Source organism: Cavia porcellus, unplaced genomic scaffold (genome assembly GCF_034190915.1).
Source record: "Cavia porcellus strain 051 isolate PalLab524CR breed Dunkin Hartley unplaced genomic scaffold, mCavPor4.1 scaffold_9, whole genome shotgun sequence".
In the NCBI taxonomy this organism is placed as follows: domain Eukaryota; kingdom Metazoa; phylum Chordata; class Mammalia; order Rodentia; family Caviidae; genus Cavia; species Cavia porcellus.
Genome location: NW_026947492.1, coordinates 24,158,385 through 24,302,563, shown reverse-complemented (window position 1 = coordinate 24,302,563; position 144,179 = coordinate 24,158,385). Strand labels below are relative to the sequence as shown.

The 144,179-nt window shown below is 41.4% G+C and overlaps 1 protein-coding gene and 1 long non-coding RNA gene across 7 annotated transcripts; one reads left to right on the top strand and one right to left on the bottom strand.

Annotated features, from left to right (window-relative positions):
• Positions 1-62,605: 62,605 nt before the first annotated feature.
• Positions 62,606-82,081, bottom strand: LOC134477652 (uncharacterized). The gene is made up of 5 exons (XR_010049743.1): positions 81,896-82,081; positions 72,628-72,722; positions 69,672-72,018; positions 64,951-65,045; positions 62,606-64,541 (listed from the first exon to the last, which is right to left on the bottom strand). It is a non-coding gene; the product is annotated as an uncharacterized LOC134477652 (long non-coding RNA).
• Positions 81,397-142,495, top strand: Zbtb44 (zinc finger and BTB domain containing 44). 6 transcript variants are annotated; one of them, XM_063256093.1, is made up of 7 exons: positions 81,432-81,619; positions 114,884-115,957; positions 128,543-128,627; positions 131,603-131,766; positions 133,078-133,378; positions 134,892-134,955; positions 135,465-135,652. In XM_063256093.1, exons 2-7 carry the CDS (start codon positions 114,940-114,942, stop codon positions 135,465-135,467), a joined length of 1,635 nt encoding a protein of 544 aa, XP_063112163.1. In that variant the 5' UTR covers positions 81,432-81,619; positions 114,884-114,939; the 3' UTR covers positions 135,468-135,652. The 6 variants fall into 6 exon arrangements, with proteins under 6 accessions (XP_063112161.1, XP_063112162.1, XP_063112163.1 ...); XM_063256094.1 differs by having other exon boundaries at positions 81,445-81,619; positions 133,078-133,161; XM_063256091.1 differs by lacking the exon at positions 134,892-134,955 and having other exon boundaries at positions 81,397-81,619; positions 131,654-131,766; positions 135,465-142,495.
• Positions 142,496-144,179: the final 1,684 nt, after the last annotated feature.

The following is a 144,179-nucleotide window of genomic DNA, read 5'->3' as shown; positions in this document are numbered from 1 at the left end:
AGCCAGCATCCCCACCGCTCCCTGGGGCTCTCTGCCGACACCATCCGTGGCCTTGCGCTCCATCCAGCAGACATTCCTCCACTCGGTGGCCTGAGTTCTGGCCAGGTCTGTACACTGTCTCCCTCTGATTATCCCTCAGCTGTGGAGTCCCTTGGGCTTTTAGTCACTCTTCCTGGCTGATCTCATCTGCTCCCATGGCTTTTGTTCTTTTCACACACTGATCACTCCCAAATTGAAATACTGAGGCTCTGTGTCAGGGCCCTCAGGAACACTCCACTACTGGCCAGGACACCTGGACATTCCCTCGGGCCCCTAGGATCCAGCCCATAATTGTACTCTATGAATGGACTCTGCCAGAAGGATAAGCCTGAGGCATTCATAGGAAAGTGGATGCACCTTCAGACCATGATGTTAAGTGAGATACATCAGACATACACTTAAACAGTACATCTTACATTGGAGAATCCAAAGTGTAAATCAAGAACAAAATAAAAGATACCTAATAGGAAATAGGGAGAGAAACCTTTTGCAAAAAAGAAGAGAAGTCTAGAGAGAGGGAGAAGTGGGGAAGGGGGAGGGTAAAAGGATGAAAAAGGAATTAAGATGCATTATGCGTGCACACCACCTCCCCAGAGGGAAGATCGGGCAGAGTCTGGAGGAACCCATGAGCAGAGCGCGGTCCTGACTCTGCCTCCCACCCGAGAAGGATGTGACAGAGCTCACCACTCCCAGTCGCAAAGACATGGCGACACCTGTGCTGAGCGATGCCCCCACCTGAGGAAGGCCATTGGAGACACGGGGCCACAAAGGTCAGTGCCATCTGCGTGGACTACCTGAAGTGTAGACTCCCAGGGGAAAGCAGGCCGCACAGCTCACACCAACAGTCGGGCCTTATCCAGTAATGACTGCCTGCAGACCCACTGAGACTCAGGCTCCCGGAAGTCAGCCAAGGGCTGCCACTGTGGGCAGGTGACTTAGAGGAGCCCCGAGTCAGGCTTGCTATGTTAACCCCTTCTCGACAGAGTGGACACAGCTCCAGCGTCCCAGCAGAACCGAGGCCCTCAGTCCCGCTCACACCCATGGCCTCTCTGGTTTCCCTCCTTCTAACCAATTCTCTCCACCGCTGGCCAGGACAGCCCTCAGAGGCCAGCGTTTCTCTCTGTGCCACCACTGCCACCTTCTGAAGATCTGAATCGTCTCCCCACGGCATGGCTACACTAGCCCACCTCTGTTTCACTTGACATCCTCGTGCCACCATTCTGATGGTAACCGAAGTGATCTTTAAACATGAAAATGATTCATTTCACTTCCACTTAACCTCTTAATGGCTTCCGGGACACTAACAATAAAATCCAACTTCTTGACGAGACCACTCTCCAGTATGAAACACAGCCTGCTCCCACGCCTGTTCTGTACCATCTTCTCCCTCTGGTGACCTTCTCTCTGGTCACTATCCTGTGCGAAGTCCTTTCTTACCTAAGAGCTTGCTGTGTGCTATCCCAAGGGGGGCTCTTCTGTCTGAAGCTCAGGGCCTGTCTTTCCCGACTTGCTCTTCTGGTCCTGGAGGGCGGTCTCAGGCTCAAGAAGCACTGCCCATTTCACCTGTCCAGAAGAGGCCCCATCGCCCTCTTTCCTAATTAACCACTCTGCATCTCTTGCCTTTACTGTTCATCTAGTGCCTTCCCCTCTGCCCCATTAGACTGCAGGTTCCACAGGGCCAGAACCCTGCGCACTGCTGGACATTTGGAGCCAACCACATGATGGCGCACTATGTCCTGTCAGCTTGAACGGCTGTCCCAAAAAACACCACACAGTGTGTTGCCCAAACAACACATGGTTCTAAAACCATGGTTCTAACCATGGTTCACTCATGGTTCTAAAAGCAGTAAGTCCAAGATCAAGCATAGTCAAGTTCCGGAGGGCTTTTTTCTTGGTCTGCTGCTGGCCACTGTTTTACCATGTACATATGGCCTTTTTTCTTGGACTGCTGCTGGCCACTGTTTTACCATGTACATATGGCCTTCCCTCCATACGTGCATGGGGTAGGGAAGGCAGAGACAGACAGACAGACAGGGAGGGGAGAGAGAGACAGATAGTGAGACAGAGAGAGAAAGACAAGAGAGAGGGGAGAGAAAAGAGACACAGAGACAGAGAGACAGAGAGTTTACTGTGGTGCTTCTTATTGCAAGGGCTCTAATCCTATCATAAGGGCCCTACCATTATGATCACATCCAAACCTAATTACCTCCCAAAGGTCCAGCTCCAAATACAGTCAGCTTTTCATACTGAAGTTCTCACACCCTCAGATTCAACCAACCATGGATCCAACAGAGTTGAAGAAAATTCTAGAATGTTCCAAAGAGCAAAATTTGAATAAGATGTATGCTGAGTACAACATGGAACCATGTAAATGAAATAGGTGTTGTATTAGCTATCATAAGTAATCTAGAAATTATTTAAAGCACATAGAAGGGTATCTTTAGGTTTTATGCAAATGCTATGTCATTTTATGTAAGACACCCCGAGCTTTGGCTATCCTTAGGCATGTGCATGTTCTGGAATCAGTTCCCTCCAGGTACCAAGACAACTGCACCATCTCAATGGGAATCAGGCCTTCAATACACAAACCAGAAGTCAGAGGAGGCACACTTCAGTTCAGAGCATGCACCCTCCATGTGGAAAGAAGAAACGAGTGGATTGCAGATGGAAGATGGGATTGTTTGTTCTGTTTTGGTTTGTGCATTTTGTTTTTGTTTTTGCATGCTGGGTATCCAGAGAGAGCTATTTCTAGCATACAGAACTAATCTTGTCACTTCTTTCCTGGAAGTTCCTCAATAATTCCCACTGCCTATAGAATAAGTCTTAACATCCTCACTCAACATCTGAGCACATGATAATCCAGACCTTGTCTCTCTCCCAGGATCTATCTCAGCAGCATTATCATGTGCGTGTATGTGCATGTGTGCACCTGAGTATATATGTGTGTGCGTGTGTTCATATGTGTGTGTTTGAGCATTACTGGACTACATAACATGTTGGACCTGAAAACAATGGGCTTCCAGCTTCAAATAATCAGGTCCTTCCTCAAGTTGTGACGTCACGTACATGGCGGAGTAAAAGCCAACTAGCAAGATGAAGGATCCAAATAACAGGACAACACTGCCCCTCCAGGGCAAGACAGTGACGGGGCGGGGAGCAGCACTGCCCCTCCACTTCCCACAGTGGGAGGAGAAGAAATGGCGATTTCCCGAGTGGACAGCCTCTCCCTACCACAGTGATGTGAAGAGTGGGACAGCACGCAGTGTCCCAAACAGTGCAAGACAAGTTACTGTCAAATGGAGGAGGAAAGCTGAGCACATCTGTGGAACAGTGAGGCTGCAGACGTGGGTGTCAAGGAGTAGCCAAGAAGGGGCTCACAGAGATGGAGTAAGTGGTGCTAGGCCTCTTAAATCACATGCTTTCACAAGGACCAGAGAAAGAGAGGATGCATCGGGTGAGCTCAGATACATCCACTGGCGAGACCAGAGTGTGAAGGGGAGGTACCCTGTGATCTGGCACAATTAGCAAGGATGCTGACAAGACAGGACGGTGACAAACCTTCCCCGTGCATGATTCAGCCTGGTTCTGGGGAAGCCCCTCCCTTTCCTGATCCCTCACCATGCCCTGCCCCCACATTTAGAAAATTCACTTCATTGGGCTTTCCAGTGTTCTGTTTTACATTTGGCTTTGTTCAGCAGCAGCCTCTGCTTGGCCAGCATCTGCAGAGTGGCCAAAGTGCCAAGAAACTGCACAAGAAGACGAGGCCTGGACAGAATCAGAAAATGCCGAGATTTTGCCACCCCTTGTCCGCCAGCGCTGCCAGGAGAGCTTTGCAAATGGAATCAATCTGAATGTGGCTGATGAGAAACATCTGAATGAAGGAAGCCAGGACAAACAGAAACCGCCTAGTTTCCCACTGCAGCAGGCTGGAGTGGCTTCCCCAGAGTTCCAGCTTTAGTGCACTGGATTTCTTGTCACACAGAAGCCACACGTTCCTTCCTGGAAACCTGTCTAGATTGTGCAGGTAGACCCTGACCTCATGAACCCCAAGTCTCTGGCCTCCCCAGAATTCTTGGCCTCATGGCTCTGCTGGATACATTTTAATTGGAGACAGGCAGGAGGTAGATTTTGGTCCTGGTATAGTGACCCATTTCCCTGGCACTTAAAAAGATCACAGAGCCTCCTGCACTGACCAGCTATGTATGTACTCACTGCCTGGGACCAAGATACCTCCCCAATGTGGCTAAGGAATTTGGGGTGTTCTGATACAGTTTCCTTAGGGAAGCACCCTTAGGGTCCCACAAACTACGACACCATTCCCTGTCTCAGATGATGCCATAATAAAGGAGTGTGATTATCTGCCTCCAGTTGGAAAAGAGATATTAACTTCAGATAGATATCATTTCACCAGCATGCAATTTCCTCTTGCTGGCAGTATTTTCAAAATATTGGCTTCACAGTTTTACTTCAGGGCAGTTGGCCAGCTGCAGTCACCTAAGCAGAGTGGGTATTAGACATGTTGACACAATGCTTTATCAGTCAGGGGTCCCACATTCAGCCAGGATAAACTGGGCAAATGCAAACAAGAGGTCTGTTATCTGCAAAGATCTGGTCCAGACCTCAGGCCAACAGTGATTGATGGTTCTGTGATTTGATAGTTAGAAACTGCCAAGCAACCTGTCCAAGAACCATTAAACCAGTGATCAGGGAGTTACTCTGCTTCTTAGTTTCTTTGAAGGATAACTCAGCTGTGTGTTACTCTTAGCAATAAACAGTGTGCTGACCTTGATCCAGGAATTTAAACAGTGTCACTTAATGTAAACGCTAACAAATACTTTCTTACTGAAGTGGTCTGTTTTCAGGATGGGTTAGGACTTCTTTTCCACCAAAGTACTTTGGTACATTGGACTTTTTAAATTGACAGACCATTGTACATTTTTATGGGGTACAGTGTGATGTTTCAGTGCATTTATACATTGGATAATGAACAATTCAGGATATTTAAATTATCCATCATCTCAACATTTATCATTTCTTTGTGAAGAGAACTTTTACGATGCTCTCTTCTAGCTATTTTTAATTATATGATACAATAATGCTAACTGTGGTCTGTAGAACATCAGAACTTGTTCCTCTTATCCGGCTGTGACTTGTACCCTCTAACCAATCTCTCCAGATTCCTCCACTCTCATTCCTGGCCCTCGATAACACTATTCTGCTCTACACCTCTGTGAACTCAGCTTTTTCAGATCCCACATAGGAATGAAGTCACACAGCATTTGTCTTTCTGTGCCTGGCTTATTTTATTTTATTTATTCTCCAAAATCTAGAACGAAGGATGCCCACTTCTACCATTTCTACTCCACGTGGTACTGGAAATCCTGGTCAGAGCAATTGGGCAAAAGAAAAAAATAAAGAACATCCAGTTTGGTTTGTCTGCTTTTTAGTTCAGACTGGTCTTGAACCTGCCATTGTAGCCCAGGCTGTCCTCAAACTCATGGTGATCTTCCTGCCTCAGCCTCTCAAATGCTGGACTTACAAACATGTACCACCATACCCAACAAGAGCATCCCATTTGGAAAGACAGAAGTCCAATTGTCCCTGCATATGGCATGATCACGTATTGAGAAAATCTTAAAAGCTCCACTGAAAAACTAAGAATTCAGCAAAGTTGCAAGATACAAAATGACCATACAAAAATCAGTAGCATTTCTATAGGCTAATAGCAAACTTCTTAAAATCAAGAAAGCAATAGCATTTATAATAGCTACAAAAAGTAGAAATAAATTTAACCCCAGAAGATGAAAAATCTCTACAAAAGAAACTACAAAATACAGATAAAATAGGGCTGGGGATTTAGCTCAGCGGCATAAGCGCCTGCCTTGCAAGTGCATGGTCACGAGTACAATCCCCAGTATCGATAAATAAATATATAAATACAGATAAAATAAACTGAAAAGGATAAAAACAAATGGAAAGACATTCATGGTCTGTAAGAAATAATATTGTTAAACACCCATACTACCGAAAGCAATCTACACATTTAATGCAATCCCTATCAAACTACCAGCATCATACCTTTCTAAAATAGAAAAACAACCCTACGATTAGTATGAGGCACCAGGTTTTAAATTCAGCCAGACCTGCTGTTTTTCTTCCATTTATATTGGTTGGCCTTCCAAGGCTCCCTACCGGCTTCTAAAGTTGAGGGAGCCCTCTGCTGATGGCTTGGTTGTAACTTTCACAGCACACAGCCAGGAAAACTGAATAAACTCTAAAGAACTTCCAGCTTTCAGAAACGCAATCTACCTGCCTCTAGACCTAGAGAAGACCTTTGCCACAAAAAGCCAGGTTCCGGATAAGAATTCACCTTCCTCAAACTAACTGTGTTACTTCACATTCAATTCATGCAGGCAGTAGAAGAAAAGAGCTCAGGAAGGAGGGTCACGTCTACATGCACAGGCACGCCCGTGTATACACGCATGGCAAATTGCAGTTTCATGACCTGCTGCAGAAGCCTTCGCTCTTATGCACGTGTCCCGAATTAAAGGGTGTATATATAGAACACCGGAACCATGGGACAGGTGGAACACTTGCCCCCGGTGACACGTCCAGATGAAGGACGCTGGTGAAGCCATGACTTGAGAGAGTAGTTGTCTGGGGCGGCCTCGGCCTTGATGCTGGAGGTTAACAGCTTAACACCAGGGCGCAGTGCCTGGTTTTGAACTCTGGGAATTAATGGTGATGAGGATGGGCTGCCTGCCAAAACCTGTGGTGTGAATTCCACCTTCTATTTTCAGATTTCGTAATCCGAAGCCTGCCGCCTGGGCTTTGACCCACGTCCCACCTCTCTGTCTGTCTGTGTGGGGGTTTTTTTTCCCCACTTCTTTAATTTTTACATTTTCTTGGGTTTTCAGTCCATGGAAATGATAACATCTTACTCTCTCTTCACTAAAAAGGGTAGTCATGTGATAATACAAATTAAGTATCTGACCCAAAAGTCAGGAGGAAAAACCAGTGGTACAATACTTCCCTTCCTGTCCCTTGACAACAGTGTCCATGTCCAGAGAAGGGAGGTGGCAGTGTGTCAGAGAGGAAAAAGGAGATAAAAGTGTGGCGGGGTCCTTTTCAGTCCTAAATCTCCCCTGGAAAAGAAAAATAAAAATGCAATCTCATACCATATTATACGGGAATGCAACCAAGTAAAGTAGCTGCATACGTGAAAGGAGTGATTCTTGAAAAAATCAAGAGGCATTTCTCCACTCAGAAGTCTTCACCGACTCCCCGTTACTGATATAAAGCCTGCAGCCTTTACCAGGACAGTCTAATCCCTTCTTCTGTACCAGATGCTGGATACACACCACACCCTCCCTGGCCGCAGACCACTGTCCCTCAATTTCTCTGCCACTCTTCCTGCCTGCTCTGTCGGGAGGGGCTGCCCACCCTTAGCACTGTTTGCTGTCATTTCTTTCTCCAGCTCTCCCAGAGAGAACTGATTCTTCTGGAACCCAAAGGATTACTCCTGCCCTCTCCTACTGCCACCACTGCAACACAAATAGCCTTTGTAATTTGATGCCTTCCAGTTTGTAAATTGCAATCAAGGCCCTGTCTTAGGGCAGAGGTGTATCTTCCCTTGAGTCCCGCCTCTTCCATATCCCTCCACTCTTTACCCCTACCCCCCATTCCTCTTGTGGCCTCTCCCTGATAATAGATTCAATTTTCCCTAAACTAAATGAATACCTGAGGTTAGCAGAAAATGCAGTTTATTCCAAAAACAGAAGAACATCAGCACCATGCTAAAAGGCAGGTGAGACATCATATTCAAGCCTAATTAATATGACGCTCCTGTTCCAGGTTCAACACAACACATCTAGAAGTTTCTCAAGACTTTGAGTCCCTCCAGTTGTGGAGCCCTGCCTTACACAGGGACCTCTATCACTGCAGAGCACAGAGATCAACTTGTAAGCAACCATGAATTAGAACAAGACACCCTACTTGCTCAGGACCCTTGACTGCCTTCTGCTAGACATTCAGCAAAAGACCATCAAACCTGCTACAAGCAGAGGAGTGACGTGTTCAGGGCGGTGCAGTGAGCAGCCCCAAGCAGGCTTATACACGTTACACTGAACACACCTGATCTGCACAACAGTACTCACAGGAGTGTGTAGACTACAAGGTCTGAGAACTCTGAGTTCAAACCCTGGCTAACCTTCAGCTTTCATGCCTCGAAAATGAAGCTCATCAAATGCCTTTACTCAGGACTGCTTTTAGGATTAAGAGAGATTCTGAATACCAAGTACCCATGACGCTCCACAAATACTGAGCAAATGCAAGCTGTTATTACAGAAAAGCTTCTAAGATATGATGCATGGCTGCCAGCTCTCTTTGGGATTAACTTTCAAAGGTCTTTTATGAGCCATATGCAAAAATCATGGGCCTTGTTTGTGTCCTCCAGTCCCTCTCGGATTCTTTGTTTTGTGCTAAAACGAGAATACTTAATTGAGTCTTCACTTACTAATCAGATGTAGTTAAAAATGACATTAAGCCGGAGATTTACCTCAGTGGCATAAGTACCTGTCTAGCAAGTACAAGGTTGTGAGTTCAATCCCTAGCTCCAAAAAAAAAAAAAATGACATTAAAATGTTTACAAAGGTAAATCCATTGCTTAAAGAAAGTTTTCAGCCACTTACTAGGTGATAGACCTATGAGGAATTCCAAAGACATTATTCAAAAACTAAATTTTGAGGTTGAGAGATAACTCAGTGGTAGAACACTTACCTACCACACACAAAGAGCTTGGATTTAAGCTGGGGATTTAGCTCAGTGGTGTAAGCACCTAACTGGCAAGCACAAGGTTATGTATTCCATCCCCAGTCCCTCCCCTGAAAAACAGACCCTGGATTTAATCTCCAGCACCACAAATAAATAATTAACTAATTAATTAAAACTGTGTTTAAAGCATTTTATCTCATAAAAAAGTCTCAGATTTTCTCTACAAAATCTAATAAAAAGCTAGACCATTTTCTATTTATTTTAAATCAAGAGCATATTAATTGTAAAAATAGATCTATGAGCCCATAAAGTAGAATCCCACGATATCTAAAATTTTGGAAGTGATCCAGTCTGGACGCTCAGTTAGGCTGCCCTTCTGAACACCAGGAGATTCCAGCAGAGCAGTGCTCTGTGGGCTCCCTTCTGGGAATAACTTTGACCAGTGCTTCACATTCCAACTTCCCAGCTCTTAGCCAGAGAACACTCTTGAAAGCTCACTCGAGGCATAAATACTGTGAACGCTGCTTTTCTAAGAGTAGAGTTTTCCAAATTTTTTATTAGTCCTCAGTGACTACATTTTCTGCAGAGTTGGTGCTTGTGCATAACATGTCTTAGTTCTGTTTTCACCCCCCTCCTCTCTGTCTCTTGGTTCCTCCCTTTTGCAAAAGACGTATCTCCCTATTTTCTATTGTCTACCTTTTATTGTGCTCTTTTTTATAGCTTTTATATTTCTTATAGAAGAGAAACCACGTATACAAACCATGTCTGACTTACTTCCCTCAGCCTTATGGTTTCAAGGTACGTTCATTTTCCTGCAGATGATTCAGGCTTTCCCTTAAAAGAGATAAATGCCACATTTTCTTTATCCATCCTTGTTGACAGTCAAATAGGCCCTTCCAAGATTTAGCTATTGTGAGTTGTGCTGCTATAAACATGGATATGTTTGTACCACTGCAATATGGCACTTCTAACTCTCTCTGCAAAGTACTTAGAAGGGGGACTGAATGAACTTTCTAGTTTAGTATTTTGAGGTGTCTGCACACCGATTCCCATAGCGGCTGTGCTAGTTTACATTCCCACCAGCAGTTCCCCGCAGCCTCACCAGCATTTGTTATTCTTTATTTTTTATTTGTTTGCTTTTTGGTTTTCGATTTGAGGTTTTGTTTTTGTTTTTGTTTTTTGTTTTGTTTTGTTTTATATTTTGCTTTTTTGAGATGGGGGTCTTGCTATGCAGTTCAAGCTGGACTTGGGCTCACTTTGTAGCCCAGGCTGGTCTCGAACTTGTAACAATCCTCCTGCCTCAGCCTCCCAAGTGCTGGGATTACAGGCATGCACCACCAAGCCTGGCTTCTTCATTTAATTTCTTGATGATATTCAGGTTTTCTGGAACAAGATGGAATTTCAGAAAGTTGTTTTAATTTGCATTCTAATGGCCAGAGATGTCTATTCAGTTGCCCATTTTTTGACTCTTTTATTTGAATGGGGTCTAATTATTTTGAGTTCTCTTTATATTCTTTATACATATATTATAGATTTGTATATTAGTTTTCTGTCTAAAGAACAGCTGGTAAAGAAATTTTTCCCATTCTGTAAGCTGTCTTCTCATTCTGTTGATTGTTTCCTTTAGTGCATGGAAAGGTTTTAATTTGATATAATCACATTTGTTGATTCTTGATGTTATTTTTTGTGAAATTGATATTCTGTTCAGAATTTCCTGGCTTAGACCCATGTCTTCAAGAATTTATCTGTTTTATCTTCTAGCAGATGGTTTCTGTTTTAACATTTAGATCTTTGATACATCTTTATTTTAGTTGTACATGATGAGATACCTGGTTCTAGATTACATTTTCTGCATATGGATAGAAAGTTTTTCCAGCAGCATTTATTAAAGAGGCTACTTTCCTCCAGTGCATGTTTTTTGATTCCTTTGTTGAAGACCAGAGAGCTGGAAAGGCCTGGGGTTGTTTCTGCATCTTGTATTCTGTTCTGGTCATTTATGCGCCTGTTTCTGTGCCAGTATCATGCTGTTTTTATCACTGTAGCTTTGCAATAATTTGAAATCCAGGATTTTGATGTGCTTCTAATTTATCCTTGTTATCCAGGTCTATTTTTACTATTCTGGATCTCTTTTGGTTCCATATGAGTTTTAAGTTTGTGTTCCCTAATTCTGTGAGGAATGCTGTTGGTATTTTGATTGGGATTATGTTAAATCCATATATTAGTTTTGGAAGTATGGCCATTTTGATTATATTGGCTCTATTTATCCAGAAACAAAGGTATCTCTCAATTTTCTGATCTACTCTTTGATCTCATTTTCCAGAGTGGATTTCATTATAGAGGTCTTTCACATCCTTGGATAGGTTAATTCTTAAGTATTTAGTTTTTCTTGATGCTACTGTGAATAGCACTGTTTTTCTCATTCCTTTCCCAGTGAGATAACTATTGGTGTACAGGAATGCTTGATTTCTGTGTGTTAATTCCGTGTCCTACCACATTTCTCATTTCAATGGTAGATTATTATTCATTCAATCATCAAGCACAGTGCCAGTCACTGCAGGAGACACAGAGAAGATGAAACAGATCCCTAACTTCATGCAGTTTGGGGGAGAATCTAGAATTGCAATTTAAAATCTGTCTCCTGGAATTAGTATATAAGAATGAAGAACATACCATCAGTGATACTATTTATCATTGCGAAAACAATAGAAATCAGTATGTGCCATAGACAGAAAGATACCTACAGTTAGCAGTAGCCACAGAAGTCTAAAATTAACCTCACCCTTAGCAGATCAAAAGGCTTTCATTAGGCAGTCAGAAAGGGAGTTAGTCCACTGAAAGAGACCACTAATAACTGCACACAATGGTATAAACAGCCTTGGAAAACAGGACACAGACAACCCACTTACATAGACACTAAAGTAGGTTTCAGCGGTTTGAAAATCAGAAAGGTAATTCGGGACCAGATGATGAAGAACTAAGCGTCAGAAGCAGAATCCAGACCCTGCCTTACACAGACCAGGAAGGAGGCTCTCACATGGCACCCTGTAGGAAGCCAAGCAAGGGTACAGAAATGAGCAATACTCAATGAGCTTTTTTAACATCAGCTCTGTGGGCAAAGGAATTAGGGGAGAGTAGGCATAACCCTGCTGCCCAAGAGAAGGATCGGGAACAATAGGAGACAGCAATTCGGGGATTAGCTGTACATCTTGGTCTTGCCTGCTTGCCCTGGCCTCTTTGATGATGGGTCTTTGGTAATGAGTAGCTGAAGCAGGAAAGGCACAAAAAGCTCAGAGCTGCTGATAGCTGGGAAGATGTTGATCCTGGCAGTGAAACCTGCCCCATTTATGCCCAGGATAAAGGAGTGGGATTAGATGGTTTTCTGGGCCCCATGGCATGGTCCGCAGGGCTGTCAGCAGCCTTTAATCAAAACATGACAGTGTAGCACACAGTGATGCCTGGCTTGTGTTCTGGATACCCAGTGCAGGCTTATGTGTCCCTCTATTTATACACTCACCCAAGCCTGCTGGATGGCTGCCATTCCATTCAAGGGAGGTGAAATAAAACCCTCCTGCGTGGCACGCTGAGACACACGCCACACATTCCTGGAAGCAACAGGCAAGAGAGGGTTTGACCTCCAACCACAGAGAGGAATCCGGCAGGGAAAACCTCACAGTAGCCCGACAGACCGCAAGAAGAAATCCATCTCCCACGTGTGGAGAGCTGGAGCTGGTAAAGCAGTGGCTGGAATTTTGAAGGAGTCCTAGCAGTTTTAAGGAACAGGAAGGCAACAGTAGAGCTCTGCAAACCACCTGCCTGCCTTCGTATCAGCTTCTTTGTCAAGCTTGTCAAAATCCCACTTTGGGAGACCATCTAGCCTATACTAACTGCATTTCCCCATTCATCGGCCACAGCCTCTGTTCACACTGGCTACTGTTCACTTCTGGAATTTTCTCTTTCTGTTTTTCTGACCGTGGTTGACCACAAGTAACTGAGACTACAGAAAGCAAAACTGCAGAAAAGGGGGTTCCACAATATGGTTCGCTGAATCGCTTGCCAAGTCCTCGACAGAAACTTGGGTGTTAAAACCAGTGCCGATCAAAGAAAAAAGCACGATAGCAACCACCATCCTTGAGAAAAAGAGGGAAACATTAGGTGTTTCTCTCCAGTTTCCTTCACTTAATCCTTCCTGTTCAACCGTTCTTCCTGGTCACTTCTCATAGACTCTCCTGGCCCCTCTCTCAAGTTTAGACCTCACTGTCCCTTGAGCTATGATAGTTGTTCCTCTTGCTGAGGGCAAACAGACCCAGAAATAATGAAACCCCCAGGCTCCTCTGGAAAAAGGAGGCATTGAATCCAAAGCACAGAGTCCTAGCTTCCAAGGACAGAATCAACCTGACCTGAACAACTGCCCTGAGCAGCACAGAACTTGCTAATTCGGACCCTGCCCCAGAGCCTGCTTGGGGGGGGGGGGGTTAGGGGGAGACTCACCTCTGGGAAAACTTCTAGCAGTGTGACTGGGAGGACAGCGGTTCTTGATAGAAGCCCAGGAAAAAGATAATCCTTTCTTAATATTTCTCAGGCTGGGTTTTTCTGCTTGTTGGGCATAGAAGACTACAGGCTTGGAAAGGTTAAAAGAGCAGCTTGGACTCGGTAGGTGTTTCTCACCCAGCCTAAATAATTTCATGCTTTGGTCTCCCTAACCATATAATAGGGGTGCCCCAAGGTTAGTTAGGACTGTGGGTGCTTATCTATCTGATGCCAAATCTACAAGAAGATGTGGCCGAAGCCCTAAAGCTAACTCAGTCCCGGGGAGCTTCTGATAGCAGTCAGCAGGCTCGGGCCTCACCAGCAGGAGCTTCCCTCCTGACTAGCCTCCCTGGGCCCCGGACTTCTGGGCAGAATTGATGAGGATGTGCTTTCTCCTGGCTGCACCCCTACCCTGGGCCCCTAAACACATGAGGTGTGCAGCCGGCTGCCCCAAGCCAACACTGTCTTGCTGATACTGCCCCTCTTGGTCTTGGGATCCATGGGGACCTGGCTCCAGGGCCGCCCCCTCAGACATCAAAGTTTCCTGGAGCTCAAGTCTCGTCTAATAATTAACATAGTATTTGTGTGTAACCTACTCACAAGCCTCTACATATTTTAAAACATCTCTGGATGGCTTATAATACCAAAAACAGTGTAGGGGCTACTGTTCAGAGACCAGTAGCAGAACAAAGTCTGTACGTGTTCAGAGATTATATATGTGCGCGCGCGCGCGTGTGTGTGTGTGTGTGTGTGTGTGTGTGTGTGTGTGTGTGTGTATGTGTGTGTATTTTCATGGCCAGGTGTGATAGTGCACACCTGTAATCCCCGCACTCAGGAGGCTTAGTCATAAAGATTGCCACAAGTTCAAGGCCAACCATAATGAGTTCAAAGCCCATCTGAACTGCATAGCAAGACCCTGTATCAAAGCACAAACAAACAAACAAAATCAATCCATTGTTGGTAGAATCTGGAGATATGGGGACCAAGTGTGTTACATCATCTATCCAGGGCGTCAAGCAGGGTCAATTTAGGCCCCTGAGTAAATTATCTGACGGTTTCATCAGAGGTCTCTGAAAAGTGGAGTAAAAGACTATTTCAAAAGGCATTTCCTCACCCTGCACTCTGCCCGCTGTGTCCTTATCTTGGTCATGGAAACATTTTTAAGTACTTATCACTTAACAAAAATAGCGTTAATTCCTTAATGTTCTCTAATGCCAAACCACTTGTCTATTTGCTTGGCTTTTTCTTCAAATATCTTTTTATTATTGATTTGTTTAAACCAGGATTCAACAAGGTCCTCACACTGCATTTGTTTGTGACCTCTTCTCAGCCTATTTTTTCCTATAATAATTGGCCTTTCCTGTTTCTCTATTGTCATTCTGTAGAATGCCCAATACTGTGTCCTTGAAACAAACAAACAAATTGAGATGTGTTACGTATAGGTACCAACTTCCCACAAGGGATGCACGTATTGTGTACTACCCACATGTACCAATTGACTAACAAAGGCTTGAAACAATCAGATGTAATAATTTACTCAAGAAAACATCGTAAGTAATGGCACAGAAAGACAAAGCTAATGTTTTCTCATTACTTGCTCTCCGAATAATCAGTTACTATCCTAGCACCTTCCAGCAGCAGGCCATCCATTGTTCATGGGATTTTGCAGGTGTCACTCCTTCATGTATGACTATTCTTTTGGAGTCACAAATTTCCCCTTGGTGGCCTATGGATGCTCCTGTGGTCCCTGTGTGGCCTTGGCAGGATCCATCAAGTCTTAGAGTTTCCTCTCTTCCTGGTAAAACAAGTTGTCCAAAGCTCAGGGCTGCAGTTTGGGCTGGGGACCTCCCCAAAGTCCACAGGCTCACAGCTTGGTCCTCAGCAGAAGGGGCTACAGGAAGGCACTGTGGCCTTGAGGGCAGGGCTTCCCAGGGGTCAGTTAGGCCATCACAAGGACATCCTGGGCAGACACTGAGACCCTGTGGCTCTTGCTCTGCGTCCCAGCTGCTGTCTGTGAACTGGCCTCACCTATCCTGCCCGCCCGTGCTGATGTGTGTGCTGCCAGCAGCCCAGAGCACGGGGCCAAAAGACCATGAACTAAAACCTTCAAATCCGTGACCCAAAATGAACCTCTCTCCTGTTAAGTTTATTAGCTCAGGTATTTTGTCACAGGGACAGAAAGCTAGTACACTGATCACCTCTGTGAAACCCAGGATAAGCCATTTCATCGAGGAAATGCTTCAGGATTTTTTCTTTAATTAAGCATTGCAAACATAGCTGAGACTTCCTGTGCAGGCATCTCCCCAGCCTCACTCCCTTTCTTGTTTCTGATGGAAGTGAGGTACCATGAACTATTATTTATCATTCTTGTTTAGATTTTATTCTTTTATTACATATTGTGTGTGTATATAAATATATATGTGACTATATAAATATATGTGGAAATATGTTTAGAGAGACAGATATGAGGTAGTGTTATTTCTCCAGTGTTTAAATGTTATGGAAAAATAGTGTACTATATATACCTTATTAGCCACATTCTTCTTGCCATACAATACTATTTTACAGTATTTACAGATGGGTTTTGTTTTGTTTTGTTTTTAGTGCCACATGGCATTCTAGGATATGATGTGATATTAACCTTGATTGTCAACTAGATTGGCTTGAGCAGTGCCCAGTAGCATAGTGAAGCATACTTCTTGTCTGCTTAGGTAGGGCCCGGCTGCATTACCTTGGGAACCTATCTGGACTCTGGTCCCTCTCTGCCTCTGCCTCTGCCCTATCTTTCTCCCAGATGCCACAAGCTGAGCAGCTGCCCTCCACTGGGCACTTTTTTTTCCTTTTGAGACGGGGTCTGCTACGCAGTTCAGGTGGCCTTAAGCTCACTTTGTACCCAAGCTGGTCTCGAACTTGCAATGATCCTCCTGCCTCAGCCTCCTGAGTGCTGGGATTACAGACATATACCACCATGCCTGGCTCACTGTGCCCTTGAAACTGAACTGACACCCCTGAAACCACAAACCAAATAAATTTCCCTTCCTGTTAGTTGCACATAGCAGGTATTTTGTCTTAACGCTAAAAAAGCTAACCAATATACACGGTACAAACATATCACAACTTTTATTTCTTTCATGATGACAGTCCTTAGGTTTCCCAAGTTTGCAGTTACAAACAATTTCGGAATGGATATTCTGAGCATATCTGTTTGTGCTCAACATACGTTTCTCCAAGATATATTTTTATATGTAAAACTCTTGATTCATAAGGTATGAGCATCTTGAATTTACTAGATATTGCTAAACTGCTCTCCAAAATGCTCATCCAAATATATGGTTTTACTGGCAGTATATAAAAGTTCCCATCAACCATATCCTCATTCACGTAGGCTATTATTTGATTTTTTAGCTTTTTGTCCAATGCATGGTTTGTCATAATTCCTCCTTGGTATTTTAATGTGTACTTCCCTGACTTAGTGAAGGTTGAGATTTTTCTATGTGTGTTGGCTACTTGGCTAATTTTTCTGTTGAATTTGAAAGCCAAGTTGGTTTTTAAGACTGTAGAAACTGAAGTTAGACTTCCAAGATCAAACTCAGCTCTATCATTTACTAGCTGGTGACTTTTTAGACAGTTTATCAAATCCTGGCCAACGGTGGTAGTGCATACCTATAACTCCTGCACTCTGGGATTACATTTGTTTATTTATTTATTATATTTATCTGTTGAGACAGGGTCTCACTAGTCTCACTTATGCAGCCTAGGCTGGCCTTGAACTCATAGCAATCCTCCTGCATCAATCTTCCAAGTGCTGGGATTACACATATGCACCACCACTCCTGCCTGGGATGAAGTTTATTATCTCAGGCATTTTGTTACAGTGACAGAAAGGTAACACACTCATCAGGTGTATGAAGCCCAGAATTGGGTGGGAAGTGAAGGACTGAAACCCTAGCACAGCCTGGACAGCTTGGAAACTTATTGAGACCTTATCTGAAAACTTTAAAAAAGGTCTTGCTATGCAGTTCAGGCTGGCCTCGAAGTCACTATTAGCCCGTGCTGGCCGTGATCTCACAGTGATCCTCTTGCCTCTATCCCTGAGTTGGGGATTACAGGTGTGTGCCACTATGCTCAGCTTCTAAATAATTTTTAGGTTTGGGATGCAGTTTATTGCCAAGGTACTAGATTAAATCACCAGTACTAAATATTAATAGTAATGTTATCAAACCCCTTTTCTGCCTACTTCATCTATAAAATAAAGATAATAAATACCTACCTTATAAATATATAGCAAAGATTAAATGAGTTCATATGTATCTCAAGGGCTTAGAACAGTGCCCATAGATCATCTTCATCAATAAGAGTTTTTCTATGTCCTGCATGCTATTTCTTTGAAATATCCTTTCTCAAATGTCTCTAGTTGGTCTTTTTGCTTTAGGATATCTTTTGTTACTGAAGAAAATTGAATGCTAGTGTAATAAAATTTTAACTTTATTTTTCCTTTACAGTTTTAGTTTTTTATATTTTTATATATTATATTATTTCTATTTATATTATATAATCTAAGGAATCCTGTGATATCCCAAAGACATAAATAAATTAGTTACAATATATTTTATTCTAATACTTCAAAGTTTTACTTTTTCATTTACCAGGTCTTTAGTCCACCTGCAATGCAATGTCTTGGTTAGTTTTCTCTCACTGCTGAGACAAAATGCTCAACACTAAAAGTCAAGGAAGGAAAAGTTTATCTGGCTCACAGTTTGTGGAGGTTTCAGTTCATAATCAGCTGCCTCCAAAGTAGGGTAGCATGGGGAGGGGCAACAGTTCAAGGAAGCAGGAGAAAACAAAAGTAACAAGAGAAAAAAGGAGGAAGCAAGTCTCTTTTCCTCCCTTATATTGAAAGCAGGCTATTCTCACTAGGGTGAGTACAGCATTCACACTATTTCCCTGCCCTCCTCTTGTGCAGAATGAGGCTGTTTATAAAGTAAGAACCCTGGGAGTCTGCTGAGTGGCTTAGTCAAACTTCTATGACACAGTGTATCAACAGTTACAGTCCACCCCCTGTCAATTTGGCAACCAGGCACATTTTTTAAAACAGTTTCCAAGCTGGGCATGGTGGCTCATGCCTGTAATCCCAGCACTCGGGAGGCTGAGGCAGGAGGATCATTGCGAGTTTGAGACCAGCCTAGGCTACAAAGTGAGCTCAAGGCCAGCCTGAACTGCACATCAAGACCGTGTCTCAAAAAGACAAAAAAAAAAAAAAAAAGCTTAGTTTCTAAATACAAGATCTGCTTATTCTTATCATTCCATGACTTGAACATTATAACACAGGTTTAACAATTCTTTTTTTTTTTTTCAATTAACTTCTTTTTTTTTTTTTTTAATTTTATTTAAGGAGAAAAGAAAAAAAAAGCAGGGAAAGGGTACAAGTTATACAGATTTACAGAAAAAAAATGAACAGTAGGAAATCACTAGTTAATGGATTACATATTGTCATCTTAGAAATAATTGTTCAAGTCACAAAATTAAAGCTTGTAAAGTGGACATTCCATCAATGATACTGCAAACAGTTCTGTTCATTGATCCAATAAAACTCTGTGATATCATTTTCTATCTTATACACTTAAATATACACGCAGTTATATAGTTTGGAGCACTTTCTTTTCCTCTCTTTTGTACCATGACTATTACACATTTTGGGTTTCATTGCTCCCACGGTTCTTATTACTTTTTTGGAAGAGAGTAAAACCAAATGTGACATAACAGAACAGAATCGGTCAAGTCAAAAGGGTGGACATAATAGATAATGTAAAAACATAATACAAGGTGATCAACAATGGTTACCATAATGCCTCCCGCTATCTCTAATAGAATTGCCTATATCGTTAGTTATAATACAATTGAACAAAACAGTAAAGAATAAAACCAACAAAACCAAAACATTGGAGACATTGTAGGTCTTCAAAAGTAGATAAAAGTCAACAAGAATGGGCGTCATAATGAATCTCATTATCTTCACAGCTGATGCCTAAACTTTCGAACCTGATACTATCCAGCAAAACAGAATAGGGGAACATCAGTTAAAAACCAGATGGTGAGAGTAATACAGGGCTTTAAATCAAGGTAATGAAAAGTCAAAGTGGGTTACTATAATATATCCTGCTATTTTTTTCCTTTAATTAAAAGGATAAAGATAAAAAAGTAAATAATGGAGTGGAGATTGAGATAAAAGAGGGCATAACAACGAAACAGCGCAGATCAAAACATAACCATTTAAGCAGAATAGTGTTTCACCACCAGATAATCCTAACCTAAAAGTAGGTACAATATTGTCTTTCTTTGAAATCCTTGAGTACAACTTCGTATACTGTAGCATTAAGTATATCAAAACAATGTAAAACCATTCAAGAGAATGACAGCATTACAGAGTATTTAGAATCGACTAACAGAAAATGAATAATGGTTTCTGTATAATCTCCTTTTCTTTACAAGGTTTTTGCTTATACTATCGTACATAATAAAATCCAGTAAGATACAACCTATTTAGACTATTGGAGACAGAAGGACAAAAGCTAGATGAGACTTCAAAACAAGATGATACTAAATCAGTATTACCTATTAAGATGTCATTTTCTCCAAAATAGCTGTTCCTATCATCCAATCTTCTCTGCCTCATTTCTATTGAGCTCTTTTTCTGTCAGTAGCTGTCAGTTTGTCTTCTTCATTTTGTTCTCTGCTCCATTCGTTGTGGCCTCTCTGCCATTATTTCTGGATTCTTTGTATTTTTCTTTTTTTAGAATATCCTGCAATACTCTCTGTAGAGTTGAATTGGTGGTTGCAAATTCCCCCAGTTCCTCTTTATCCTGGAAGCACCTTGTTTTTCCATCAATTTCCAGGGACAGTTGTGCAGGATATCTCAATCTTGGCTGGAGATTATTATCTTTCAAAGCTTGAATTATTTCCCCCCACGCTCTTCGTGATTTGATGGTTTGTGCCGAGAAATCTGCTGTAATTCTGATGGGTGTTCCCTTGTAAGTGGTCTGTTTCTTGTCTCTGACAGCTTTTAATATTCTGTTCTTGTATTGAATTTCTGGAATTTTTATTATTATATGCCTGGGTGTTGCTCTGTTTGGGTTGTAGGTAGCTGGGGTCCTGTATGCCTCATACATCTGAGTATCTTTACCTTTTGCTAAATTAGGAAAATTCTCCTGGATTATTTCTGTGAGTAGCTTTTGTAGTTCACTTGTTTGTGTCCCTACTTCTTCTTTTATGTTCTTAATCCTTAAGTTATGGATCCTCTTATCATCTTCTTGTCTTTGTATTATTGCTATTTGTTTCTTTGTTATTTTTAAGAAGTTTTTCATTTCATTCTCCCATATTACAAGTCTGCCCTCCAGTTCAGATAGTCTGTCCTTAGTTTCTTTCAAGCTGTTATGCCAGTCTTCTATAGACTTCTTGGTATCTTGGTAGTCCCTTTGAACCTGCTTCACGTATTCTATGGTTTCTCTGTTTTCTCCATCAAACAATTCTCCCCTTTTTTTCTGTTCTTCCATTCCACCGCCTGTTTTTTCTTGGGTGGTACTTAGCATTTCTCTAACTATTCTGCATACTTCTAGCTTCAGGTCGTTGATAACTTCATTCCTGAATTGGTCTATGAGGCTCTCTATATGGTGCCTTATGTATATTGGTGCGGTGTCTGCTATTGCCTGTTTCTCAGAATTGGGGGCCGAGGAGCCTTTCTTGTTGCTGCCTCTTCCCATGCTGCCTCTTCTTCTCTGTTCCTTATATATGCAAGCTTATATAAGAGGCCCAGCTTCTCTCCCAGTCAGCCACAGCCTGATCGAATTGCGCCAGTTAGGTGTTCCTGCTCACCGCTGCGCACCAGGGAGTTACGGACCAGGCAGCCTAGGCATCTCCCCTCCCGGCCACCGTCAGGCTCTGGGATCTGGGTTGGGACAGCCTACCAGGTCCGCCAGCAGCGTCACGCAGGCCAGGCACTTTTCACCAATCCCGCCTGAGAGGGGGATGTGTGGCTGGAGTCGCCACCGCGCCCTGCTCCCGCAGGACTGCTTGGGCCCAGAAAGTCCTCCGCTGGAGTCAAACTGTGGTAGAGTGTCAGCTTCTCTCACTCACCTCACCACAAGTCAGTGCACGCCTCCCTGCCATTCGCAGATTGCCGTTCTCAGAGCTTCTGCGCGTCTCTCTCCTTGCCGAGCCACTGTAGAGGCAGCCAGCCACCACGCAGCGGGAAACCCAAATCGCGGCTTACAATGGCGCGGGGTCCAGCCTCCACACCGAGGCTTTTCTGTTCCTGTTTTAGCACCAGGAATGCATTCCAAGTTGGTTTCTCTCAGCCCAGTTCGTTCCTGAGTCAGCAGAGCATATCTCCACCTGCTTATGTCTCCTTAGTCCGCACCATTCCTGGCTTCTGAGCCAAGTCTTTCAGAGAGCCTCCGGTAGTTGCTGTTATCTGTCCGCCATGTTCTCCCGGAAGTCCGGTTTAACAATTCTTAAAAACCAGTATTAAATCTATCCATATTATATGACTTTAGAAACAAAGACTCATGTGCATTCCTGTATGAAAAAGGCATTTAGTCCATCACTAAAAGTTGTCAAAGTCCTAACAGTTTCAGCATTCCTGAAAATTCCAAGTCCCAAGTCTCCTCTGAAATGTAAGGCAAACTCTTAGCTGCAAACCCCCCTACAACTGAATGCTTAAACACTTCCAACATTCAATGGCACAAGATAAATACTCTCATTCCAAAAGTCACAAACAGGAGAATACAAAGAATTGGGACCAAAGCAAGTCCAAAATCCAGCAGGGCAAACATTAAGTCCTGTAGTTCCATGTCCAGCATCTGAAGCAATCTGTGGCAAATTGTGAGCTCCAAAGGGCTTGTGAAGTTCTACTCCATGGTACTCTCCCCTAGGCCCATTTTGCTCCTTCCTTGCAGCTTTCCTTAGATGATCCACACTTTTCACTTTTCCAAACTTTTGGAGTATCCACTGTACCTTTGATTTCACATTTACAGCTTCACACACTGCCCTCTCAGGGATACAATGTCTGGCCTCCCAGGCCTTCCCAAATCAGTGAGGAAGCCTTCTTAACCCCATAACTCTTGCATTCCGTGTGTCCCTAAAACCAACACCACAAGGATGATGCCAAAGTCTGCTACCAGGCTTTCCTCTCTCTTGGCTGTAGGGGTCAAAAGCCTGGATTTCTGGACACTGAATCTAATTTTGAGGAGCTAGTTTTTATGCTGCTGTCATTCTGGAATATGGCAAGGTCACTACCATTCTGGAATATGTACTATACATTTTTCTCCTCAGAGTAAGGTCCTTCATTTTTGTAGCTTTGAGTCCACAAGGGGTGGAGACGTTTTGCTTCTTATGATGCCCTCAGGCCATCTTTTATATTTTTCTATTCTTTCTCAGCAATCAAGATCTCCTCAGTTCTATCTTTGTAGTCCACAGCTTTTCTGGAGCTTCCTTTCTGACCAAACTCACTTTTTAAATCATTCTGCTTGGCTCTTTATTCTTGATTTGCAACATAAATCTGGCCAATAGTGATGCCACATTCTCAACACTTAACTGACTTGAAATTCCTTTTACCGGATTGATTAGTCCACTGCCTTTAATCTTAGTCTCAGGTAAAGTTTCTGGACATGAGCAAAATGCAGACAAGTCCCAACACACATCATCTGGAGTCCAGCAGCCAAAGTAGTCCTTCTTCCCAGCAGAAACCTCCCAAGCCTGGTCTTTACTAGCTGGATTTTTATCAGCCTTCTGGTCTTCTGAGCTCTGACAGAACAGTCTAAGGTGTTTCAGCTCTACTCTTTCAGGCAACATCTCTGAACCTTTCCAAACTCTTCCCATAGCCATTCCCAAAGGTTCTTGAACCACATGGTCAGGTATAGACACAGTAACCACCCCACTCCTGGCATGAAATTCTGCCTTATTATTTTTCTCTCATTGCTGAAACACCCAAAATTAAGAAAGAAAAAGTTCTTTTAGCTCACAGTTTGTGAAAGTTTCAGTCTATGCTCAGCTGGCTTCAAGGCAAGGTGGTGTGGCGAAGGCCAACAGCTCCAGGCAGCAAAAGACAGCCAAAGCAACAAGAACAAAAAGGAGAAGCAAGCCGCTTTTTCTCCTTACATCATATGTAGGCTATTTGCTAACGCCATCTGTGCCCTCTTCTTACACAGGATCAGGATGTTTATAAAATGAGAATCCTGGCCTCTGCTGAGTCATTTAGTCAAACTTCTAAGCTTGTCAGCTTGTCACAATGTAGGCCGGGGATTTAGCTCAGTGACCTAAATGCCTGCCTGGCAAGTGTAAGGTCATGAGTTCGATCCCCAGTACAAAAAAAAAAAAAGTTATCACAATGTATCAAGCATTACAAGATTCAATTTTGTGTTTCCACAGGAATAACCAACTTTCCAACTATCCTTCACTGGTCAGTCTGTTAATTTCCAACTGATTTGTAATTCTACACTTATCAATTATTGTGTCTACATATGTAGGAGTGTGTTTCTGGCCTTCCTAGCCTGTTCCACTGATTTTTTTTCCAAACCATGCACCATCTCACTGTATCCTAACTTCTATAGCTTTAACATAAGTCTTAGCATCTCACAGAACATCCACTATCTTCCTTTCAAAAATGAATCTAGTATTCTCGGCCCCTTGTTCTTCCATGGAATCTCTTGGAGTTGAAGGACAGTATACAGTGTCTAACATCTGAGCAACTGAAAGGATGAGAGATTTGTTGGATTCATTCTCAGCACAAAGCAAAGGAGGCATTGGGAAGTTTCTATATATTTAAAATTTGTCTGACCAGAGACAGAGATATTTCTCATAGGCCAATCGATGGCTATGAAAGAATATTTACCATAGTGGAGTTGTCTTAGATCCATCCTAAAGGGCTGGCTTCTAGAAAGACCTAGTTAAGCGGTCAAATACAGAGGTACTGAGAGAAGACTCCAAGTAACTGTGCAGGGAAGATGGATTCTCCTGTGTGAATAAAATGACATGTAAGAAATCCTTAGAAATGGGAGAAGAGTATCCCAGAAAAGCTCATAAAAGGGTTCCCTGCTTAAAAAAAAAAAATCAGCTTTAAAATGTCACCCAGCCCAGGATGGGCTTATACCCATTCATGGTCTTGCTGACCAGTGAGATCTTCCCCATGGTCCACTCTCCCACCTCCTGCTTCAGCTTTCCCTAGAGAAATCAGAGGCCACACAGAGGCGGAGAAAACTCAGGAAAGGAAAGCAGGTGAGACACATACCCTCCCCTCCCCACGTACATTCTCAGACGGGCTCAGGAAAAGCCTTCATTTTGTGATGTTGAAAGTTTTGGCTATTACCTAGAACTAGACACCATCTTCCACAAATTAAGATGTGTTTTTATGGTCAAAGGACTTTTTATTTGGAGAGCCTGAAAATGTCAATAACACCTGTCAGAGATTTCAGTCAGGAGCAAGAAACAACTGACCTTACAATTCATGATTATAGCCCATAAACCTACTTTCTTGAAATACATAGTATGTTTTAATATGGTGCCTGATTGAGGCTTTTTTATTTAAGATATTTTTACATTATATTCTTAAGTCAAATTGATAACTAATTTTCTTTTCTCATTTTGTCCTTGTCAGCTTTTGAGACACAGTTACACTGCTAACTCCATATGAAGCTCTGGATAACCTTTCTCCTTTCCTATTGTCTAAAGTGATTTGTATAATAGAAAGATGAGATGTTTGTAAAATTATCTTTGTAAGGCAGCAGACTGGAAGATATAACTTGTAATTCTTCTTCAGAAAAGATAAGGACTCTATGTCCAGAAGCTGAAAAAGGCAACATCAGGACGCCTCCGGGCGGGGGATCTCTATTCTTCTCTTAGGACACCTCCTATACCATCCACGGCCCTGGGAATGCTAGAGTTGAACTGGATATTAAATTTTAGTAAAGCTGATCCAGGCCTGGTGGTGTACGCCTAAAATCACAGTGTTCAGGAGGCTGAAGCAGGAAGATTGCTGTGAGTTGGAAGCCAACTTGGGCAACATAGTGAGTTCAAGGCCAGCCTGAACAGCAGTGGGACCCTGTCCAAATGAATAAATAAATAAATAAATTTTAGGAAAGCTAAATCTTTCTTTTTTTAAGAAAAACTATTAAATAAGGAAAAACGACATCCAGCTTTTCATGCACCAGTGGAAACTGAGGCACCTGATCTCCAGAGGCTAATTTAGCAAGCAGACTACATAAGATCTGCAGCCAAGGCAGCTTCCTCTGTGGGGAGGGGAACAGGGAAGAAGGGGAGGCAAGGTGTGGGCCACGGACATTCCAGAAGTTTTAACCGGTGGGAGGCAGCGTGAGACTCTAATGCCCCCTTGTCTGATCTGAAGGTTGCTGAGCATACTCATTAACTGAAGAGATTCTCAGACTTCAGCCCAGACTTACTGGATCAAAAATTGCCCAAGAAGAATGCCTGAGAATCTACAAGTTTAAAAAAAAAAAAAAACACCAGCGTCTTGTAACTGGGCGAGTTTGGGACACACATGAAAGGAATAACCACGAGTTTTGCAGCAAAGATTCACTCTCAGTACTTGTGTGGCTTCCAGCACATCACTGAACTTCCCTAGGCCTCCTTCCCTTATTTGGAAAAGGAAGCCAGCCATTCCTTCCTGATAGGGTAATCATAGAGCAGGGTGAAAGGATCCGTGTGAAACCCTCAGCACAAGACTGGCACTCAGTAAATGACCGCCTTTATGATGAAGAGTGCGCTACTAGAAGTCATGACACTTACATTACCAACCCACAAAGACATTCTTTCCGGAACTAGGAGGGAGCTACATACAGAACCTGAGTTTTTCTTGTCAGTTCAGTTCAGCACCTTCTCCCCATTTTCTAATCACAGCACTTGGGTTTTCTTGGAGAAGGATGAGAATGCCCCAGGTCTAGCCAATCAGCGGACTCTACCCTCCCAGGTCCTCATGGTTCGTTCAGAATGAGGACCATGGCCCAGATCGATCCAAAGAGATTCATGCTTAGTATCTGCTAAAGCTGTGATCTGCAAGCTGAGCTGCTGGCTGGCACCAAGTGAGCAAGAAGAAAGACAATGCTCCCAAAAACAAAGGACTGTACAGTCACAAAAGAAAGAAAATTTGAAATACACAGAGCAGAGAACCAAAATCTTTTTTTTTTTTTTTTTTTTTTTTTTTGTCTTTTTCATTTTTCTCGGTACCAGGGATCGAACTCACGACTGCCTGCTTGCAAGGCAGGTGCTTATGCCGCTGAGCTAAATCCCCAGCCCCGAGAACCAAAATCTTAAAATATAATATTTTCAAGTCCTGGAATCTAGACACTCTGAAGCAATTCTATCCCAGGACTTTTCAGTTACATGAGCCAATAAAAATTTTTTCTTTAGACAACTTGTCAAATTTTCTGTTATTCACACTCAAGTAGATCATGACAATAATTTTTACAGCATTTCTCCTGCTTTAGTCTCTAGATTACTGTAAAGTCACTCAAAGCCTTTCTCGTCCAATACATTTCCTAACTTTATTAGGAAGAAGCAATCTCATGGCCGAACATTTGGTTGACGGGTAATGAAAATTGCTAAGGCATTATCACTCTCTGAGGGAAAGAAACTCAAATATTTTCCAGCTAAATCTGTTTCTAAATTCATCTGAACTTTTTCTCTGTGAGTGGGAAGGAACCGAACTTTAGACAGCTCTCTGCTTTTGTTCCCTAAACTCTGAGAAAGGTTTCCACTAAAGAGCAGCACAGCAAGTAGAGGCTTTGGGCATGAATATGACAGACTGGGCTGGTGTGCACCATTACAGGGCCAAGATGATTATTTTCAATTAATGGGCAAGTGTGACACAACCATCTCTTTCAAAGTCAGAGCACTATGTATCACAAGCAGAAGGAATTGTGTGTTGGAGTATGACTCATTAGCCAGGATCAGTTCTTTATCCCCAGAAATAAAATAGTCCATTGACCAATATTTTGAGTCTTTTAAATTTGCAGCTATAGACCAGGTAAGTATTCCAATTTGGGAAGAATTCATATGGAATTGGGAATGGGAATTCCTGTTGGAATTCATTATTAAAGCCAGAGTTCAGAGAATGAGAGGCTGGAGGAAGTAGGGAGGTGGAAATTGATCTCCCATGCCTCCTACTGGAAGTCCAGTTAAGGCCGTTAGGCAAATCTGGCTGAGGCAGCATCTGGTCCTAATGAGGGACATCCCAGAATGGACATGTCCCCGTGTGACTGCCCAGTGAATACCAAATGGATTGGGTCATTTTATTAAAACCTGGAAGACTTGGCTGCCCAAGTACATGCTCTGTGGATGAACTCACTTTTGCTTTAGTGCCGCATAGCTGCAGAAGTCTGAGCAGCTCAGACAGAAGAGGGACAGAGAAGAAGAGAACACGGGGCGGGCGATCAGAGAAACCTAAGGGAGGAGATTAAATTACTATTGGATTGGAAGGTGTGGGAGACTGGGTCAGATCAATGGGAGAGGATAAACGGCTGGCAGGGATCTGGGAACTGTCACCATCCACCATCCTGAGCCAGCTGCCTTGTGTGCGTGCCGAGTGCAGGCTAACAGAAAAGCGGAAACCTTCCAGTTTACCAAAAACACCCGGCAGCCCACCAGCGCACTCAACTAAAAATAAAGTGCTCTTTTGGACTCCAATGCTCCCTTATCAAAGATTTGGTTTCTTATTTCACAGGACATGTTTCTACTGACATCTCCACAACACTTACTAAGAGTCTTTTAATTGTCAGGCAAGGTGCTAGGTGCTGGAGTCAGGGAGGAAATATGCACAATATTTCCCTCTAAGGAGCTCCTAGTAACAGCATCTAGCATAAATGCTCCTAGTAAGAAGCATCTAGTAAACAATTACAAATAATGGAAAAAATGCAGCAGCAACTGGAATAAAGAGAGAACAAGAGTAGAAAAAATAGACCCCAAATCTCCAGTGACTTTACATTCTAGTGATGGTCAGAGAAAAGCTTCATGGAATGATGATATTTGAACACAACCATGAAAGACACAAAGGAGTGAGGTTGGTCTGTATGCAGGATGATACTTGTAGGTTTCCAGCAAACACTGTTTCTGCTGCCCTCAAGAAGAATGAAAGCCTATGCACCCTCACATGCACACCTAAACTGACCACTATGTGTGAGAGAAGCACTCTTGCCAAACTGCCTAGAAGCTGCATCCTGCTGATGTCCTGGCTGGTAACACAGGCTTGTTTGGTTGGAGCAAATCATCCGCAGTCTTTTGCTCAGACCTCCAGGGACCACAGACATAGCAGACATTGGCCATGCCTCTGGTTCAAACAGCTGGGTAAACCCCTAGGCATTTGAGCTTTATTCCTGTTCCAAATGAAGCTGATGGTTCATAAAACTAAAGTCCTGGCCTTTTAACATCACCTTCTACCAACCAGATCAAACACTCAGGGAGGACAGATAAGCTGTGAAAACGTAAGCAGAGCACATGTGCGGAGAAAACAAACACAAAGTTGCCCCTGGACCTGAATGGGCATGGAGGCTGTAGTTACCACCTGAAGTCACGGACAGAAGACTGGGTGAGCAAAACTGCTGCTCTGCGTCATAGAAGATGCGGCACCAGGAAGGCGGTTGATGTGACTGAAGACATAAACTCTGGCTTTCATCATGCATTGCATGACCTGCTGACTACTTTTGGGGCATAGTTCCTAAAACAGTACCTGGCCCGTGGGAGATGCCTAATGGCTAATTATTAAACATCTGGTGGGCTGAAGAGTCAGTGTTCACTAAAGTTTTCTTTTTTCATTTAATTTTATAAGAAGGCAGTATGTTGGCATAGTTGAACATTTTCGTGTAAATGGTGGCACAAAATCTTGGTCTTAGCCTAGTGCCGACCTACCTCATTCCCACAGGCTGCACAGCAACGTCTCCCTAGTCATTTTTTATTAGTTCTTTAACCTCCAAGATATTATTCGTGCAAAAGATAATATACCGCACATCTGAATATGAACATAGCTTCTTTCACTTACTAATGTAACCTGGGGATCCTTCTATATTCAGAAAGTATCTCCATTATCTTGACAATTCCAGTATATTCCAGTCAGTTCCAGTATATAGATGTTCTGTCATTTGTTAAATCAGAAGGATAAATGTTGGTGTTCTTTCTAATTCTTTCTCTTAAAAACAAAAATGACACATACCACATAACAGTATAAATTCTCAGCTAGACGGGGTGATGCCTGTGATCCCAGGACTCAGGAGGCTGAGGTAGAAGGATCACCAGGAGTTCAAGGCACCCAGAAATGCATATCAAGACCCTGGCCCAAAAGGAAAAGGAAAAAAAGTCCCTCAAATGGAATTTCTGTGTCAGAGCCTATGCATTCGTTATATATCTCCAAATTGCCTTCCAACAGGATTCAATAAATCTATATCCTCACCACTAATATAGAGAAATGCTTTTCTCTTGCCAACAGTTTTTAGCAAACTTGTATCTTTGCTAATAATAAATTCTTAAAATCTCAGCGTGGTTTTATTTTGCATTCCTTTCATGCGGTGAAGCATCTTTGTTTCTGCAAATGGACTATTCATACCTTTTTTTGTTTCTGTTGGTATGACAGACTTTTTGATAATTGGTTTATAGGAACGTACTCCATAGAAAGAATTTACGGTCATGGCTGCCCTGACCACAACGTAGTGCTGAGAATTTCTGTCCCAGCTAGACTGCTTACTGAGACTTCTACGGCCTACAGGCCTCATGGAAGGACTCTTACAGACCGGAAAGACACACAGTGATCTTTTAATATATTATGGAGGATGTCAAAGATGTAAGATCTAGCCAATTGCTCAGTACACACAATTAAGTTGCCATTTGACTCTTCCGGGAGAACATGGCGGACAGATAAAAGCAACTACCGGAGGCTCTCTGAAAGACTCGGCTCAGAAGCCAGGAATGGTGCGGACTAAGGAGACATAAGCAGGTGGAGATATGCTCTGCTGACTCAGGAACGAACTGGGCTGAGAGAAGCCAACTTGGAATGCAGTCCTGGTGCTAAAACAGGAACAGAAAAGACTCGGTGTGGAGCTGGACCCCGCGCCATTGTAAGCCGCGATTTGGGTTTCCCGCCGCGCGGCGGCTGGCTGCCTCTACAGCGGCTCGGCAAGGGGAGAGACGTGCAGAAGCTCTGAGAACGGCAATCTGCGAACGGCAGGGAGGTGTGCACTGACGACTTATGGTGAGGTGAGTGAGAGAAACTGACACTCTACCACAGTTTGACTCCAGCAGAGGACTTTCTGGGCCCGAGCAGTCCTGCGGGAGCAGGGTGCGGTGGCGACTCCAGCCACACATCCCCCTCTCGGGCGGGATTGGTGAAAAGTGCCTGGCCTGCGTGACGCTGCCGGCGGACCTGGTAGACTGTCCCAACCCAGATCCCAGAGCCTGACAGTGGCCGGGAGGGGAGACGCGTAGGCTGCCTGGTCCGTAACTCCCTGGTGCGCAGCGGTGAGCAGGAACACCTAACTGGCGCAATTCGATCAGGCTGTGGCTGACTGGGAGAGAAGCTGGGCCTCTTATATAAGCTTGCATATATAAGGAACAGAGAAGAAGAGGCAGCATGGGAAGAGGCAGCAACAAGAAAGTCTCCTCGGCCCCCAATTCTGAGAAACAGGCAATAGCAGACACCGCACCAATACACATAAGGCACCATATAGAGAGCCTCATAGACCAATTCAGGAATGAAGTTATCAACGACCTGAAGCTAGAAGTATGCAGAATAGTTAGAGAAATGCTAAGCACCACCCAAGAAAAAACAGGTGATGGAATGGAAGAACAGAAAAAAAGGGGAGAATTGTTTGATGGAGAAAACAGAGAAAGCATAGAATACGTGAAGCAGGTTCAAAGGGACTACCAAGATACTAAGAAGTCTATCGAAGACTGGCATAACAGCTTGAAAGAAACTAAGGACAGACTATCTGAACTGGAGGGCAGACTTGTAATATGGGAGAATGAAATGAAAAACTTCTTAAAAATAACAAAGAAACAAACAGCAATAATACAAAGACAAGAAGATGATAAGAGGATCCATAACTTAAGGATTAAGAACATAAAAGAAGAAGTAGGGATGCAAACAAGTGAACTACAAAAGCTACTCACAGAAATAATCCAGGAGAATTTTCCTAATTTAGCAAAAGGTAAAGATACTCAGATGTATGAGGCATACAGGACCCCAGCTACCTACAACCCAAACAGAGCAACACCCAGGCATATAATAATAAAAATTCCAGAAATTCAATACAAGAACAGAATATTAAAAGCTGTCAGAGACAAGAAACAGACCACTTACAAGGGAACACCCATCAGAATTACAGCAGATTTCTCTGCACAAACCATCAAATCACGAAGAGCGTGGGGGGAAATAATTCAAGCATTGAAAGATAATAATCTCCAGCCAAGATTGAGATATCCTGCACAACTGTCCCTGGAAATTGATGGAAAAACAAGGTGCTTCCAGGATAAAGAGGAACTGGGGGAATTTGCAACCACCAATTCAACTCTACAGAAAGTATTGCAGGATATTCTAAAAAAAGAAAAATACAAAGAACCCAGAAATAGTGGCGGGGAGGCCACAACAAATGGAGCAGAGAACAAAATGAAGAAGACAAACTGACAGCTACTGACAGAAAAAGAGCTTAACAGAAATGAGGCAGAGAAGATTGGATGATAGGAACAGCTATTTTGGAGAAAATGACATCTTAATAGGTAATACTGATTTAGTATCATCTTGTTTTGAAGTCTCATCTAGCTTTTGTCCTTCTGTCTCCAATGGTCTAAATAGGCTGTATCTTATTGGATTTTATTATGTACGATAGTATAAGCAAAAACCTTTTAAAGACAAGGAGATTATACAGAAACCATTGTTCATTTTCTGTTAGTCGATTCTAAATACTCTGTAATGCTGTCATTCTCTTGAATGGTTTTACATTGTTTTGATATACTTAATGCTACAGTATACGAAGTTGTACTCAAGGATTTCAAAGAAAGAAACAATATGGTAACTACTTTTAGATTAGGATTATCTGGTGGTGAAACACTATTCTGCTTAAATGGTTATGTTTTGATCTGCGCTGTTTCGTTGTTATGCCCTCTTTTATCTCAATCTCCACTCCATTATTTACTTTTTTATCTTTATCCTTTTAATTAAAGGAAAAAAATAGCAGGATATATTATAGTAACCCATTTTGACTTTTCATTACCTTGATTTAAAGCCCTGTATTACTCTCACCATCTGGTTTTTAACTGATGTTCCCCTATTCTGTTTTGCTGGATAGTATCAGGTTCGAAAGTTTAGGCATCAGCTGTGAAGATAATGAGATTCATTATGATGCCCATTCTTGTTGACTTTTAGCTACTTTTGAAGACCTACAATGTCTCCAATGTTTTGGTTTTGTCGGTTTTATTCTTTACTGTTTTGTTCAATTGTATTATAACTAATGATATAGGCAATTCTATTAGAGATAGCGGGAGACATTATGGTAACCATTGTTGATCACCTGTATTATGTTTTTACATTATCTATTATGTCCATCCTTTTGACTTGACCGATTCTGTTCTGTTATGTCACATTTGGTTTTACTCTCTTCCAAAAAAGTAATAAGAACCGTGGGAGCAATGAAACCCAAAATGTGTAATAGTCATGGTACAAAAGAGAGGAAAAGAAAGTACTCTAAACTATATAACTGCATGTATATTTAAGTGTATAAGATAGAAAATGATATCACAGAGTTTTATTGGATCAATGAACAGAACTGTTTGCAGTATCATTGATGGAATGTCCACTTTACAAGCTTTAATTTTGTGACTTGAACAATTATTTCTAAGATGACAATATGTAATCCATTAACTAGTGATTTCCTACTGTTCATTTTTTTTCTGTAAATCTGTATAACTTGTACCCTTTCCCTGCTTTTTTTTTCTTTTCTCCTTAAATAAAATTAAAAAAAAAAAAAAGAAAGAAAGAATTTACCTACTTTTTGCAATGTAAGTACCAAACACTTTTTTCCAGTGCTGTATTAGTAACTGTTTAACAATACTTCTTTGAGGAAAAAAACCAAGCTTTACAGAACTTTCCATGGTGTAAAGAGCCACACCGAAGCTTATTTCAGCCCATTAAAATGACATCACTAAATGCGAAATTGCAAAGAAATGTGCAGTGATACATAATTACATTATATAATACAAATACATATAAATAACCAAGAGCCCCTAGAAGATAGTAAACTAATCAAGAAGTGATGAGTTTGAGTGTTTAGCATGTTTATAAACAATTTATATAATTAAATTCTGAATTTTAATATTTATTAATGACTATTTGACAAACAACTTCCAATGTCCTAGAAATGTAACAATCTGCTCATAGAAACCAATGTAGACCAGCTCCAACACCCACTGCCTTTCTCCCCTAGTTTGTTGTTTGCCTTTTGACGTCTTTCAGATGTTTTCATCATGTAAAAGCTTTGATGTTGATGAGATTGCATTTATCCATCATACTGTTTATGAGCTCAGAGTTTTGAATAACGGTTAGGAAGACCTTCCCCATTTCAAAATTACAAAAGTGCTCTGAGTTTTCTTCTAGTACTTTTATGGCTTGACTTTTACATATAAATCTTTAATGCATGAACAGAACTATTTGCAGTATCATTGTTGGAATGTCCACTTTACAAGCTTTAATTTTGTGACTTGAACAATTATTTCTAAGATGACAATATGTAATCCATTAACTAGTGATTTCCTACTGTTTATTTTTTTCTGTAAATCTGTATAACTTGTACCCTTTCTCTGCTTTTTTTTTTCTCCTTAAATAAAAAAAAAATCTTTAATGCATCTGGATCGTATTCTGGCACATGGTGAGACAGGTGAGGGGTTCTATTATCATTTTTCCCTGGAGGCCCAGCCAGCCAGCCCACCCCAGATGTCCGGTTGATGAGCAGTGGACCTCTTCCCCCTGACTTGTGAAGCTACTACCCATGTCATGCAGCACTCTTTAATGGCCATAGTATTTACCACTATTGGAAGGATAAGTGTAAGTTGTGCTTTTAGTTTATAAACAGATTCCTTGTGCCTAGTCACTTGATTCTTTTTTTGTTTGTTTTGGTACCAGGAATTAAACTCAGGACCTTACACTTGTCAGGCAGGCGCTTGTGCTGCTGAGCTATATCCCTGGCCCTTGGTTCGTTTTTAAAAATTTATCTTATTTTTTTAACTGATACAAACATAGAAAGTTGTGAGCCTGTTGTGGTAGGTTTGACAGGCTGAAAAGCTATACTATTTGAATGTCCTGTACACATTCCCACCCTCCGCCTCTTGAATCCTTTAGAGAACAGTCTTTCCAGGGAGTGTGATCGTACAGAGGAAGTCGATGGGCAGGAGCCCACTGACCACATTGCAGGCCTGCACACAGGACCTACACTGACCAAAGGAAAGCCCCACTGCTCAGTAGTTGGACAGGGACTGAGTCACTGACTTGAGCGAGGAAGTACAATCTTCCCTTGAGATGATGCTGGAATGAGAGAGAAAAGATAATTCCTCTGTGGAGAAATTGTTGGAATCGTTAAACTGGAAGATAAGTTTTTGGACCTTCTTAACTGGCACATAAATTAAAGATGTTTGAGAACAAAACTGAATGCAAGCAAGCAGAAACCAAGAAAGGGAGAGTTTCCTGTAGGTCTCTGAATCCAGCCTTGCCCAAAACTTTCTGTCCCTTGGACAACCAGGAATGAAAGTCCATAAGTTCTGAATGAATTTGTTTGTTTGTTTTTTAACTTGACCTAGTTCAATGTGACTCCTTTGTAGTTTGCAATCAAGAGTTCTGATTCTAAAATCAGACTCACACTTGTAAATACATATTATCTCTTTAGTGTAAATAATAATAATAATAAACTGAAAGAGTAATAAGATCCAAAATGTACAATGGAAATTGTAATAACAGCAAAGAAAATGCTCAAAAAGACAGAAGAATTGGGATAGAGGGAGGGAAAAAAGGAAAATATTATATGTATGTTGACAAACATATAAATTTATGTATGTATATTTATGTTAGATGAATATACTATTAATCTCCCTTAGTTAATCAAAAAGATCAGTTTGTGCTGTCAGTGTTTGATTGATCACTTTTATATCTAGATTTTATAACCTGAACTCATTCTTAGATAACAATATGCAGTATATTAACTAGTATTAATTCTCCACTTTTTTTCTTTTCTTTTTCGAAATTCTGTATGATTTCTATCCTTTTTTGTTGCACTTTTTTTTTTTAAATTAAAATTCTAAAAAAAAGAAAGAGTTCTAATGGATCATACTGTTCCCACATGACAAAGGAAGAAACAGGCTGGGAGAGGTTCGGTCCAGTCCCACTGAGGAGGTACTCGCCAAGCTTAGATCTTATTTCTTGGTACCCATCCTTCTAGTACTGGCTGTTTCCCATTCTGTGTACAGCATCTCAAGAAGGTTCTCTGATTTTATATGACAAAGCCATATAAAAGTGTGACGCCTGCTTAGTTTGTCCTAAAAAGCCCGGATCCTAAGTCAGATCTGGTCTTCTCCTGCTCTTCAGGTTTTCTTTTCCCGCAGTCCAGAGACAACCCCCCAGACCTGACTTCTCACTGTGGTACAGACTGGGGCTTTGTCCTGTGTCTTTGACCGGGAAGGTGTAAAATGTCATCATTCCAAGATGCTACAACTCAATCAGCCCCAGAGCGTGTTCTTATCTGGGAAGAGTTTGCTTCTCTAAAGCCCTTTGCTGCGCTGGAGCTTCCACACACACCTGGAAAACATAAATATTCTGAGTAGGGACCCGGTCGCTTAAAAATTCTCTTCCCTACAGAACAGTTAACAGAGTTTACAATTAGCACTTCCTTTTCTTTTAGCTTGAAATATAACTTCTCCTAAAACACAAATAGCTCCTGGGAAGATTTACACTCCAGTTTTATTGGCCGCGCTCGCCTCAGTGTAAATTTACTTAGCAGATTATTTCCTTGGAGCACAGGTTTCACTGAGGGAACAGCAAAGATGCTAAGCGGAAGATAACTGACAGGGAATCAGGTGATACCACTAATGGGAAGAGTACAGACGTGAGGGGCAGTGACAGTGGAGTGCTTTACCACGCGAGCCACTTCTGAGCTGCAGCTGTGAACTGTGGGCTTGTGTGGGACTTACTGATGCCAAAAAGTGCATTGGGAATAACATGAATGAGACCATTTCTCCGAACCTTAAGGAGGAAGTCACCTCATTTTTTCTGCATATTCTTCTCTGTAGTCGTTTTCTGCATTGCTCAGAACCATTCACAAGCTAGAATTAAATCTGCATCCAACAGTCAGCATTCATAGTTCATAGGTTTTGCCAGCCCCATGAGCAACTTGCTGCCTAGGGAGAAACGCACCTTATAAGCTTATCCATTGTTGGCTGTCATCAATATCCTTGTAGATTCCTCACCTATGAAATTTTAATTTTTCAGCCAAGTTCCCATTCCAACTTGCTTTACAGTGGCTAATGCTGCCTTTGTCCTTTCCATTCATTATCTCACACACTTTTGCTCAAGTTACATGAAAGTCTTCTGGTGTCTTTGACGAAAGTTCAGGCGAAGGCAAACTACGCTGAAGAGGAAGACGCCAGCAAAACGCAGATCAGAAAGCTCCAACTTCTCCTTCCTCTACACAGGGAGGGAAAAGCAGAAAAGGTTTGAATCAACTTTACAAGAGCTCTGGAAAGCAGATGAAGCTTACAGACACCAAGAAAACACCCAAACAGAAAAAAAAAAGCCATTTTGAATACATTTGGAAAGTTTTATAAAAGTATTGCTCACTCTTACCCCACTACTCCCAGGATGACAGTGAGCTTAGTCTTGAAGTGGCAGCAGCCGGTCCACATACCTCCCTCATCCCAGAAAGAACACCGCAGGATTTGTTTACTAACTATCTGGTGGATACCCAAGAACCTACGCAAGGACCTTGTCTGCTTTACCTAATGCAGAATTCAGGCAGGAAAAGTAGCAGGCACTACACTTAAAGCCTGTAAGATCAGAAAAAAAAATCCCATAAAATGGTTCAGATCCACAAACTCCTGGGATGAAAGATTACAGGTGAAGACATAAATCGTATAAGGCCTAGAGGAGAAATTTGGGTGTACCTGGGAAATTAGGACATTCAGAAGTGGCCCCACACATGTGAGGAATGAAGCAGCCATAAGTATGCAAGCAGGTACAGGGAGTTTGCATGCTCAAAAGAGACCTGAAAAAATCTTATTACTTCCACCTCGGGATGACCTTAGGCTCAAAACAACCCCAGATAAGCTGAAGGAATCCTCTAGCATAGAACATCAGAGAAGCTCCTGAACTTTAAGGAAATCTTTGTGAAAACATTAGCTAAGCTTGAGTTGAAGAAACAGAAAATTTAGTGATCAAACACAACAAGGAACAGCCTGTAAAAAAAAATAGTTAAGAATGTTAAAAGAAAATAGTGAAGAAAATCTTCAAAACTACCAGACAGCTATTGCCCTCGACAAACAAAAAATAAATAAATAAACATCAAATCCTGGTGAAGGGAAAGAATGTGATACTCAGAGTTACCATGCCATAGTAACCAATGCCCAATTTTTGACAACATCAACACAACAACAAAAATCACAAGATGTACAAAGGAGAAAGACGTGACCGAGTCAAGGAAGAAAATACATTGACAGAAGCCATCTCTGAGGAAGCTGAGACATCAGACTTACTAGACAAAAACCTAAAGACCATCGAAGAGTTAAAGGAAAACATGGACCAACAAACAAACAAAATAAGAAAGGAATGCAATCACCCTAGTGTGTGTGTCTGTCTGAATTTGTATGTTAAAATCCTAAGCCCCCGGTGATGACCTGAGGAAGTGAGGCCTTTGGGAAGCAATTAGGTCAGGCACAGTCCACCCTCGTGGAACTGCATCCTTAAAAAAGAGGCCCCAGATTTCTCCACCCTTTGCGCCTTGTGCGGACACAGAGAAAAGATGGCTGTCTACCAGGAGACAGGCCCTCGCCAGAACCAAGCCTCATGGTTCCACATCTCTAGGCTGGAAAGTTGAATTTCCAATTTGTGTGTGTGTGTGTTTGTGTGTGTGTGTGTGTGTGTGTGTGTGTGTGTGTGTGGTACCAGGAATCAAACTCACAACCTCGCACTTGCCAGGCAGGTGCTTATGCCACTGAGTTAAATCCCCAGCCTGGATTTCCAATTTTTATGGTACCTTGCTGTAGTAGCCTGAGCAGACTAAAAAAAACGATACACAAGCAAAATTAAGATATCCACAAAGAAATGAAAAATTATGAAATGTCAAACAGAAATTCTGCATCTGGACTGGGAATTTAGCTCAGTGGCCTATGGACCAGGCTGGCAAACCAAGGTCATGGGTTTGATCCCAAGTACCAAAAAAAAAAAGGAAGAAAGAAATTCCGGGGGATGGGGATTTAGCTCAGCGGCATAAGCGCCTGCCTTGCAAGCAGGCAGTCGTGAGTTCAATCCCTGGTACCGATAAAAAGGAAAAAGACAAAAAAAAAAAAAAAAAAAAAAAAGAAAGAAATTCTGCAACTGTAAAGTACAGTCGCTGAAAAGAAAAATTCACCAGAAGATTTCAACAGCATCTTTGGGACAAACCAGAGAATTTGAGAGTGGTCAGTGGAAATGATAGATTCTGAAAAACAGAAAAAGCATGAAGAAAATCACCCAGAGGGCCTCCAGGGAAAGAGCTGTGAGGCAGGGCAAACATGTGTCATAAAAGCCTCAGAGGAACAGAGCACTTGTGTACCCAGCATGTGTGAGGCCCTAGGTTCAACCCCAAACACCACAAAAATACCTTTTTTTTTTTTTGTCTTTTTCCTTTTTATCGGTACCGGGGATCGAACTCACGACTGCCTGCTTGCAAGACAGGCGCTTATGCCGCTGAGCTAAATCCCCAGTCCCACAAAAATACTTTAAACTTTGTTAAAAGAAGAGTGAAGGTGTCAGAAATACTATTTTAAAAATTATGAGCCAAATGTGACGTATTTCATGCAAGACATGTATAAACAATTCCAAAATGAATTCTCAGTGTGATAAACTCAAAAAGAGCCACATCAGGGCACATATAGCCAAGCTAGCAAAAGATAAAGATAACTAATGTCGAAAAGCAGCTGAGAGAAGCAGTTTGACATGCGCGTAAGACAAGTCTTCCATAGGATTGTCATCAAATTTCCCACCAGATATCCTGGCAGCCGGGAAGATATGGGATGACCTTTAAACAATGAAAAATAAAAACTGTCAACCAAGAATTCTATATGTGGCAAAACTTTTGCTCAAAAAAGAGCACAAAACTAGGACATTACCAAATAAACAAAAGCTGCCAGAATTCATTACTATCTACACGTGTCCTACAGGAATTGTTAAAGGAGCCGGATGTGGTGGATGTTTATAATACCAGCACTCAGGAGTTTGAAGCAGACGGATCACCATGAGTTCAAGGCCAGCCTGGGCTCCATAGAAGACTCAAAGCCAGCCTGAGCTGCATAGGGGGACCCTGTCTCAAAAGTAAAGAATTGTTAAAGGCAGTCTTTGGTGTTGAAATTAAAGGATGCTAGACAGAAACTAAAGAATAAAGGTTTCTGGCACAGACTGAGGGTTTAGCTCTACAATACAGCACTTGCCTGGCACCAGGTTCAATCCCAGCACCACAAAAAGCCCTCAAAGGAGTTAAAAGAAAAATCCATTACAAATTAGCATAAAGCTATTTTATTGGATATTGAGGTTGAATTTTGTCCTGTCAAAATTCTTATGTTAAAGCTTGAACCCTGAATACCTAAAAATTTGACCGAATTAGGACTTAAAATCATTGCTGACACAGTTGGTTGAGATGAGCTCAAAATGGAGTAAGGTGGCTCAACTCCAGTATGACCCATGTCCTAAGAAAAAGCCACTTCAGAGACTGCTACACCAAAATAATGCCACACAGAGAGCAGGGGTCAGGGCAAGGCAGGCCTGGTAGCATGGTGATGTTTCTACAAGCCAAGACACGAAGATTGCCAGGAGATCATGGAACAGATTCTCTCACAGCTTTTGAGCGAAGCAGCCCTAACAGCGTGCTGATCTTGAACTTGTAGCTTCCGAACCATGAGACAGTTAAGTTTTTCTTGTTTAAGACACCCAATTTGTGTTATTGGTTACTGAGGCCTTAGCAAACTAATATGGAAACAGAACAAATAAAAATGTCATCTATGACATCAATAAGTGCAGGCGGGGAGAGGACAGAGTTGAACAGCACTTGAGTTTTTGTGTGCAGCAGATGTTAAGTTGGCATCAATTAAAATTAGCTGGTTATAGTTTAGGATGTTAAATTTAATTACTGGCTGGGCATGGTGGTTCATGCCTGTGATCTCAGTACTTGGGAGGCTGAGGCAGGAGGATCATTGCAAGTTTGAGACCAACCTGGGCTACAAAGTGAGCTCAAGGTCAGCCTGAACTGCAAAGTGAGACCCTGTCTCAGAAAGGCAAAAAAAAAAAAAAAAAATAGGGATCCTGGGAAAGGAGCAGAACAGTAAGCAGCAGAGTAAATAGCTCTCTGGGAGAAACAGTCCAGATGCTGGAATATAGCATGGGGGGGGGGGAGACAAGAAGGAAGGAAGTGGGTCTCCTCAACCCAAGAAGAACCTAAAGTGAAAATTGAAGCCCACAGAGAGAAAAAAGAAAAAATTTAAACAGAAGAAGGTGGCAGCTGGCAACACTTTCACCTGGACCTGGAACCGCTGTGCCAGAAGCACTGTTGAAACCTGGAGATGCCCGGTCACAGTGAAGCTGTGGTTGGCAACCCAAAGGCCTCTCCAGGGAGACACAGTGGCACAGGGGAGCAGCAAACCGGAGAACTGCACTGGCTGGTGGTGAGTGTGGGGGCTCAGTCCTCCCGTGGGAGTGGGCGATTGGCCGGGGGCCATTCTGGAGTTGGGCAGGATAATCCCAGAGCCAGAACTGCAGCCGACTTCATTCAGCCACTCCTAGCACAGAGCAGACTAGTGAAAATTTCTTGGACTGAGTTCCGCCCCTGTGTGTGGTCTAACAGCCACCACAGAGGTTTCCCAAAGCTATCCCCAACCAGCTCCGCCCAGAACATACTAATGTGGTGAGGACTCCCCATCCTGCTTGCACTCCACCAGCCACCAGTAGCCCCACACCAGTGCACCCAGTGGTCACCGTCAGATATCCCTAGCCAGCGCGGGCTAGAAAAAGCAAACAGTCTCACTTCAGAGAAATTGTAACCAACACAGGAAGTGCTGGGGACCCCACTACCCACTTGTCCAGAAGAAACCAGGAACACGACAAGAGGAAGAAGCAAAAGGCAGTCTCTGCCTCCAACCCAAGCAGTACTGGTGCAGGAGAGTAAACACAGAAGAGATTGGGAGTTGTACACCCAAAGTTTCTCTGTTCCCTCCTCTCCTTAATGCCCGGTAATCTTTAGTCTTTTGTGTCTATAAATTTGCCTATTTTAAGTAACTCATATAAGTGAAATCATAAATTATTCGTCCTTCTGTGTCTGATTTATTTCACTTAGCTTAATATTTTCATGGTTGATCCAGGTAACAGCATATACAAGCGTTTTGTTCCTTTTTGGGTCTCAATGATGTGTTTGTGTGCAAACAAGCAACAGTAAACACAAATGATATACAAAGGCTATTCACAGAAATAATTAAAGAAAATTTTCCAAGCATAGGAAAAGGAAATGATATTCAGATATATGAGGCACACAGAACTCCAGCCAGCTATAACCAAAATAGATCTACACCCAGACATATAATAATCAAGATTCCAGAAACTGAATACAATAACAGAATATTAAAAGCTGTCAGAGAAAAGAAACAGATCACCTATAAAGGAAAACCCATCAGAATCACAACAGACTTCTCAACACAAACCATCAAATCAAGAAGAGCTTGGAGCGAAGTATTCCAAGCCCTGAAAGAAAATAACTTCCAATCCAGATTGAGGTTCCCTGCAAAACTGTCTCTCAAAATTAATGGAGAAACAAGATGCTACCATGACAAAGAGTTCGTGACCACCAATTCAACCTTACAAAAAATACTGAAGAACATTCTAGAGAGAGAGAAAAATGATCATGGTTTTAGGAACAGTGACAGAGGGGGCTCACTGAATGGGGCAGACAGTGGAATGAAGGAGAAAAGTTGACAACCAATGGCATAAAAATAGCATGGCAGAGATGAGGCAGAGAAGGTTGGCCATAATCACTAACATGGATGGCCTCAATACACTTATAAAAAGAAACATAGGCAGAATGGATCAGGAGATAGGGTCCATCAAGATGCTCTATATAAGAAATATATTTAACCTGAAAGAGGATTTATGGACTAAAAGTCAAAAATGGGAAAATAATGCTCTCTGTGACAGGGATCCAAAAAAAGTGAGGGTACTCACCAATCACTGCAGATTTGTTGGAAAGACATAACACTTTTATGCAATGGAGAACTACTCAGCTATAAGGAAGGAAAACCCTGAGGCTCTTGTAGGTAAATGGATATAACTTGAGATCAAGTTCAGGGATAAAAAGGTTCAGAACCACTTAGGTAAACAGCAGGTTGCCTCCCTAATATAAAAACTAAAGGAGTTAGTGGGATGCAAAATGTACAATGTACCCTGGGAAAGTGAAAGGGAAGGAACTGTCTAAAAAGGGAAGGCAGAGGACATTGTTAATCTGTTATCATGATTTGAAACCCACATTGTTTTCATTGCTGTTTAGTTTGGTTATGTTCTGTTCCAGTTTGTCTACTTGTACTAGATTTGAGGACATAGACAGCTATTCCAAAAATAGTAGGATATACTATGGTAACCATTTTTGATTTTTTATTAACTTAATTTGAAGCCCTGTATTGTTTTCACTGTCTTGTTTTGACTAATTTTATTTGAATCTGTTTTGTTTGATCAATGTCTTGTTTTGACTGATTTTATTCAAACCTGTTATGTTTGATAGTATCAAGTCTGAGAATATAGGCAACTACTCTGAAGGCAATAAAATTCACTATGAAGGGCTGGGGATTTAGCTCAGCGGCAGAAGCGCCTTGCCTTGCAAGTGTGTGGTCATGAGTTCGATCCCCGGTACCGACAAAAAAAAGAAAAAGACAAAAAAAAAATTAAAAAAAAAAAAAAAAGATTCACTATGATACCCATTCTGTTTGGATAGCTGGCAGGAATTTGACTATTACCCTCTTTTGAAGTCCTATAATGTCCCCAATGTTTTTTTTTTATTGATTTTGTTCTGTACTGCTATATTCAGTTTTATTGTGCCTGATATGGGCAATTCTAATGAAGATAATAAGAGACTTCATGGTAACCATTGTAGATCACCTTGTATTATGGTTTTAAATCATGTACTATGTCCATCTTTTTGTTTTGAATGATCCCATTTTGGTTTTTTCTCATTTGGTTTTATTCTCTTCAAAATTAAAAAAAAAGAAATGATGTTGGAAAAACTGGTTATTTAGGTGGAAAAAATGAAATTTGAAGCTTATCTTAAATTTTATGTAAAAATTAACTCAAAAGGAATCAAATGCCTAAAGAGCAGAACTAAAATTACATAACTCTTAGAAGAAAGAAAGGGAAATCTTCATGGCATTCTTCATGGCATTAGACTTGGCAATGATTTTTTGGATGTGACACCAAAGACACAGCCACCACCAGAAAGAAAGAAAAATTAGACTTCATTGAAATTTTAAAATGTTTACATATCAAAAGAAACTATCAAGAGAGTAAAAATGCAACCTATGGAAAGGAAGAAAATGTATGTCAAGCATCTGTCTAATATGAAATTAATATCCAGAGTATGAAAAGAATTCTTATAATTCAGCCAAAAAAAGATTTAAACAAAAAATTTGAATAGATGTTTCTCCAAAGAAAAAACACAATTAGCCAAAAATAAAATGATGTTCAACACCAGTATCTATTAGAGAAAACACACATTAAAACCACAGGCGGTACTATTACATGCCCAAAAGAATAGCATTATAAAAAAAAAAGAAAAAGAAAAGGAGAGAAACATTAAGTATTAGCAAATATGTGGAGAAAATGCAATTCTTGTGCAGTGGCTGAGGGGAACATAAAATGTTAAAACTAGTCTGGATACTAGCCTAGTGGTTCATCAAAAAAGTTAGTATAGAATTATCGCATGATCCAGCAATTCCACTTCTACAGACAAAAAAGAATTGAAATCAGATACTTATACAGCAATGTTTGCAAAAGCATTGTTTCAAAGAGCTGTAAGGTGAGGGGAAAACCAAGCATCCAAAAACAGACGGATAGGTAAACGAACCATAGTATCCACATGCAATGAAACATCATTGAGACCCAAAAAGGAACGAAATGCTTGTATATGCTCTGTTACCTGGATCAACCATGAAAATATTAAGCTAAGTGAAATAAATCAGACACGGAAGGACGAATAATTTATGATTTCACTTATATGAGTTACTTAAAATAGGCAAATTTATAGACACAAAAGACTAAAGATTGCCAGGCATTGAGGAGAGGAAGGAACAGAGAAGTACTGTTTCATGGATACCAAGGTTTTGTTTTGGGTAATGAAAAGGTTCTGGGAAGGATTAGCAGTAGTGCTAGAACAACAATTGAAATGTATTTAGTGCTGTTGCATTGTACATTAGAAAGGATTTAAAAGGTAAATATTATGTTACATACAGTTTACCACAATAAAAAATGATGAAGGTAATTATTAATTGTTAATGGTGCTAAAATGTCTTTTCATAGATGGACACAGGAATGCATGCCTGTTTTCTCAGCGTATGGGAGGCTGAGGCAGGAGGACCATGAGTTTGAGACCAGCCTGGGCTACAAAGCAAGTTCAAGGCCAGCTTGAACCTCATAATGAGACCCTGTCTCAAAAAGACCAAAATAAATAAATAAATAGTGATAGGTGTCAGCCGAAAAGCAGAAGTCAACACAAATGACACTAAGAGATTAGTTACAGAAGTAATAGCAAGGAACTTCCCAAGCATGGGGAAAGGACCTGATATACACATAAGCAGGGCATATGGAACTCCAACTAGCCATAACTAAAATCAATCTACACCCAGATATATAATAATCAAGGTCCCATAAATTCAACACAAGAACAACATTAAAGGCTGTTAGAGAAAAGAAGCAGATCACCTATAAAGAAAAACCAATTAGAATCACAACAGACTTCCGAATCCAAACCATCAGTGCAAGCAGAGATTGGAGTGAAGTATTTCATCTCCTGGAAGAAAACAACTTACAACCCAGATTGATGAGCCCCACAACATTATCTTTTAAAGTTAATGGAGAGACAAGATGCTTCCATGACAAGGAACAACTGAAGGAATCATGACCACCAAGCCAACCCTATGAAGATTACTGAAGAACATTCGAGAAAGAGAGAAAAATGACCACAGTCCCAGGAACAGCAGCAGAGTGGGACCACTGAGAGGGGCAGACAGTTGAATGGAGGGAGAAAGCAGGGAGCCAATAGCAGGAAAACAAGCATGGCAGAGATGAGCGTGTTGGCTGTAACCTTTAATGTAGATGGCCTCAATTCACCACTAAATAGAAACACAAGCAGAGTGAATCAAAAAACAAGATCCATCAATATGTTACAAGAAACACATTAACTCAAAAGAAAATTCACAGAATGAAAATCAAAGAAAACAAAACAATGCTCCATGTGACAGGGAACCAGAAAAAAGCAGGGATAGCTTGCTCATCAACTGCAGAACAGAAGAAAGATACAGCCTTTTTATACAATGGAAAGCTACTCAGCTATATATAAAGAAGGATAATATTAAAGCTCTTATAGATGTAAATGGATGCAACTTGTGATCGTGCTGTTTGGTGAAATGGCTCGGACTCACATAGGTGAGCACCATGTTGTCTCCCTAGTGTAAAAACTGAAGGATTTAGTGGGATCCAAAATGTACAACAGATATTGTGAAAGGGAAAGGGGAGGAAACATCTAAAATAGAAAGGTGTGATGTCCAAGTTCACATCTCATGCTTTACTAATCTGGGAAAAGTGATTACACCTGTAACTTTAATGGATAAATAGACATACATGTTTCATTGTATGTATGGAATTAAATGCTATCTGCGGTTCATGTGATTTATAAGCAAAATTTCACATTTTAGACAAAATATTGAAAACGTATGTGGAGAGAGAAAAATGTTATTTCTTTGCCTATCAAAAAATAAAAAGGAAAGGTGGTAGCCATTGTTAATTGCCTAGTACCTTGTTTTAAAATCCTGTCTTGTTTTCATTGTTTTGTTTTGATTGGTTTTATTCTGTTCTGTTTTGTTTCACTTTATTATGTCTGATGGTATAGGCAGCTATTTTGATGATAATGAGAGGCATTATGGTGGTCATTGTTGATTTCCTATTATCTTGTTTTGATGTCCTGTATCACTTCCACTGTTTTGTTTTGATTGACTTTATTCTGTTTTATTTTGTTTGGCTTTATTCTTTATTTTAAAATTTAATGACAGCAAAAGACAAACTGCCATGAATCCCCTCAAAATCTTCCCTCCCACTTCAAACATTTATCCTGTCATTCTTGTCACTTTCTCTTTTTTTAAATCCATTTTATTCAAAGACAAATAGAAAAAAGAAAAAACTGTAACAATATTTCAAAGCACATCAATCAGAGTTAACAATAGTATACACCTTGTGTATTGTCATCCCCAAATCATTCATCCAGAGCACAAGACATCTGTAATTCAATTATCTGAACAATACTAGCATAAATCTTTCTCCTCAGTGAACTCAGTGGTTTTATTCTCTTAAAAATAAAACAAAGGGGCTGGGGATTTAGCTCAGTGGCATAAGCACCTGCCTTGCAAGCAGGCGGTCATGAGTTCGATTCCCAGTACTGGAAAAAAGAAAAAGAAGAAGAAAACAAAATAAAATGTTTTTTTCATAACCTTCTACAACCACCCATGAGGTGCCATTTAACTTTTTCCCTTAATTCAACCAAAGTTTAGTTCTAAATAACAAAGTTCAGTGCTAAATAACAAAACTTCAGCTCTCTTGTAGGTACTTAACTTTCAAAGACACATAAAGCAGTCCCTGTCATAAAAACTTTAAAATTTTATCAAAAAAACACAGAACTAGAATTAGGAGACAGTACCATGCGAATGGGCTCTGGATTTAGCTCAGTGGTGCAGTGCCTGCCCAGCAAGCACAGGTCCTGAGTTCGATTCCCAGTACCCCCCCAAAAAAATGGGATAAATACCACCATATTGCTCATGGGAGACTTAGGAAGCTTGTAGGTGGGGTCATTTGGTAAGAAATATCCATAATCACTTTGAGAGGATGTCGGCAATGGAGCTGAGTCTCACAGAATGTGTCAAAAGCATCCAATGAAATGGGAAATGACTTCACAGATGAGAAAGAGGAGCAGTGGGGGACACAGCACAGAGGACACAAGGAGACTGGGGAAAATCAAGGTATTGTATGGCGTTTGGGGGAAGGAGGGGGAGGAAGATGACTGTTGGAGAGATGAGCAAGTTTCAGGAAATGAACATGATATGGGAGCTGCACCCAAGGACAGAGAGAGCACATGGCCTGAGAGTCGTCAAAGTCTGCCCTGGCGTCATGATGAGAAGGGACGGAGGAGGCCCTCTGCCCGGTCAGCTATGAGAGCTGGGCCTGAACTGCCGTGTGGTGATGGCCCAGACCACGAGGCACCTGCGAGACATGGTAATAAGAAAGACTCAGAAGACCGGCGAGTGTGGCTGTGGGTGATGGGAAGGTGTGGGTTTCTGGCTCACCATATTCGGCTAATGATGAAGCAATTCACTGCAACGAGAAACTCGTACGGAGAAACAGGTCTGAAGCAAGACAGGCTTCTGTGGCGATGTCATGCTGGAGGTGGGGACCAGGCAGGAGCGACGGTTAGGAAGCACACGATAGACAGATATAGACTGGAGGGGCCACTGGGCATCACGGAGAATCTGTCTTAAGTGAAAGGATTGGAGTCTAAATGTAGAATTCCATAATTAGAAGTAGCTATACTCCCCCCACTGCCGGGTAATTTAAGGAATAGAACAGCTCCTCTCTGTGACACCAAAATCAAACCATATGGCCAGTTGCTCACTCAAGCATTTCACGTTATCGAGCTTATGAGAATGAACTGACTACGGGTAAACCTGGAAGCTCTCCAAAGTGGATTTCATTTTGAAGCAAAGACGGACTTCCAAAATACTTCTCTTGCTTGTGGCAAATCAAAATTCTAAATCTCTTTGTATAGGAGATCAATCTTTTGGGTATCCTGTCAACAACCAGAAAAGACTGGGTGACAAAAACAAAACCATATACAATGTACAATGATCTATAATTATGAAAACAAAACAAGAGTTAGCATATTCTCTTCTAAAATGGACGTTCACCATCAATTTTCTGATATTTGTCCTTCCTCCTGCTAATAGAAATCCTTCTTCCTAGCTGGTGGTTCTGTCTGCAGCTTTCCTAACAGACTGGATCACATTGTGTATGAAGGAAGACTGGGCTTCAGAGTGAGAAATTCCTGAGTTTAAATCCTTCAAATATATATATATATATATATATATATATATATATATAATCACTGACCAATTCATTCATTCATCCATCAAACACAGAGCAGATTCTAGTTGACCCAACCTGTCCTATACGCATATAACATTAAGATTAAAATGCATAGTTCTTCTTCACTGACCAGTGGAGAAGGCAAACATTCAAACACAGACTTATAGACCAGGGCAGGTGCTAGAAGTGTGAAGGTGGCCCTCACTCTGAGTGAGAAGAGGGAAGGGTTAAAAAGGGAGGATGTATTCGCCAGTAGAAAAACTGATAAAAGTATGAAAGACTAAAGGGCTAAGGGCCCAGGCATGGTGGCAAACTCCTGTGATCCTAGCACTCGGGAGGCTGAGGCAGGAGGATTATTGTGTTGGAGGACGGCCTGGACTAATAGTGAGTTCAAGATCACACTGAATTGCATAGCATGACCCTGCCTCCAAGTTGGGCTCCAGTCTTTCTCCTTTATTTTCTGGTGGTGTTGAAAGGGTGCTGAGACAGGGTCTTATTACACATCTCAGGCTGACTTTGAACTCACTATGTAGTGAAAGACTCCTGCCCTACCTCTGAAGTGCTGGGTTTACCGGTATACATCACCACTCCTGGTCTCCAAAGTCTTTCTCTCTTTTATTTGTTTTTTGTCTTTTTTGAGACGGGGTCTCGCTATGCAGTTCAGGCTGGCCTTGAGCTCACTTTGTAGCCCAGGCTGGTCTGGAACTCGCAACGATCCTCCCACCTCAGCCTCCCACGTGCTGAGATTACAAGTGTGCTCCACCATGCCCAGCCTTCCAAATCATTCTTTTGTTTTTTGTTTTTGGTACCAGGGATCGGGCTCACGACCTCATGTTTGCCAAGCAGGGACTTACGCCGCTGAGCTAAATCCCCGTCCCAAATCATTCTTAATAGGGACATGAATGAAAGACACAGATGACACAGTTTGAGGTAGAGGAGGAGGCCAAATCCCAGGCCTGTTTTGTTGTCTAGAGGTGTCACTGAGGCATTCCTGTCATTCTCGGCTTCCCCTGGAAATGCTACTCTCTCGATAAGCACAATCACATGCCACATAACGTCAGCTGTCAACAAGATCGTGTGTGTGTGAAGTGGCTTCATAACGACACCATCTTGCTTCTCATATGCACACTCCCTGACACTCACACAAGGACGGAGCCACCTGAGGCGCCTTTCTCCAGACTCCTCCCGCTGTCCAGCAACGATGATGGAGCAAGGGCTGTACTTTACCTTCCTGCTGAGTCTTTAAGGACTGTGATACTGCGTCCATAGGCTCTTCTCTAACTTCTGCCGCAGCCTGTGTCAGTCGGGTTTATCCAGGGAGCAGAGTCCCAGGAGATATACATCTCTATACAGGTGTGCACATACGCAGAGAGATTCCTGCTAGGTAAACAGAGGCTGTCGCTATGGGGTCGTCACGTCTGCCATCTGTAGGACAGGCCAGCAGGTATGGAATTCACACACAGTTTCCATCACATTGCACCCTTCAGAAAGAATTTCTCCTTCCTTGGGAAACAGTCTGTTCTCTTAGGGTTTTCGAGTAGATGATGAGACCCAAGCAGCCCATGGGACATAATCAGGTTTGATCAAAGTATGTAAAAATTAAATTAGAAACGTTAAGCACATCTAAAAATTATCTTTACAACATCTAGACCGGTGCTTGACTAAATCATAGCCTATCTATGTTGACACACAAAATTATCCATTGCATATACGCAGAGACTTCAAATTACTTGGACATCTCTGATGAGTTCAGTGGGAAGCTGAATTCACCAAGATGGATTTTTAGAAGCATTGTCAGGTTGACAGCAACAGCTTCATGGGTGCAGCTAGAAAACACGATACCCCTGCATCAAAGGCAAAGGACAGTTTATTACACACAACAACAGAAAGTCAATATTTTTGTTCTGCTTCTTCAACCCCGATGTCTGCCAAGTGACAAGAGAAATCCAGACAGCATCTTCTTGTGGAATGGAATTGTGTTACAGGAAAGAAGACCTCGAGTTTAGGAAAACCAGTCTTTTATAATGGGCACCTAGAATGTCTGGTCTTTATTCCAGAGAGAGACATTACTTTTATTTACGGGATATTAACTGTGACTGGCCTCTGTGTCAGAGAGAGACATTTTAGAAAATATGAAAAAAAAAAAAACCTTGAAACATGGAGTTGGAAAAACATCTTGAAACAATACATATCTAATCAGAGTTCCTAGAAAAAGAAAGTAAGATAAGGCTGGGAAAGGCAATATTCAAAACGAGCAGATCTGAGCAATTTCCAAGTACTGGAGAAGGCTTGAATACTCACATTACAGAAATCTGGCTTAAGAGCAAAATAGATCAGGGCAGGGATATAGCTCAGTGGCAGAGACCCCACCTGGCAAGTACAAGGTCCTGAGTTTGATTTATACTACAAAAAAAAGCACAAAATAGATCAATAGCAATGCTTTTGCAAATATGTTATAGAAAAATTCAAGAACACAAGAACAAAGATTATCTATAAGATATCTCTGCCAGATACCTCAACTAAGATACAATTCTAATCCCAGTTTCACAGGAGGCAGAGGCATAAGGATTATAAGCCAGAGGTCACCCAGAGGAATTCGTGAGACCCTGTCTCAAAAAAATTTAATGTCTCATTAGCACAAAGAGAAGCTGAAAAATCCTGGAATAATATCCTTAAAATTCTGAGAGAAAATAACCAGCACTGGGGATAGAATTCTATACCCAACTAAACAATTATATAATATTGAAGATAGGATATAAACATTTTTAGATAGTTAGAAGTCTGAGTATTCTATCACTCACTTGGGACTGCTTTCGAAATCATTTTTAAGTGGAATAATTTGATAAGAAGAAAACTAGAACCAGAAATAATACTTGGATCACAAAAGGCAGTGCTGTTAATAAGCAAGGCAGGCCTATGGGGAAGAAGAGAGAGAGCTGGCCGCAGGTCTAGGAAGTTGTGGTCCGAGATTAGCATAGTGAAGCTTAAGATTTTGGAAGTGGAGGAACCCTTTATTTGGGTAAATTTCACGTAGCACTGATGTTAAGTGACTCAACTAGAATACATGAAGAGCATTCAATGCCAGGATGCACAAAGTTTCAAAACTAAAATACTAGAAGCATTACCAGCAAACCCGCACTGGATCCCACATAGACCCTGCAGCTGTCTTTCAGGACTGCTTTGAGTAGCAGGAGACTCGTTCTTACAAACTGCATCACACAGGCTTCCTTGCTAGCTGGCGTCATTTTGGATTTGACCAACTAGTTACTGATTAAATCTAAATGGCAGAGAGGTGTCGGGATCTTTTTTGTCCTACTCTTCCCCACACTCCAGCAGAAATGCCCTCCAGTTGCTTCTTCAGTAGCAACTACGTCTCTTTACAACCTGAGTTCCCAGTGGGCAGCCTGTTTTCCACAGCTCAAGCTTTTCCTGGGTTTGGATAACGCTTTCTCCTTTACCATCCTGGTCCTCTAAACAGTAACAGGCTTTTACCATCATCGGTCTCAATATAGAATTTTGGATAGGTTTTCTATATTCCTGAATATCTTTTTTTTCAGTAGTGAAGATTGTGTCCCAGATCACTAATCATCCATTAAATTATATTAGTCTATAGTTTAATCCATGTATTCAGTTTTAGATTCAATAAAAATGTTCTTCATTTCTAAAAATGGTATTTTTGTACTTTTTTCAATATTTCTGGTCTATCTTGACAGAATCTCATTATTTTCTGCTGAGTTCTACATCTTCTTTAATCTCTTAATCACTTTTCTAACTTCTTGTTTTATAATTCTTAAAAGTCCAGTTTATAAAAATCAAGGTTTTAGTATTCTGATTACACTGTGTCTGATAAATCTTTGCATAATGGATTATTCCCCCCCCCATAGTGTAGACTATGGGCTTATCTGCAACAGAGATGAGGACAGGGGTGATGGCACACAACTATAATCCAAGCACTCAGGAGGCTGAGGCAGGAGGATCACTTTAGTTCATGAGTTCAAGATCAGTCTGAGGGCTGGAGATTTAAGTCAGCAGTGTAAGTGCCTGCCTGGTGACCATGAAATCATGAGTTCAATCCTTGGTACAAAAAGAAAAAAATCAGTCCGGGTTTCACAGTGAGTTAAAGGTCAGCCTGAACTATATACCAAGCTCCTGTCTCAAAACATAAAACAAAACAAAAGAAACCCAGAGACTGATTTTTCCTTGTGAATCTGCTGGGATTCCTTGTGATACTACAGAGTGGTTTTATATTTGCATCTGCCAGGCACAAAAAGACTTTTATTGTTCAAGTGTCTTAGTTGCTTTTTCATTGCTAGGATAAAATATCTGACATCCACAAATTAAAAGAGGAAAGATTTATTTTAGCTCACAGTTTGTAGAAGTTTCAGCCCATAGTCCACTGGCTCCAAGGCAGAGCAACATTACAGAAGCACATGGCAGAGGAGAAACAGTCCATGTCAGGGTAGGTGAAGGCAGCAGCCAGCAGCAAGCCTCCCTTTCCCTTTATATTCCACCCAGGCTATGAGCCTATTGGTTGTTACCACCCACACCCAGGGTGGGCCTTATTATTCTAAGCCAATTAGTTTCTGATTTAGTTATCAGTCTTACTCCATATTCACACATCCCAGACTCAGCCACATTTGCAAAGCTTCACTAATGAGCATGTGAGGCTTTGGGGGATATAAAAGCCATGTACAAGCCACAACACCAGGGTCAGCTGTTATATCTCTTCTTAATAAATATAGAGTAAGTTTAGAATAAAAATTTGAACATGGACCCGAAATATACTTCCTTCAACAACTTCCTTGAGGATTTTAGCACCACTTCCACTAAAGTGTAGCTCCACCAGAGACCCGGCTTAATTTAGAGGCCTCATTTCCAGCTTTCTGCCTTATTCTCTATTATGTTTATTTCTTATGTCCTCTTATAGTTGTTAGAAACCCAGCATCTAGCATTGATATCTTCTTGGCGGATGCAGACAGTAGATCATTTTTGTTCCACTTTCACTGTTTTTTCCCCCCAAGAATACCATTTTTATAGTCTTGAAGTAGGGAAAAAAGAGTTGGAAAAGATTTTCACTGACTTACTCTTTTGAGATGCTAAAACTGCCACTTCTGCTTTGGTACTGGTGTTAGTTACTTTTTACCCGTTGCTGGGACAAACCTGATGCCCAACATTTGGGAAGAAAAGGTTTATTTCTTACTGTTCTTGGAGGTTTCAGTCCATACTCATTTGGCTCCATGGCGGCGTGGCACAGCAGGGCAGCAGTTCATGGTGACTGCAAACAGCAAGATGCCAGCCAGCAAGAAAAAGAAACTCAGCTTCTTCTCGCCATTACATCATATTCTGGCCCCACCCCTAGGCGGGTATAGCACTCACAACACCAATCTGAGCGCTAGACAACAAACCAATCACAAACGCTAGATTTGGTCAATTCCATAATTCATGGGGCTTGGGGGCCACTAACATAAACTATGACAATACTTCATTCATATATTTCACTTTTTAATTTCTCTGTATCTTTCATTGATAGTTAGGGTGCCACCTCTAGCCACCCCAGAACCTGCAGCACACCATCAACCATTCCACTTCTGGCACACCAGTAGTGTAGTGTAGACCTCATTTAATCTACTTCATCTGGATCCCACATCCCACTAGACATTCATTCTCTCTCTCTCTCTCTCTCTCTCTCTCTCTCTCTCTCTCTCTCTCATTTTACTTCATTCAAGAGTTGGTCTCAAAGTCCATCCATGTAGCTACAAATGACTGAAGTTTACCTCTCTTTATGGCTGAGTAGTACTCCATTGTATTAAAAAAAAACATCATTTTTATCCATTTATCAGTTGCTGACCTTTTGGACTGTTTCCAAGATTTATCTATTGCAACTTGTGCTGCTATGAAAAAAAGAGTGCACATATATTGTTGCATTATGATGCTTTTGATTCTTTTTGGAAGATACCAGAAGGGGAATAGTTAGATAAAATGAAACTTGTAATCCTAATTTTTTTAAGGACACATCACACTGATTTCCACAGTGGTTGCACTAGTCTGCACTCCCACTAACAGTGGAGAAGGATTTCTTTTTCCCCCACAGCCCTGCCAGCATTTGTTATTGGTTGATTTCTTGACACTAGTCAGTCTTGCTGGAATGAGATGGAATCTCAGTGTTGTTTTTAATTTGCAAAAGGACACTGTCTCTCTTACACCATACCCAGGACAAGCACAATGCATAGTGCAAGCATAGACTTTGGAGTGAAACAGAACTGAAGTTGTATCTCAGCTCTGCAACTTATTAACTCAATACTGCAGGCAAACTACTTAACTTATTGAAGCCTCCATTTTATCTCCAGTAAACAATAATAATTATCTGAGAGTAATCACGAGGATAAAATAAAACAGTAAAGCCAAAGTGCATAGTCTATTTTCTAACAGATTCAGTAAAAGATGGCTAAATCTACTTCATACTTAAATTAAAATATGAAGAGTATCACATGCCGAGGAAAGCCCTCCCAGAGCAGTCAAGGACAGCCATATTGAATTTACTCAACTCTTAAGGAAATGAATAAACAGATACATGGGAAATTTGCTGGACCTACCATCCACTGAAAGGATTTTGGCCCAGATGGGACACTGTAGCCAGTAAAGCCTTGGAGGTGGAACCTAGGAGCTCTATCTTCCCCACCCCTAGGAATTTACCTGTGCGTGAAATGAATACCAATGGGCTACCTGTGCATCACTAATGCCCCTTAGGCACCACCCCAAACCTAAGCTACATGTATGCCTCCACACCACATGTCTGCCGGAGAGAATGCCAGCCCACAGAGACAATGCCAGACCCCGGAGGGTCAGGGGGTCTCTCCCCACATTCTTAAAATAAAGGTCATTTATATTTCATACTTATCTTTTCAGCCGCGCCAAAATTCTATCATACTTCATTGATCTTTTTCAGCAAAATATATCTAGACTAGTAACATCTGTCTATTGCTTCCTTTTTCTTCTTTATAAACAAAAAAAATTTTTTTAATATGTGGCTATATGATCTGTAGTTATACTTCAGTGAGAGGACATTGCCAGCATGCTAAAGGGCCCAAATTCCATTCCCCCAAAACTGAAAAAAAGAAAAATATATTCTATTTGTCGTTATTTTGTATTTGTTATACCTAGCAGTACCACACACACACACACACACACACACACACACACACATCGTAGCTGAATTCAGGTGGGCTTGAGAAAAGAAAACATAAGCAACTCAGCAAGTAAACGCCCAGACTAGGTAGGAGGTAAAGACTCAAATCTGCATTCCCGCAGTTCATGGTGGTTCCCAGAGGCCTCTCGTCATGTGGGCATTTAGCAGGGTGAGTGTGAGTCTTGAGTCCCCTAGATGCAAGTCATTGATTTCCTCTGGTGCTCAACAAAAAATTAGTAATCTGTTTCAACATGAGAGATAAAACATCCTGGGTTGAATATATTGAGAGATAGCATGTCAGCCTTCAACATAGCTTATACACACAGTATAGTGTGTTTTACAGATGATTTAATGCCTCAGTTCACAACTGTGGCACAGCACAAAGAATGAGAGTTTATTTAGGGTTCATGTCCAGTTAAATCTCCTAGGAAGCCCAGAGGGGCTACCTTCACCAAGCAAGGGAGAGTCTCAGGAAAATAGCAGTTTCTGTGGCTTCTCATTGATAGAATCAGGAAGCAGGGAAGAAGGATGAAGAAGGGTACCCATGCCAGAATTCATGCAGGGGATAGGGAAGGACAGGGTGGTCTGCTGTAGAGGAAGAAGAGGGTGGGTCTGCTACATGATTGACCATAGGGCCGATCTAAGTAATAAACCAGAGTTTGGAGAGGACAAGGGCCACAGCATTCATTCCTTAAAGCAATGTGGTTTTATTTTCTTGTTTGGTTTGATTGGTTAGAGAGGGGGGTTGACACAATGACTCACTATGTAGCTCAGGCTGGCCTTAAACTTACGATATAGCCCAGGCTGCCTTCAAACTCAATCTGTCTTTCTGCCCCAGCCTCCCAAGTGCTGGGATTACAAGTGTGCATCACTGGCAAAGCGGTGTGTTTTGATCTTACTTGGACTTGTGACCCTGTAGGGTACCTTTTAATCCTTAACCATGCATTCCACAAGGTTTTGGGCTTGAGGCCTCAAAAGTTCTCCTATCTCTGAGTACCCATCTCATGCGTACCTCTGGTCAGTTCCCGTTTTTTGCTTTGTACTTAAGTTTGGGAAAGAGGAAAAGTGTAAATAAAGGTAAGAGGGCTTGGTGGAGGAAGGTCAGTGTGGCTTCTGCACAGAGGGTTCGTGCACTCTTAGGACTGCAAGAAGGAGCAGAAAAAAGATTACTCCAATAGGTCTGAGAATCCAAATGCAAAGAGTAAGACCAGAGAACCAGTTGCTACGGTTACACTAGTAAGCAAGATCATTGAGATGATTTCAGCTTTGAAGCTTAGAAAATTGAGCCTCAAGTCAATCCTGGAGACCAGTAATCTCTCCACCCAGGTTTGTATGAAAAGCAATATGGAGAAGACATTGGACCTCTTCTCAAGGATCAGAATCATTAAAAGGGACAGGAGTAATTCACACCAAGTGACACCCAGTGTCACAACTAAATCAATTACATGTCCACAGAACCTCTGGTGCTTGCCCAGCCATGGACAGCTGCCTCAAGGACGTCAAGTCTTTGCAGAATCTCTTTCGTGCTGTTAGTTTGAGCCAGTAATTCCAAGGTAACATCCTGGAAAGAGCTATTCATAGCTTGAGCAGTTGGATGGCAGAGTCAGGGCAACGGCTGCCATGGCTGCAGTAGCTGCCAGTGCCATTGCTGCTGTAATGGCAGTAAACAGAATGCTCAAACCCTGTTATTGTCTGATTTGTTCAAGCGCTCAAGTAAGGTGTTCAACAGCAGAGTCTCTCATATAATGATGTGTACACTGGTGGAGAGCAGGGCTTTAACCTATATTCTAAGCACCATAATGTATTTAATGAGCTGTATTTAATTGAGAAATATTGTTAGTGACACACGGCATGAGCCCTGTGGAGTTTGCAGGCAAAGTAATACTGAGAGCCTTGAAAGGTCAGTACCCAGGAATGGGTAAAACATAAACAGTAAAAGTAGGTTCTTCCCTAGTAAGGACCAAAATACATGGGTGGGAGTACAGATCATGACAAGGTCAGAGGTAACATAGCAATCCACGTGAGCTGCTGATAGCCACCGATCCTGACAACGCAAGGAAAGAAATAGCTAAATGGCCTAAGGTTTTTTAAAAGGGGAGATGAGTAGGTTCCAGAAGAAAGATGTAATAAAGGTCTAGCAAGGGAGGATTCCACAAGGGAGGACTGATGCTATAATTAAGAAGTAACTATAATTGCAGGTGAAATTAGACTCTAACACAAACTATGGAGTCCCAAATTTTCTAGGATTAGGTTATAAGCAAGATGCATAACAGAAGGATTGGCAGACGAACATAAAGTCCACTAAATCTAGGTTGTCTCCTTTATGTTCACACAAATGACAACGTACAAGACTGCTAGGTTTTGGAAGGTGCCTGCCAGACCCAGAGGAACCTAGGACTCAGCAGTACTAATGCAAACTTGATGATGGGTCCCTTTATAACAATTAGCTTGATGAAAATATGATTTATGTACCACTGATGCTGAAAAGGAAAACAGTACTTCCCAGAGGTGACATTAGCAACTGCATTACTTTTCTCACTGTTGAGGCAAAATACCTAACGTCCAAAGTTAAAGGGTCAAAGGTTTACTTAGCTCACAGTTTGTAGAGGTTTCAGTCCATAGTCACCTGGCTCCAAGGCAGAGTGGAATAGCAGACAGGCATCACAGAAAAGAAACAGTTCATGGGGGCTGGGGATTTAGCTCAGTGGCATAAGCACCTGCGTTGCAAGCAGGCGGCCGTGAGTTTGATCCCTGGTACCAGAAAAAAGAAAAAGAAAAAAAAAAAGAAAGAAAGAAACAGTTCATGGTGGGCAGAAGGTAGCAAAGCAACAAGGCACAATCACAGCTCTTTCTATCCCTTATATTTTATCCAAGCTACTTAGGGCAGGTGGCAATTACACCTTTAACTCCAGTGCCCTTCACTCTAGCACTGTACCGTAAATCAATCCCAGCACCACATACTCTAGATCCAGCCACCTCTGAAAAAGCCCCTCCTATGACTTCATGAGGCTTTGGGAGGACATCTAGATACAAACCACTATACACAATCCAAAAAGTACCATTCCTGAAGCAATAAATGCTAGCCATTAAAGCTTCCAGAGTGGCCACAATCCCTCAAAGGTATCTCTTATAGGGCCAGGAGGGGGCAGCCAGACTCTGCCAGTGTAAGAGGTGTCAATGGAAGGGAGGGGACGCTCAGGATTCCCCCAGGTGACTATATAAAAAACAGCAGGTGTAAGTAAATATCCCCAGTATACCATGTCAGTTGCTTTTGGTGTACAGGTAAGCAGAAGCAGAATGAAAAAGAATCCCTTTACCTTTCCTATCTTAGAATTAGAGGTGATCTGTGCCACTGTTGCCAAGAAGAGGGTTTCTGGGGTGGAAGGGAGGCCAGGTGATTGCAGGCCAATTGTAGATGGTTGATGAATCTCTCCCCAGTGCAGTGCTCTGTTGAATCTCTCTCCAAGCTGGCCCTGGGAACTGTGTTGGGGACGATGACAGATTCGTTCTCCCCCTGTCGCCCCTTCTCAGTAGAGACTGCAGAGCCTTCATCCGAAGCTTGGGGACGGGGTTGCTTCTCACCTGGTGCCACAAAATATAGATGAGCAGGGCTGGGGATTTAGCTCAGCAGCATAAGGGCCTGCCTTGCAAGAGCATGGTCGTGAGTTCGATCCCCAGTACCAATAAAAACAAAACAAAAAATATATAGATAGATAGATAGATGAGCAGCTCTATGGGAACCCATAGAGGAACTGGAGGTGATAAAATCAGACATATACCTGCTCCCTGCAGTGAGAGATTCCACCAAAGCCACTATTCAGGGCCACATGATGGTACCAATACAAAACCCCGGGGCTAGGCCTTGATTTTGCAGGTATAGAATGTTTTTCAACTTTTATAATTTTAAAACTTTAGGGCCAGAGATATACCTCAATGGCACAGTGCCTTCCTGGCAAGTATGAGGTCCTGAGTTCAATTCCCAGTATGAAAAAAAATTTAGAATAAAAAAGTACTTTAGGGAGATGTCCTGTAAGATGAATGCTCCCCCTTTTCTGTCTTAAGAATCAAGGAGAGTTTCTTCTTTTTTATTCTTTAAATTAATTTTATTGTCATATTTTAGGTATATATAATGATCATATTCAATATAGCGAATTTGTATGTACACCTAATATATCTCGATTCTCTTTTTCAATTCTCTCCTCTCCTTTCAGCCCCTCTTCCTCTTATTTACAAAAGCTTTGTTTCTATTTCATCTTCTATTCTTTTTCTTTTCCCTCCCTGTCTTTCCCTCTCATTTCCCTCCCCATTTGAATATTTTCTTCCTGTTTCTCAGTATCTATCACACTACCTACACTTTTAGTTTCTCACCACAGAGAAATGATGTGATATTTACACATCCATGTCCAATTCATTTCACTGAAGAATATGGTCTCACAGTGCATCCATTTACCTAGAAATGCCTCAAGTTTGTCCTTCTTTAAGGCAGAGTAGTACTTCATTGCGTAAAAACATCTTTATCCAATCATATATTGATGGGCTTTTGGGCTATTTTCCAAGATATAACTACTACCAATTGTGCTACTATAAACATAGGGTGCATATGCCACTGTGGTGTGATGCTTTTAATTCTTCTGGGAAGATAAAAGTAGGGGACTACCTGGGTCAAATGGAACCTCTAGTTTTAGATTTTGTTTTGTTTTGTTTGTTTTTTGTGGGGTTGTTTTTGTTTGTTTGTTTGTTTGTTTGTTTTTGGTCTTTTTGAGATAGGGTCTTGCTATGTGGTTCAGGCTAGTCTTGAACTCACTTTGTAGCCCAGGCTGGTCTCAAACTTGCAGTGATCCTCCTGCCCCAAACTCCTGAGTGCTGGGATTATGGGTGTGCACCTGGCTTTTTTCTTTTCATGGCAGGGTCTTCCTATATAGTTCAGCCAAGCCAAGAACTGACTTTGTAGCCCAGGTTAGCCTCAAACTTACGGCAATCCTCCTGCTTCAGCCTCCTGAGTGCTAGGATTACAAATTTGTATCATAACGCCCAGAGGTTTTGGTCATAAAGTCTGCTTACAACAGACTTCTTAAAAAGTTCCACCTATTCTCTCTTCCAGCAGATTTACTGTCTCTGTTTTAATATTTAGATTTTTTTTTTTTTTGTACTAGGAATTGAACTCAAGATCTCGTGCTTACCAGGGAGGCACTGTGTCACTGACCTATGTCCCTGGCATGATATTTAGATCTTGGATCCATTTTTATTTTAGTTTAGTGCATGGTAAGAGACATGAATCTAGTTTTAATCTTTGGAATGTGGAAAGCCAATTTTTCCAGTACCATTTATTAAACAGGCTATCTTTCTTCCAGTGAGAGTGTTTGGCCTCTTTGTCAAAGATAAGGTGGCTGAGTGTGTTTGGAGTTGTTAATAATTGAGTTTTAAATAGTAAATCTTTGCCCCAGAGAGTGACCAAGAACAAGGGCTGCATGGTCATCCTTTGACCTTCTGGGCTCAGGCAGACAGATTAAAGGGAATTTGCTTTGGTGTGGGATTTAGAGACACTAAGTCCTGGATAGTGAGTATCAACAGAGACATAAATGTAAGTTTGCTGAAAGATTCATAATGAGTCACATCCACTTGCAAATTTCATTGTCTTTTAAATGAGGGGATTGCCTGAGGAGTAGATTTTATTAATCACTGTTGTTTCTGAACTTGAATCACTGTAACAGATAACAATTACAAAATTTAACAGAGAAAATTTGAGATCAAGAGAAATATAATGTTTTAGCATAATGACCATTATGACAATTATTATATTAAAACTATTAGGTTTTTCTTATCTTTGGTTCACATTCAAGTGTTCATTTAGTATAGGACTGCTTATCAGTCAGTTTCTTTCACTAATTACAAGATATTAAATGATACATACAGGTAAGAGAAAATCAGATGCTTGAGCCTAAAAAAGTTTACCAACATAAACAACTTTAGCTGGAAGTAAATGTTTTTAGTTCGCTTCTTTGGAGGTGTGTACACTTGGGAAACACAAATATACCATGTACTTAGTAATAATTGGTGTAAGCTACATAGAACTCTTCACCCATGTTTAGTTTCTACTCTTTTTTTCTTCATATTGTTCTATGTTAGTTTCTACTCTTAAGACAAATTTTAGACTGCTTTAACAACTTTTATAAGATGTAACTAACTATATTAACAAGGATTAAGGGTATTTTTACAGCACTAGTAAGTGTGGAAACAGTGTTAATGATTACAGACAGACTTACTCTGCAGTATATAAATGTATCATATTTATACAATTTCAAAATGCTTCTTTAAAACAACATAGAACATGTGTGTATAAAAGATAATTATAAAAATATTTCTTTAACACATGTAGATCAAGTTTATCAACTTTAAAGAGATCATTTTGATCATTTTATATGCTTAAGGGCTAAACATACATTGTATAAAAGGGATTACCTATTATTTTCCTCATATGTATTAAACTTACATAGTCTTAACTCTATAAATTTAACTTTAAACTTATGCTCATAGCACATCTTATTTTTAGATATATACATATACAAAAGTGCCCAAATACATGAATTTAATTCATCGTACAATTCCAAAAAAGATAGCTACATTCATGTCTGTGCAGGAAAGATGGTTTTGGTCACGGTCATCCCCTGATGTTTGCAAACAGAAACAAAATTCTGCTAAACATTTCTTTTTGCAAACAAAAGCATCTATGAATCAACTCAAAAACAAAATTGTTTCAAAGGATCTGAGGACATAAGTCAGTCTGATCAATATAATCCTCAGTACAGAGACAGAAGAGATGATAATTTTGTCTACATAAGATTATCTGTAGCATGTATTTGAAGTATAATGTAAGAATTTTTAATTTTACCAATAATATAAGATTTTTTAAAAAGGAGGCTAAATGAAACTGATTATAGAAGCAAATAGCATATGGGCAGGATAGGAATACAAAAATGTAAGTAGAGCATGCATGCTCTGACCTAGATAGAGAAGAAAGGACTGAGGCATAGCAAATATTCATGGTTCACTAAATATATATGAGATACATGAAGCATCCCACTATTTATACGGTGTTACGTCAACCGCTCGATGTTGACACAATTCCAACTCTATTTGTCTGGTATCCAAGAAATGCAAATGAATCCCAGAGCTATCCATCAGGCTAATGGCTGAGATACAGCTGCTGGCCAGGCCAGCACACTTGTCCCCACATTTTTCCAATATACAACTCTGTATGGGTTCCATATACCCTCACTCTCATGGACCCCTTTGTTCAGACATCTAGTCTGATTCTCACAGCCACAGCGGCAGAAAGAAATGCGGATACAGAGTGGGAAGAAACAGGAATATGAACATCGCATGATCCATATTCATAAAGTATGATCCTCCCACTCTGCTGATAATTTATCAAAAGTATGTTAATTACCTTACGTCATCTCTTCTCACTGTGTGTTTTACTTTTTAATGAACTGTGATTGAAGCATTTCCCTTGGAGGATGAGTCTTTCTTTTCTCTGGCCTCTGGGATGGCTTTTCCTAAGTGTCTTGGAGTTAAGCCTGTGCAAACGATGTGATTCTGTTTGGAGGCTGTTGTAATCAGGGGTTGTACACAGAGAACAATTCAGATCAGGACATGGAGTTTATAATATTTTTATAATGGTCACCAGAAGTTAACACAGGAGAATGCAGGAAATCTATCCGCAACACCAATGACATAGATTAATTAGTCAAGAGTCTAAACCGCATGGCAATGTCCCACATGAGTCCAGATAAAAACCCAGAGCTCAGGACAATGCCTCCACAAGTCCAACTGGAAGTCCAGAGCCCACAAGAAGGACTCACACCAGTATCTTTTATGGATTCATGCTGGGAAGACCCAAGGGTCAGCGGTGAAAGCCAGAAAGTCTATGCCAGCAGGATGAAGGAGCTGTGCTAGTGGGATGAGGGTTCTACACTGGAGCCGAGAAGTCACACGCACAACAAAGAGCGGGGGTGTCCTGAAAGGCACCACAGCTGTCCTCAGCGACACAGAGGCCCCGAGCTCCTCCGACAACAAGCACAGTCGGGTACGTGCCAGGAAGCAGTGTGACGAGTTCATCCTGGAGATCAGGTAGCACATGTCTTCCCCTCCGGAGCCAGGAAGCAATGCTCAATGTGAAGACCAAAGCTTCTCTAGCAGAACCAACAGCTCAGACAGCAACTCGTAGGAGAACCAACAATGCCTCCATAACGCCTCAATCCCTCTCAACACCTCTCTTCTTCTCCACCTATTTATCCTGGCAACCCTCCTCAGGTGGAGCATCTTCTCTCAATGCATGCTGATGTAATCCAGCTGGCGTTAAGTTGACCACTAGTTATCAAACCATAACAGAGGCTCATTAAATTTGTCATTTAGCACACAGGTTGCAAAATTATGTGTAACGATCCCTGGATCTGATCAACAGGGATTCCAGAAACTAGAGATAAATAGAGTAGCTGGTCATGCTTTTCATTATCTCTCATTGAGGAAGCAAGCTATCTGTTGCTCAGTGTAGAGAAACTGCACTGTGTTGGACTAGGAGATTTATGAAATTATTTCCTGATGCATGAAAATAAATATGCATGTTGCCATGATGGCACACATCTATCCCACAGTCCCTAGTCCCAGCTTCCGAGCGGGACAAGGCAAAAAGCTCACTCGGCCCAGCGTAGGCAAAACAGCAAGACCCCACCTCAAGAAAAAATTAAAATTAAAATCTTGTGCTGCACTATGAGATTACCTGCTTGATGTGTGCCTCTTTGTAGAAACTACTCCTTAAGTAGCAGACATGAGGCAGAGACGGTAAGCTAGTCTTTGGTAGAGACAGCTCTGAAACTATATTTAAAAAAAAAAAAAAGCAGAGGTCATTGCTAATGGTGTATAACGATTTAAAAGACACAGTAGTCCTAGTGCCATATTTAGATTGAATTAAATTTGTTCTGGTCTGTCCACTCATATCAGATTTGAGGACACAGACCTCTAGAACCAAAAATAGCAGGTTATACCATGGTAACCATCCTTACTTTCCTATTGACTTAAGCTGAAATCCTGTATTACTTACATTGTCTTACTATGACTGATCTTAATTGTATCTGAATCATAAGACTATTGGTTGGCCTTGACTGATCCTATTTGAAATCCGTATGCGTGTTAGAATCAACCCTAAAAGTAGAGGAAACTACTCTGAGCATGACAGGATGTAAAGGATATCCATACTGGTATGAATCAGTAACAGCTCTCAAATACTACAATGCAGTCAAAGATAAGTTTTTATAAAAATAGGTGATAGTATATTTAACTATAATAAGCCAGTGTTGTCGACAAATCTATTGAAAATAACAAGAGAAAACATAGTAGCTACGGAAGATCATTTATATTATAGTTTTGTAAGTCTTATCCATTGCATGTTTATCTAGGAAATTGTTTCGCTGTCTTGTTATGAATTGGTTTTCCCTATAATACAGAGAAGATAGGAACAAATACTCTGAGGAAGAGACCTAAAAAACCCGAGGCTTATTTTGTAGCATTATAATATAAATTCTAGCAATCTATTGCTTGCTGATTAAAATGACTCTGGACTGGTTTCTTCAGCTCAACTTCAGCATATGCAGAGATGGGGACGGCTATCACAAAGAGAATGAGAGATGCGATGGTAGTTGGAAATGTCTTCCCTAATTTGGAACTTGAGGACCTAAAAAGACTCCATCATCCTGTAATGATTTGATTAGTTCTATAATATGCAATAAGTATAGAAAGTGGGTGAAGTTAGGGACAACTATCTGTAAGAAGCTAGAGACAGTTAGATAAGGTAGATCTCCAGTGGACTTGCTTTGAAATCTGTATTTCTTTAAATTGTTTTTTTTTTTTTTTAAATGTTCTGTTCTGTTTTGATATGGTTAACCTTATCCTCTTAGAGATGTAAAACAAATAGGTGGGACTGATAATCATATTACGGAGCTTTTGTTCGGCCATAGAGCAGAATGGTTTGTAGGGTCACTTTTTTGAATGTCATTCTAAATACTTTAATTCTATAACCTAAACAGCCATTTCGAAGAAGACAATTTGTAACTTATCAACTGGCAATTTCTTACCTTTTGTTTGTCTGTAATTTAGTATTATTTTTCTACCCTTTTATTCTTTAATCTCCATGTATTTTTTTTCTTTTCTTTTTTCGTTTCCTTTTCTTTAAATAAAAAAAAAAAAACAAAAAACAAAAAACAAAAAAAAAAAAAAAAAAAAGAAACTACTCCTTAGCATCCTCATTCTGGCATAGACACTGTGTGGGTGCTTGCTTGTTTGTTCGTTTGGACAAGGTCTTGCCATGTGGTCCAGGCTGGGCTTGAACTCACTATGTAGCCAAGGTTGATCTCAAACGAGAGGTGATCCATGTGCCTCAGGTCCCCAATAGCTAGAATTCTTATAATATCTCTTTCTCTTGGTGAGATAGGAGTTGGGGCGAGGTGATGCTGACTGGACAGGCAGGATCTGTTAATTGCAGGATTCCAGAAAACATGCCCAAGACGGTGTCCAAAAGCCCTAGATTTGGACTTCTCATGAGAACATGAGTGGATTTTCTTTTGCTTTTGTTTTTTTCTTTTCTTTTCTTTCTTTCTTTTTTTTTTTAATCGAGCAAGTTTTCAACAGCGTGGCCTCGACATGACAGCAGCCTGAGGAATGGGATCCCAGCACTGCCTTTCAGGACCCACAGGTAGAAGTCCTCAAGGGTTTCCTCAAGATCTGGACTGTACAGAAGGACACAGAGCCCCCAGAGAGCTTGCTGTCGTGGCCTTCCTCCCAGGAGCCAACCCTGCAACTTCAGATGTCTTGCTTTCTCCTCTCACTTGGCTCAAGCTCACTCTTCAGAGCCAGTTTCTCTCTCACCCTTCACCTTTACTTTTTCAAATAAATGTTGCCATTGCTTTTTGCTTGTTTTATTCAATTCTTTGTTTCAGATGAGAAGAATCTGTAATCCACCTCCAGAACGAGAGGTGAGGAGTTCAAAACCCAGGTTACTTTTAGAAGGAGCTACCCAACAATGTTGTGATTTTTTAAATTTAGGACCTAAAGGATTGAGGTCAGTTCCTCATCAGTGTGTATATTTGTATGATTTTATTCCTATAAAGTGTAATACATTAGGATTTTAACCTGATATCTGAGATTCTGAAGCCAAATTACTCAGGTATGAACACTGGTTTTGACATTTACTATTAAGTGATCTCAGGCAAATATCTTGATCTCTCTTAAGTTTCTTTATTTGTCAAATAGAGATAACTATAATATTTACTCTAATATGGCTATAATGAATATTAGAGGAACAAAGAATGATATCTTGCACTGAATAAATGTTAGCACTCATTATTTTTTATGAATTGACACGTTACTCTTTATGAATTTTCTCCCCAATCTGACATCAGTACAGTGTTATTCGACATTTCTTTTCAAGCCAGGTGCACTCCTATAATCCCAACACTCAGCAGGCTGAGGCAGGAGGATCATTGTAAGTTTGAGACCAGCGTGGGCTACAAACTGACCTCAAGGCCAGCCTGAACTGCATAGGGAGACCCTGTCTCAAAAGGACCAAAAAAAGAAGAGAAAGAAAAAATACTTTTCAAATCACACACTCTATTTCCAAGGATTATGCTTAGAAGAAAAAAATATCTTCACACCATTTTCTTTCCATGAAGGTCTTTGCCTTCACAGAACGTGTAGTCTAGTGAGAAGGCACACATTAAATGAACGATCATATACATAAGGATAAACCCAAACCATAGGCATTGCTATGTGTTACAACAGAAGGTTGATGAGAGGTTATAATTAGAACACCGATGTAGCTTTTTCAAGAAAGCAATGATTGCAAAATAAGTATGAGTTAGGAAAGAAGGGAAAACACGAAAAAGATTTCAGGGCAAAAAAAAGAGACCTTCGTGGTTTAGGAAATGAGGAAGGGGCACTATGGCTGGGACAGGAAGAAATACAGTGGCCTGAAATGAGACTGGAGAGCGAGCAAGGGATCGCAGACCATGCAAAACCCAGGACAGTCAAGTGAGTAGAACCCAGAGTGGTCAGATCTTGAAGGTCAAGTGATGCACTGTGGCTCAGCATGGCCATAGTTAGAAATGAGGGACTTAGATAGTGTGAAAAGATTCTTGATGATAGGGAAAGAAGTATTTGTCTCACTTTCCTATGTATACTAATCCATTAGTTTAGTCAATTTCCCTTTGTGGAAACATAGATAACTGTTGGGAGCCGCAACAGCGCTAGTTCACTATGCGCAGCGGTCATGCGGCCTGTAGGAAAAGGCAAAGCCTGAGCTAGATTACCCCTCCCATCGAGTGAGCCAAGTTGGCGCCTGCTTCCTGCCCCCTGATTGCCCTGGCGACTTAAACAACCCGCTCTGTAAGATAGTCTGCCTAGCAACAACTGATGTTAGCCAGTCAGCCCGCATCGCGCGCTTTGAACTGATTGGCCACTGTTACCCTATAAAAGTGAGTGCCTCTCCCGCTACGAGAGAGAAGCACAAAAAGAGATAGAGGAAGTCCACCGGTAAGAAAGGACTGGTGGCAGAGCGGAGGCCTCGCGCGGCCCACGCGGAGACAAATAAAGACAAGGTTGCACACCGCCAGACTTTGTCGTGTGTTTTTCCTGCCAGCCGGGAGCGACACCGACAGATAACCAATAAAGAATGATAGAATTGTATGACCATGTAAATATTCCTAATGAATGAATGGGTACAAATGGATGCATGCTACTAACATCACAATAAGAAAAGGAGAGACATAGCTGGGGGCGGCTGTAATCCCAGCACTCTAGGAGGCAGAGGTAGGAGTATTACAAATTCAGTCTGAACTTGGAAAATTCAGTTGAAATCCAGTCTCAAAATTAAAAAAAAAAAAATTTAAGGCTGGGAAAGTGCAAAGGTCCTGGATTCAATTCCCTGTACCATGAAACAAAGAGAGAGGACGAGAGAGATACATTGTGTATCTCCTAATACATAAGTAAACTAACATCTGTGAAGTAATCTTGTAAAACACTAAAGTTGAATATGATAAAGCATCTGAATCCAACTACCTGTTAGAGTTTTCTGGCGCAATAGAGGAGCAAAAAGTAAAAAAAGAAAAGAACACATTTACTGAGGACGCGGAAAGGAGCACACAACCCCTGGCGGCTGGGCTGCCTCCTTCAACTGGATTCAGAGAGGCAGAGAATTATGTGACCTTTGATTGGAAGTGGTGCGTGGGGTGGACATTGATGATGTGTGAGGAACTGATGGAATTTTCTTTGCATGCAAACAGGAAGGAGAGTTACAATTAGGCTGAAGAAGGAGGAAGTGGTGAGCATTTCCACTTTTGGCTTTCCACCATGTTAGACCACCGCCCTAATTGTACAGCAATTTATAGTAGGGCAAGAACCTTTCATTCCCATCTTTGTATGGTTAGGAAAAGGGCAAAGACTCTCTCTTACTACTTCTTGCTGGACAGGAGCATCATGTTGGGGCTTAGGAGGGTTGATGGGATGACGATTGATGCCCATATAGAAGCTGGTACTGGTGTTTCAGCCAGGACAAGGAGTTTCTTGTTGGTGAATGCTCACATCCTAGATTGTAGAAATACAAAGAAAAGGTACAATAAGAAATCATGTCAGTATCATAATTGAAGGACTCAGGAGAAGGAAAGGTGCCCTTGATCTGAATGTGCTGTTCCATCAGGATCATGGTAAGGAAGAATCTGAAAAATAAGCTTGGAATTGGGAGGGGTGAAGTTACAGGAGGCAATTGTTTCCCCATCTGAAAGGGTAAAAGGACTTGTTCTTGGCCTAGGGGTTGAGCTGGGTAGAATGGGAAGCGTGAGAAATATAAGGCCTGGCAGCTGAATCATGTTTGGGAAAATATAGAGTAGGGGTGGGGAGGACTGCGATAGTGTCACTATAATTGAGAGGAGGTCCTAGACCCAGCGGGACCTCTTGTTTAGAGTGCAAGGGATCCAGAACCAAATAGGATGACAAAACATGAGCTAACCTGAAAGTTGTGGTTGTGGGCCCTTGGAGAGATGGAGATGGGCGGGAGATAGGAGATATGATGACATATCATATGAGGAGTTGGGGTTAGGAGAGCACCACTTAGCTTGAGTGATGTGGAATGAGGAAGACAATCCAGCAACCTTGACTACCCTTGAGGTTCCGAAGAAGACCAGGAAGGGGCGACTCCACTTTGGTTGCAGTCCTGCTGAGTGATTTGAGAAATAAAGACTGAACCATTATCTGACTGGATACTTTAAGGTAGATCAAATCCTGGAATGATTTCTTGTAACAGGACTTTAGTAACTACATCAGCAGTCTCCCTGGTTGTAGGAAAAGCTTCTATCCATCCTGAAAAAGTATAGATAAAGATAAAAAGATATTTGAGAGTTTTGTGGTGGGGCATGTGTATAAATTCTACCTGTCAGTCCTGACCAGGGTGTATCCACAAAATTCACAAGTAGGAAAGGAGGGGTGCTATGTGTCCCTGAGGAGAGGTCCTAACACAGAGATGACAGGTGTGAGTAATCTGAAGAATGATAGCCCTCGGAAAAGGATGTGTAACTACTGGGGCTAAGAGTCTATACTGGGCCTATGATCCAACGTGGAAACAGTTGTGTAAGTCAGTGATGATGTCTAAGGCCTGCTGATTTGGAAGAACAAGTTTTGATTCCTGGAAAATCCATCCCAGAGTGTTTTGTGTGTAACCTTATCTATGAAGTAAGCTATTGGAGGAGACCTTTACCTAAAAGGGATGTGGGACATGTTGGCACTGCCCAAAAGCTATGGGTGAAGAAGACAGTTTGGAACCTGCATGAAATAGGCCCTGTTTGAAAAGGCTGTGTAGGTTGACAGTCAATACCCATTTCAGAGACTGAGGATTTAATATAACAGCCTGAAAACTCAGGAAGAACACTATGTGTGGCCTCCATGTCTACAAGTAGAGAGTGTCTTACCTGAGACCTCCAGTGAGACTTGGGGCTCTGAGAAGGACACCTTAATGGGGGCTGTGCTGAGCCCTATAAATCTTCAGCAGCAAGTCCAAGTAGATCAGTCAGCAATGAATCCAGTGGTGGTGAGATATCTTGTGAGGGCAAGGAGTTAGAGGATGGCTTACCCGCTCTCTGGCAGCTAGGACAGTTGCTCTTCCAATGGCCCTTGAGATTGCAATAGGGGCAAGGCCCCAGAGGAACGCCGGGGTTGGGGCACTCTCTTGTTCAGTATCCTTCTTTGTCGCACTTGAAGCATGGTCCAGGAGGGGTTCGGGTGGCTCTACCTTGGCTTTACCTGTCTTAGAGCCTGAAGTACCACTACTAAAAGATCATTTTGTTATTTTCCTCCTTTTGAGTTTTATCTCTGTTGTTTAAAACATGAAAAGCCATATTAAGGTCTCCCTGTGGGGTTTGAGGGCCAAGTTTAGACTTTTGCTTGGGATCTGGCCCACAGTGGTAAGTATCTGTCTCCTCCAAGTCACAAGACATGTGGTCCTCTGTGCTGGCTCCTCTGAGGCCCTAGCCCTGTCTGACTGCCTGTAATATTTTTGACTGACCTGCCTGTAACATTTTTAACTTACCTGCCTGTAACATTTTTAACTTACCTGCCTGTAACATTTCTCCCTCTGAAGGAGTAACCCAAACTGCCATGAGAGGTAATGGGCAATGACCGATCTGGCTTCTTCAGGTTGAAGGGTGTCAAAGTTATTGAATGGTAGTCAGGGATACTCTGCAGAGCTTTTAACTAGTGGCCCTCAGTAGATAGCAGGCATTTCATCTTGGATAGGAATACAGCTTTAAGTCTAGAGGAGACAAAGACAAAGAATCAATTAAGTATGCATGGGCCAAATGATAAAATCAACAGGATAATTATGAGTATAGTTTCCAGCAGTGGCTTCCCAAAAGGAGGATATGGATAAGGTCCAGGGAATTTTAGAAACTGACATGTCATTCATTTGTCATACACACAGTTAGATTTTACAATTGTGTGAGTACCTCCTGTGCTGTTAGAATGTCTAATGCCATCTGATTTTGGAGGATGGCCTGTTTCATTAATTTTACTTTTTTATTTAGGAGAGAGATCACCTGTGGTGTCATTTAAGGCCAGTTGAGCACAGTTAATTATGGCCCCAATGTGTGTCATATAACCTTTTTCTGGAAAAGATCTGGTGGATCCCATTAAAGGAATCTAAAAGGAATTTTGTATATTTGTTATTGTTTTTATCTATATGATGCCTTGGGGTTTGGCATCTCCTAAGCAAAAACAAACTTTAACCAAAGCATGTATAATCAAAGTATATACACAAAGGCATGTACAGTAGGGCTGACAGTTAAGTTTAGAAACTGTTTCCAAATTTTAGCAATTGTAACCCATTGGCTCTTAGATTCTTTTGTTGATGGACATTACATACATTATTGTTGAAAAATTATCATTTGACTGGTGAATTCATATTGGTTTGGCTTGAATCTCTTGGCTGGCGCACAGGAAAAAGGTAGATGTCTGGATCTGAAAGAAGATTATCATCATAAACAATCCCAATTTTATATTTGAAGGCATAAATGTACCACAAGATTGACAATAATGTATTGTTTTAGCCCTGTGAAGCCTTTATATTAGCATATAAAGCATATATATTATATATATATATATAATATATATATATATTTTAATTGGTACCAGAGATTGAACTCACAACCATGCACTTGCAAGGGAGGTGCTTATGGCATAATATTTTTTTATAACTTTAATTGGGGTGTCTCCTATAAAACTATAGAGATTATTGGGGCCTCCAATTAATGAATAACAACTGGTTAAAGTTACCAGGCGGCCACTTTCTTATCCATTAATTGAAGCCTTGCGGGGCATAGTGTTGCACTCCTGTAATGCCAGCACTCAGGAGGCTGAGCTAGGAGGATCACTGCAAGTTTGAAACCAGCCTGGGCTACAAAGTGAGCCCAAGGCCAGCCTGAACCACATGGTGAGACCCTGTCACAAAAAGGAAAAAAAAAGCAAGAAAGAAAAATTGAAGCCTTGTCCAATCTCTCCTCACCCCAAGGACTTTGTTTAAATTTTAGCTCAGGTGATACCATGATTTTTAAATCTATAACTCAAATAAAGCTTGATTAAATGATCTGAAAATGCAAAAGAAAAAGAGAAAATATTGTTGAGCTCAAATAAAAAGGAACAGCTGTTTACAGCTGTTTACAAATGGACAAACATGGACAGATGACCTGTATAGTACAAACAGACTGGACAAACAGACAACAGATATACAGACTGACAAACATCTTATAAAATCAGAGTACACTCAAATATATTTGGCCAAGTTAAACTATAGTAAATAGAGAAGTGTAGACTTTTTTGTAAGTCAATTAACAGTTCTCTTGAAATAAGAATAGCAGAAAAGGAACCTAATTTATGGTTTATGAGACAGGTCAGTGAGGGAAAAATGAACATGAATATGAACTAGTCCCTCAGGACCAGCCTGTTCCCAAAGGACTGAGGCTGACAAGGCTGAAGAGTGGGAGATGTAGATGGCCACTGACCAGCCAAATGCCCAGCAGGTGTCTGTGGGCAATTACAGGGTAATCAACCATAAAATGGTCACTCATCACCATGTGACACAGAAGCACAAGATGGCAACTGTTTACCATGAGACTCACAACAAGATGGCTGCTGCTGATCTCATGATGGGGGAATGACAAGATGGCAGCCATTTACCCTGTGACCTGTCACAAATTGTTGGCACACTGTCACATAGTGGAGAACCACAAGATGGTGGCTGTCCTCCTATGAGTTGCAGCAAGATTGCTGCTGAGGACAATGTGGTATGGGATTGCAAGATGGTGATCAAATACCATGTGGCCTGCTAGGTGGCTGAAACATTTGAGACCGAGTGTGGTGAGTTGGTAGGGAGAACGGTGACACAGGAGCATAGGAGAAAGAAGAGCTGTCCGATGGAATAGATGGCTCAGGTAAAGAGGATCGAGAAATCTCAGATTAGAGAGAGGAAGGAAGGGAAGGGTTAAAGGCCCCTGGGTGAGGAAAGGGGAGAGGATGATGCAGAAGGGTGAAAAAAACCTCTGGCTGAGAAGGCCACGGGGTTGGACTTGGGAACATGGAGGAGAGGGAATAAAGACAGGAGGCACATCATCTAAGGGGTCCGCTGGGGAGGAAGGGACAGACCCTGGTACAGTAGAGTGAGCCAGAAATATTTGGGCCGCCACACATGACTGAATGAGAAAAGAACATGTTCTCAAAGTGATAAAGGCCTGTATATAAGGAGTTTCTGCCAACTTGCCACCTTTGTGACACAAGTATAAATAAAAGATCAACTTTTTGGTTTTTATAGCCTTCTTGAGGCCAAGAGCACCAAGGTTATGAACCAGGCACCCCAGAGGTGTGTTTTTCAGGGGACAGGAAATGGTATCCCCCATAGTGACCGAATTAGAAGTGAGCCAAGAATGCCTCAGGATGTAAGAGCTTTACCTCTCCCCATAAGGACGTAAAAGCTGTCCTGGCTCACACTTATCAACTCATCATCTGTTTTGAAAGTGTAACAAGAAAGGTCCCAACACTATTCTCATTGGCTGTCACCGAGAGTGTGGGGTGGGGGCCCAGAGAACAAGTGGGTAACAGTTTTGCCTCGGGCTGTCCTGCACAACGAACAGGAAAGAAAACTGCTATCCCTTGTCCAGGGCTGGCAAAGGATAGGCTTTCTGACACAAGCTTGTGAATTTTTAAGGCGAAAAATAGTTTTGCCTCAGTTATGCAAGGAACGTGAAAGCTGTTAGCCACTGAGAAACTGAAACAGAAAACCTCGGACGGAAGCTCACCTATGATGAATGAAGTGGGATGAGGTGGATCAGTGTTGGATGTAGGCTAGCAGTGGCAAGCAAGTAGATCCCAGAGGAAGGAAAAGTGGCTCACAGACAGAGCAAGCTCAGAAACAGAGGTGACTTCTAGGAGCTAATACACTCTGCCAGTCCAAGTCATGGCACCAAACTGTTAGAGTTTTCTAGCACAATAGAGAAGCAAAAAATAAAAAAAGAGAAGAACACATTTACTGAGGATGTGGAGAGGAGCACACAACCCATGGTGGTTGGGCTATCTCCTTCAACTGGATACAGAGAGGCAGAGGGTTATGTGACCTCTGACGTGGCACGTGGGGCAGACATTGATGAAATGTGAGGAACTGATTGGAATTTTCTTTGCATGCAAACAGGAAAGGGAGTTGCAATTAGGCTGAAGAAGGAGGAACAAGTGGTAACATTTCCACTTTGATCTTCCACCATGTTAGACCACCACCATAATTTATAGTAGGGCAAGAACATTTCACTACCTATTTACAGAAAATTCAGAGGACAAAAGGACCCAACTTACAACATCTAGAATGCGGTAAACACCACAGACCAAAAACCTAGTCTCTTAAAATTTTTATTGGAAAAGGAGAGAAAAATATGGAGGACTTAAAAGTCACATCAACCAAGCATAGTACAGTTCTTCAATAAACAAACAGACAAACAAAAATAATATATGGCAAATCAGTATAGAAAGAAAGCAAATCAGTTAATGGTCGCTAGGACTGAAGAGCTGGAGAAATAGCAACTGCTAAGGTGTGAGTTTCCTTTTAGTTGATAAAAATTTCAAAAAGTTCATTGAGTTGATTACACAACTCTGAATATATGAAAAACTATTGAATTTTACATCTTTTTTTGTGTGTGTGTGTGTCTTTTTCCTTTTTATTGGTACCGGGGACCGAACTCAGGACTGCCTGCTTGCAAGGCAGGCGTTTATGCCCCAGCCCCCTGAATTGTACATCTCAAATGAGTGAATTGTATAGCATGTGAATTACATCTCAGGTAAAACCTCAGTATACACATATATATGTATGTGTATGTATATGATATATATATGTATATATATATCTCAGTATATACATATGCATATACTGTGTATACATTATATATCCTAAGTATATTGTATATATAAAAGAAGAGATCCAAAGATGGAGTAAGGAATTAGCCAAGGGATGAAGTATTTCTTCACTGAAGGAACAATATTTTCAATGCAGAAAAAGCATGACATTTGGCACAATCTGACTTAGGGAAAACCAGATGCCAGCCCTTTTTGGCACCCAGGCAGAGAGACAAGACGAGCCAACATCCCTCCCTGACCCCAAAGTGACCAACTGATCCAGAGAAACACAGGCTGTGATGAAAGCTAATGAGATAAAATACAACTTAATGTTTGTGGTGTTTGTTGTTTCACTGGTTTTTCAGGCCTAAAATCAGCAGTTTGATCCTCTATTCAGAGGATAACAATACTCAGTGTAGCATATATGGGGGATCTCCTTCTGAAGGTGGTGGCCATTGTTAATTCCCTATTATTTTGTTTTGAAATCCTGTATAATTGTCATTGTTTTGTTTGGTTGGATTTTATTCTGTTTTATCTTGTTTGATTTTGCTGTATCTGATGACATGGGCAGCTATTTCAAAGATAACAAAATATGGTAGCCATTTGGAATTTACTATTATCTTGTTTTGAAGTCCTGTATTGTATTATTTTGTTTTTATTGGTTCTATTCTGTTTATGTTTTGTTTGCTTTTACTATGTCTCAAAAATAGTAGGCAGCTATTTTGAAGACAAGAGGCATTATGCTAAGTATTGTTGATTTCCTATTATCTTGTTTTGAAATCTTGTGTCACTTACATTGTCTAGTTTTGATTGGCTTTATTCTGTTTTATTTTGCTTGGTTTTATTCTCGTTAAAATAAAAATTTTTTTTTAAAAGCATGGCATTTTAGAAGTAAAAAAAACCTTTTTGATCTGCATGTTCCTTGAAGGACAGCTAAGCTATTTAGAAATATTATAGGTAGACAGACAGGCCAGTCCTTCGAAAAAGGTCAGTCCTTTTCCAACTGTATTTGCTTCTTCAACTATGGCTAAAGAAATACCTCTGGAAAATCAGGCCTCAGGACAGAGAAATGATGATACCCTCATACTTCCAGCAGCGTCAAATATTCTAAATAGGCATCAGTCACCTGAGGGGTAGGAAGGACCAAAACCAGGAAACCTCCCTTCCGGGAAAAGGCTTGTTCAATCCAATTACACTTTTTTCTCCACTTGCTTCCTTATTTGATCCCCATTTAATCAACATTACCTAAGGGGTTATACTCATAACCTTATTGATCATAGTTTTATCCCACCTTGTGATTTCCCATTGGTTCAGTGTTATCCAAGCAATTATATGTATAATCTTATTAGTTGACTGTAGTTTTCTCCCACCTTGTATCTGCCTCACCTCATGGCTTTGCCCTATAAAATTTCCTTGAGAAGGGAGGAGGTGTACCCAGGACCACCTACTGAAGACTCCTTTCTGTCTCTCTTAGAAGCTGTCTTTCCTTCAGTAAATACTTCCTACTCTTAACTGCCATAGTTCCTAGAATTCATTCTTTGATTTTAGAGAACACAAACGCGGTGTATCAGGCATCTAGTAGGTTGAGAGTTATATTTTCCTTACATTCTTTGGGTTATTTGGAGGTCTTTGTTGGTACCTAGAATTCCCTATTATTTTGTTTTGAAATTAAGCAAGCGCTGTGCACTGTGCACTGTGCACTATATTCCTGGCTATCTGAACCACATATGTCATCCCTGTATTATAGTGAGAGATGAAGCTGATGATATTGAAGGGCACAGACCATGGAGCGTTATAAAAGACACACTAAGGGTTGGGGACTTTATCCTGATAACAACAGGAAGCCATTGTTGGGTAACAAGGTTGCCATGCATTACAACTCTCTCTAGCATGCAGACAATAAAGAGAGAAGACACAGTCTATTTGAGACTCCCGCTAAGTCTTACAACTCTCTAGGTGCAAACTATTGGCATCTTACTTTAGGATGGCTGCAGTGGATATGGGCACGCTCATAGGACTTGTTGATTGATTCAAACTGGGATGCTGTAGGGTAGTAAAGTCGCAAAGCAAACTTCCTAACTGGGGTGAGTGAAATGGGAACACTAGAAGAGACGCAGACTGTAGGGTGAGAGCGTTGCAACAGTTAATTCTGGGCGCTCTCACACACGGGCAATAAAGTCACAAACCAACATGAAAGGGTTTGTAGAGTTTTTATTGAAAACTACATAAAAGGCTGGGGATTTAGCTCAGTGGCATAAGCGCCTGCCTTGCAAGCAGGCAGTCGTGAGTTCGATCCCTGGTACCGATAAAAAGACTACATAAAAAGAGCAGGGGAATCCGAAAAGTGGGAGTGACACACGGCCCCTTGGTGCGTTTTTTGTGGAAAGTGGAGTACCAGGCTTGCTCAGCTGTTCAGTGGCCTCCTCTCACAGGTGGTTCTGTGAACTTACCTCCTGGAATTCAGACTCTAACCTTACAGTTACTCAACACAGAGATTTAAAGGAAACTGGGATTTTAAAGAAAAACTGGTTATTTTGCATTTTAAATTTCTGGAAATTCAGGAATGTAGTAGGGAGGGACTACAATTCCCTCCAGTAGAGAGGGGATTGTATTCCCTGTTGCCAGAGGGTGTTCTCTATTCAAACTCCCAGTTCACAGTCTAGTCTTAATTCTAATCAATATGTCTGATCATCACCTCTATCTCAAGCCCTGATCCTAGCTAACTAAATAAACTACTTTTCTACTGCAAGGTTAATTTTTGTTTTAACAGTTGGACAGATCAACTCAGGAAGCAAAGTTGACCCATGCATTAATGGGATAATTCAAGTCAGACTGGAGATCTTTCTGGTGAGTACAAAGCATTCTTGCTTTCAAACACGTTTTAGACTAAGTCATTGCCCACAAGGGTCTACAAATATGGTATACCACAGAAAACGTCATTTAGGACAGAATTTTTTATGCCAAACAGCTCATGGCTGAAATAAGATCCCTGAAATTGGTGCAGAATTTGAATTCCTCAGAATCATCCACGGCAGGTTAATAATTAAAGGTTCCTCATACTGTCTGTTTCACCTGTGTACAGGATTCTGATTTCACAAAATCCTCCCAGCTGTATTATTTAACCTAGTGTCAAAGGTGTACCTATTCCAGCAACCCCATGGCAAGTCTCTGCTAGCCCCAGAAGAAAGAAGTGGGAGGTTTCCGAAGCCACAGAAACTGACCCTACCCAAAGCCAAACACGGTAGAAGGCTCCCGCAATAGTTAATCTTCGTGTCTTTCTCACACCTCTTCAGACCTTTAGCACTTTGCCCTTAAAGGCCCAACGGCCATTTGTTGGCCAACAGATTCTTGAGATCTGAGGCAGAGGTGAGATGAAGTATGATAAAGGTTTTAAATGTGAGCCAGAAGGAGAAAGACCAAGGGAAGGAACAGAAGAGACAAAAAATATAAAGAAAGCAGTGTGAAATGTAGCGGCCACCAGAGTCCCTTGAAGCACAATTAATGGAGAGTTTAATAGCCTTTTACTGATTCTTATTACACGTCATAAGAGAAGTAGACTGATTTGACTACTTTATTCCCACCAGCTACTCCTCTGGTTGTTTTTCCTCTACATACAATTTCACACACACAGGGCTTCCAGTCCCAAGCACCATCGAGCCCTACTTGGAGGCTACCTTTGTCTCCTAGGTAAGCACTCTGCTTTCTTTCCCTTTCCCTCGTTCCAATCTCCGCAAAAATGTATGGGGCAAATCTGCATCTTCCTGATTTTTGCCCATCTCTGAAATGGGAATGATAAAAATGATGGGAATACCACTAAAACTTTATGGACCAGGTTGCCGCGAGGACTAACTACGCATATCTGAAACCTTGTTGGAAACTGCAAAGGCTCTACAGTGAACCTATTTTTAATTGCCTTTATTTCTAAAGTAAATTTTATTGGTTAGAATTCAAGTGGTCGGCAGTTTTTGGCTGTCTCTCAGGAATAGGATTAACGTGAGTCGTTGCAAAACGCTTCAGAAGACAAATAAATCCACTATTTCAGCGGGACGCCAACCCATCTTGCACAAAGCCCTTTGGAAAGAAGTCTCTCGGTTTAAAAGCTGGAGGTGTGAGAAACAAAGAATGCAAATGCAGAGCGCTCAAGGCCATCAGTCCTGGCGGCCGGCGGGACCCGCCTCCCGGCACCTGGGGCGGCTGCGGCCGGCCTGGGGACCCGACCGCACGGGAGGAGCGCGCCCGCCCGGCCGGGTAGCTGGGCCTGCGGGCAGTGGGAGTTTGCACGCCGCGCGGCGGACTCGGCAGGTGCGGGAGCTGCGACTCAGGGGCAGCGGCGCGCGCCCGAGGGAAGGCCGGCGAAGTAAGTGACGGCGCGTGTGACGAACGCCAGGCTCGCGGCTGGGGAATTGGCGCGCGTTCTGCAGCCGCCTCGTGCTGGGGCCGCGGAGGGGCCCGAGTGGGCTCGGGGCCGCGCTTCCCGCCAGGCACAGAGCGGTCCTCGTGGCGCGGCGACCGTCCCACGGGCCCCGTCCTGGACGCAGGCCCACTCGTCTCCCTCCTCCGGGAAGGCAGGTCGGGGCGCTGCAGAAAACACCGCGAAACAATCGGCGCGTCTTTCGTTTTCAGTTGAGAGAAAAAAATACAGATTAACGCTTCTGGCCCCGCTAGCGTGGCGCTGGCCGGCAGGACAGGAGACGGAGGCCAGGCGGGCAGAGCGCAGGGCGCGCTCGCTTGAGGACGGCACCCACAGGCAGAAATGCGCGTGCAGCGTCAGGGCCCACGGCGTCGCCGGGTCACACGGGCGCCACGGTCTGAGGACACAGCGGCGTGGGCCACAGTTCAGGTCCGGACACCGAGGGCCTCCTCTGCGCCTGCGCAGAAACCTCCTTCCCGCTCCCATCTGAGCCCCGCCCCCGAGCCGCCCCGCCCCGCCCACCTCCCTTCCCCTTCCCTTGCCCCAGCCTGGCCGTCCGCGCGGAGCATTCTGGGACACAAACAAAGTGCCCCCCGAACAGGCTGGAGTGAGCGGAGCGGCAACGGCGGCGGCGCCGGCCGGCACGCGCGCGGCGGCGGCTCCCTTCCTCCCGACCCCCCTCCCCTCCCCTCAACCCCCTTCCCCTCCCCTGTCCCGCCCCGCCGGGAAAACGCGAGCCGTCGCCGCGCTCCCCAGCCGCCGCCCGCCCGCCCTCGGCCAACGGCCCCCAACGGCCGCTGCGCGGCTCCCCGCGCCCCCTCGCGCCTCCCCGCGGGCCCCTCCGGGCGCCGGGGCCGCTCTCCCGGCCGCCGCCGCGCTCCCCGCCATGCCCCAGCGGCGGGCTGCCCACGGGCCTAGGCGCGGCGGCCCAAGATAGGGTCCCCGCGCTCCCGGGGGAGGAGAGGAGCAGCCGCGCTCCGCCCCCTCCCCCCGGGCCGCCGCCGCCGCCTCAGCCTGGCGGGGAGGAGGAGCAGCAGCAGCAGCAGGCCTCCCGGCCCGGCGCCCGCGCCCGCAGGTAACGGGGACGGGAACGCCACGGCGGGGCGAGCGGCGCTGCGGCCAGCGCGGCTCGGGGCGCCGCCGGGGACCTACACGGCCGGGCGGCGGGGGGTAGCTGGGCTGTCACCCCGCCCGCGCGAGAGGCTCCCCGCAGGTCCCCTTGGGGCCGTCCGGTGTAGGGCGGGGGAGCCTGGGCTCGGCCGCGGTCCGGGGATCCTCGGGGGTGAGCGCGGCTCGCGCGCCCGTCCGCCCACCTGGCCCGCCGCGGGCGGAGCCGCTGCCCCCCTCTCACCTGGCCCGACCGCGAGCCGGATCCTGCTCAGTCTCCTCCCTGCTGCTACCTCTCCAGAGCAGGAAAAGAAAAGATGGCACTTGTTTTAAAAAGAAAAGAAATGCAAATAGCTCTTTTTCTTTTCTACCTAAGGATCACACTACGTGTAGTCATTTTATTGCCAGCCTAACCTGAAAGAGGGATTACTTGCAAGTGCAACAAGAACGCTAGAACTGATGAAAGGAAACTGCATGTGACTTGTGTTTGAACCCTAACCGGAATTTAGTGTGAGGCCCATCGGTTTCACTGGAGCACCTTCTATAGAAATGAAGACATAATTTCTTTTTTATTTATAGGTTGATCATCTGTTGAGGTTAGGAAAAAGTTCTCCTTAACTTATTTTTTCTGTTTTATTCAGACATAGGCTAATACTAGAAGCAAAGTACTATGCACTGTATGATAAATATCAAAGTGTTTGGATAGCTCAAGAGTTCGATGATTTCCTTTTGCCTACCGTTTCAGTTGCAGTTCTTAAATTTGAAACAAATGTATAAGTCTTTACACAAATGTATAAGTGTTTTGCCCATTATTTTACTTTAACTTCCAGTGGATTCACAATATTAATTTTGTCTAGTGTAGTTTTCAGTATGAGGGAATGTGAAAATGTGTTTCAGATAGCTACATTGATCTATTATGGAAACTAGAGTTACTCATTTTATGCAACATGGTAGGTGTTTCACGTGTGTAAGCTTCTCTGAACAACCTAATGATGAGGTTATTATTTGAATTTTATAGATGAGACAGAAACTTGGTAGTATTAAGTAACTTGCATTAGGCTACAGAAGAAGTAAGTGAGAGTTGAGATTTGGATCTGGATACGTTTCTTGTGTAGGTGTACTTTCTGCTGAACTTCTCAGTAGAGGTGCAAGTTCTTTTTAACTTTGTCACGATAAACTGTGGTCTTCCAGAAGTTGGAAGAAAATGCTCTGAGTGCCTCACTACCTACACTCAGTGATTAACATTTTTGGCACACTGTTGCCTGCTTGCTTGCTCGCTCAGTGTGAACACTCCCTTATCAAAATAACGTTATTCCAGTCTCCTCAGCTATAAAAGTGTAGTCAGTCAAGGGTCGCACATTCCACTTGGTCCTTCAGTCTAGTTCCCTTTGTAAAAGGATAGTACCTGTTTGTCCCTGCATTTTTCTAACACCTAATTTACAACTGGTTGTCTTACAGAATATTGTGGACTGGTCCGCATTATCCTAGTTTCTTTTGCCGCCTTCTTTTAACCTCTGAATTTCCTCTTAGCTGGAAGTTTGGTCTAAAGAAAAGCTTGATTTGCCTAGAGTAAAACTTTTTTTTGGCAAGAATACTTCACGGGTGGTGTTGTGTACCTCGTATTGTATCATATGGTAGATACAGCAGTTAAAATCAGATTGCTGTACTACTAATGATGTTAATGTGATTGTGCTGTGGATTGCCAATGTGTGATTAGCATGTGACCATAGAGTCACCAAGCAAATACCTTGCTTTTAACTACATTTTGCTTAGTAATTTTTGTTTTGCTTTGTTTTTTGAGACGGTCTCATTGTGTAGTTCAGACTGGCCTTGAGCCCATTGTGTAGCTTAGGCTGACCATGAACTGACAGAGATCCTCCTGTCTCAGCCTCCAGAGTATTCCGATTAGGAGATTTGCGCCACCATACCCCACCTGCCTAGTAATTTTTAGCATCATGTGATGATTATTGTTTTAATCAGCTATTTTACTAGAGGCTCTCCGTAAGAGATTTTCCTGATTTGGGACATGAACTGTTTTATCTCTCCTGAAAATGTAGATTAATGGCTTACTTGCATTGCTTCAGTATTCAAAGTAAAGAGCTGGAAAAATAGTCACCCTCAGTGATGGCAAATAGGTTTTTTTTTTTATTATTTTTGGTGTTAATACCACAATGAACTCATGAATTTTAATTTACTCATTGTTTTATAACCAGTTATGGTCCCTTTTTGATGACCAGATTGCCCTGTGTTTGATGGTAAGAACCCTTTTCTAGTTGGCTGCGAATCTGGTGACACACACCCTGCTGGCAATGAATCTTCAGGTGCTTTCTGGCACAAGATGACCTGGGCTGCTTTTGTACTTTGCTTCACATCTGGAAAGGCTGTTTATCCAAGAGTCTTGGTTCCTTTTAGTGATGAACGGTGCATAGAAGCCAGGATCTGGATGTTTGGCATCTTCATTACTACCAGGAAATCATGCCCACTTGGGAGAACAGAACTGAAAAATTTGTCTTTCCTTATGTATATATGTTTCTAGTGATATAGCCAATTCATATTTAGCATAGCAGACTTTCTTCTTTGATTCTGTATTTCTGTCTCAAATGAGAATCATGCTACAAATAAAATGTGTATTGCTTTCTACAATATACATACAATCGTTTTATAATTACCATACAATGCTACTGCTTTTGAGTGAAGTTTAAGACAGTATACATACACTGCAGATACAAAGGTTTTTACATGTGGTCAGCATAGAACATTTTGAGCCAGTCATAGTACGTTCCTCTTGGGAGGCTGAGGCAGGAGGATCAGTCCAAGTTGAAGGCCAGCCTGGACTGCATAACAAGACCCTGCCTCAATAAGTCATACATACATACATACATACATACATGACATTTGGTTTGAATCAGACCAGATTTGGTAGAAATTCAGGATTACACAGTTTGGAATATTGTGTACAGATAGTTCTAAGAGAAAGCAGTGGTTGTCTAAAGTAGACTGAACACTTTTAGGTCTTTTACTTGCTTCTGTCAACCAGAAACACAGCAAAAGTGTGTGTGCTTCTGTGATCCCCGTTACTGCATTTCCTTCAGAGAACAGAATGGGATGATGGATGACGCATGCCCTTCAGACCTATTTGCCCTCTTCCTATCTAACTTCAATAACATAGACCACCCAGGATATTTAAAGTAGGTGTGTCATGAAAGCGTGATACATTTGCAAGGGTATGTTTAGCCGTGGACAGCCACACCCTGTTGTGGGAAGATTGTATGGGCTAATAATTGGGTTATAATAACTGCTGTCTATTTTTCTCATTGCTGAGACAGAAGTACCTGATACCCAAGTTAAAGGAGGAAAGGTTTATTTCGGCTCACAGTTTGTAAAGGTTTCAGTTCATAGTCTGGCTCCAAAGCAGGACAGGCAGGAAGCAGCAGTGAATATCCCTTTCCTTTTTATCCCACCTTGGCTGCAAACCTGTTGGTACCACCCACACCAAGAGTGGGCCTTCTCATTATCCACACCCAGAACTACAATGGACCACACACCTTAATCCCAACATCACACTTCCAAGATCAGTGGCAGCGACCCTGTGGCACACATGCCACAGTAGTGGGTTCATATTGGTGAAAGCTCTATAAGGGTTGCCATCATCTCTGCTCTGGATCCAGCCATCTCTGAAAAGCCCCACCTGTAAGCATCTGAGGACTGGGGGAAACCTAGATATTAGCCTTAACATGTGCTAACTTCTGTTGTGCCCTTTGTATATAGCAATTACGCTAAGCATTTTATACCTCATCTGAATTAAATCTCATACTCTTTGATACTGGTATTACTATCTTGTTTTGCAAGAAAGGAAACTAATCTAGAAGGATTAAAGAGTTGCCTAGGGTCTCGTAGCTAATAATTGGCAGACTCAAGTTTCAAACTAGTCTGTCTTTAGTTTGCACGTAACTGCTTGTCGCACCTGACAGCTAAGTGTAACGAGTCATAAAATGGGATATGTTTTTCATCACCATCAATAAGGAACCCAGAGATTATGAACCAAGAGTCACATGTGTTTCTTAGGTCTAATCCATATGCTTAGATTTCCTTTTTTAAAAAACAGAGGATAGACTCAGGCTTTGATGGCACATGCCTGTAATCTCAGCACTTGGGAGACTGGGGCAGGAGGGTTGCCAAATTTGAGCCTGGCCTGGGCAAGATGGTGACGTAACAAGTCTTTGTCTCAGTCTAAAGGATAAATACATGAAAAGGTCCGGGGATGCAGTTCAGGGCAGATGCCCTGGGTTCGATCCCCATTATTTCAGAAAAAGAAAAAATGGAGTTCCTGGCTGCCTGCTTCAGGAAGTATATTTAGCTAATACTTTTTAAACAAGTTTTTTAAAAATAAAAGTATCAAGAACTGAGATGATTTGATGAGCAGACAAATACATGATAAACAAGTGTCCTAAAAGGTTAATGATAGACCTAGGTATAACTATTCAGGCAGTTGACCATAGATTTCTTTAAGTGTTGTCTGTATGTGAAAATGTTCACAGTAGGGGCTGGGGATTTAGCTCAGCGGCATAAGCACCTGCCTTGCAAGCAGGCGGTCGTGAGTTCGATCCCCGGTACCGATAAAAAGGAAAAAGACAAAAAAAAAAAGAAAATGTTCACAGTAAAATGTTAGCATGATTAAAAATGCATTCTTAGCTGGACGAGGTGGCACATTCCTGTAATCCCAGCACTCAGGAGGCTGAGGCAGGAGGATCTTGTTGCAAGTTCAAGAGCAGCACGGGCTACAAAGTTACCCCAAGGCCAGCCTGAACTACATAAAATGAGATCCTGTCTCAAAAGGCAAAAAAGAAAGAAAGCATTCTTATTATAAAACAGGAATAACAGCTAGTAACAACTAGTAACATTTAAGTATCCCCTATGTATCTATATCGCCCTCTGAAGCTTTCTATAAGTGTTCCTTCTGTAAGTCTGTCCCCAAACAGAAGGAGCTCCCTTTTCCACTGAAAGTGGTAAGGCATCAAAGATGGCCTCTTGTAAAGGGGACTCCTTCATTGCTTGGGAGACTCTTGATGAGGCTGCTTTCCACGCTATTTTTTTTTTTTTAAGCCAGTCAAATTTAGCAGTGGGGGGCGGGGTGGTATACCAACTTTAGTGACACTAATTTTTTGTTTTGTTTCTTTTTATCGGTACCAGGGATCGAACTCACGACTCCCTGCTTGCAAGGCAGGCGCTTATGCCGCCAAGCTAAATCCCCAGCCCCCGACACTAATGTTAATAAGTTCTGATAACCCACTGCCATCGGACCAGCCTTTCCACGCTAATTTCTAATACCCTTATAACTATTACATATATGGAAAATAATCTTCCCTTGTGGTTTACTGACATTTTTGTAGGCTACTGTTGAGTATGCTTTTCTATAGGCTTTATGGGGTGTTTTTGCTTTAAATGACACCACATTCACTGTGAAACAAATAGTTCTTTTACCTCAGAATGATTGTTTGAAATTAACCTCCTGTTAAGCTGAAAGTCATTTTAATTTTTCTTTTCATTAAAAATACTTCACTACATTTTAGGCCATGAGCTGGATATCTTTAGCTTTCTAGCCACAGATTCTAAAACAGCAAATATCTATGTCCCTTTTGAAAATACAGTGAAACCTTTAATCTGTATATTACTGCTGGTTGAAGGCCATATTGAATTTTTTTAAACAGTATTGTTAGTACTTAGGATGCTCTTGGTTAGCACATTTTTGTTCATTCTGGTGTAAACCAGTGGCCTGTACTGTCATGCCATTTCATATTGATAATTGTCTTATAAGAGTGAAAATAGATTGACCAAGCTCATGGTTAATGTCTTGCTCCGGGAGAACATTATCTCCCATTTTTCTACATTGAATAGCCTTCCTCTTCCTCCTCCTCTTCCTTTTTCTTCTTCTTTTTAAGTGATACTAGAGATTGGACTTGAGCTGAGCAAGCACTCTACCACTGAACTATGTGGCCAACCTCTCTCCTTCCATTTCAAGCTTTAAAATACCTTTAAGAACTTAAAACTACAAATGTTTGATATCTAATCTTTTTGCACTTCCAACAGTCTGTTACTTTAGTATATTGCCACCCTGAAACAGGTGTTTTGACTGCTTTAATACTCTGTTACTTTAGGATACTGTTGTCATTCTACAAGTACTGAACTGTGTTTCTTCAGTTTATATTGCTTTTAATGTCGGTTGTTTTGTCTGCACTGTTGTTGTTTGTGGGACTGAGGATGGAAGCAGGGCCTCACTCATCCTCTGACTACACTTGAGGGCTCTACCACAGAGCTGCGTTCTCTTCCCTTTAGTTTGGTTTTGATGGTTTTCAGTGCATTCAGCATAGCTCCAAATAGTCAGGAGTGGCACGTAAGGACTGTGACTCTCTGGAACCAAGTTTTTAATGGAGCTATTACCCTCTGGTTTCTGAAACAACTTTTTCAGATCAGTTTTTAAAACTTCATCTTATTCAGATGTTAACCTGCTAAACACCGGGTCCTTACCTACTCTTGGCAGATGTGCATATTTCGTATGATACTTCATTAAATATTTTATTTGTTTTGACTAATGAAATTAGGATAGTCTTTGGTTCAAAGAAAGAAAATAAAAATCTTAGAGTTTGTAGAGATTGAGACATTCCGTAATTACTTTGCTTTCCTTTTTCTTACCACTGGTAATGTGTGTATATTCCTTCTACTTTTAATTTTTCTTGTTTTTGTATTCTAATTGCCTGGATTTTACTTTCCTTTGACTGTTTTTTCTTTCTGCTTTGGTTCTTCCCAATGTTCATTTCCTTTGTGTGACTTTCTATTATAGTGTAAAGGCAATTTCTTTTATGTTGGGTACCTTTTATATGCCACATAAAACTGTACAAACCATACTTTTTTGAGGATTATTTTCACTTACAGGAATCATACATTCTCTTTGCTTTTTGGCCCACATGGTATTGCTTTGTCCTCATTTCTGCTTTCCTCATCTGGATTTGCCTAGTCTATTTTTTTTTTGTCTTTTTCCTTTTTATCAGTACCGGGGACCGAACTCATAACTGCCTGCTTGCAAGGCAGGCGCTTATGCCCCTGAGCTAAATCCCCAGCCCCACTTAGTCTACTTTTGAGCGACAGTATAGCTTAGTGTGTTAGGAGCACAAACTCTGAAGCATATCACCAGGGTTCAAATATTGACTTACTAGTTGTCTTAGTTACTTTCTTGTTGTGTGACAAAATAACCAGCACCCACAAGTTAAGGGAGGAAAGGTTTGTTTAGCTCACAGTTTGTAAAGATTTCAGTCCATAATCAGCAGACTCCAAGATAGAGGGTGGCTTGGCAGAGGGGAATTGCAGAGGAGAACCAGTTCATGGCAAGCAGAAGACAGCAAAAGCATGCAAACAAGGGAAAAGACAAACCTCTTTCTGTCCCTTATATGGTATCTCGCTACCAGGATTAAGGTGCGGTGCCACACCAGTCAGTGGACTGATTTAGTTATCAGCCGCCCTTCATCCTGGTGTCACACACTCTAGACTCAGCCACCTCTGGAAAAGCATCCCCTGCCCTGTGACCAGATGAAGCTTTGGGGCTATCTAGATCCAAACCATAGCACTAGTTGTCTGGCCTTGGACTAATTCCTTAACTTTCCTTTTATGATTTATTTTCCTCACTGGTAAAATAAAGATACTAAATGATATCTATCTCAAAAATTACATGAAAATTTAGTTATGTACTATGTAAAATGTACTTAGAACAAATGCCCAGCACATACTAAGTACCATGTTAGCTAAAGATTATTATTAATTCCTCTAAAAAAATTCAAAGTCATCACTTATTTTGAGCAGTTTATTGAAATGTAACTTTAAAGGCATACCTTATTGCCACTACAAATTTACCAATTTTACGTGGGTCTTCAATTCCTCCTAATCCATTTTGCTTTTTTTTTTTTTTTTTTTTCACATTTCTCCTGTTTCATTTGCCTCAAAATTTTACTCTGTCTCCTTACCTATGTAAACAATAGCTGTACCTTCCCTTTCCTCTTTTTTTTCATCACTGGGAAAAGGATAATCCTTTTACTCATGCTCTGAATCTCATTTATCTCTGCCTATCCAGGGTTCTTACACTGTTATCACTAGTATTATCTTTAGTATCTTAGATATTTTTCTCATTGCTGAAACAAAAACCCAGCACCCAAAATCAAAGGGGGAAAGGTTATTTAGCTCACAGTTTGCGAAGGTTTCAGTCCCTAATTGGCTGGCTCTAAGTGTGAGTACACATAGCAGAGGGCAACAGGTCATGGCAGCCAAGACTGCAAAAACAGCAATCAGGAGGAAGAGGAGGAAGGGGCACAAGACTTTCCCTCCCTTATAATGTATGCAAGACTACCCACCTCGGGGGCAGCATTGACACCCTTAATCTCAGCATCAGACCGTGAGACAATCACAAACTCTCCATTCAGCCACCTCTGAAAAAAACCTGTCCCCCATGACCACGTGAGGCTTTGGGGGAAATCCAGACATAAACTGTAGCAACTTGTATCTTTAACATTTCCAGTTCCTCTGAACCTTTCCCAGCAATAATGAAAACATTCTTTGCATATTTGCCACAATAAAATATGTATGTACTGTTGGTTTTCTGGTTCTCCACTCTATAAAAATGTCAGTATTCTCTCTAGAACTCTGCAAAATTAAACTCCTGCCCTTTCTTGAACTCTTGTTTCCCTGCAGCTATGCCCCTTGTGTATCTTTAGAACTAAGCTACTTCAGGTTGAATTGTATACTCAGTTTTCACTTCCTTATTACTGTGCATTGTCTTTTGTAGTCTTCTAACCCTACTGCTTTTCTTTGTGTGCTATTACAAGGTCATTAGTGACTCCTTCGTCAAGTAGACATTGGTTTATACTTTTTTTCTTCTGGTGCTATGAATTGAACTCAGGACCTTGCACTTGTCAGGCAGATGCTTATGCCACTGAGCTATATTCCCGGTCCCTGGTTTATACCTTCGACCTATCGTCTTTGACAGTCATTCCTTGAAATATCCTACACTCAATTTTGAAATTGCTTACTGTCCCGGTTATTCTATGTATATCTTTCCTAGGTTTTCCTTCTGTTTCTACCCTCATGTTTTACTCCTTTCCTCTTTTAATCTGTCTAGCTAACGGCATATCTATTTTGCTTATTTTTTTTCCCAGAAAGCCAAGTTTAGCTTGAATTTTTCTGTGATTTGAGTGTTTTTTTTTTTTTTTTTCCATTTATATCTGTTCCTCCCTCCCTCTGCCCATCTCTGTAGTTACATTAGGGTTCTTTTTGCTCTTTTTCTAGCTTCCCCACCCCATTTTTTGTATTTTACTCTGAGACAGGGTCTTAAAGTTGCCAATGGTGGGTGCAACTTTGCAAAACTTCATCAGACTCCCAGAACACTGCAATTATAGGTGTGTGCCACCATACCCTATTTTTTCTAGTTTCTTAAAGCTGAAATTTAGACCATCAATTTTTTAAAATTGTGAAATATATGCAGTTGGGTGGTTTTGTGGTTTTAAGTGTGTTCACATTTTTATGCAGCTATCATTGCCACCCGTCCTCAGAAACTCTTGAAAATTTACTGCCTCCACTAAGCACTCACCACTCATTCTGCTCTCCCTGTATGCCCTTGCAAGGACTGTAAACAACAGTCATTTCAACAGTTGAGTGACAGATTGTGGTGCTCCTGTGCAGTGGTACAGTCCTCAGCAGTCAGAAGGAACAAAACAAGGGGGCCCATGTTGATGACAGCATGAATGAGTCTTAGAATAGTTATATCCAATGAAAAAAGCTGTACTATGTGATTTTATTTTTGTAATCCTAGAAAATTAAGTTAATCCAGAATGAAAAGCAAATTGATGGTTCATGAGGTGCAAAGAGAAACATTACAAAAATAAAAAACAAACTTAGGGAATCACAGAAGTGCTCCTTATTTTGACCGTGGTGATGAAATATGTCATGTTTCATCAAATTCTGCACTTCAGATGTGAATATGAGTGCTCACCTCGGCAGCACATACACATAACTGAACATGCACATCACTGAACATGCACAGCAGTGAAATCTCAGTGAACCTGCAGCCCACTTGGGACCCCTCTGTGTCTCTCAGACAGAGCTTTCTTTCTCTCAAATATATTCTGAAGAAAAAAAATCAAGTGAATCGCTTACAAAATGATTTTTTAAAAAATTTATGCTGAAAGTACAGATACAGTGAATTTCATGTAAATTTTGGAATTACTCTTACAAATGTTATACAGTCTGGAAAACCGAAATTGGTATTAAATCATATACTACAAGAGGGAAATGCAGTGTAGCTTAATGAAAAAATGAGGACAAGGGTTAATTATTCAGAAGTTTTGAGTGTAAATGCCTTTGTGTGTGGGGAGAGGGTCCTTACTTTCTCTGATCTTTACTTTCCTGATCTATTTCATAAGGTTTTTAAAATCCAAGGACATTATATTTGAAAACACATTGAGTCTGAAAGTGACAGAAGTAGAAGGAATTGCCAGCCTCTAGGATAGAGAGAAGAGCAAAATGCACTAGAATTTAATCTTTTAAGAGCAGTAAAGAGGGCCGGGGTTTTAGCTCAGCAGCATAAGCATCTGCTTAGCAAGTGTGAGGTCGTGAGTTTGAGCCCCAGTACCCAAAAAAAAAAAAAAAAAAAAAATGCCGTAAGGACCTGGGCATGATTGTGCACACCTGCAGTCCCAGCCCTCGGGAGGCTGAGGTGAGAGGATTGCTGAGAGTTTGAGGTTAGTCAGCTGCAGGGTGCTGGTGCCGAGCCTATGGCCCACATGCCACAGCTGGCTGGGTATTACCATTGAAAGTTCTTGAGGATTTGCCTTCACTCTTGTAGGGTGAAGCTACTCTCGCCTCTTCTAGCCTCTGCTCCCTGTTTGCCTTCATCTGTGACCACATCATTCATCACTGCAGTCTCCACACTGCCCTGGGATCCCTTCATCCCTCCCTCTTGTCCTTCTCTCATACAAGGGTACCACCCAGAAATCCAGGGCAACCCCACCCCATCCCAAGAAAACTCTGCCATATCTGCAGAGCCTTTTCTATAAAAGTATTCATCACAGACTTCAGGAACTTGTACACAAACATTTGGAGTTCTTTTAAATGGACATTCGGGCTTTGGGGAAGTCCTGTCATTGACTAGGGAACTCCAAAAGGAAGAGTATGTTTGTGAGACACGGTAACAAATTCATGTGAACTTTTTGAGATACCTGTGGGATATCTGTATGAGGGTATCATTTTGTGTATCAGAAAACCTTGAGACACGTGGCTTGAACAATGAGGACTTCTACGTGTCAAACAAGACAGAACGCAAAGTGGCAGAGTACCAGCTTCAGAGTTGGTTAACTCAGCAGTGCCATCAAAAGACCTATTTTCTTCACAACTTTTTGCTCGCCATTGTTAGATTGGGTCTCCCGCCATTACAGATGCCCCCCTCCCCCCGTCCCGAATTCTAGTCCTCAAGTCTAGAAATGAGACCACATAGCTGGTTTATTTTGTATGCTCTTGTTGGCCAGGAGACCTAACCTGTGGGCTTCTCTTCAGGTTCTGTTACATGTACAGTGCGGCCCTACTGAGGTACATACATCTCCGCCTCGTACACAGATGTTAGCCCTTTGTGATGGGCAAACCAATTATTTTGGTTTTGGTGCTTTTTGAGACAGAGTCTCACTTAGTAGTTCAGGCTGATTTTGTTTTATTTTACCTTATTCTATTTATTTTTTGGTCTTTTTTTGACACAGGGTCTCACTATGCAGTTGAGGCTGGCCTTGAGTTCACTTTGTAGACCAGGCTGATCTCAAACTCAAAACCATCCTCCTGCCTCAGCCTTATGAATGCCGGGATTACAGGCTTGCGCCACAGTGTCTGGCCAGGCTGATGTTGAACTTAGTGTGATGCCCAGACTGTCCTTGAACTCTTTAATGATCCTCCTCCTTCAGTCTCCTGAGTGCTGGATTATAGCTGTGTGCCACCATATCCAGATCCTTTATGATTATCTTACGTGACAAACAAATCCCTTGAGGACTTTTCTTTTTGGATTTTTTGAGACAGGGTCTCACTATGTAGTGCAGGCTGGCCTTGTGGGTTTAAGTCATTGTCACTTTTGTACAGCCATGATGAAGACCCAGGCCTCTGAACCACAGTTAGCACTGTTCATAGCATTCCGTTTTCAGACAGCATTAATGGATTAGTTGATACTTGGGTTAAATGTTTAATACTTGAATAAAGACTATACATAACATGAAGAAATCTGTTACTGCATCTTGAATAATATGAAAAGACTAAGTTTTTCATTAATTCATTGTGATGTGTCAAAAGACTCAGTGTGTTTGCCCTTGTAGCAGTCTTCTTAGCAAGTGTTACTGGTAGGTCTAGAATTAGAGACCTTAATACAGATTGAGGAATAGTCACGATGTAAGACATATATGGTTTATGGGTAAGATTTGAGGTAGTGCATTTCTGATAAAATTGAAATTAAGCTAGGCACAGTGGCATTTCCCTGAGGTCCCCAGCTACTTCAGAGACTAAAGCAGGAGACTCACTTGAGTCAGGAGTTTGCAACTAGTCTGGGCAACATAGTGAAATGTTCTCTTTTGAAGAAAGAAAGGAAGGAGGGGAAGGAAGATGAGGGAGAGAGGGAGGGAAAAGGAAAAAAAAAGAAAGACCTTTGCCTCATACACAAATGTAAGGCCCATCCTTTGTGATTATTTGTTTTTTGAATTTTTTGAGACCAGGTCTCGCTGTGTGGTTTAGGCTGGCGTAACTCAGGCTGTTCTCAAACTTGCCACAGTCCTCCTGCTTCAGCATCTCCTGAGTGCCAGGTTACAGGTGTGCACCACCACACAAGACATTCAGGTAATCGATATATACTAGTGTTTGGTATTGTTACACTGAATTTCTCTCTCTTTAGATTGTTGGTCAGCAAAAACTACAGCTAAGACAGCTTTTAAAGTTCTGGCCCACACTGGGCATGATGATACATGTCTCTAATCTCAGCAACTGGGAGACAGCAGGATCACTGCATTTTTGGTTTTTGTTTTTTGGTACCAGGCATTGCACTCAGGACCTTGCACTTGCCAGGCAGGTACTTAGGCTGCTGAGCTAAATTCCCAGCCCAATTTTTCATTTTTTATAAAATAACATTTTATTGTAGAATTTGTCTACCTTTCAACCAGTTTGACAATTTAGAAGAATATGGTAATGACACAGCATTTTCCTAAGCAGTTTTAGTTCTAGAAAAGCAGTTTGTCACTTCCTAAGGCTGAACAATATTGTATTGTATGTATTATATCAAGTTTTGTTTATCCATCTGTGCAGACATACTTAGGTTTCTTCTACAGATTTTAAATCCCCTATTTAATGAAAATAAAGTTTATTGATAAAGTCAAAGAATCTCGAGCAGAGTAATTTTGGAAGATCATCTGATCCTTTTGCTTTCTAATACTTCCCTCAAATGTAAAATTCTCATTTCACCGTAATTTCAGTAAGTGCGGCTACTTTAAACTGGTTATATTTCTTTTTTATTTAGTTAAAATGACCATGTATGGCTAGTAGATACTACATTAAACAGTACAATTCTGTGGTTTTTTTTGTTTGTTTTGTTTTTTTGTTTTTGTCTTTTTCCTTTTTATCGGTACCAGGGATTGAACTCACGACTGCCTGCTTGCAAGGCAGGCGCTTATGCCGCTGAGCTAAATCCCCAGCCCCTATGTGTTTTTTTTAATCCTTGTGCTTTTAACCTATCTCTGCCATTATGTTTAATGTGAGTTTATTATGGATCTCATATTATCTTCTCTTTCCCAATCTCTTACACAGTTATATACATTCAGACTTAAATCAGTTACTTTCTGTTCATTACTTCTGTTTATTGTTTCTCTGTGTTTTTGGTTTTTTGTTTTGGAGTTTTTTGGTTTTTTATACTAGGAGTTGAACCAAGGGCCTTTTGAGGAGACGGTCTCATTAAATTACCCATGCTAGGCTCAAATTTAGAATCCTTCTGCCTCAGCCTCCCACAGTACTGAGATTGCAGGCTTAAACTACCCACCAGATTCCCTGTTTCCTTTTTCATGCCTTCTTGTTACTTTTTTAGAATATCCCATCCCCCCACCCCCCCCTTCCCTCGCTAGGGAGAGATCAAACTCACAATTACACACTTGCCAAGCAGGTGCTTGTGCCACTGACTATATCCCCGGGCCTAGAATTTCATTGTTATCTATCAGATTTTGAGTATACAAGTTACTGCACAGGTTATTTTGAATTTGTTCTAGGTATTATATATCATAATCTACTGAAACCACCATTTGTTTGAAGTATAGAAACCTTGCCTTTAAAGTTCCTTCATCCCCTTCCCCTACTGATAATTATCTGAAGTGTTTCTTCTGCATACTTTGAGAATCTGATCAAAAATGTTATAAATTTCGCTTTAATTATGTCAAATATAATTTAGATTATAACTTCAGAGGAGCTGGAAAAACTACCACCTGTATGTTTATGCTTTCCATTGTTTATTCCTCCTCCATTTCGGGAACAACTTTAGTCATTCTTTGAGGACAAACCTGCTGGCAACAGATTTTCTGATTTTTGTTCCACCTAAAGGTGTTTTACTGGGCATGGTGGTACTTACTTGTTTCCCAATACTGAGGCTGAGTCAAGAGGATCACTGCATGTTAGAGGCTACCCCGAGCTGTGTAGCAAGACCCTGTCTCAGTCCCCACCCCACAAAAAATGATGTCTTCAATATTCTTCATTCCTGAAGGATATTTCTGCTGGGTATAGAATTTTAGGTTGGCGTTTCTTAAAGTACAGAGAAATGTGTCACTTTTTCTGGCATCCATGGTTGTCCTTACTTTTCAGTAAGTTAGTTACCTGTCTAGATATGGATTTTATTTTAAGACCAATTATAGTTTACTGAGACTCTTGGATAACAGGGTTTATGTACTCTGCCAGTTTGGAAAGTTTGGAATGGTTTCATTGGGTACTTTTCAGCCCTGCTCTTCTCTCCTTTTATAGCCTCTGACGATGTGGAAGTTATGTCTTTCATAGTAATATGGGAGCCAGAAGCTCTTTGCATCTATTTGTCTTTTTGAAATGGGGTTTCACTCTGCAGTTCAGGCTAGGCTTGAACTCACACTGTGGTACCAGCTGGCCTTGAACACACAGCAGTCTTGCTGCTCAGTGTCCTACAGAGTGAGCTCAAGGCCAATCTGAACTGCAGAGTGAGACCTGCCTGGGGGAAAAAAAAAACCAACTCTTTTATTTATTGATTCTTTGTATTTCCTTAGTATCTACTGCATTTCTCCTGATCTTTATAATTTCTTCCCTTGTACAATATTTAGGCTTGACTTGCTCTTTTTCTAGAAGTTTGAGGTTCAGCATTAGGTTATTTATTTGAGCTTGCTCTGTTTACCTGTTAGGAGTGACTCACTGCTGTCCGTTTCTCTTATGGGACTGCTTTCCTGGTTTACCATAAGTTTTGGTATGTTTGATATCAGCATCATTGTTTAATTATAGAAACTATCTCTTCTTTACCTGTGACCCATTGGTCCAGGAGGGGGTGTTTTGAGTTTTCATGAGCTTGTGAAGTTCTGTGGTTTCTTTTTCCATTGATTTCCAATTTCACTGCACTATGATCTGAAATTACGCATGGGATAATTTCAGTTCCTTGCATTTACTTAAGCATGTTCTGTGAGCTAGTATGTCATCTGTTTTGGGGAACATCCCATTACAGCTGAGAAGAATGTGTATTCTGATGTTGTGGGGTGGAACATTTGTAGACATCCACTAAGTCCATTTGTTCAGAAGTTTAGTTCGGTTCTAGTATTTGTTGATTTTTTTCTTTTTATACTGGGGATCGAACTCACGACTGCACACTTGCAAGGCAGGCGCTTATGCTGCTGAGGTAAATCCCCAGCCCCCATTTTTTTTTTTTTTTTTTTTTTGTCTAGTTGATCTATGTATTTGTGACAGTGGAGTATTGAAAGCCCTCATTACAATTGTATTAGTGCTTATTTGGTTTTTCATGTTCATTAATATTTGTTTTACATAGTTGGGTGTCTTGGTATTTGTTACATATTATTTTTTAATTATAATTCATAATTAAATAGTTTTACTGATAGTAATACTTAAAGTATAAATAATTAAATATTTGTAAATAGCCAAGCAGGTGCCTTTAGACAGCAGGTAAACACCTTTGTAAAGAGATGAATTTGAGCCTCACTGTGAGATGACAAGAGTACAGACAAGGCACAAATGACGTGCACACTGGATACCAAACAGCCATGGTTGTGTCTAATGTGAATCTTCGTAACTCAATACATCGTGTAACAGACTTACTTAATTCAGTCGTGTCAAATAAAGAAACATTTTCTGAATTTTTGTGCCTGCCACTTTTCCTCACTTTTGTGTGGCCCGTCATTCTTGACTGCCATCATTTTTGTTGCCACTCCAGTCTTGTAAGTCTCCAATTAACACTTACAGTCATGGAAGCTGCAGGAGGGTCGGGACTTGGGTGAAGAATTCATGGGGTGGAGTCACTGACAGTTGTGTCACCAGTACACACCAAGCAGGCCATGCAGATGTTGCATATATATTTATGATTGCAATGTCTTCTTGGATTGTTGCCTTTACAAGGATGTGTAGTAACCATGTTTGACTTTCTTAATCAGTCTTGGGTTGAAGTTCACTTTGTCTGCAAATACAGTAGCTCCCATGCTTTTTTCTGGGTTCCTACCTCATGGAGGTTTTAAATGTTGTTTTATGGGTTTTTGTTTCTTGGTTTTTGTTTTTTTGTTTTGAGACAAAGACTTCCTATGTGGTTCAGGCTGGCCTTGAACTCACTTTGTAGCCCAGGTTGGTTTCGAACTTGGAAGGATCCTCCTGCCTTAGCCTCCTGAGTCCTGGGATTACAATCCTGAGATCCCTGACACTGCATGGAGTATTATTTTCTATTCTTTGACTGTCAGACTATAAATTTCTTTTTGAATTAAATATGTTTCTTGTATGCAGCATATCATTGGATCTTGCTCTTGGTCCATTCTGCCAGTCTTTTCTTTTGATTGGACAATTAAGGCCATTAACAGCTGCTGGGTTGATTTCTTACAGTCCCTTACTAATTTTAAGAAATCTTTCTTTTTGTGATCGCTGATCTGTCTTCTGTATCTGAAATTCTGTCCTCACGTTGTTAGCTCATTCTGCTGTGTATACTTTCAATGGAAATTTTTTTTTTTTTGGTCTATTTTGACACAGGATCTTCCTTTGCAGTTCAGGCTGGCCTTGAGCTCACTTGTAGCCCAGGCTGGTCTCAAACTTGCAATGCTCCTCCCACCTCAGCCTCCCGAGTGCTGGAATTATAGGCATGAGCCAGCATGCCTGGCTTACGAGAAGGAAAAAAAAGTTTTTAAAAACAGCAAGATCAGCAGCCACAAAAACAAGAAACCATACTCACATAAAAACAACAAAATGAAATAAAAGAAGAAAAAATGTCCACTTCAAGGCATGTCTCTGCTGTCACTGGCAGGTGGCATGGGCACACACAGTCCAGATCAAAGTTGATTAATCACAGCAAACAACTAGCTTTACGGTAGGGTAGTGAATAATCCCACAAGCCTGCACCTTTGGACCCCCTGAAGTTCAGGCTGGATTCGGTTGTGAGGCTGGAACCAGGTTTGTTCAGTCTGCACCTCCTGCGGGTTTGAACTTGGCTTCCTGACTGCCTGCCATCTAGAACTCAGCACCCTGACCCTGTCACTGGGAGCCGCACCCACGGCAGTTGACCCCTTTCCAAGATGGCTACCAGACGGTCTCCCTGTCCCAGGAGGTGTCTGAGGCTGAGTAACTCCCCAGCTACTGCAGTATTGTACTGGTGCATTTTTCTGGAGGCCTCTAGGGTTGCCAGCAGTCACCTTGCATCTCATAGCCCCTCCATGCCATGAGTCCGAGTTCAGGGAAAAGCACCACCTGCCACTTCCTCCTTGAAGGCTTTTTCATTCTCCCCATGAGCTTCATTTCTCTATTCGGATCCTTCCTGGGTCCCAGGGACCCACTTCTCTCTTCTTCCTCACATTGCTCTATTCCAGGGTGTGGACACCAAATCTCAGAGAGGGTCTTTGCTGCTCAACCGTGCCACCATCTTCCTGGAAATCTGATGCCCATTTTATTAGTCCATTTTTCATGGCTGTTGTGAACACTTTTCCTTACTGGTTTTTTTAAGGTAGAGTTTCACTATCCATTTTACACTGTCCTTGAACTCACTGTGTATAGCTCAGGGTAGGCCTTGAACTCCTAAGAGCTGAGAGAACAGGTGTGTGCCATCATGCCCAGTTTGTGTGTGTGTGTGTGTGTGTGTGTGTGTGTGTGTGTGTATGTGTGTACACTTCTTTACACATTTCTGAGTAGAAATGTTTTCAGTTCTCTTGGATGTATGCTACTATATCTAGTAGTAACTGCTGTATGGAGATGTGGTAACTCTGTGTTTAACCTTGGGAGGAACTTGTAAGACTTTTCCACGTGACTACCATAACACTTTTAAAATATTTAGTATCTGTGACAACTCATTATCTTCAAGTTCAGATTTTTCTAGTTCTTTGCATGATGAGTAACTTTTATCTTACGTTGGACATTTTGGGATTTAGATTATGGGGTGCCACATTTAAGTTTTTAGTGTTGGCAGTGAAGGAAGGGGGCACTACCTCACTTCTGCCAGCCCAGAATGAAAGTCCAGCTTCCTTGCATGGCCTTTGTTGACACATGAAAGGAGGAATGTTGGTGCTGTTGGGTTGGAAGGTTCCGTTCTCCTTGCTTGGCCTCTGCTGTGTGCCCGTGGCAGAAGAGGGAAAGAATGCTGATTTGACTGCTCCCAGGTATCTGTTAACTGACCGGGTCCTCCTTCCAGCTGGGCAGGGATGAAGGTCTTACCGCCCTCCTGGGCTTCTCAGTGTACACTGACCCCAGGGCCAGGTGCACCTCTCTGCTGTGGTGCAGTAGCGGAAATGAGCTTGACTCTTCCCTCATTAGGTCTCTACTTGCATGAGTTGTTTTCTTACCTTTTTTTTTTTTTTTTTAACTGGAAATCCAACTCGGGACCTTAACGCTTGCCAGGCAGGTGCTGTGCCACTAAGCTAAATCTCCATTACCTTTTAATTTTTAAGTTCTTTATACTGTGTATTCTGGATATGCATTATTAGACAAATGTGTGATTTTCAAGTAATTGCTGACAGGCAATAACATGTCTTTTCCTTCTGAATATAGTGTTCCTCACACCCCAAGCTTTAAATTTTAATAAGTTGGTGTAGCTTTTGAAATGGGTTTGTTTTAATGGCTGGTACACTGTTTTAATCTAGGTTACAGGGTTTTTTCCTATGTTAGAGGTGGTTTATAATTTTAGAATAAGTATGAAGTTTCAGCCAAGGATTTAAGTGTGGCTTTTTGGTGGAAAGGAATTGTATGTAGGTGTCAGTTGTTGCAGTGGCTGTTAAAATGGCTTATGTGCCTTCGCCAAAAGTTAGGCAGCCATGTCCGCATGAGTGAGTCCAAGACTGTTCCATTCCATTGATCTCTTCCTGCTGATACCAGTGTTTGAGTTGCTATAACGTTAATGTCGGCAGTGTGATTCCACTAATTGTATTTTTTTAAGAATTATTTTGTTCATATCTGCTTCTTTTCCTGTATCAATTTTAGAATTAGTTTATCTGTCTGTTGAAAAATCCTGCTGGAATTTACTTGTTAAATCTGTAGGTAAATTTGAGAAAATTTTCCATCTTTCACCATGTTGAATCTTCCAACATGAGCATCATATGTTTGTTTACTTAGATTTTCCTTTATTTTATCCCTGGCTTATACTTTTTAGCATATAGGTTCCTATACATGTTTTATTACACTTGAGTATTTCCCCCCCTTGGAGTTGTAATGATACTGGGTTTTTGGTTTTGGTAAGGTTGGGTTTCTGTTAATTGCTACTTCATGAAAATAGAGTTGACATCTTCATGCTGAGTTTGTGCCTTTTAACTGTACTAGTTTTAGAAGGCCTTTTTTAATTAAAAAAAAGATTTATTGTGTTTTAACTAATGTCTTTTAATTAAGTTTATTGGTACATTTCACATTCATTGTAAAGAATTTGTATCTGTACATAATATAACTTGATTCTTTTTTTTCCCCATTCCCCTACCGTGCCCTAATTATGTCTTTATATAGGGCAGTTTTATTTTTTCCTTTCAAATCTACCTGCTTTATTTTTCTCTTGTCTTTTTGCACCAGTGAAGACTTAAAGCATAGTGTTGAGTAGGACAGGTGGAAGGGAATGTTTTTATCTTTTTTATGACCTTAGGTGGGAACCATCTTATTGTTTGTAGGTTTCATGTATTGGCCTTTTATTGGATTGAGGGGTTCTCTTCTATTCCCAGTTTGCTTGGACTATATCACAAAGAGATGTTGAATTTATTTCAGATGCTTCTATTCAATGAATTTAAATTCTTCCTTTTTTTAGACTATTAATAGGACAAATTATATTCACAGATTTTTTTTCTTAATATTGGACCCGCATTATAATCCCAGATAAATCCCATTTGATTATATTACTCTTTTTTTTTTTATACTACTGGATATTTCATTGAGGAACTTTACTTCCAAGTCCATATAGGAAGGAGTGTTCATGTCCATTTTTGTGTTTTTGTTTTATGTACTGTCTGATTTTAGTATCAAAGTAGTACTAGTCTCATAAAATGACTTAAGTAATCCTGCTTCTGTTTTATAGAATAGACTGTACGTAATTAGTTCTTTCTTCCCCCCCCCCTCCCTCTCCTTCTGTAGTAGAGTTGAACCCAGGACCTTTGTATTTAGATGTATATCCAACTCTTTATTTTGTAACAGGGGCTCCTTAAGACACTGACTTGCCCAGGTGAGGTCACCACCGTCAAACTTCAGCCTCCCAGGTCGCTCATGTGTACCACCACACTCACGTCTTTACTTCGTTAGGTGTTTAGTAGAATTCTGCAGGGAAACTGTCAGCCTGGAGAAGACTTACGAATTCAATTTCTGTGATAGTTATAAATTATTCGGGTTATCTGCTTCATGTTAGTTGAAGTTTAGTCGAATACAAGGGTTTTTTTTATTTTTTTTTATTTTATTTTATTTTTTTTTTTGTCTTTTTCGTTTTTATCGGTACCGGGGACCGAACTCACGACTGCCTGCTTGTAAGGCAGGTGCTTATGCCGCTGAGCTAAATCCCCAGCCCCAAGGGTTTTTTTTAATGAGAAATATGTTCATTTTACCATTTACATAATATTCCCTTTATCCTTCCCTTTTGTTTTTAAGCCAGGAATCAAATTCAGGACCTTGTGCCAGGCAGGTTCTTTGCCACTGAGCTCTATCCACCCCGCTGTGGTGATCCTTCTTTTGTTTCTGGTAGCAGTGAATTGTTTCTTTTCATTTTATCATTTTCACTAGAGGTCAGTTTACTCACCTTTTTAGAGAACACATACTTTTTTAGTATTTTCTGAAATTTTATTTTAAAGAAGAAAAATAAAACAACTTGTTTCAGTTTTATTTTGTTCTTTTTCCATAAATTGCTAATTGGAATCCAAGGTAGAATCCAATTTCTGCAGCAGACATCTCGTTAAAGGAGAAGCTTTTGCCATTATCTCCATTCCCAGTTTCTGAACCCTGACTCAGAAGTTTTTGCCTGTTTTTTCATCAAAAACTATTGTGCAAGTTAAACCAGTAGAGGAGCTATAATTTAATTGGATTAATTTGTGGAGCAGTTTATGGTACAGAACACTGTTGAAAAACAGTGAGGAATGAATGGAGTTTAGCACCTCCAACTCTGGAACATCACTGTGAGTCCTAGGTTACTGTGGCATAGCCATGGACAAACCTGCCTAAAAAGCAGTTATCAGAGACGTGGCATTGTGGGGGCTGGGGAAGTGGAGAAGTAGTCTCCACTGTAGACATCCAGCTAGCTGTTTAAAAACAAGCACAGTTGATGCAGTTCGTTATCAGAAATGTCCTGTTAACAACAAAAAATGATGGAAGCGTGGCCCAGAAGCAAAGCATGGTCCAGACCCCAGGAAAAGGCAGACAGCACAAGCTTCCATGGGAGACCGGATGTTGTGTTTACTGGGAAGACCTCAGGATACATTGTGAGTAGTCTCATAGAACCAGGGAAAGTACAGGTAAGGGAGTGAAAGAGAAGCTGGGTGTGTGTGCATGCCTGTCATCCCACAGCACTATGGAGACTGAGGCAGGAGGACTGCTCCAAGCCAGTTGGGCTACACCGCGAGTTTGAGGCCAGCCTGAACTGCATAGTGAGACCCTTTTCAAAGAAATAAAAGAACGTATAATGTTATTTTTTCACTAATAGGAATATCAGTGGGTGATAGAAATTGTCAAAAAGAACCAAATGGAAGTCTGCAATTGAAAAATACAATAAATTTAAAAGGCACTAGCAAGGTACATTTGTCAGGTTTGAATGTATAGCAACAACAGTCATGCAAACCCAAGAACAAAAAAAAGATAAGGTAAATAAACAGAGCCTTAGAAACATGTGGGACTCCATCCCATGCACACATATGTGTTGTAGAAGTATCAGAGGGAAAGAAAAATCAAAGAAATAATGACTGAAAACATCCTGTGTTTCTGGAAAAACTAAACTACGTGTTTAGGAAGCTCAGTGAACTCTAAGAAAAATGCAGAGCCAGGTGTGGTGGTGTGTACCTATTATACCAACATCTGGAAGGCTGAGGTAAGAGGACTGCAAGTTTGAGCCCAGCCTGGGCAGCTTACCAATTTAGCAAGACCATGTCTCAAAATAAGAAGATAAGCCAGGATGGCGATGCATGGCTGTAATCCTAGCACTCAGGAGGTACATTATAAAAGAAAATGAAGCTAGATATACAAACAGATCATGTTGAAGACAGGTAAAACTCTTGAAAGGAACAGGAAAATAACTTTCTCAAAATGAAACCACAAACTTAAATTTAAAAAAGAAAAGAAAAATTAGAAACAAAACCATGGGAAGATTTATAGCCAACTTATCAGAAACTGGAAGTGGTGAGTGCTCAAAGGAAAAAAAAAAGCCTTTCAACCAATAATCTTGTATTCAGCCATGCTGTCTCTGCTTACTGGAAAACAGAAATACTTCCCTACCTCGACAGAAACTAAATCCATTGCTAGCAGGGAAAACCAGAGGAATTTCTTTAGACTCGGTGGTGGGTAACATGGAAACACACAGAGCACCAACTATTTTCCTTTCAATGCGCAGCATACTTGCCAGTAATATCACAAAGACAAGATAAATAGAAGCAAACCTGTCTTGGGCTAAGAAGAAATGATTATAGCTAGGTAAGTAAGTGTACCCCAAGGTGTTATGTTTGTTAACTTAATACACATGTATAGCAGTGACGCTATGAAAAAGGAAGGAAAAGGAACAGAGCAGTACAGGATGATGCTTCTGTTTGTCACTAGAAACAAGGTAGTTTAAGTCTCATGCTGGGTGGCCAGGATAGAGCTCAGCAGTGTAAGTGCCTGCCTGGCAAGCACAAGGCCGTGGGTTTGGTTCCAGGTGCCAAAAAAAAACCCTACAAAAATCCACAACCAATTGATAGATTAAGGTGCATATAGTAAATCCAAGAGCAACTGCAAGAAATAGTAACTCCAAAGAAGTGGGAAAAAATTAAATAAAAGAAAATGCAGGGCTAGGAGATAAGTCAATGGTAGAGTGCTGGCCTAGCATTCATGGTTTCAATCCCCTGCATAGTGAGGCAGGAAGGAAGAAAAAGTGTGAGGGAGAAATTAAATGCTATATAAGAGAATAGTTAATGCACCGGGGATTTAACTCAGTAATGCAGCAATCACCTGGCAAGTGTGAGGTCCTGAGTTCAATTCCCGATATGTCCCCCCCACAAAAAAAATACAAAAGAAAGCACTAAAGGAGGAATAGAGGAATAAAAAGACGTGAGGTAGAAACAAAGACAAGTAAGCATAAATCTACACTAGTAGCATTAAATGTGTGTATTTTAAAAGGCACAGTTGGCTGGGTGTGGCGGCACACACTTGTAATCCCAGCACTTGGGAGACTGAGGCAGGAGAATCACCAGAGTTCTAGCCTATCCTGAACTACACAAGACCCTATTTTTAAAAGAAGTCTGAAGTTGCCACTTTGGGCCTCCAGCTATATGCATGAGATGTATTTTAGAATCAAAGAAATAGATTGAAAGTAAGGGAATAGATCAAGCGTCTGAACAGCAACCATAAGAAAGCTGAAACAGTTGTACCAACCAGTACCCAATAGACAGGCTTCAAAGCCACAAATGTTACTAGGGATATTTTATAAAAATAAAAAGTTCATCAGGGAAACATAAAGCAACTATAAAGATAGAGTCACAATACTTAGTAACAAAGTACCAAAGTATATGAGGCAAAAGCTAGTAGAAACAAAGGGAGAAATAGGGACTTCAGTCATATTTGGAGACTTCAATATGCTATATGTTTGTTTGAGACAGTGTCATGCTATGTAGGTCAGCCTGGCCTTGAATTTATTGTGATCCTCCCGCCTCAGCCTCCCAAGTGCTAGGATTACAGATATGTGCCACTGTACCTGACTTCAGTGTACTGCTTTCACTAATGTATAAAAATAGCAATTGGGACTGGGGATTTAGCTCAGCGGCATAAGCTCCTGTCTTGCAAGCAGGCGGTCATGAGTTCAATCCCTGGTACTGATAAAAAAACCGAAAAAGCCAAAAAAAAAAAAATAATAATAATAATTAGCGATCAACAAGGAAATACATTATGAACCATCCAGACCTAGCGGAAACCTATGGAACATGCTGTTCAGCAATAGATTGTGCATTCCTCTCAGATGCACTTGGAACACTTCAGTGCAGACTGCATGCTGGGTCATAAACAAGTGTCAGTAAACTGTAATGGAGCACATTACTGCAGAGTACCAATAGCGGGAAAGCTTGGAAAGCTCACAAGTATGTAGAAATTAATGCAATCCTAAATAAAAAGTAAGAGTGGTGGCTACAAATTTGTTTTTATGTTTAGTTGTATTTATATGTAACAAGTTTAGACTTTATGCATTAATTAGTGTTAATGCTTGCTGTGAAATCTCTCATATAATTGCCGTCCTACTCTTTGTTTTTAATTCATGTTCTCTGTTGACTACACTAAATCATTCAGGAGGTTTTTCAGAAAAGGTTTTTAGTTGCCCCTGGATATTTGAGAATGTTTTCCAGCTGCCTTCATACAGAAATAATAATTTGGCATATACATAACTCTTGGTTCAAAATTGTTTTCTATTACAACCATATAGATATTATTCCATTGCCTTCTGCTAGTTAAAATTACAAGACAAAAAGGCTGAAGAGACAGCTCAGCGACACAGCACCTACAGAGCAGGTACAGGTGGAGGGTTCGATTTCTAATACATTAAAAAACTAGTTTGGGGTGCCCATGAGCCCACTTATAGGCCTGCTTTGTTTTTCAATTCTAAGAAAATTTCTTCAATTAGTTTCTTAATTATTGTTTCAGTGTCATGTGCTGTGTCCTCTATTCTTATCGTCATAGATTGTGTCTCCTGGCCTGGCCATCTAGATCTCTTTCTCTCTTTTTTTGGCCTGGTTTTTTGTTTTGGTTTGGTTTTTTAGTTTTTAAGGGGAATTTTTGTTGGTGTTTTGAAACAGGGTTTCACTGTAGTTGAGGCTGGCCTTGAACTCACTGTGTATCCCAGAGTAGCCTGCAACATGATCAGAATTTTTTTAAAAATCCCAGAATAAGAGAAAATATTGAAGCTTGTATCTAAATAAGCAACTTGTATTTAGACTACATAAAGAACTCTTACAGCTCTAAGCTCAAAAAGATATATAACCCAATTAAATAACCAAGACGTGGAAAACAAGAATTTCAGTACCCTTAAGTTATCAGGTAAATACAAATCAAAATCACAGTGAGAATAAATAAGCTAGATAACAAAGTATTGGCAAGGATGTGGAGCCATCAGAACCTACTGTACTATTTGTAGGAATAGATAGGTGCAGCCCTTTTAGAAAACAGTCTGGCAGTCACCAGACAGCCAGAGTTAACGTGTAACCCAGCATTCTACAGATAACACCTGCGAAGACTTGAAGGCACGTGTCCACACAGAAACAGGCAGCTGTTTAAACAGGCAGTGCTCATCATCATAACCAAAAGATGGAAGCGGCCCCAGTCTGTCAGCTGACCACTAATAAAAACGTGGTGCATCCACATGCAGTATTGCTATTATCCCACCATAAAATAAAAAACAGTAATTCTCAGAGGAAAAAAAAGACCAGTAATGCGTACTCCTATGCAGTGCCAAATGAATAGACAGCCCCCAAAGTCTGCGTAATAGATGCTTCTGTCCTGAGGGAAGTTGAATAGGGAAACTTAGGGAGACATAAAATGGTGGTTGCTTAGAGTTCACAGGCAGCTTGAGTGTTTAAGGGAAGCGATAACTAAAAGTACAGGACTCCTTTTAATGCAGTGAGATTATGGTTTTTGTCCCTTTGAGACATGGTCTCACTGTCCAGTTCAGGCTGGTCTTAAATTCACTTTGTAGCCCAGGCTGGTGTCAAACTTGCAAGTCTTCCCACCTCAGCCTCCTGAGTGCTGGGATTACAGGCGTGTGCCACCACACCTGGCTAAAATTATTGAAAAATGATTAGTGATACTTGGACATCTTAACAGTGTTTGAATTTACTTTCCAAGGGTGAATAGCAGTACAGTTCAGCTATATTTAATAGTAGTGTTGTCACATCAAAATACAATTTCTGCATATTGGATAGTGTGGCAATGCCCAGCCACTAGGGATCCTTGTGGCACCTCAGGAATTTATTGAGACCCTGTTTGGAAGTAAAATTTTTAGGAAAAGGGTAGAAGTATAGCTCTATAGTGGAGCATTTGCTCACATGCACAAGGTCCTGAATTCAATCTCTGCCACCCCCACCAAAAAAAAAAAAGACGATCAAATAGTTAAAAACAAACCTTTCCTATTAAATAGGATTGATTTTTTTTTTAGCCATTAGTTTCAAATACAATGTAGTGATTAAGCTTCTTTTAGTCTATAAATTCTCCAATGTAGTTTCCTTTTCTGTTAGTTGAAGAAACGTGTTTTGTCTGTAGAGTTTCTCATCGTTTAGATTTTGCTTTTTGCAGGCCGTCGTGTAGCATAACTACATGCTCCTGTTACCTGTTTGCTATAAATTGGCAGTTGGAGCCAGCGGACTTGATCAGATTTTGTCTAGTCTCTCTTTACTCTCTTTGTTGATGAGCAGTGCCTTTTTCATGAGGGTCACAAAATCATGTTCTTATAATCCTTTATTAACCAAAGCATTCTTTCATTGGTATATGATTGCATACATATCAATAATGTCCATTTTGGGAAATTATGAACATAAGCTGGCTTGATCATTTTCATTTCCTTTGCCCACTCTCCCTTCTCTCCCCCGTCTGTGATCCCTTTTCCCATCTCCAGAAATCTGCCTTCTGGTTCCTGTATAAATAGAACTTCCAGTTTTAGTGTTTTGAAGAATCTCCATACTGATAGCTGTCATCTGCGCTCACACCAGAGGTGTTGCTTTCTTGCTATCTTGTCAGATGGGTCATCATCCACTGCCCCATGCAGAATCAACCATTTCTCTCAAGGAGCCGTGGTTCCTTTTGATGGGAAATGAAATTTGGAAGCCTTTATGTTCTCAGAAGACAACTCAGAAATTCCATTTGTATTGAAAAGGCAGGATAAATGGTTTAGTCTTTCACACTTTTTAAAACCAGTTTTCAAAATAATTAGTTCAGTAGTGGCATTTTTCTTTTCTTTTCTTATATTCACTGTGTGGTTCAGGCTGACCTTGAACTAACTCACTTTGTCGCCCAAGCTATCCTCAAACTAGCAGTCCTGCCTCAGCCTCCCAAGTGCTGGATTAGAGGCATGTACCTCCATGCCTGGTCTAGTAGCAGCTTTTAAAGTTGATAAATTAATTTGTTTCTAGTGTCATGAATTTAAACATATCTTACCTTATTTCACTTTATTATTTCAATTTTGGCCAGTGCAGGCCTTCTCAGATGGCCTTAAGCTTTGTCATAGCTCTGTTAAGGAATTTTCAACACATATTTATTGTTTTACATATTTTACTGCCTGTTGTTTTCTTGTAGATGTGTGTGTTTTATGTAAAATACTAGACAGGGTCAAAAGATAAATTAAGATACCATAAGATGTTTCCATGGATTCCTTTTGCTCTGCCGACTTGAAGCTTCTCTCAGCCTGCCCTTCTGCTCCTTTTTCCCATACAGTCGTTACATGTCTTAAGCTGTAACAAACAGAATGAGATTTAACAGTGTCTGTCTTAGTCACTTTTCTCTGATTGCTGAGACAAAGTACTTGCCCAAAATGAAGGAAGGAAAGGTTTATTTAGCTCACAATTTGTGGAGGCTTCAAGCCATAACCAGCTGGCTCCAAGGCAGGGTCGCACATGGCAGAGGAGCAACAGGTCATGGACAGAAAACAGCACAAGCAACAAGAGCAAGAGGGGAAGAGCACAGAAAAAAAGACTCGTTCTGTTCCTTATTGTAAGCCACATCCACTTGGGCATGGCGCTCACACCCAGAGCCCCAGCATCGGATCATGAGTCAATCGCAAACTCAGAAGCCCGCCACCCTGACTGCATGAGGCTTTGGGGGACATCCAGACTCACCCCATTAACAAGGACTTAGGTAAAATCCAGTTTTAGGTCATGCTCTAACTTCTTCCCAAAAACCCAGGCCACATTAAGAAATGTATGTATATCCGAACGCAGATATTATTGCCAGAGGTATTCCACACTCAATGTGTCCCAAACCAAAGTAATTCTTTTCCACCGCCTCTGTCAAAATCAGTTCTTCTAGTCTCTGCTTTTGTTCTCTCGTTGTTCTCTCCTACTCCACCCTTAATATAAAATCATGTCCAGGTGTGTTTCCTCTTAAATACTTCTTTCATTCTCTTTGTCCTCATTGCTACTGATTCATTTTGGCTGACGTTCACGCACTTGTACTGTTAACAATAATTACTCTAAAACCTACCTTCTGTAGTGCCACCAGAATGTTTTTAGAGTGTAGATAGGACTGTATTACTCCTTTGTGGCTGCGTGTATTTATTGTACAAGATCCTAGGTCTTTAAACGGAGCATGAGGGCACACCCTAAAATGCTATCACTTTGGGAAGCTGAGGCAGGAAAATTATACTTTTGAGCAACTTAGCAAGACCCTGTTTCAAAACTTTTTAAAGATGGCCAGAGGTGTGGCTCAGTGGGAAGGCCCTTGGTTCTGACCCAGTACTTACTCTAGGGGGAATACCCAAAGTCTTTAGCAGGATATAGGTATAGGTATCAGTGTGGAACAGAGTGATTTGTCTGAGCCTGTTTTCTCCTCTGTAAAGTTAGGATATTATCATCCAGCCGAACCCACACCCCATGAGATAGTGTATCTAAAGCTCCTGGTCCTGGGTCTGGTGCATAACAACTAGTGCAAAGTTTGTGCATAAATTCCCACTCAGATACCCTTCTTAGAGGCATCCTAAGGCAATTTGATCCCTCTCCTTAACCTTTTCTAACTTTGTTTGGGTTTAATCAAAATAAAAGGTACAAATAAAAGGATCTCAGTTCACTTTTAGCATAATGAAAACCTAGTCAGCTGTGTCACTTTATATGCAAACTAAGCTACTTGAGTTTCAAGTCCTCTGATAATTTTTAACTAGCCAGTCTTTATAACAAAATAGGCCCTGTGCCATATTAGAAATGAGTAGACATTCTGAATTGTGCTGTCTGCTTGGTCTTGTGTTTTTGTTTTGTTTTTTGTATACTGGGGATTGACTTGAGGACCTTGTGCAGGCTCTTCAAGGGCTCTTCTGCTGAGCTGGGCCCTCGTCCCTATATTTAATTTTCATCTGCTTTTTTCTAGTGTGAATGGATAGTGAACATTTAGGTAATACTTGTTTTATGTCAAGAATTGTGCAAATTTATTCTTTCTGGGTTGTCTTGAAAGAATGTCTGTGATTCCTGTTTTTCAGATGAGAAAACCCAAAGTATTTGAGAAGAAAAATAACTTGACTGGTTCCTGACTGGTACATGGTTGAATCACAGTTTAGACCTAAAATCTGTTATATAAATAATTCCATCAACTAAACTATGTATCATATTTGTCAAAAAACTTTTTAGACTGAAACAGAACCTCAATTTTCAGGCCATCTAAAACAATCATTGCCACATTTGTAAGCATGTAATGTGTACTATTTCATTAGCTGTTTGAAATTAAAAGGTGTGAAGGAAAGTGTTTCTATCACTTTCTAACTTTTTACACTAATAACTGTTTTGTTTTGTTTTTTGAGATAGGGTCTCAGTATATAGCCCAAACTAGCCTCAATCTCATGGTGATCCTTAGCCTCCCAAGTGCTAGAATTATAGGCATGAACCACCACACCTGGCACTAATACATTTTTATTACTTGTGAAAGCTGCGTGAATTCTTATTAAATCTTTAAAATTTTAAACATGTTCAGATTAAGGGTACAACTACACAGAGTTGCTGCACATGGAGAAAAGTGAGATGCTTTTAAACAGCATTATCAAATTCAGAAAATTTAGGTTATATTTCCTGGCTTCTGAACTTTCCATGCTGTTCGAGATTTTTTTCGAATATTGTAATTTCATCCATTTTCCAAGTTTTGCTTCACAAGTGATGTTGCACTATTTCCAAAGTATATTTGTCTATTTTTTTAAAATACGCATAATAAACACCTGGCATAGAAGGCTTTTCCCAGACTGACTTTCATCTTCTCATCCCATACCTTTCACTGTGTTAGACCTTGTACCATGTGTGTAAGCACTACACACCATAACTGTATTAATAAGAGTAAATAGTGACTTAGAGGAGGTACTTACCATGACCCATTTTATTTTTGTCTCCTGCTGTTCATTTGCTATTTTGAGACAGGGCCTCTCTATGACTCCCGTTTTCTCACTGTACAGCCCGGGCTACCCTCGAACTTGAAGTAACCCTCCTGCCTCAGACTCCTCTGACTGCTGGAGTTGCAGGTGTATGCCACCGTGCCTGGCTCTATTTAAATTTATACTGAAACCTGTGTTCTCTCTCCAGCTCACTGGAGATCTGACCACTTTTCAGAGAATAAGAACAATGTTTTCAAGAATTAATAAACTGGATCCAGAGTTTAAAACATTCCTGTTTTCCCACCTAAGGCCTCCAGTAGACGTGTAGGCTTTGGTTTGCTTCCGTTTTCTGTTTTCTCACTTTCATTCCTTCCTTCTATGAACCAACTGATTTCTGGCTTGCCAGAATTAGGACAGGCAGAAGCTGAGGTAGGAGCTTCCCTTGATCATGTTGACAATTCAACATAAAGTTCAGAGCACCTATCAGGGCTTAGGTGATAGAAGCTTCAGAACTCTGTGTCGTAGGTTCTGTTATGCTGATTTTACTGCAGGAATTAAGGTACAGAAAGTTAGTAACCTGCTTAAATTCACACAGCTCTAACTGACAGGACCAGATGCAAACCCAGCATTCTGGCTTCAGAGTCTGTACTGATAGAAGACAGTAAGCATACTTTGTGGTCTTGGCCAGTGTTTTAAACAGACTTGTGACCTTTAGAGTTTTTTCACGTATGACACATTTCTCATAAACCTGAAACAAAACGTGTCATGTCTGTGCAGAAGAGTAGGAGGGCGTGGGGTAGAACGCAAAGCACACTGGTTCATCTTAGCAGAGCTCCTCTGCTCATCTCTAACGCCGTGGTCATTGAAGATAGGAGAGCTCCTGTTGAACAGTTTTCCACCCCCTCCTTGCCAAGGTACCTCATACCTTACTTGAAAATGTAGTGCATTTTCTGTTGTTTGGGGCTCCTAAGTAACCAAGATGGAAGTGGTTTCATTTTAACAGCCTGTTGCACATTTCCAAGTATGTTGTTTAACTTCTTGCGTTTATACCTTCATTCCTGCAAACAGTCCCTGGGTTATAACTGTCGCTCGCTCTGAAGGCATGTGTCCTCCTTGAGCCACATGACCCCAGTCAAAGTGAGCACCCTTGATGGCCCAGCTTCAAAAGCAAAAACCAGTTCCCTGGGAACTGCTGAGCAAATGAACAGAGTACTTCACATGGCCTCCCCTTTAATTCCTTTTGGTCTTTCCTATGAGAAAAAAATACCAGGTACAATAAATGATGTCTGCTTAGACTAACCCTAGCTGCGTAGTCTTGTCGTGATTGTCTTTAGGAAGAGCGTGTGGAGCAGGGTTTGTTTAATGATCTTAGTTTGCTTTATTTTCCATTCTAGAATTAGGCAACACTTCAATTCATGAAAAAGTAATGATCCTGTTTCCGCTAAGTATGGCCAAGATTATTTCAGTGGACTTACCTGTCTTAACACAGGATTTGTGCCTTTTTTGTTTTTTGTTTTTTGTTTTGTCTTTTTCCTTTTTATCGGTACCAGGGATCGAACTCACGACTGCCTGCTTGCAAGGCAGGTGCTTATGCCGCTGAGCTAAACCTCCAGCCCCAGGATTTGTGCCTTTTGTCATGATACCAAGCAAGGCAGAATCCCAGATGGAGGATTTTTGTCTTCCCAATAAAATACCAGTGATCCTTTTTTGATTTTTTTTTCCTTTCCCCCTCACTTTTCTTTTCCTTATACATGTACCTGAGTAGAACACGCAAAGGATTTACTACGTTTCAGCTGCCATCACCTACTATGTGTTCACATTTAGAAACTGAAATAAGAACATAATTTCTCACAAAGATAGCTTGACAGACAGACGTACGGCATGTACGATAGTGCATGTCGGGCCTGCAGCAAGCACATCACTATTTACAGACTTATTTAAAACTCTGCCGCTGTCTGAAACAGTAGTTTACGGATTCCACTGGTTGAATAGTTGGAATAATTTATTTAATACAGTCCATATCTAAAGTTTCTCTCACTACGATCATTTAGTCTTTTTATTTGACACGGTGGCTTCATGAAAACCATGTTTATTGCCTATTTAAACTTCCAGACTTTTTATTTTATTTTATGTTTGTACTGGTAATTGAATTCAGAACTTTGGTGCTTGCCAGGCAGGCACTGCGCCACCGAGCTATGTGTCCGTCCCTTCCCCCCCATGCCACAGTTATTTAATGCCTTATTTTATGTATTTTTTTTTTAGGACATTTCTGATTCATTTACATCCTTGAAGAGCATCTGGAGAAGAGGAAGGAAAAGATGGGTGTGAAAACATTTACTCATAGCTCCTCTTCCCACAGTCAGGAAATGCTTGGAAAACTAAATATGCTGCGAAACGATGGACACTTCTGTGATATCACTATCCGTGTCCAGGATAAGATCTTCCGGGCACATAAGGTGGTACTAGCAGCTTGCAGTGATTTCTTTCGCACCAAGCTTGTAGGCCAAGCAGAGGATGAGAACAAGAGTGTGCTGGACCTGCATCATGTCACGGTGACTGGCTTCATCCCTCTGTTAGAGTATGCTTACACAGCCACCCTGTCCATCAACACGGAAAATATTATTGACGTCCTGGCTGCAGCCAGCTACATGCAGATGTTTAGTGTTGCTAGCACCTGCTCAGAGTTCATGAAATCAAGTATTTTGTGGAATACCCCCAATAACCAACCAGAAAAGAGTCTAGATGCTGGACAAGAAAATAACTCTAACTGCAATTTTACTTCTCGAGATGGAAGCATTTCTCCAGTGTCTTCAGAATGCAGCGTGGTGGAAAGAACCATTCCTGTCTGTCGAGAATCCCGGAGAAAGCGCAAAAGCTACATTGTTCTGTCTCCCGAGAGTCCTGTAAAGGGTAGCACACAAACAAGCTCACCCCAGGTGTTGAACTCTTCAGCTTCCTACACAGAAAACAGAAACCAACCAGTGGACTCTTCTTTAGCTTTTCCTTGGACCTTTCCTTTTGGAATTGATCGAAGGATTCAGCCGGAGAAAGCTAAGCAGGCAGAGAACACCCGGACTTTAGAATTACCTGGCCCATCCGAGGCAGGTAGAAGAGTGACTGACTGTGTGACTTGTGAGAGCACGAAAGCTGCCTTGCCTCTGGGGACTGAAGAAGACGTCCGAGTCAAAGTGGAAAGGTTAAGTGATGAGGAGGCCCCTGAGGAAGTATCCCAGCCTGTCAGTGCGTCTCAGAGCTCCCTGAGTGACCAGCAGACAGTACCAGGAAGTGAGCAAGTCCAGGAGGACCTTCTGATTAGTCCACAGTCTTCCTCTATAGGTACACGCTGTCTTCTGTGTTTTTCATGGTGCTGTAGTCAATTTTGACCTTGTAAAGTTCTCACTAGATTTTTAAAAGTTGCTGTTAGCCTTATAGGAAATGTAAAGAAAGTAAACATAACTGGATTTTGAAAGGTAATACCACTACAGTTTTTTTTACAGCTTATACATTGTGGGGAATAATTAGTATGTGATGGGACAAGTTGTGAATTAATTTCAGTGCAAAAGAAAATTATTTTTAAAGACTAGTTAGCATTTTAATCACTATTAAAATATTTATTGAAAACTTCCCCTATTCAAAACATTAATGAAACAAAGAAAAAGACACCCAGGCATTGAGGGGCACACCTTTAATTCCAGCACTTGGAAGGCTGAGGCAGGAGAATTGCTCCAAGTTCAAAGACAGCCCGGGTTACATAGACCCTATCTCAGGACACAAAAAAGTTGTGCACACCTATAATCCCAGCACTCAGGAGGCTGCGGCAGGAAGATTGCTGTAAGTTTGAGGCCACCCTGGGCTCTACATAGTGAGTCAAAACCAGCTTGGACTGTATAGCGAGACCATGTCTCAAAAAAAGAAAAAGGCATGATTCCTGCAACAGAAAACTTAACAGTCTAATTGGGAAAACATATGTAAATAAGTGACTATGGTGAACCTTAAGGAATAAAAAACACAGATACCTTAAAATGAGCTTAGAACTGATGCCTAAGCGATGCGATTATGCAGAAACAGGCTCAGAAACCAGTTGTACCAGCTGGCATAGCCAACTTGTAGCCTGTGGGTTAGACATGCCTGTTAAAATGAAAAAAAAAAATTCTTCATTTTTTGGTACCAGGGATCGAACTCACAACTTCACACTTGCTGAGCAGGTGCTTATGCTGCTGAGCTAAACCCTGGCCCCAAAAGATATTTTTAAATGAGTTTTGCAGCCAGGTGTGGTAGTGCATGCCAATAATCCCAGCACCCTGAGAGGCTGAGGCAGAAGGATTGTCGCAAGTTTGAGACCAGCCTGTGCCACAAAGTGAGCTCAGAGCCAGCCTGAACTGCATAGCAAGACCCTATCTCAAAAAGACTAAATATATAAATAAATAAGAGTTTTGTCATTTAAATCCATAAATAATATTATATGTTACATAGGCAATCTAAGACAGTTCCTCTTCACTAGTGTAGCCCAGACCAACCAGGCTTGTCCAACTTACAGCCACAAGTTGGGTATACCTAAGAAAATAGGTATCGCTAGACTGTGTAAAGCAGGAATCAGCGCCTCTTAGTAATCTTGGATATGCATGTTGAGGAGATGGGAGGAATCACAGTAGTCTGATTATAGAGATGCCTTTGTTTACATTCATTGATTCTCAGTCACGGTTTTTCATAGTATCTCGGAATCCAGGTGAGTCTTACATTTGGTGATCTTTTACAATTGTTTTCCTTAGTGGTACAGAAAATAATAGTAATCTTTTAATGGATGACATTTTAGCCTCTACTAAATGCAGTAACTGCTGTATGAAAATCAGTAGAAATGGGAATGTGGGTTTACGCAAGGTCAGGTCCATGTAAGTTATACTCGATGATAACCAAGCTATGTCATGCCACAAAGCCATTGAAAAGGCAGGATGGGTAAATGTGAGGATAGCTATGGCAAATTCAGTCTCAATAAGAAAATACAGAGCAGTCAAAACCAAAGGACCAATCCTTGAGAAATGTCCATAGTTAGGGTTGGAAAAACCCTTAGAGAAAATCTGTCAAAAAGATTGAAAAACCAAAAAATAACTGCTTTATGCTGGGTGTGGTGTGCACACACCTGTAATTGCAGCATTCAGGAGGCCAAGGCAGGAGGATTGTTGCAAATTCAAGGTCAACCTGTGCTACATAGTGAGTTTAAGGCCAGTCTAAACTATACAGCGAGACCCTGTCTCAAAAACAAACCAAACCCTGCTTTTTTTTCCGTGTTTTGACTCATTCTGTGAGTTTCCCAGGGCTGCTGCAACAAAGTCCAACCGACCGAGTAAGTAAAACAGTAAGAATGTGACTCCAGAAGTCCAGATCAAAGCATCAGCAAGGTGTTCTTTCCCTTGAGGGTTTGTAGGAAAGAATATTGGTTCCTTGCCTCTTACGCCCACTCTAGCAATTGCTAGCCTTCTTTGACTTCCCAGGATTGTAACTCCACTATGCTTTAGTTTCTTCCTTTTGCCTTCACATAAATTTCCATGTTCATCTTTGTCTCCAAGTCTTTGTCATCATAAAGACACCATCACTGGATGCAGGGCCACCCCAGCCCTGTAGGACTTCACTGACTTGATTACATGCACAGAGACCCCTTACAAACAAGGCCTTTCTCAGAGGTAGCTGTTTTGGAGAGGACAGTTTCATTCACAACGCTCGCAAAGTAGGTATTTCTGAATTTGAATCAAGATATAATTGATGAATTTGAACATATATAGTTAAATGTTTAAGGGCAGGAGATCATGGCAATTTGTTGATATGGGCAAGCTTTTCTTCAACTATCAAAGTCTTTAATTTTATAGACAACTTGATCTTGCTATGTGGTCCTGCCTTGAATGATTACTATTTTAATTATTTACCTAAGATTTTAGAAACTCAAGGGTTTTTTTTCTAAATTCATTTTATTTCAAAGAGAAAAAACAAAATTTGAAAACATGTCAATCTAGGGGCTGGGGATTTAGCTCAGCGGCATAAGCACCTGCCTTGCAAGCAGGCAGTCGTGAGTTCAATCCCCGGTACCGATAAAAAAGAAAAAGAAAAAAAAAAGGTCAGTCTGGGTAACAGTGGTACATACATTGCGCACTGTCACCCCCAAATCATTCACCCAGAGCACAAGACATCTGCATTCAATTGTCCAAACAGTTCCAGCACAAATCTTTCTCTTCAGTGAACTCAGAGAAGTTGGTAGTATAACTATTAACTAGTTTTTGCGTAGTATACATATATATATTCTTTTACACTAGTGAGATAATACAATGTTCACACATGCATATCTGATTTATTTCACTTGTGAGTATGGTCTCCAGTTACATCCTTTTACTATAAACGTCTCCAATTTATCCTTTTTGGCTGAGTAGTACTCTACTGTATAAAATACCACATCTTTTTTTATTTACTCCTCAACCGATGGGCATTTAGGTTATTTCCAGGATCTAGCTATTTCAAACTGTCATGCTATAAACATGGATGCATATGTATTGCTGTGGTACACTAATGACTGAACAAAGCAATCTTAATTCCAGTTTTGTTCAATAAAAACCATACAGAATAAAAGTAAATTCCTAGAGTTCGCAGGCAGCAAATGTGGGAGGGAGAAAAGAAGGATATGTTTGTTTTTTATTCTGTATTTTGTTACATTTATGAGAAGTTAATTTTGCATACTAATTCATGAAATTAATTCAAGTAAAATTTTACCCATTTTAAGTTCCTTTTTTTACCAGTTGCCCAGTAAAAGATTGTAAAAGCCAATACTGCCCACTTCAGCAAATGAAATAAATACAGCAAATTTAAAACAGAAAATACTGAATATAGATTGGGTTGTATAGTTCAAAAATGGCGGCTATAAATTTTTGGTACAGTTTAGAGGAAAAATTATTAGAGAACTTTGTGTTATGATTGTGTCAATTATTTTGAAGTATTTAGTTATCAAAGACAAATGTAAATAATACTGAACTGTAGTTTACTGGGTTAGCAAAGAATTCTGCACAGCGCTCGTCTAGAATGTTTGAGGCCCAGGATTCAATCCCCAGTCACAAACTAATTTCCCAGGTCTCTTTCAGTAGCGGTGACTGGATAAACCTGTGCAGGTGGCAGCTAGAATAAGAGCAGAACTGCCACACTGAGTGTATGCAGGAGCAGCGTGCTGCGATTAGGGGTTCAGACCACGGACCCAAACCTGGATTCCAGGGCGGATTTCCGCCACAGAACAAGCATATGACTTGGAGCAGGTTGCAGTGTCCGTAGCCGTAAAGAAAGGACAGGCAGGCCGGGATTTAGCTCAGCAGCATAAACGCCTGCCTGGTGAGCACGGAGCTGTGAGTTCCACCCCTGGTACAGGGCGTGGGGATAGAGATACTGCAGTTCCTCCTCACTCAGGGTTTCACTGTCCATGATTTTAGTTACCCACTGTTAACCTGTTCCAAAAATAATAAATAGGAAATTCCAGGAGTAAACAGCTTGTAGGTTTTAACATCACCCCCTTCTGAGGAGCACGATGGACTCTTGTACCACCACTTTCCGCAAAGCCTGAGGTGCAAATCTTTCCTTGGCCATGTTTCTAGGCCATAAGCTCCGAGTTGGTCACCATCTCGCTCATGAGATAGCCCTTCAGTGTATCACTGCGTTGGTGTTCCAGTAACCTTTTGAGAGATTTAAGAGACATCATATATATACCTTTACCACCGGTGGTTTAAAATGTTGTTCTAATTACTAGTCTTACTATTGTGCCTAATTTATAAATAAACCTTAGCCACGAGTGTGATACACACCTGTAACCCAGCACTCTGAGAACCTAAGGTGGGAGGATCACAAGTTTGAACCAGCCTGTGCAATTTAGCGAGACACTGCCTCATAATTAAGAGCAGGTACACAGGGGTTGGAGATCTATTATCACTCAATGCAAAGGGCCCTGGGTTAAATCCTCAGGACCACAGACAATAAAATGTAAAAAGCCAAAGACCACCAGAAATACACATGTAGTTAAACTCTTTGAGGTGGTAGTTTCCGAAAATCCGTGCCCCAAGCACCCAGGATAAGCTAATGTGCAGGAGGCAGGCATAACCTGAGTCCACACAAGTAGGCATGTCCCCAGTAGACCGCAGAAGTGAGCCAGGTGTACATTCCTTAGGTGGACAGATTCCTGGAGTGGAACAAGAGCTGTGGAGCAGGCTGAAGTGTCTCTACAGGAAGATCTAACCTGACAGCCCCTCACAGGTCTTTGGTTGGCCCCGCCTCATAGACGGAACATACTGAGCAGAAGCATTTTGATGATGTGTAATATCAAGGTCCAATTTTTATAGAACTGAGATTTGAGATTAATGTGAGGGAAACTTGAATATACCAGAAGCGCCTGTAAACGGGAATCCACTTTCTGAAGTGCTTAAGGAATAGCTAATAAACTTTGGTCAGATGAAGATAATAGATCCAGCAGTCTGTCAGATTCAGAGCAGTAGCTGTGGACTGGGGAAAAACATGAGTTTTTTTTAAATAGAGGTGGTAAGTAGCACAAAGGGACAAAAAGGAGTACTGGAGAGTCAGAAAATGCATCTGGCCTCCTCCTCTTGAATAAAGATGAAGAGCCCCTCCAAGCCTGTAGGTTCAGTTCTCCTGTGGAATGAGTGTGCGCCAGTGAGGAGGGTATAATGTGTGACCTTGCAAGTGGAGCAAAGACCAGCACCTCTGAGGCTTATTCTTGGTCAGTTCCCTTCCTTTCTTGCCCTTCAACAGGAGGGCAGAGTTTCCCCTGGTGTCTTTTCTAGAAGACCAAACTGCGTTTTAAAAACACAAGCTGCTCAGGTGAATGTTTTTGAAATCCAGGTCATCAGTGTTTGTGATAAAATTTAAGACATTGTGAATGTCTTGAAACATTCAGTTATGTCAGCTTGTGAAAGGGTGGCAATCTTCAGATTTCTGGCAAAATTACCAGTTACAAAAGGCAGCCTAGGGGCCAGAGATATAGCTCACAGCATAAGTGCCTGCCTGGCAGGTGTGAAGTTATGAGTTTGATCCCCAGTACCAAAAAGCTAAATAAATGAAAGGCAGCCTGTTGTATTTGTTTTGTTTCATTGAGACTGGGTCTCATCACTGTGTAGTTCAGGTTGGCCTTGAACTCACTATGTAGCCCAGGCTGGCTTCAAATGCACAGTGATCCTCCTGTGTCAGCCTCCCGAATGCTGGAATTACAGGTGTGTACCACCATATCCAACAAAAATCAGCCTGTTATTACTCATAAGGAATTAACTTGTGGATTCTACAAAAGTCCAAAAAGTACTTGAGGGCCAGCTCAGGGAGGTAAGTGTATTATCAGAGTTCTGTCTTTAAAGCATTTGCCAAAGACACATCCGTACTGATTCATCAAGACAAAGAATGTGTCCTACAAAAGACCCCCTTGAGTCTCTTGGCGGTAATTTAGGCTATAGAAACTTGCAGATTATTCAAGAGCTTTGGTAATTAACAGTGTTAGAATTGTTTCGCATTTTTCTGGAAGTTTTTGAGTGATAAGGACGGTCATATCTAAGTCAAAGATACAGCTTATGGGCTTCTTCAGTAGGAATATTATAATATATATGTTTCTGTTTGTTGCTAAAGAAGTTGGAATTTCCCTGTCCGAAATACAGAATCAGGTAATTTTCCCCCATCATTTACAGCAAAATGGCATGAAAAATAGTTCACCCTGAAAAATAACAATCTGAACAAATTCAGAGCTCATTAGGAAATGCTTAAGGCAGCTTCAGTACTTGGTTTCTGTACATGTCTTTTTTGTCCTTTGACAAAAAACCTTTACAACTTTACCAAAATCGCGTCATTAACAGGGAAGACTGTAGCTTGGAAGTGTCCCCAGAAGCACCCCTTGATCTCACCACCCCAGTAGTGACACAGTGTCAGTGTGTCTCAGATGAGTGCTCTTTTGTGTCTAGGCTCCCCACGCAGTTGCAGGTTATTCCGGGTACGAGTGTGAGTGTGTCAGTCGAAGGATGAAGGAACAACAGGTTAGTCTTACCTTAGGAAAAAACAAGAGAGGAGCAGATATTTGACCTGGAAGAGGTGCAGCTTTAGTTTGAGACAGCTCATAAAAGCCACACAGGTCTGTAGATAGAATGCTTTGTATTTTGTGTTTCTGGAGCTGAGCTGAAGGCCAGTTCTCACGGATCAAGGGCCACTCCAGAAAACCTCCTGCATCTCATAGAAGTCACAGGCAAGCATTCCTCACAGACATAAAGTCAAATTTGAAGAAATCTTGATGAGATGTTTTCTTAACAACTTTGTTAAAATACAACACACATGCCATAAAAGTTCACTTCCTTAAAATTTGCAATTCACAGAGATGAGCACCCATCCCACAGTTCATTTTATAGCATTTTTTTTTATCACCCCAAATCTAACTTAGCTTGGAGTGGTTTATTTTAGCTTCTGGAACACCTAGTAGCCGTAGATGAAGGGAGAGTAGTTTTGTTTTACTTTATGCATGCACTCTGTGCATTGAACTAGGGATCTCACACTATGGTGTAGGTGATATTTTAACATGCTGAAGTGAGTTTTATTTGTATTTAGATGTGTTTTATACTCTTTTAAAAAGTTTTTGATCAGCTTTTAAAAACTCTGACAGTTCTAAAATCAGTTAAAAACTGGTTTTTATTTCTAGCTCACGAAGATTCCACCCCTTCCTAGAGTACAGCCTCCCTGCTGATAAGCAACAGACACCAGTTAGATCTCCTCCCTGCCCTTGTGACATCTCCAGGGGTTCCGTTTTGCTGGTGTTTTGGTTTTTGTTCTTCAAATCTGTATGTTTTCCTGTATGCTGTACTCTGAGTAATGCTGTAGATTTTTGTGTTCATAGTGACTTCCAAATACTGAGATCTGTTTTTTCCAGTTTTTATCTCAAAACAGACAGATGCCACATGATGTCAGTAGTGTTAGTAATGTTCTGTATCCCATCCCGTTTTTTTCTGTAAGGGAAAAAGTGAAGATGGAGAGAGAGTGGCAAGTGAGCAGTCCTGTCCTCGGCATAATACAGCATTACCTGGTTCACTTTCCTACATTTGGATCCAAAACAAATCAGAAAAAGCCAGGTGTGGTGGCGCACTCCTGGAATCCCAGCACTCCGGAGGCTGAGGCAGGAGTATCGTTGCAAGTTCAAGACGACCCTGGGCTACAAAGTGAGCTTAAGACTAGCCTGAACTGCATAGCCAGATCCTGTCTCAAAAAAGGAAAAAAAAATCAGAAGGACCAAGTATAAGCTGGATAAGTAGGCAGGGAGCAGACATAAATACAATTGATAATAAGAGAAAGAGGACAGGAACAGGCATGCACAGAGATGCTCAGGGCGCACAGCAGCTGCCCGAGGTACAGCTGAGAATGTGCCGTGAAATGAATGTGCCACTTGGGAAGCCCCGCTGGCTGTTCAGTTGTATTATAGCACAGTACAGTAGCTGTGAATCATCAAGGGACAGAAGATAAATTATATTTGCACTCTTTATTTTAAAATTTAAGATAAAACTAACTCGGTCACCAGTTTTCCAGCACGTGGTTAAGTAATTTTGGATGCTTTAAGAAAAATTGAGTTTTCGGAAAACTTATGTGGAAAATACCCTCATTGCCACATGATGTCAGTGAACTCACGGGTTCCGAAGGGAAAACTGAAGTGTTAGGTTTTAAATCTTCATCAGGAGGAACTTCCATCCTGTTAGCAGACATTTGTCAAATGCTTACTTGTGTATAACATTCTACAAACTGTTGGAGCTGGTACTTTAAAATATGCTAACGGAAATCTTGTTTTCTATTAAGGAAAGGGACCATTCAGAGACGCAGATTTGTTCACTTAGGGTGATATTGTTGTCGTAAATGCACATCGCATATAGTAGTTTGGCAGAGTTGATGAGGTTACTTTGTTTGGACTTCACTGTCCCACTGCATAAGCAACACATGGTAGATTTTAGGAAGTCACCATAAAGGGCTTGGGGCCAGCCCAGGGAGGTAAGTGGATTATCAGGGTTTTGCCTTTAAGGCATTTGCCAAAGGCCATAGGTGTTGGTTCATCAGAGCAGTAAGAGATAGGGATGCCAGAGTTCCGACAGAGCTTATGTAAGTACAACTTCTCAGAGAAGTTAGGGTCTCTGAAGGACTTATCACTAAAACCAAATTTCTCTGCGTTTGCCGGGCTCCAGGGCACCGTGGAGAAGGTGCCTGGCAGTGGGTAGACTGGAAGAGAGAAAAGGAGGGGAACTGCATCCCTGAGAGACTGTTTGCCTACCGCCTGGCTCTCTTGCACGTGTACATTCTGGGTATGCCTAGTGAGCGTGGACCGGGGACCATGGGGCATTTGGCTTAGGTCCTGCTCCTCAGGAGCCTGGCAGAAATGAACAGAATTTCACTGAAGGAAGGCAGTTCATCTCAAAATAGTGAATACATCTACTGTATGTGATCGTAAAGAGCAGAAACTGCTATCAGAAGTCACCAGGCTGCACAGGGCTAACAGGCAGAGGAACAGTCACTAATGAGAAATTTAAAAATGCTCAGAAACAATTAGCATCGTTATCACACATATAAAACAAATACACAGACTTTGTTTAGTGGTGGAAATAAAACATTAACTGCAGAGAACAGTTAGCTGCAAAAATAACAGTCAATGTAAGGAAAATACTTGCAGGGAAAAAATAACCAAAATTAAAATCACAGTGAACATTGTATCAGCAGATGGGACTTATAAGAGAGAATTGGGAACCAAAGATAAGTTAGAAGAACTTACTTGAATGCTGCAAAGAGAGACACTATAGAAAAACAACATAAACAGGAGAATAGATATGAAAGACACAGATGTGATTTTAGGAGTGGTCCTAAAAGGAGTAAAGAGAATGGCTGGGGGTTTTCAGTAGTAACGAAAGTTTACTAGAGGTTAGCAAATGTCAAGCAAGAATATTTTTTTAAAAAAAACCACACACCATAGGAAAAATTCAGAAAATCAATCAATGAATGACAGATTACCTTGAAGAGAATACTTGGTTTTTCAGCCTCTGAAACCCAATAAGATGATATCCTGTCTGTACTGAAAAAACAGCTGCCAATGTAGATTCACGCAAACAGTGAAAATCCCTTTCAAGAATGAAGATGAGCTGCATGATGGTGCATGCCTGTAATGTCAGCACTCTGGAGGCTGAAATGGGTATTGCTGTGTGTTCGGGGCCAGCCTGGGCTACACAGTGAGTTCAAGAGCAGCCCAGAATACATAGCTAGACCCTGTGTCAAACAAAAAACAATGAAGGCGAAAAGAAATACATTTTTAAACAAAAATTCCTCAGCAACTCATTTCTACAGAAAATTCTTAAGATTGGGCTTCAGGCGGAAGTAAAAGCACAGGTGGAGGTGTCTTCTATACAGGAACAAATGAACAGAGGAAGGACAAGCTTGTGAAAAAACAAATATTGCCTGAATAAAAGCGAGACTTCTCATAGGACCTGGTCAGAACGAAGAAAAGTGTCGGACAGAAAATAAGTTTTAAGTTGTGGGATGGAAATAAGAGAATGCAGTTAAAGCTGCCAAGATCCCTATGTTATCTGGGAAAAGGTAAAGGTCTGTATTGTCTTTAGATCTTAATAAGTTAAGACTGTGTCTAACATAGCCAGTAAAAAGAGTAGGAAAACATTGTTTAATTTCTGAACAATAAAAGGATGAAATAAAATAATTATTAAGACTTGTGTTCCGGGGCTGGGGATTTAGCTCAGCGGCATAAGCACCTGCCTTGCAAGCAGGCAGTCCTGAGTTCGATCCCTAGTACCGATAAAAAGGAAAAAGACCAAAAAAACTTGTGTTCCACAGACTGTTTCTGAAATGTGTGTAGAAATGCAGAGGGCCGAGGGGAACCAGAGTGCTGGGGTCACACAGACAGAATGTGAGGACGGGCTCTCTGTAGGATGGAGATTGGCTAGAAAGCTGCAGTGACCGAGGATTGGCACTCCGTCACTCGAGGAGGAGGAGGAGAACCTGGAAGCAGCCCCACGCACTGCTGTAGACTTGGTACATGTCAGGTGACATTGCAGCAGAAAGGAAAAGGAACCAGTGAATGTGTTTGGTCACATCATGAATTCCAGGTGAATTAAAGACTGAAACCTCAGAAACAAAACCTAAGTTTGAAATAGAAAAACACTGTTTTAAAGCAAGGCCAAAACAATAACCATAAATGAAAACGATTAAATTTAAAACTTTGGCCATCAAAAGAAGTGGTAATAGCACCAGTCATCAAAGGAAGATATTTATGGCATGTTACTGACAATGGACCTGTATCTGAATATGGAAAGAACTCAGAATGTGAGGGTGAGCAGCTCAGTGACAAGACCTGACCAGGCATTTCACAGAAGAGGTTCAAAAAATACATGAAATAAAGCTTAGGCACTACCACGCATAGTGGTGCACACCTGCAATCCCAGCATCCAGGAGGCTGAGGCAGGAGGATCCTAAGTGCAAACCTTGTCTGACAATGTGGTAAGACACTTTCTCAAAAAATAGAGCTGGTGATGTGGCTTAGTGATTATGATTTCCCAATTCGGGAAAGAAGAAAACCTCAAAGACAGTGAAATATGCAGTGTGTGTTGACCAAATGCCATGCCCAGTGTTTTGTTTTTTTTTTTAATTAGTATGGGGGATCAAACTCATGACCGCCTGCTTACAAGGCAGGTGCTTATGCTCCTGAGCTAAATCCCCAGTCCCCCGTGCCCAGTGTTGGTGCATGTGTAGAGCGACACGACACATGCATAGTCCTGGCAGTGATGCACATCTGGTACAGTCACCGGAACAATCTAGAATTTTCTAACAAAGGTGAAGACAACAACATGTAATCTGTGACCTAGCAGTTCTGTTCCTAAATAATGTGGAGAAAAGCACATGCATGTACATTGAGTTACTTGTATAAGACTATTCATGGCAGCATCATTTATAAGAGCCTGAAACTGTCCATCAGGAGTGAAATGAACACGTTACTAATATTCTACAATTAAAATAAGGTTCAGTTTCATATAAAACCTGAATGAGTTCATAGTGTTGAAGGACAGAGGCAAGTCACAAAAACATGTGCAGTGTGATTCTATTTCACAGCCATACAGCTCTGAGCTTGCTTAGTAAGGTTGGGAGACTTTCCCTGAAAGGCCAGATAGTTAATCATTTACACTCTGTTGAAACCTAGACTGTTCTCTGCTGCTTACATAGCGGGAAGGCTGTCCTACACACTCAGAGCTGTGGTCCAGCAGCGCTGACCTCTAGCTTTGGGTGCAGGTATCCAAGATGAAATAGCGCCTGCAGCAAATGAAGGGAGAGGTTGATAACCTTGGCAGGCTCTGGGAAGAAGACAGGTTTGTGGGCAGGGAGAGGGCAGCGGGTACTTCTGGATTCAGCTTGGCTCGTATCAAATTTGCTGAAGTGGTGTTCACTTTGTCTTTTTTATGTTTTCTGTAAAAGTGGTGCAATTGTTTTCCTGATGCATATTCCAGGAAAACAAGTTTTAAGAATGTGGATTTTGGGGCTGGGGATTTAGCTCAGCGGCATAAGCACCTGCTTTCCAAGCAGGCAGTCGTGAGTTCGATCCCTGGTACCGATAAAAACGACAAGGACCAAAAAAAAAAAAAAAAAAAAAAGAATGGATTTTAGTTTACATTTGAATTTTCCAAAATCTGCATCAAATATTTCTAAAAGAATTTAAATCGTAATATAAAGCTTGACATACAGTTTCTTTTCAAATCTATAAACATTTAACTGCAAAGGACGTGTGAGACATGACTATTTGTGACAACTCAGAATGTGAACAGAGGTAAGAGGTGGCATTAGAGTCTGGCTTATCTGCACGAAGCCCTGATCATCGCCTCTTCCTTCCTTCCACAGGCTCAGTAGACGAAGGTGTTACCGAGGGGCTGCCCACCCTGCAGAGTACGTCCAGCACCAACGCTCACGCAGATGACGATGACCGGTTAGTACTGATGCCGTGTGTCACCATCTTTTCAAGGCTGCGCTCACAACTCCTTAAGTTATCTTAGAACTGAGGTCACTATACTGCAGTACACTTTCCAGAGTAATGGAGTGGCATGTCACACACTGTGGTGCACTCCTATAATCAAGCACTCAGGAAGCTACGGCAGGAAGATCCCTGTGAGTTTGAGGCCAGCCTGGGCTACACAGTGAGTTCAAAGCTAGCCTGCACTAAGTAGTGAGAGCCTGTCTCTTAAAAAGTAAAAGTTAAAATGAAGTAGCATCATCACATTAGACCACCCACACCAGATTTTGGAGGGCATTTCCAAAACTCCTCATCCCATTGCTTTAATATGTTGTAATCAGTTGGTGAACTATGGACCGTAGATCAATTCCAGCCCTCCAGTTTGATTTGTCAGTAAACTATTATTAGAACCCAGCCACATTTACTTACTACATATTTGTGAGTGGCAGACTTCAGTCCTTGAAACAGCATCTGGTATACAAAATATGATGTGGCCAACTACCAAAAAAAGCTGTCTTGGCCAGGCATGGTGGCATATGCTTGTAATCCCTGCATTTGGGAGGCTGAGTCGAGCAGATCGCTGTTCAAGGCCATCCTGAACTGCATGGTAAAATCCTATCTCAGAAAGACTCCCCCCATCACATATAAAATGTTGTTTTACTAGGCGTAATGACTGTAATTCCAGCACCTAGAAGGCCGAGGCAAGAATCAGTACAAGTCCAAGGCCAACCTGAACTACATAGCAGAACCCTGTCTCAAAGACACAGACAGAAAATACCACCAGGTCCTGATAGCCGTGACTCCCAAGTCATTATCTTCACTCAGTGCTTCCCATTTACACAAAGATGAATAAGAAGGGGCTGGGGATTTAGTTCAGTGGCATAAGCGCCTGCCTTGCAAGCAGGCAGTCGTGAGTTCGATCCCTGGTACCAATAAAATGAAAAAGACAAAAAAAAAGAAGATGAATAAGAGGCCTTTTTACGCTTAAGGCCGACAGAGTTCTAATTTCCCGTCTGCGGCCTGTTCCCATCTTTTCCTGTTTTGTCTTCTGGTTTTTTAGTACAGTGTCTGAGATTTATTCATGATGTAGTCCACCTCTCTGTCACCACTCCTGCCTTTTTCTTTCCCTGAATTTAATCCTGCAACGGCCTTATGAAGTCTCCCTCTAGAATACTGTGTCCGCATCCGCCGGCCTGTCTCCCTCGCCTCTGCCTGTGCTCTGACCATCCTAGTTGGTCAGCACCATCCTTTTCCTTGACTGCTTCAGTAACCGTCAGTCAGCCCTTGATTTTATCCTTCCATTACTCAAGTCTGTTCTTCATATAATAGAGCATCATTTCTCTTTTCTTTTTTTTGTACCAAGAATTGAACTCAGGACTTTGTGCTTGCCAGGCAGGTGCTGTGCTGCTGAGCTATGTCCCTAGCGTTAAGTCAGGTTTTCACTGTTTTAAGCTAATGACACTTAACACTGTCTATTCATGCTTAAAAACTAGACTCTGCTGTGACAGAACACGGTAGGACTTTTGCCTAGCTCCCATCAGGCCATTATTCTTCCCCTTGCATACTACATTTTAGCCACATTGACCCTCTTTTAGTTCTTGAAATGTTTGTGCGTATTCCTGCCTTGTAGGCCTTCCTGCCAGGGCTGCAGGGCCTTTCCCTGCTGTGCCCTCTCCCCAGACTGTCATTCCCATCACTGGCTTCCCTGTAACCTCCAGATCACTATGCTGGTCTCAGTTCTCAAGGAGACCCACACCAGTGCTCAGTGACGGTTCATGTCCTGCTTTGTCTTCTCTGATCACTGAACACTGGCTTCATGGGAAGCACTCATACAGACTGTAGGACACTTTCAAGTGTCACTTTTAGTTATTCTTGAATAGCTAAGCCTGTTTAAGCAGATTGTGGTCCAGAATGACTTGAATTTATTATTAGTAAAACCATAAACAAACAGAAATGTTCAAATACCAGTTAGATCATCCACCCTTTCTTATATACTGTGTGAATGGTGGAGGTACACAGGTAAAATCCTTTCCCTCAAGGAACTTGATCAGGTTAGGAGCAGAGAGGTTGAAGACAGAGGCAGTAAGCAAGTCACTGTGAACAATCCCAGAATTTGGTCACTGTACATCGGGGAACACCTACCTATGCCACTAGCAAATCAGAGAAGGCTGCCAGAAGAGGGATGTGACAACTCAGCTACATTTTGTCCCTTGAGACAATACTGGCAGGAAGACCTAAAAGGCAGAAATAAATGCAAAGCTAGCTTTAAACGCTGTTGTTAGCCAGGCGGCCTGGAACCTGCCGCAATCCTTCTTGCCTCAGCCTGCCGAGTGCAGGAGTTACAGGCAAGCACCACTGTGCCTGGCTTAGCTACGTTTTCTAAAGTGAGTAGAAATTACACAGCAAAGAAAGCAGGCTAGTAGAGAAAATTAAGTGTGCAAAAGTGTGGTGTTGAGCGAGATTTGGGTTCATTGGAGGAATTATTTGATGCAGGGCATGCAGTGGGGCATATCGCAGGAAATGAGGCTGCTCAGGGGATGTTCTGGTCCCAGGAGTCTCGCATGACTTTTAGAGGGTCAGGATTTCATTCAGAAGGATAATGCTTCCAAGACTTTAATGAGGGAGGCCCGGTTCAACCATAAAAGGTAAACTACGGTGCTGGGAGGAAGAATTTCCCATGTAGGAGAATACTGATTCAGGCCTAAATTAAGACAGTAGCGAGAAGGAAGGGACTAGAGAGATCTAGACTGTCTGAGATAAACTCGTGTGTGTGGTTGTGTTTCCATTGTTGCTTTTTATAATTGCTGTAAGTGAAACTCATAATCTAATGCATAAACTGTTTTTAAAAATCGTGAAGTGTTCTTTCTTTTCTTCAGTTAAAGCTGACCTGCAGAAATGTTTATTCAGCTTTAAAATCAGAGCCTGGTTGCCTTTTCTGGTTTGTTTTTTAGACTGGAAAATGTTCAGTACCCCTACCAACTCTACATTGCTCCTTCCACTAGCAGCACGGAGCGGCCGAGCCCAAACGGCCCGGACAGGCCCTTTCAGTGCCCCACCTGCGGGGTGCGCTTCACCCGCATCCAGAACCTGAAGCAGCACATGCTCATCCACTCAGGTAACGGCGTCCTCCCGCGGCCCGGGAGCGGCCTGGCTCGCTTCCCTTCAGAAACGGGGGAACTGGGAAGTCAGACGAGGGCAGATTAGCTTTGGTCTGTTGCTGAAGTGGGGCAGTATCAGACAGCGGTGCCTAGTGCCCTGACCAGAGGTACTGAGGGCCGTATTCTGGTTAACACTGACAGTACGCGGGGTGTAGTACGTAAGCTAAGCGTACAGAGTGTCCCGGGAGTGTGGGTGTGTACACGAGACCGAGACACAGATGGTGCCGGGGGTGAGATTGGAAGAAGAAAATGGGAGTTTTACATCAGGCTTTCAACTTTTCAGTCAGTTTGAAATTATTTCCGGATGAAAAGTGCTTTAAAAGATTGAATATTTTACTATTACATTCTGTAGTCCTAACTTTCTCTGTGCTTTGATTAGTCAGTTGGATTTTTTTATTTCTAGTGTTAGAGAAATTTTGGGTGAATGTGTAGAAGAGACATTAGTGAGACTTAAGTTGAGTGGTCACATAAAGGTGACTGCTCTTGTGTTCATTCTTCCCCTTCCCAGGTAGGTCTCATAGTACCTGTCTTAGCACCAATTTTCTGGGATGTTAAGTGTACAGATTATGGTGGGGGTATCTTGTTTTTGTTTTGTCTTTTTGGGACAGAGTTTCACTACAGTTCAGGCTGGCCTTGAACTTACTTTGTAGCCCAGGCTGGGCTCAAACTCACAGCAATCCTCCTGCCTCAGCCTCCCAAGTGCTAGGATTACAGGCGTGCACCACCACACCCAACCTCTACAGCTGTGTCTTACAGGTGGTTTAATTTATTTTCCCTGAACTATGATGTTTTAAGGAAACTGTTAATGTACTTTATAATTATTTATTAATTTCCATCACTACTAAATACTGAAAGAGCCAGTTCATCAAGTGATGACATCTTCATGATCATTACACATGGAGATGGTAGAATTTTCCCTTTTTTCTTCTCATTTTTTCCTCAGTTAAGAAACGTGAAATGAAACAGTAAGTGCTGTTCTTATGAGAATTTTGGTTCCGTGTAAATACAGTTAAAATGTGTTGTGAAGTCTGTGAAACATAATTTAGAATGTTCAGAAGTCAGTCTCCTCCTGTTACCTAATGTGTCTCCTCTCCACCCTCCCCTAACTTTTTCAGTCCTGGTGAGTTTTACATATTATCTGCCTTCTCTGATGTATCAAAATAGAATAGTTTAAGTTATTGCAACAAAATTATAGTTCAGAAATTTTTGAGGTATATGGCTTTTTAGTTTTCTGTTTTTATGTGATTTTCTTTTGCTTTATTTTATAGGAATTAAACCATTTCAGTGTGACCGCTGCGGGAAAAAGTTCACCAGGGCTTATTCGCTAAAGATGCATCGCCTAAAGCATGAAGGTAAACGCTGTTTCCGGTGCCAGATATGTAGTGCCACTTTCACTTCCTTCGGGGAATATAAACACCACATGAGGGTTTCCCGGCACATTATCCGCAAGCCTCGGATTTACGAGTGCAAAACATGTGGCGCCATGTTCACCAACTCTGGAAATTTAATCGTGCACCTGAGGAGTCTGAACCATGAAGCATCAGAGCTAGCAAACTACTTCCAGAGCAGGTGAGGTGCACAGCAAAAACCCGGCCAGGAGAACTGCTTGCTGAACTCTCTTTTCCCGCTTGCAGGGCAGCCTGCTCTGCTGTTCCACCAGGTTGCCAGCCGATCAGTGCCTTCTTTTTAAATTCCTAGTATCCATTCTATGATCTCTTGATCTAATTGAAATTTTCTGGATCTCCTAAGTATATAAAATTTAAAATACTTCATAGTTGGTGTTCAAAGTATTTTCCTACAAAATGAAAATTTTAAATGTGTATGTGTATATACAGATATATACATATATTCCTACAGAAGTAGTTTGCTTACCCTTGATTTTTTAAAAAATAGTATGAAGTTCAAGTGATTGTAGTAAGCCTTAAGTAGAACTTTTTAGAAAATACACCATGTTGGGTGATAGATAATAATGTCAGGTTACTTCACACTCTGGATGTTGGTAAAATATTTAATCAATCTCTGTCTCTGTCTCTGTCTCTCTGTCTCTGTTCCTCTCTCCTCTTCCCCTCTTCCCCACCATCCTATGTAAAGGAATATCCATTTGCCAATAAGAAAGGAACTTTTTACAGCAGTTATAAGGCATATATGGATGTAATAGTTTAGACCCAGTGAATCCTTCCTACTTTCATACAGTTTAGAGCTCCAAGTCTTCATGGTAATTATTTATAGTGCAGTTGCTTTTGTGATTCAGGATACCCAAGGAAAGGGTTCTAGTTCTGGCTCTGCTATTTGATCACACTTGTTACTTTACATATGAAGCAGTTTGAAATTTAGCAAAACAAAATGTAAGCTTTGAACAACATAGTTTCTTTTTTTCCTTTAATTTTCCCAATCAGATTTTACTGATATATTTTAGATATATATAGTGACCACATTCTGAGTAAGATAGTTTCTGAGGCCTCCTCTAGATAGAAAATTCCATTGTATTTTTAAATACTTTATATGAGAAGTGTACCTCTGTAAGAAATCTTTCTCATAAAATCTTTACATTTTAAATTACCTTTACTTTTAAAACTATTTTTCAATAAATTCCAAATTACTCCTACATAGACTTTGTTTTTCCCCTCAAACTATATGTTCATTTGATTTGTTTCGAATTCTGCACAGATGATTGTCACAAACCAAATTATACATGTTACATTCAACGTAGTTGTTTAGAGCTAAAATAAGTTCCAGTTAACGACTCTTGTATCTGGGTCTTTCTTGTGCAGAGTCCTTACCCTTCTTTGTTTTATCTAACCCCTGAAGGCTTTTTAGATTTCTATATAGAACATTTGAAACTGTTCTGCAGATGAACAGGTTTTAATTTTCCTATGAAGACTGAAAAATTCAATTATAAAATGGCCCTATAACGTATTAGTATACTGGTTCTAGCCAGTATACTAACCAGTTTTCAGTGTATTTTACTTTTCTCATTTACTGTGGAAATCAGTAATTCAGTACTTTTTTCAGGACAGATATAAATAGTCCAAGATACTCATTTCCAAATTCTGACTCAAGCGTAATTTATTATCATATCCAGATCTAATAGCAAGATAACACACAGATTGTTTCTACACTCCTCACCTGTACAGACTGGAGCGTATGTAAGTCATTAATGCATAAGGGCTTAATTTAACTAAATCGGGGCTAGGCATTTAGCTCGGTGGCCTAAGCGTCTGCCTGGCAAGTTCGAGGTCATGAGTTTGATCCCCAGTACCCCCCCCCCCAAAAAAAAGAGTCCTGTGTAATGTAACTATATCAAGCTAATAAAATAAGTATGCATTATACTGTATGCCTTAGTGTGTAATCCCAGAAAAATTAAGCATTTAATTATTCAGATAATCTTTGTGTAAGTGAGCAGCTTTATAAAAATAGACCAAGAAAGGCTGTTGAGGCCTCTTAGAGTCCCTCAGGAGCTGACGCCCTTCTGTTCTAATGGATGGCTTTGGTTCATGTTCAGGAAAGTTTGTAAGTTGAAAGTTCTGACTCCTAACTTCATTGGAGAATTCATGAAATAAAAAGTCCCAATCTTGATATACAGATGACTTCTTTTTATTGTATTCTGTTACCAGTTTCAGGTTAACTCATGTTTCACCCTTTGCCTCTTACCTAGTGATTTCCTAGTACCGGACTACTTAAACCAAGACCAAGAAGAGACCCTTGTTCAGTACGATCTTGGAGAACATGGTTTTGAAAGCAACTCCTCTGTTCAAATGCCTGTAATTTCACAGGTCTCCTCTACCCAGAATTGTGAAAGCACTTTCCCTCTGGGACCTCTGGCTGGGCTGGCAGAAAAGGATGAAGAGACCCCAGCGCAGCTGAAGCCCAGCGCGCACGCGGACGCCCCCGGGGACGAGCACCCGCAGTCAGAGCTGTCCTCTATAACTATCGAGTAGTTTGTGGTTGGCTTCATTTTTTGGAAAGTGCCTGTGCTTGGTCTTGTACATTTTAATTTAATTTAATTTTTTAAGCAAAAAAAAGGGGGGTTTGGGAAAGAATCTCCCTTTTCACTTTGTAAGCCTGCAACTGGTGTTTTGTTTTTCTTAACTGAGAGATGGCATCTATAAGGACACAGTGACATGATGTTGAGACTCAGAGGAACCGGTTAACTTCAGACGTGTGCCAGATTTTTCCTTTCATTAAGGGTAGGCTAGCAACAGATGAGGTGAAACGAAACCAGAGGAGCGTTGCCTTGGTTACCTGAGGTAGAGGGTCCATGAGAAACAGGTTGCTAAGCAGAGTTTGACTGACGGCTTGGGTAACGTGTCCTCGTTTGCCTGGGGTGTTGGAAAGCCTGTTTCTGAAAGTGTTCATGGGGAAGCATTCTTAAAAATTACTCAGTACTGCTGAACCCAGCGTACTTTTTTAAGCTTTGTCTTTTTATTATGATTTTTTTCGATGAATATTTGGTATTGGGTAGGCATCCCCCTACCTATTAATACCATCCCAAATGCAAAGAACCATGACTGAGCAGTCAGGCTGTGGAAGAAATGACCAGGAATGCAGAATAAAACACAAATCTCAGCTTCATAGAAACTCTTCCAATCTGCTTCTGACTAAAACTGACATTTACCAGGTCTTTGTAGTTTAATGTCTAGTAACTAGGTCATTGCCAAATCACTTTGGCCCATCAACAGTACTTTTCTCTTGCATATACCAGTGTGCTACCATAATAAAGTAAAAATATTAGAGATAATCTATATTTTATACATAGGTATGTATTGTTGGAGATGTTTTTACTGTGCTGTTTTGGACAAAATAAATAATTCTGTGTTGAGGTTAAGTTCTTAACTAAGATTGTTTACAAAATCCCTTATGATGGTGATATTACCCTGTTCCAAAATAATTTTAGACATTGCCAAATTTATTAGAGAAATTACTATAGTTTTTACTCAGTGTAAGCAATAATATGAAAAATGAGGCTATAAAACGATCATGTGTGACTCTGTCTAAAAGAGGAGAGAAAATTGTTTAGACTTTTTTTTAAAAAATCCTAAAAACCTTGAGGTAATGAATGTCACCTTTTCTGCTGCCTTCAAAGATGAAGTTTCTATGATGCTCAAAAGTGGGATAACCAGGTGTGGTGGCACATGCCTATAATCCCAGCACTCCGGAGGCTGAGGCAGGCTGAATTACAGAGCAAGACCCTCTCTCAAAACACCAAAAAAAGAAGACTGGGATGTACTTTTCATCTGGTGTCAAAGCATCTTTGACGTTGGTCAGAAATACTTAGGACTCCATGAATAATGAACTTTCAGGATCTTTTTTTCTGTATATAAAAGACCCAAAGTCAGATAATTATGAAACTTACTAGAAAATTATGAAGTAGATTAGAATAATTATGAAATTGATTAGAAAAGAAAAACAAGATAGTCATACAGAGATCTGAAGTTTATTCAGATGTCAGGCCTTACTAAATTATTTCTTAATTATAGTGATTTGTTTCTTTTTGTGAAATTCCCACGCCCCCCACCCCCCATAAAGGTAAAGGAAGAAAAGGTCAGCTCCCTAGAATGTTTTTATGTTGATACTTTCGGTCTGCTGTTCTTAATTCCAGCTCGGGGGTGAGTACTGGGGGCTGAACCAGGGTCTTGCACTTGGCCACTGGACTTCACCCTTAGCCCTCATTTGTAGGTCTGATTCTCTTACAGACTTTTCTTTTTAAATCCGCTTGCCCCCAAACATAAGTATATTACCTTTGGGAAGATCAACACTTACAAGTTCTGGGTTTTTACAATGTCCAATTCTTCAGTGTAGGATTAAGTTACTCTGTGCAGCAGACTGCTGTATCCTAACTGGAGCTAGAAATTAATCTTAAAACCCGATGATAAGATGGTGGGAATCACCATTGCTCTTCATTTCAAGTTTACTAAAAAAATAGATAAAATTTTTAAAAATGTGTAAGTCATTGATTGACTTCCCAGTGGAAAGTATAGCATTTCCCTCTCCTGAGAACTCCACAGTGCGAGAGCCCTTGGCAGCCAGCAGCTCTAAGGAATTCGGGCTATATTCTCACAGTAAAGAAGTTATCACTGGGTATTCTTTCCCAGGTGGAACTCTAGATTCTCATTGGTAATTACAAACTATACAGGTTTCCAGGTTTTATAGGAAATTTGAATATACTGTGACGATGCATATATCTAGTTAGTTATTCTCCAAATCTATCAGTAAGTGTTCGGTATTTAACATGAAATGAGAGAGGCCTTTTCCTTTGCAGGGAGGCTCTGCGTTTTTGTGACCCCTGATTGAGGATGTTTTGTTTATAGATCTGTTTAAGAAAACAAAACTGCCAGAGGGTAATTGTGTACATAGTAGGTTTTAGATTTATTTAAAGTTCATTTAAGGGCTGGGGATTTAGCTCAGCTGCATAAGCGCCTGCCTTCCAAGTGCGCAGTCGTGAGTTCGATCCCCAGAACCAAAAATTTAAAAACATAAAAAATAAAGTTCATTTAAGAGAAGGGTGCCTAGATATATAATTTTTACTGGAACATATGGGAAGTATTGCAAAGATGCAAGCTAGTTTAGAATATTTAAGCCTAGCTGGCTACCTTAGGGCCTATGAGGATACTCCTTTGTGATATTTAAAGGGCTTAAACTTTAGAATGCAAGAAAAATTACCTTTTTAAGACTAAGCCTTTTATATTAGAAAAATTATTTTAATTTTTTAACTACCAAATATAGACACCTTAGAAATCAGCAGAGATGTCCCCATGATGGTGGATGTCACGGCTCCTCCAGCCACTCCAGTCCTCACAATCATTCTCACGGTGGAAGCAAGTTGGCACCTCAGCAATTCTGCTTATTCCAGAACAGTAATACTGGGTTTTGATTCAGATAAGTACACTTTTGTTTACATTGCCAGGTTTTTGTTTTTAAGTTACAATTTCAGTAAAACAAAGTAATACTAAAAGGTTTCATTGTCTTATATTTTAAAACCTAAGCAACCATTCTGCTTTATGGCAGCTGGTTTCCATGTTAGAATGTGTGCCCTTTGGTTTGGAAACAAACCAACAAAAAACTCATTCAGTTAAAATGTTTTATGAAGTGGGATGAGTATGTCAACCGTCTGATAGATCCAGTCATTGGTTACCCTGTTACTTACCCTGTGATTGCTGAGCTGGATCTCCCCAGTCTGTAACGCTTCCCTAGGAGCCTTTGGAAGTAGTGTTAAATCTCTCTCTTTCGTTGTTTTCTCCTATTTTATTCTCTTAATTTGAATGGGGCCTAATGTGTTGTTTGGTTCTATTCAGCTCTTAGTATGGGGGATCAAACCCAGGGCCTCGTGTACTCGGCAAGCACTGTGTCGCTGCGCTAAGTCCCTGCTCCTTAGTGGCTTTAATTAGAAGATAATCAGATCATGTTTCAGACTCTTCTAGCTTTGTAGTCCCTGAAAAATACATTACTACATAATGATAATTCTGCACTAGTATGTCAGATAGAGAAAATTACTGCCTGATAAATGAACCACCCTAAAATGGTGGTATTTTGGGCACACACCTATAATCGGAAGGCTGGGAAGCAGAAGGGTCGCTCTAGGTTCAAGGCCCAGCCTAGCCTACAGAGCAAGACTGTCTCAGAAAACAAAAGCAATTTCAATATTTTCATTGAAAATAACCCATGATTTGTATTGTTGATGAACAGGAGAATTTAAAACTTTTTGATATAGTAGCTACTGCCTCATCTACCAAATAGCCCTCTGAAATGAGTATCCAAATGAAAGAGAATAATTTGCCAGTTACTAAGATTATCTGGGAAAAAGAAATAGTTTCACTTTTGGAAGGAACAAGCCCAAAGTTGCTGAAAGTAAATTAATATGGTTTTTGCTATAAGTTACTGATATAAGATGTTTAATAATGTATTTAAATTTTGAAAGTTACTGAGAATATATAGAAACTGGACTTTATTTTCTGAAACAGTGGAACTGATGTGGGGGCGCAGGTGTGATACTGCTGTAAACACGTGCATGAGGAACAGCTCGGGGCTAGCACCCTGTCACAGGCTTTAAGCTGAGACCATCAGGATGTGAGTTACTCCTTCCCTTAACTGTCTCTTGGCTAGCAGGATGTGATGGTGTAGAGTCGCCAGCAAGACAGCGTAGCCCAAACAGTGATCCAAATTAACACCAAAAGGTGGAATTGAGCCAGTCCTCACATTAAACTGTGGGGTGCCGCTGCTTGACTTCAGATTACAGGTGTTGAGATTTGTGTCACTGTACTTAAGGGAAATGAAACCCTGTGACAATACAGTACTAGCTGCCATCAAAAGTCACAGTTATATTTTCATAATAGAGAAAAATAGTTCGGTACTTTTTAAAACAGTCCTCTCCGAAATTCCAAACACTGTTTGGCCATGCAGTGTGTAGAAACAGGATGGCCCTAAGTGTTCAGAATGCTTCAGGTGCATCTCCTCTGCCCAGGACCCAGGCCAGCACCAGCCAGTGGTAAACAAGGTTCCTGTGTACATACTTGTTGACAAAGAACTTAGTTCAGACCATGGGCTGGAAACAAAAACTTCAATATAAAAAATTTTTTTTAACCTTAAAATGTTTTTAGTTCGAAGCGGCTGGTTTATAAAACCTGTGTATTTATTTACTCTCTCAATGTGACAAATTTTGCTGAAGTCCTGAGCGCTCGTCATGATTTACTGATAAAATCCCTGCTTCACTGAGGATCTGCAGTGTTCTTACTGATTAAACTGTTCTCTCAAATGTCAGTCTGCCCACCAGAGTTCATTTGATGACGTTGGGAAGGCATTCTGCACACCAGTGTTGGGTGTACCAAAGCCTGCGGAGGAGGACACCCTCCCTGCTCTGGGGGATGCCGCCTTCTGGTGTGCTCAGAGGCTGCGTGAGCAGGAGTGGGGAGCCTTTGTGCAGATGCTGGAAACACCTGCTTTCCAGAGAGAACCTTTTCTAGGACTAGGTGATGCATGTGTTTTCTCTAGGAGATTGCTTTTTACTTTGGTGTCAGTTTTCAAATTGGCAGGTGCTGTGTAAGGTCTCTCACACTGAGAGTAGTCCATTAAGCTTTGGAAAGTTGCACTGTTTCATCTTTCAGATTCCTGAAATGAGTGAGGTCAGGTATTTGGAAGGAGTAATGTCATACATGTTTTTCATTATCTTCCTGGTACAAAATGATGGCTTCTGATGCTTATATTTCAAGGTATTTTTCAAAAACAGCAACCCCTGATACAGTAACATTTTGTTTTCATCCAAATTTCAAATAACAGACTTAATCTTTCTGTCATTCGTGACTCCTGTCGTGTCAGATAGGAGGCACCCACAGCACCTTATGTCCACCCTGGAGGATAGCATTTGGCTTCTTTGTGCTTCTGCTATCTTTTCAAAAGCCATTTTATAAAAATCCTAGGTAGCCTATTTTAATATTTAAATATATATATTTGTGAAAGATAGTTTTAGAACAGACTTTTTTTTTTACTTTATAATTCTGTGACCCATTTTTAAGAGTAAATTTAAACTTTTCGAGCATTAGGAAGTATTCTTTTCCAGAACTGCATATAATAAGGAAGTCAGATTAAGATAACAGATCAGAATTAAGTGACAGAAGAAATTAGTATCAGCTAAGGAAGATAGATTTGAAAGGCAAAAATTGTTTTGATGTAACAGACATGAATTCTTCAATCAAATCGCGTTTCCGTAATTTCCTGTAAGCAGCTCAGTGTTGTACAGGGCTGGTGGAAACCTGGCCCTGTTCAAAACCTGAGTCCATTCTGGTGCCAGCAGCCTTGGCGGGGCTGACCGCCCTGTGGCCCAGGCGTGCTGCAGGGTTCGCCTGTAGTCCAGCACCGAGGACGTGGAGGCCACTTTCTGCCCTGCCGGCTACAGCATTATGAATTCTTCTGGGCGCTGGCATCTTAGCAACCCCTCAAGGGAAGGCGTGCTAGGGGGAGACGGGAACTGAGTGGCATCGGTGGGTGTTCTTATGTCCTCTGCCCCTCCTCCAGCCTGTACAGCCGTGCCAGTCCCAGCCCACCAGCTTTGTTCCCCATCATCACCTCACTCAAGCCTGGTTTTACTTGGTGACAGTGGCCATAGCTAAGTTACTTGGCATGTTTGACTTTTGACAGTGACAAAAATTGGTTTTGGGTTTTGTTTTCTTTAAAATGTATACAGTGTCAGAACTTTGCATTTTATATACTGGTATCTGGCTATTAGTATTTTATGGAAACCATAGTTCTTGGTGACACACACATATATATATTTTTGTGACTTTTTTGTAAACTAAGTGCCGTTACAATCATTTTTAGAGTTACTGTAATCAATGTGAGTATCATGTTTTTCAAATCTGTTCTGAGCCTATAGTGCTTGCTTTGCGAACATTGTGCATTGTATATAATCTGTATAGTTACACTGTATTGAAATACTAGCTCGTTTGATATAAGGAAAGTATGTATTGAGTACCTTTTTGCTAGCCTGATTGTTTAATCTTTTTAAAAAAGGTTTAAACTTTTTTTAAAAAAAAATCTTTAAACTGACCTTTATTATGTGGTCACGTCCTTGCAGTTGGAAGAGATGCACAGGGAAAAACTAGTCTTGAGTGTCTGAATAGAAACATGAGACTGAGACTTGTTTTTGTTTTGTTTTCTCCTTATTAAAATATCTTATTAATGCTTTATGGAATAAAACTTCCTGCTACTGTTATTTATTACTGGCTGAAAGCAAAAGGTGGCGGTGTTGGTTGCGGTCCAGTGGGTAAGTTATCAGAGTAACCCATTATTTAGGCGCCCATCAGACATGTTCAGACTGGAGCTGTTTATCAGACCGCTCGCGCCGGGGATTCCGGGGATCCCGTGGGGGAAGCCGGCTGGGAGTGCAGAGGTGCCGCAGACACCTGGCCTTGATGGGAGGACGCTGCCAAGGAGGCGGACCAGGAAGTCACCAGCAGGGGAAGCTGCTGGGTGACCTCACCGTGTGTCCAAATGTGCTCCAATTACATCACACTGACCCGAGACCCACCATGGCATTTCAGCGAGGACTTAGTCTCCAGTGGAAACAGTTCCATGGTGAGGGCTCAGCTCTCCACCCAGGTAAGGAGCCTTGGGGAACCTGAAGGAAGGAGGGCTTTCCAGCCTCAGGCTCATCTTCATGTGGGTTTTGATAATGTTTGTCTTGACAGGCAAAGAAAGTTTTTACTGACCTCCGGTGAGCAGGAACATTTCAGCTCATTGAGTTCCTAGAGGAAGATGGTAGCTGTTTAAGAAGCCCTTGGGTCAGTGGGGGTGACAGGTTTTTTTAATGGGCTCACAAATCATTCAAGGTCAGCAAGTTAGGTTCTTCAGTAGCTAAATTTAGTCACAGATGGTTGTGTGGAATAGAATTTAAAATAATTTTACCTTAGAGCTTGCAAATGAATTATGTCCCAGAGAGCTTCCTTTCACAGAGTGATTCTAAAAGTAATAACCAAAAGGTGTGTATCTCCACAACTAATAGAGTTGAGATTAATAATTTGGGCTTTTCAAGTTTGTTCTAAGTAGTGCATAGATGCATAAACTTACCAAGAGTTTAAGAGGAAAACCTGTGTGTAGAAGCCAAATTATAACGTGCGGTATAAAAGCGTGATGTGAGCTTTTTTACTGATGGAAAAACCAACCAAAGTAAGGCATCTCCCATCGAGAAATCAATTCTCAGCAACAGGTTTGAGCACCCTGTGGACACACCACAGGTGTTTTGTTCTCGCTGCTATTATAGTTCTCTAAGTCCTGGTTGGCTTATTTGAATTCGCCCATTAAAAATGCTGAAGTCCCTGGGAAAATGCCCATCTGACTCGTCAATGTCAATGGTCTGGAGGAGAAGCCAGGAACTCTGGCCCTGCAATTTTGGGGTGGTGCTGCCCTAAAGGGCCCTTGAGGGAGGGGGAGGTGAACTGAATTATGCAGTGGGTGCTTTCCTGTCTCATGCCAGCATCCAGGCCTCTTGCCTTCCAGGAGTCATCACACCTTTTTCTTGAAGTGTGGAAACAGCTGCTCCATCACTCAGCACCCCCCACCCCTGCCCTGTTTTGTGGTGTTTGCTCATTGTAGTAACATAACAACCAGAGCCCTCTCACCAAGCCCATCCCTGGTCTGCTCTGGTCTGCTCTGGTCTGATCAAGGAGTTGCACTCTCAGTGAGCTTGCTAGGCGGGGCTTGCTGCAGCCTTCTGGGCCCATAGACCTGCACCTCCACAGCAGCTGGGCAGCTGTTGTGGTTTTTTTCCTAAAGATGGGGACTGGCTAGCAGTTCGCTGGGTTACACCTTTCCAATCCGTTCCTAACATTTCCCATTATCTTCCCACTCCTACTGCTGTGAATTTATTTCTAGCTTGGGTGTT

Bases quoted from the DNA above. Each gene is read 5' to 3' on its own strand.
- Zbtb44 (XM_063256090.1), top strand. From the start codon at position 114,940: ATGGGTGTGAAAACATTTACTCATAGCTCCTCTTCCCACAGTCAGGAA. The intron at 128,628-131,602 runs GTTAGTACTGAT...TTTGTTTTTTAG, and splicing joins CACGCAGATGACGATGACCG to ACTGGAAAATGTTCAGTACC. The intron at 133,379-135,464 runs GTGAGGTGCACA...CCTCTTACCTAG, and splicing joins GCAAACTACTTCCAGAGCAG to TGATTTCCTAGTACCGGACT.